The following is a 137,587-nucleotide window of genomic DNA, read 5'->3' on the forward strand; positions in this document are numbered from 1 at the left end:
GGGCAGCCATGGTGGGCAAGAGGGTGGCAGGTCCGAGAAAGCTGGGCACAGAGTTCCCATGTGGCCCAGCACCTCTACTCAGAGGTTTAGACCCAGAGAATGGAAACTAGATGTTCGGTCATAAACCTTTACACATGAATATTCTTTACAGTACTGTTGATGGTAACCCAAAGTGGAAACAACTGGAATGTCTATCAACAAGATGAATGCACAAGTAAAATGTGGTCTCTCCATACAATGGAGTATTATTCCGCTTCCCAAGTAGACCGATGGCTGCCAGGGGCTGGGGAGTGACTGCTGAACAGGTTCAGTTTTCCTTTTTGGGGTAATAAGAATGTTATAGAACTGTAGAGGCCATGGTTGTAAATACTGTCTGTCTGCTAAATGCCAACAAAGTGTGAACTTTAAAAGGCATGGCTTTATGTGAATTGTACCTCAAAAAATAGATGATAGAGACACTGATCCTAAAGAGGTAGAAGTGATGGATGACCAATAGATAATAGAGATGATAGATTGATGATGATGATGATGGATGGATGGATGGATGGATAATAGGTGAAGTGATACAGACAGACATAGACAAGGAGCACACCGCTTGACAACTCAGGCTGGATGGCAGAAGGCACAAGTGGAAGTGATGAGCAGGCAGTTGGCGCTAGGAGGATGCAGCTGGCTGAGAGCTCCAGGCTGGAGGTCCTCTGAAGGGGCATTGGCCAGCAGAGAAGCAGTGTGGGCAGGAGGTGCCTTGGTCTCTTATCTGGGAAACAGGAGGAAGATTGCGTTTTATTTGAGGTTAGGAGTTGTTCGTGATCCTGGGAGAACTAGCAATTCAGAGGTTTAGGAGTTGTTCCCCTGTATCTTGCAAAGATTATGCAAGTTGTCCCTACTTGATAATAAATCCTTTTTTTTTTCCAGCTTACAAAGCTAGAATGGTTCTGTGGTCTGCCACCAAACCCTAATTGATATCGATGGAAAGAGACATACCTAGTGAATATCACTCAAAAGGAAGTTAGTGAAGAGAAGTTAACTTTGGACAAAGTAGACCTCAGGGCACAAATCATTATTAGAAATGCAAGAGGTCGCTGCCCAATGATTAAAGAAGTAATCCATTGAGAAGCACTAACCATTCTGAAGGTATGTGTGTAACCTGCTACAAAAAAGTAGCAGGAAAAGGAAAAATTAATAAATTAGTAAATTCACCACAATAAATCACACTACCCCTCACTCCAATTGGTAGCTCAAGCAGACAAAATGTAGCACCAGTTGAACAAGTTTGATTAACAGATACATGAAAACTAGGGAGTACACACTTCAAGTTCACCTTGAACACTTACTAAAACCCACCATGTTCTCAGCCACAAAACAAATCTCAATACTAGAATGAGTATCACACAGAGCATGTTCTCAAACTGCAATGGAATAAACCCATAAATGGATGATAAAGCTAAAATGAAGTCCTCCCACATTTGAAATTTTAAATTTACACAGTTAAATTTTAAAATACACTTCTGAATAATTTATTGGTCCAGAAGAATGATAATGAAAATCTAAAAAATGTTAGAACTGAACGACAATGAAGACGTGCAGCATGTAGCTCAAGCAGGACTTATGAGGAAACGTACAACCTTAACCTGAGGGAGCTGAACACAGGAAGTCAGAAAAACCGCAGTAGAATAAACTCAAAGAAAGCCAAAGGAAGGAACTCACAAAGACAGTAGAAGTTGATGAAATTGAGAAAAAACAAAGATAAAACCAAAGTTGGTTCTCTGAAATTAGTAACATAGATAAGGCTCTGGCAAGAAAGATGGGCTTTCCTGGTAGCTCAGCTGGTAAAGAATCCGCCTGCAATGCAGGAGACCTGGGTTCGATCTCTGGGTTGGGAAGATCCCTGGAGAAGGGAAAAGCTACCCACTCTAGTATTCTGGCCTGGAGAATTCCATGGACTGTATAGTCCATGGAGTCGCAAAGAGTCAGACATGACTGAGCAACTTTCACTTTCACTGGCAAGAATGAAAAGAGGGTATTCAAATAAACAATGTCAGGAGGGAAAAAAGGTAGAATCACAGCGGCCACAGCCCTTGCCAATGTAATGAGAGGCTCTGGATAAAGCATGGAAGCGTGGACACCTGTGTAGCCCCTGAAAGGTACTCCTTTTCTGTGGTACATTTGTTCCTTTTTTCACTTGTCATCCCCTTACCATCACTTCTGTAGTGTTTTGAGAAAGCAGAACTAATTTCAAAGTACCAACCTTTGGTTTTGTTGAAAACAGCAATGAGAGGCAGCCGGCAGCAGAGGCTGGTTTCCACAAGAATTGGAAGCACCAGATAACTCAGAAGAAATACTCTATGTGTGTGTGTGAGTGTGTGCGCGTGCGTGTGTGTGGGGGTGTGTGTGCTGGGGTGGGGAACAGAAGGATCCATTGAGAGTCTGTGTAAGAGGCTACTAGATCACATGTATTTCAATTATATATATATATATATACATATATACATATATATACATATATATATATATATATATATATATATATATACATATATATATATGTATATATAAAGCTGCTAGATTCTCACATCTTTGTCCCACCTCATGCAGAAAAGCTGACTTTACTCTCTGGTGAGTTAGAAAAGAAAGTCTGTGGAAACGCAAATTAAAGTCACAGTGAGGACTTCCTTAGCGGTCCAGTGGTTAAGGCTGCACTTCCAATTCAGGCAGTGTGGGTTCAGTCCCTGCTCAGGGAAGTAAGATCCCATATGCCATACAGCACAGTCAAAAAAAAAAAAAGTCACAGTGAGATAACGTTTTGGTCCCATGCACTGATTGACAAAAATGCAGAAAAAGGCAAAAGAAAAAGACAGAGGAGAAGGGGGCAACAGAGGATGAGATGGTTGGATAGCATCACTGACTCAATGGACATGAGTTTGAGCAAACTCAGGAGATAGTGAAGGACAGGGAAGCCTGGCGTGCTGCCAGTCCATGGGGTTGCAAAGAATCAAGGCTTAGCAACTGCACAACAACAAAAAGTCAGACAATGCCATGTGTTGGCAGTGATCTGGAGTATCAAGAACTCATACACTGTGGAGGAGATATAAACTAGCACAATTACTCTGGAAAACAATTTGGCATTATCTAGTAGAATTGCCTGGAAAATCTCATGGACAGAGGAGCCTGGTGGGCTACAGTCCATGGGGTCGCAAGAGTTGGACACGACTTAGCAACTAAACCCCAGTGGAATCGAAGATGTACATATTTACAACCTGACAATGTCACTCCTGAGTGTATCCTATAGAAGATCTTTCACAAATAAACCAGATTACATGTACAGGTCATTCACAGCTGCCTTATTTATAATAGGCAAAAGCCAGGAAAAAAAAAAAGCAGGTGTCCATTAACAGAACAATGTTACAGTCATATGATAGAAAATTATTCAGCAATAAAAATGAATAAACTCCAGCTATATGTTTCAAACTTGGATTCATGTCACTAATGTAATATGGAACTAAAGCAACAAGTTACAGAAAAATACATCCAGTATGACTCCATTTATATAAATTCCAAAAATATAAAACCAAACTATGTATATTGTTTAAGGATTATCCGTATTTGGGCCAAGTACAAAGAAAAGTAAGGATAGTGGTTGCCTCTGTCAAGGGAGTAAGAGGGTATATGGGGGCTTCAGAGTCATTGGTAATGTTGCCCTCCCGTTGACACTGGAGACATATGTGTAGTAAGAGGATACAACGAACAGAGTAAAATGGCCTCCTACAGAATGAGAGAAAATATTTATGTCATATATCTGATAAAGGATTAATATTTAGAATACACAAAGAACACTGACAACTCAACAACAACAGATCAAATTACCTGATTAAAAAATGGGCAAAGGACTTGAATAGACATTTCTCCAAAGATGATATACAAATGGCCAACAAGCATATGAAAAACACTCAACATCACTAATCATCAAGAAATGTAAATCAAAACCACAATAAAATACGTCACACCCGTTAGAATGGTTACTACTAAAAAAGCACAGAAAACATCAAATGGTGGCAAGAACGTGGAAAAATTAGAAGCCTTGCACACTGTTGGTGGGATTGTAAAGTGGTGCAAGCTGCCATAAAAAAATGGTCTGTAAGTTCTCCAAAAAAGCAGAGAACTACCACCAGCATTCCCACTTCTGAGTATATATCCAAAAGAACTGAAAGCAGAGCTATATACATATCCATGTTCTATTCACATGCAGCACTGTCCACAATAGCCAAGAGGCAGAAGCAAGCTGAATGTCCACTGACAGATGAATAGATGAACAAAATGTGGTCTATACACAAAATAGAAGGGAAGCCAACCAGATGCTATAACATGGGTAGCCCTTGATGACATTATGTTATGCGAAATAAGCCAGTCACAAAAGAGAAATACATGGTTCCACCTATGTGAGGGCTTCTTCAGTGACTCATAGGTAAAGAATCTGCCTGCAGTTCAGGAGCCGCAGGAGACATAGTTTTGATCCCTGGGTCAGGAAGATCCCCTAGAGAAGGAAATGGTAACCCACTCCAGTACTATTGCCTGGAGAATTCCATGGACAGAGGTGCCTGGTGGGGTATAGTCCTTGGGATTCCAAAGAATCAGATATGACTGAAGTGACTTAGCACATATGCACCTACGTGAGGTCCCTAGAGTAGTCAGATTCATAAACACAGAAAGTATAATGGTGGGTGCCAGGGGCTGGGGAAAAGGAGATGTGTTTAATGGATATATTATTTCAGTTTTGCAAGATGGAAAAGTTCTGGAAATCTGTTTCATAACAATGTGAGTATACTTAACACTACTGATATGTAAACAAAGATGGTTAAGATGGTAAACTTTATACTGTGCATTTTTTTTACCACAATACAAAAATTGACTCAAAAAGAAACAGAAAACCTGAACAGTCCCACAATTATTAAATACATTGGTAATTTAAAATGTATGGACAGAGGGGCTGGTGGCTGCAAAAACAAGGAAGGCCTAGATCGTTTTATAGATGAATTCTATCAAGCCTTCAAGGAACTGATAACCCTTGTATTAGATAATTTGTTCCAGGGAACAGAAAAAGAGGAAATGCTCCAAAAACAGCAACAAAACCAATCCGGCCAATACACCATGACAAACTTGAGTTTAGTCCGAAAAACACAAGAGTAAGCGTTTCTTTGAAAGAGGGGTTTAAAATTACAAAATCAATTAACATAATTTACCACATTACCTGATGAGAGGAGGAAAATTCTATCATAGACTCGGTCCATTCAGGAAAAATATTTGATAACATTCATCATATGGCAAACTAGGACTGGAAGGGAACTTCCTTAATCTCATAAAGGTGTCTATAAACACCCCCTGCAAGCATCATAATTAATAATGAAATCTTAATAATATTCTCTTTGCTTCCATTCAACCTTGTACTGTTTAGGGAAATAAAGTGAGAAAAAGAAATTGTACTTAAAAAGACTGGAAAAGAAAAAACAAAACACTCATTCCTGGTGGATGGTATGACTATGTAAGTAGAAAAACCAAAAAGAATCCACCAAAAAAGAATCCAGAAAGAATTATTAGACTTCATGCAAGCATTTATGAAGTTACTTGATACAAAATCCATACATCGGAAGTAGACAACCACTTCCCGGGTGGTCCAGTGGTTGAGACGCCACTCTTTCAGTGCCAGGTTCGATCCCTGGTCAGGGAACTAAAATCCTACATGACATGTGGTGTGGCAAAAAAAACACCAAAATCCATACACCAAAGTTCACTGTGTTTCCTTTGTTGTACACCTGAAACTAACATAATAGTGTAAATCAGCTAACTTCAATTTTTTTAAAAACCAGTTGTGCTTCTATGTACCAGTAGCACAATCAGAAAGTTAATTTTTTAAAAAAGATACCATTTCTAATGGCATCAGATGATAAATAAATCTAACATGAGATGTGCAAGTCCTTAGGGGAAAATGTATTCAAAGGATGTTTATAAGTAGAGAGAGGTGCCATGCTTAGAGATGGGGAAACAATATTTTAGAGATGATTAGTCTAGAAAGGGATTCAACTGCTCAAAAAAGTACCAACGGTTTTTCCTGGAACTTGACAAGCTGATTTGAAAATTCTAAAACTTTCTATGAGCAGGGGGAAGGATGGTCCATCCATTATTGAAAAGCAGAGACATCTGCAATTTTTTTTGTCTCTGCTTCCAGTCTTAGTGTCCAGAGACCCTTGCCCCATCACTCTGCCAGCAGCCTGCCCCACCCAAAGATTCTAGATCCCACTCTTCTAGGTCCTTCCATTCTAGGCCCCTTCTTGGGCATTTGGCCTTCTGCCTCGGAGATGAAAGCTGTAGACGGAGACAACTCATTGAGCACCCACACTCCAAATCTGCTGGACCTTCAGGTTCTGGGTGGCTCGCCTACCCTGACACCCTGGTCTCCCAAGTTCCCTCTTGTGACCCTCACCCACCCCCAGAGCTCATCACTCCAAGTCAAGCTTCTCAGGCTAAGACCTCACCGGCTCAACTGGCCACCTCCTTCTGCCTTGGGGACCCCCGTCCTCCCCTCCTAGAGGCAGTCCTGTTCTCTAGGGATCTTCTGGGTTCTCCTGCCTTCACCACCTCAACCAAGTTGATTTCAAGGTTGGAGGAAATGCTCTGTGGGCGTATCACCTGCAGGCTTGGCCTCAGGCAGATCCCCTCTCCCCTCCTGCCCAATGCCTGCTTCCTGCTTCAGGGCCTCATGGCTTGATAGTTAAGGGCAGCGGCCCATGGTTGACTTGGCCACTTACAAGCCACTTGACTTGGTGCAAGTTCCCTAACCTCGCCTGCCTCAGTTTCCCTACCTGTAAACCAGGGGAAATAACTGCAACCCCCTCTGGGGTCATTGGAAGGACTGAATGAATTCACATACATCCAACACTGAGATCAGCCCTTGTTCACTGAAGGACAACAGTAGGGGTAAGACCATGTGGCTCAAGGTCAGCTGAAAACTCACTTTCTCTGTGAAGCTCTCCCTGATGCACTTGTTGCTATTGTTCAGTTGCTCAGCCGTGTCCAACTTTTTGCGACCCCATGGACTACAGCACACCAGGCTTCCCTGTCCATCACCAACTCCTGGAGCTGCTCAAACTCATGTCCATTGAGTTGGTGATGCCATCCAACCATCTCATCCTCTGTCGTCCCCTTCTCCTGCCTTCAATCTTTCCCAGCATCAGGGTCTTTTCCAGTGAGTCAGCTCTTTGCATCAAGTGGCCAAAGTATTGGAGCTTCACCTTCAGCATCAGTCCTTCCAATGAATATTCAGGGTTGATTTCCTTTAGGATTGACTGATTTGATCTTGCTGTCCAGGGAACTCTCAAGAGTCTTCTCCAGCACCACAGTTCAATAGCACTAATTCTTCAGTGCTCAGCCTTCCAAGGTCCAACTTGTTCAGACGGTAAAGAATCAGCCTGAATGTGGGAGACCTAGGTTCAATCCCTGGGTCGGGAAGATCCCCTGGAGGAAGGTATGGCAACCCACTCCAGTATTCTTGCCTGGAGAATCCCTGTGGACAGAGGAGCCTGGCGGGCTATAGTCCATTGGGTAGCAAAGAGTCAGGCGTGACTGAGCAACTAAGCCACAGTCACACTCACATTCGTACATGACTACTGGAAAAGCCATAACTTTGACTATATGCACATTTGTCAGCAAACTGATGTCTCTGCTTTTTAACATGCTGTCTAGGTTTCTCATAGCTTTTCTTTCCAGGAGCAAGTGTCTTTTAATTTCATGGCTGCAGTCACCATCTGCAGTGATTTTGGAGCCCCCCAAAAATAAAATCTGTCACTGTTTCCGTTGTATTCCATCTATGTGCCATGAATTGATGGGACCAGATGCCACAATCTTTAGTATTTTGAATGTAGAGTTTTAGGCCAGTTTTTTCACTCTCCTCTTTCACCTTCATCAAGCAGCTCTTTAGTTCCTCTCCACATTCTTCCATAAGGGTGGTGTCATCTGCATATCTGAGGTTATTGATATTTCTCCCAGCAATCTTGATTCCAGCTTGTGCTTCATCCAGCCCAGCATTTCGCATGATGTACTCTGCATATACATTAAATAAGCAGGGTGACAATATACAGCCTTGACATACTCCTTTCCCAATTTGGAACCAGTCCGTTGTTCCATGTCCGGTTCTAACTGTTGCTTCTTGACCTGCATACAGATTTCTCAGGAGGCAGGTAAGGTGGTCTGGTATTCCCATCTCTTGAAGAATTTTCCAGTTTGTTGTGATCCACACAGTCAAAGGCTTTAGTGTAGTCAATGAAGCAGAAGTAGATGTTTTTCTGGAATTCCCTTGCTTTCTCCATGATCCAACGAATGTTGGCAATTTGATCCTCTGCCTTTTCTAAACCCAGTTTGTACATCTAGAGGATCTGAGCACCCCTAGACTTGAGTCCCCCTCCTTGGTGACCCACAGTGCCGTCCACAGAAGAGCTGGGGTCTCATCTGCTGGTAGGTAGTTATGCCTCTTAGATCCGGGAGTGTCTTGAGACAGACAGCAGTGGGCTTTGTCTCTGAACGGTGCCAGTGCCGGGGTTGTGTCTGGCACTCAGTAGGCACTTCATGGCAGGCTATGGACTGCATGCTGGCCAGTCCCGCCATGGGAGGTCACCATCTCCTCTGGTCAAGTGAGCAGCCGGCCCCCTCGCCATGCCCACTGAAGCCAGCAGAGGGCAGCAGTGCCCTGCCCTGAGGCGTCGGGCAAAGGGGCGGGAGCGGAGGGGCTGGACTGCCCAGGCTAGGCCACTGGGATGAGGCGGATTGGGCGCGATTGCATTGTGGGGAGGGAGGCCGGGACTCATTCCTGGCACTGCCAGCTGCTCCTCGGCCCCAGCCAGGAGCCCCACCCAGGTAGGCAGGAGCCGGGGCTGGCCAGGCACAGGGTTCAGGGGCCTCTGGGTCAAGGGTGGGGGAGTGGAGGGGATGGATCTCCTCACCCCGGCCAGCAGGGTGGCCCAGAAGCTGGGTGGTAAGATTCCCATTGTGGCCCCAAATGGGACAGCTGGTGCCTCTGGCCAGGGGGCACGGCACGGGAGGTAGGGAAGCAGCCCACCTCACTGCCCACCCCCACAGCCACCCAACCAGTCCAGCCAGGTGGCTGCCAGCCTTGCCACTGCCACCGTGCCCTGGAGCTTGCTGCGGTTGCACACCATAGGCGAGAGGGGGACCCTGACCAGATCCTGCCCCACAGTCAGGGCCTGAACGCTGTCACCTCGGCGTGCAGACGGGGCCATGTGAGCCTGGCATGGGAAGCCAGCCGCCTGCTGGTAGTCTCATCCCCACCCGAGGCTGAAGGCTGAGTGCCCATCTGCTCCTGTGCATCCTCTTGGCCACGGCCCCCTCCGCTGGCACCAGATTGTACCTGGCACGACTTTGCCAGTCCCTGGGGGTGGGGAGTTGGAAGCTTAGGGGGAGGTCTCCTGGCAGGGGGTGCTGCCTTGGCCGGCCTCTCCCCTGCCTCTGGCCTGGACAAAGGCAGCCATTGAGGGCCAAGGCTCGCCTCCAGCCAGGCGCCAAGGCTGTGGAGGGTGAGGCTGCCCATGCAGGGGCTGACCCTCGGGGGTGGGGGGGTGCTCCGTGATCTCCTCCAGGCCCTTCACAGGGATCCCTGGGGGCACACGGGGAGGAGCCTGGTGGCTGGCACCGGGTGGGCATCGGAGAACTGGCTGTGTGGGTCTCATTTTTTTTGGCTGAAGGCAACTCTGCCCCCTTTGTCCCCAGATCCCCAGGGGGGTGTCTCCCTGAGGGTGGGAAGTGACAGGGAGCCCCCGGGTCAGGGCAGCCTGGATGTGGGACTAGGAACACCAGAGAGTGGGTCCCTGGCCTGGGCCTCCAGACAGAAGGGACATTGTTGGGGCAGAGACAAAGCTGCCAGCTGTGGGGGAGCCCGCCTGCCAGGCCCCGGCCCCCTCCTCCCGCGGGATGAATGTGAATGGGGCCAAGCCTCGACTGTCTCCCTCCCACTCAGGACAATGCCCCTTACAGCCATCCTGTGCCCGTCACCACTGCCCCAGGGCAGTTGAACCCAGGAGGTGTGTGCCACGCCGCCCGGGAGATGCCTCTGCTGCTGCCGTCTGCCAGGGTAAGTGCCTGAATCCCCCGAGCACAGAGAAGCCTGGAGCCCGGGGGTCCCCTGCCCTGCACCTCCAGCTGCAAGCCCTCTAGCCTCAGATCCGCCCCAGACACGGCCACTGATACCGGGCTCCAGAGGAAATGGCCCAGTCCCCGAGGCAGGCCTGACCTTCCTGTCTGTGCCCCCAAGATAAGGGCCCAGGGACCTTCCTTTGGGGCTCTCCCAGCAGCTGGCACGCCCATGGGGGCTGGAGCTGCTGGCTATGGAATGCCCACAGGTGCCCTCCTGGCTGGCGCCTGCCCGCACCCTCAGCGGTGTGGGACCCTCGGTCAACAACTCAGGATCTGCTTTCTGCCTGTCTCTGGGGCTCTGCCCCCAGGTTCAGGAGGAGGGAGGCTCGAGAGGCCATGGGTCCAGGTGCTCGTGACGAGTGTCCCTCACCTTGTCACCTGGGCACTGCACAAGGTGGCTAATTGTCCCTGGCTGGGGGGTGAGCTGGAAGACACAACAGGGACCCCACTCGGAGCCTTCTGCTTCAGGCTCAACCTTGGGCCCCTACAGGACCGGGGCAGCGTGGGGGGTTGCGGTGGGTTCCCTCTGGTCTGGGCCCCAAATGACTGCAGGCCAGTGGGTGGGGATGCCTGACTCCTGGCTCGAACTTTCTTTCATGTGCTCCTCTCACTCCCCTGGGCCCACTCTCTGCCTGTCTTCTCTATGCCCTGTCTTTTTTTAAGTTTTTATTTAATTATTTGACTGCACTGGGTCTTAGTTGTGGCATGTGGGATCTAGTTCCCTGACCAGGGATCAAACCCAGGGCCCCCTGCATTGGGAGCATGGAGTCTTAGCCACCAGACCACCAGGGAAGTCCCTGCCCTGTTTTTTCTCATACTCCATCCCCATAAACACTCTCCGTACCGGACCCTGGTGGACCCCTGGCTGCCAGAGCCATGGGGCAAAGGACTGGCCTCCCCTGATCCCTGCACTCTGGGTGGTCTCTCGGTCCCTTGCACCTCCCCTTCCTCGGCACTGAGCACCTGCAGCTCAGTCTGGGCCACTCCTCTCCATCCCCCAAGCCCTCTGTTGTCTGCCTTGGCCCTGGCCACTGGCCCTTGCTGTCTGCAGGGCCTTTCAGGGGTCTCTCCTCTCTCGGTGACTCAGTCCTTCTGCGGGTGTTCTCGTAGCCTTGTAGGATCTGCATATAAAGTGGAAGATGAAGAAAGTTCTTCCTTTGCACACGCACGGGCACCCCACCGTCATCCCCTGGGGACTCTCCATCCCTCTCTCGGTCCCCCAGTTGCTCGGACTTTTTCTCTCTCCTCTCCCTTTGCTTCTGTCTGCCCCAGCTTTCTGCTTCTGTCTCTCCACCCTTCTCTCCCTCCCTTCCTTTCTGTCTGTCCCTCTTGCTCCCAGGCGCTCGGTTCCCACGGCCACCCTGACTTGCGCCCTCCTGCCTGGCCTCCCCCAGGGCCCAGAGATGGCACCCTGGTGTCTGCTGGGTGCCCGCCTGCTGCTCGTGATGCCGCTGCTGTGCCTGCCACCCGCCCTAACCAGGGTGCACCACTTCTCGGCGCCCAACACCACCCTCCACCACTTGGCGCTGGCACCAGGCCAGGGGGCGCTCTACGTGGGTGCGGTGAATCGCCTCTTCCAACTTAGCCCAGAGCTGCAGCTGGAGTCAGTGGCCATTACGGGTCCCGTCCTCGACAGCCCCGACTGCGTGCCCTTCAGGGACCCAGCCGAGTGCCCGCAGGCCCAGCTCATGGACAACACCAATCAGCTGCTGCTGGTCAGCGGGCGGGCCCGGGAGCTGGTGGCCTGCGGGCAGGTGCGGCAGGGCGTGTGCGAGAAGCGCCGGCTGGAGGACGTGGCAGAACTCCTCTACCGGGCCGAGGACCCAGGCGACGGGCAGTTCGTGGCCGCCAACACCCTGGGGGTGTCCACAGTTGGCCTGGTGGTGTCTGGACCCGACCAGGACCTCCTGCTGGTGGCCCGGGGCCTGGCGGGCAAGCTGTCAGCGGGGGTGCCACCCCTGACGGTGCGCCAGCTGGCCGGGCCACAGCCCTTCTCCAGCGAGGGCCTGGGCCGCCTGGTGGTGGGTGACCTCTCCGACTACAACAACAGCTATGTGGCGGCCCTCGCCGACGCCCAGTCGGCCTACTTTGTCTTTCGGCGCCGTGGGGACCGGGCACAGGCTGAGTATCGCTCGTACGTGGCCCGGGTCTGCCTGAGGGACGCCAACCTCTACTCCTACGTGGAGGTGCCCCTCAGCTGCCGGGGCCATGGGCTCATCCAGGCTGCCGCCCTTGCCCCAGGTGCCTTACTGGGGGCCTTTGCCGCCGGCCCGAGGGGGGTGCAGGCGGCCCTGTGCGCCTTTTCCCTGGCCGAGCTGGATGCCAGCATGGAGCGGGCCCGGCGCCTCTGCTACACGGCGGGTGGCCGGGGCCCCAGCGGTGCCGAGGAAGCCACCGTGGAATACGGTGTAACGTCGCGCTGTGTCACCCTGCCGCCCGTGAGTGACTGGGCCCAGGCCTCACACCTGCCCTGTCCCTTGAGACTCTGCCTGCTGGCAGCTGGCAACCTTATCTTATCCCAGCCTGCCTCCCTGGCCCTGGCCCTCTGTGGACCTGAAGCATCTCCCAGCCCAAAGCCGCGGCTGTCACAAGTCGTCCTGGCCAAGGGTAAAGTGAAGTCGCTCAGTCGTGTCCGACTCTGCGACCCCATGGACTGTAGCCCACCAGTCTCCTCTGTCCATGGGATTTTTCCAGGCAAGAATACTGGAATGGATTGCCATTTCCTTCTCCAGGGAATCTTCCCGACCCAGGGATCAACCCAGGTCTACCACATTGTAGGCAGACGCTTTCACTGTCTGAGCCATCAGACTGTCTGAGCCATCCAGCCACTGTCTGGCCAAAGGTGGCTGGATGCTTTCCCCATCACCAGTGACCTCTGCTTTAGAGGATGACATGGAGGGCCAGCTTAGGCTAAGTCTCCTGGCTCTTCATCTCTCCCTCTTAGGTGCAATCTTGCACACGTCCTACTAGCTGCCTTGCCCTCCTCCACAGACTGAAGACCTGGGCCCAGGGAAGGCACCTCTGGCCTCCCTCTTCTGGGCACTAATTCCTCCCACCTTTGTCCTCACCTCTGCAGGACTCCCCGGAGTCATACCCCTGTGGTGATGAACACACGCCCAGCCCCATTGCAGGCCGCCAGCCCGTGGAGGCAGGGCCTCTGCTGCAGCTCGAACACTCCATCAGTGCTGTTGCGGCCCTCCAGGCAGATGGACAGACAATCGCCTTCCTGGGGGACGTCCGAGGTCAGCTGCACAAGGTAAGGGCCTGAGGAAGGTAAGGCGGCCCTTGGCCAGACCCCCGATGCCCCACCTCTATGCTGCCAGGCTGGGCCTGGCCTCAGTGGCCCGACTGGATGCCCTCCTGCCCTGGGATAGCTCACAGAAGCATCCATCTCCTTCCACCTCTCGATGTGTAGCTTAGGGATGTCCCACGGGCAGCCGCAGCCGATAACAGGGGACTCTTGCCTCTCTGTGGTCTGCATGTTGGGTAAGGCTCAATTGAGAAGGCTGCTTGGGCACACTGGATGCCCGGGGGCCTGCCCCACCCTCCATGGCCTGACCCAGCTGTCCTGTCTGGTGGGGAATGGGAGCCGGCTCTGTGGGCCAGGAGGTTCCCCTGGAACCCCAACTGTGACAGCACCTGCCCCAAATGGTCGGCCTGTGGCCATCTTGAGAGCAGGTCTTTCCCCCACTCCCCCAGGTCTTTCTCAATGGCACCCAAGGCCAGGTGTACCACTCACAGCAAGTGGGGACCCCGGGCTCGGCCATCAGCCCCGACCTGCTCGTGGACAGCAGCAGCAGCCACCTCTACGTGCTGACGTCCCAGCAGGTGAGGGCTGTCCCAGGGGCCCAGGCACACGAGGCCTGAGGCCCTGCACCTACCACCTCTGCCCTCTGCCTCCTGTCCAGGTGACCCGGATACCCGTGGCAGCCTGCCCACAGCTCCTGGACTGCAGCAGCTGCCTCCAGGCCCAGGACCCTCTGTGCGGCTGGTGTGTCCTGCAGGGCAGGTGAGTCAGGGCACTGCGCCTGCAATGCTTCTAGGTGGGCCAGGAGTTCAGTCCACCTCCCCCAGCCTGGTTGGTGTCCCTTTGCCAACACTGCCCCAGGCTGGGCAGGGCCTCTGTTGGCCTCTCTCGGGTGCCCCCTGGCCCACTCCAGCTCCCCTCCACCTGGCAGCCCAAGGAGTCAATCCCTGATGGCGCCCCTCACTCAGGTCCATGTGCAAGTCTCCACCACAGCAGCAGGCCTTGACTGACAGTCAAGGCCAAAGGCCGTGCATCAGCCCCCAGGCCCTGCGGGGTCAACCCCTTCCTGTCTGAGCGGAGTCCCTTTCCCTGCCCCCCACTTGCTGCACTCCACTTGGACCACATCATGCCCCTCACTGCCCATCACCCAGGGAGCCTGAGTCTCATGCAGGGAACCATTGGGCCCCTGCCTCGCAGGTGTACCCGCAAGAGCCAATGCAGGCGGGCAACCCAGCCCAACCAGTGGCTGTGGACGTACGAGAACAGCCTCTGTCTGCACATCCAGAGTGTGCTACCGGCCTACCACCCCCGCCAGGAGCAGGGCCAGGTGAGCCCCATTTTCCTTCTCTCCTTCTGCCTCTGCCCACACCCTCCCTGCCTGGACCCCTCTGCCTCAGCCCCATGGCCCCCTCCAAAGGCCCCCACCTACTGGGCTTCCTTTCATATGCCCCAGGTCACCTTATTGGTACCCCGGCTGCCCACCCTGGCTGTGGATGAATACTTCCATTGTGCCTTTGGCAACTATGACAGCTTGGCTCATGTGGAAGGGCCCCAGTTGGCCTGCGTCACCCCTCCCCAGGACCAGCTGCCACTGAACCCTCCAGGCACAGGTGAGGGGCCCCTGGGGCGAGGGGCAAGGGCGGGAACTGGAAGGGGCAGGAGCCACCTGACCTGCCCTGCCGATGCCATCCCCCTCCCAGACCACATCACCTTGCCCCTGGTCCTGATGTTCGAGGACGTGCCCGTGGCTGCCACCAACTTCTCCTTCTATGACTGTGGCGCAGTTGCAGCCCTGGAGGCAGCTGCCCCGTGAGTGCCCAGCCTGGCTGCGGGGTCGGGGTGGGGACCGCAGATAGTGCCTCGTCTCAGCAGCACCCTGCCCTCCCAGGTGCCATGCTTGTGTGGGCAGCCTCTGGCGCTGCCACTGGTGCCCCCAGAGCAGCCACTGTGTGTATGGAGAACGCTGTCCAGAGGGTGAGAGGACCATCTACAGCACCCAAGAGGTGGGTGGATCCACCCTGCCCCACGCCCCCCTGCCCCCAGGCCCCTTGCCTTCCGAAGCACTAAGCGGTCTCCTCCGGCCAGGCGGACACCCAGGTGCGTGGCCCGCGGGCTTGTCCTCAGGTCGAGGGCCTGGTGGGCCCCCTCCTGGTGCCGGTGGGCTGGGAGAGCCGTTTGGCCCTCCGCGTACAGAATCTTCAGCATTTCCAGGTAAGCATTCCAGCAAGTGGGGGCGGGGGGCAGCTAATGGCATTCAGGCTGCTGACGGCATACACCCCCCAGGGCTTGCCTGCCTCCTACCACTGCTGGCTGGAGCTTCCCGGACAACTGCAGAGGCTGCCAGCGTCCCTGGAGGAGGTGGCTGGGGACTCGGGCCTCATTCATTGCCAGGCCCAGCAGGTGGGCAGGTGCCCGACCCCCACCAGTCTCACTTGCCGCTGGACATCTCCTGCTGCCTGGGCTTGTCCTGGGCCCTTGGGGGCTCGCTCGCCCCATTTAGCCCACTGTCAATCACAAGGCCTGCTCTGGGCAGGCCATGGCGGGAGATGTGCCCTGCACTCGGGGGAGGAGTCATCTATGCCAGGAAGAGCTTCCCAGAGGAGGCGGGCGGGGGTCTTGGGAGGTTCTGAGTTGCGTCGGGCCTGACCCTCCCTTCCACCCACAGTTCCAGCCCTCCATGGTCCAGCGGGAGCTCCCAGTGCCCATCTACGTCACCCGGGGCGAGGGCCAGCGGCTGGACAATGCCCGCACTCTTCATGGTCAGCTCGGGGGCAGTGGGGCGGGCAGGGCAGGGTGTGCAGCTGGCGGGGGCGCCTCACCATGCCGCCTAAACCGCCCCCCCCCCAGTGACCCTGTACGACTGTGCCGTGGGCCACCCTGACTGCAGCCACTGCCAGGCAGCCAACGGGAGTCTGGGCTGCCTGTGGTGCAGCCATGGCCAGCCTGCCTGTCGCTATGGACCACTGTGCCCACCTGGAGCCGTGGAACCACTGTGTCCCACACCCAGGATCGAGACTGTGAGCCCCTGAACCTGCACCCACCGCCCCCTCACGACTTAGCCACCCGCCTCCTCCCCTCAACCCCTAGCCCCCACTTTCTTGGCCCTAGCAGCCCTGCCCACTCCACCTCAGTGGGTGTGGGTAGAGGGCATTCCCTCACCATCCTTCCCGGTCACAGGTTGAGCCCCTGACTGGCCCCCCTGAGGGCGGATTGGTCCTCACCATCCAGGGCTCCAACCTGGGCAGGGACTTTGCCGACGTGCAGGACGCCGTGAGCGTGGCCGGCCGGCCCTGCAGGCCTGAGCCATCTCTCTACCGCATCTCAACCCGGTGAGGCATCCTGGCAGCCAGGAGTGAAGGGATGCCCTCCAAGGGAGGCCCACAGAGACTGGCCACCCAGAAAGAAGGGAGGCTTTGGAACCAAGACACATGGGCCTGGGGTCAGATGTGCCAAAGGATGATAAACCAGAGGGAGGGGGGCTGGGCCCCTGGCAAATGCCCCATGGCTCCCTCCGGGCAAGGGCCCGTAAGCAGCCATGGGCTTTCCATCACCAGGATCGTGTGTGTCACATCGCCTGCCCCCAACCGCACGATGGGGCCAATCCAAGTGGCCATCAAGGGGCGGCCCCCAGGCATCTCAACCCAGTACTTCACCTACCAGGTCAGTGCCTGCCCAGGGTGTGTGCCCACACCGGGGGATCGTAGCAAGAAGGGGCAGAAGGCTAGTGACATCTGGGTGAGCACTTCCAACTTGACCCAAGGGGAGCAAAAAGAGTTGCCTCTTGTCCAGGAAGGAAGCCACATAATCTGAGGGGTCATTCTGGCCACTGAGTGTGGGGGCCGAGGTGGGAGGGTGAGAAGGGCACAGGGATGCAGGAGAGCAGAGATGCCTCCAGGCGCCAGCCTGAGCCCTCCTGTCCTGCCCAGGGCCTTTTCCGGGGCCAGGAAGCCCAGGGTGGGAGCAATGGGGGGCAGGGCCGATTCACATCGGGGGTGCTGCTTGGCACAGACAGCACCCCGATGAACTGATGAGGAGATCCCCAAGGAGGTGACAGCATCTTAGGGCTTAGAGCTGGGGCTGAGGGCAAGGTGACACAGGGAGGGGACCAGAGCCCCACACCCTGGTGGGGCATGGCAGCGGGGCACAGGACTTTAGGGACGGGAGCCAAGGTGAGGAAATGCCAGGCCAGATGGCTATGCCTGCCTTAGCTTGCCCTGTCTCCCAGGACCCTGTCCTGCTGAGCCTGAGTCCCCAGCGGGGCCCCCAGGCAGGGGGAACCCAGCTCACCATCCACGGACAGCACCTCCAAACAGGAGGCAACATCAGCGCCTTTGTGGGCAGCCAACCCTGCCCTATGTAAGTGGCTCCTGCTTCCAGCTGGTTGCTGCCAGCTGGGGGTGCTCTCGACAGGCCCGATTCCCCTGGCGTACAGTGGTGGTGGGGGGTCTTTGCCCTTGGTGGCAAAGTGGGTCTCTGGCAGGCTGGCCAGGCCGAGGCTCGAACCCAAGGTGCCAAACCACTCCCCACCCTGCAGCCAGGAGCCGGTGTGTCCTGAGGCCATCGTGTGCCACACCATGCCCCAGGCTATCCCAGGAGACGCGGTGGTCCGAGTGGTCTTCGGCCAGGCCCAGCGCTTGCTACTCGCCAGCCCCTTCCACTATACTGCCAACCCCCAGCTTGTGGCAGCTGAGCCCAGTGTCAGCTTCCGGGGGTGAGGACCTGGTGCACTTGGGGCAACCCGTGCACCCTGGCAACAGGGTGGGGTGGCAAAACGGGGCTGGACTGCTTGGACCGTGCTGAGTCTCATCCCCGCACAGGGGCGGGCGGTTGATCCGAGTCAGGGGCACGAGCCTGGACGTGGTACAGCAGCCCCTGCTATCCGTGTGGCTGGAGACCTCGGAGGGGGCGGCTGTGAAGCTGCAGTCCCAGGACCCAACCCCAAGGAGCGGCTGCAAGGCTCCAGCTGCTGCCCCCCAGGCTTGTATCAAGCTGGAGCGGGGCTGGCTGCAGGTAAGCCTGCAGCGGCAGGCGAGGCTGTGCCCAGCAAGGGGTCAGAGTGGGCCAGGAGCCCCCAGCTCACCCCACGGGGTCTCGGCCTGCCCCCTCCCAGTGCTCCAGCGTGTGCTCCATCAACTCGTCCACCCTCCTCCTCTGCCGGAGCCCCGCGGTGCCAGACATGGCGAGCCCCCGGCGGGTCTTCTTCAGCCTGGACAACGTGCATGTGGATTTTGCAAGCGCCAGTGGGGGCCAGGACTTCCTGTACCAGCCCAACCCTCGGCTGACCCCCCTCCACCGCGAGGGTGGGCCCACTGGCCCCTACCGCCTCAAGCCAGGCCACGTGCTCGATGTGGAGGTCAGGGTTTCGGCCAGCAGTGCTGAGGGGCGGGGGGGACCTGCGGACACAGGCTGGGCAACTCCACTCAGGCCTGCGATTGGTCTCCCAGGGAGAGGGCCTCAACCTGGCCATCAGCAAGGAGGAAGTCCGCGTGCACATCGGTGATGGCGAGTGCCTGGTGAAGACACTAACGCTCACCCACCTGTACTGTGAGCCGCCCCCCCGGGTCCCACAGCCCAGCAACGGCTCGGGCACCCTGCTGCAGTTTGTGGTGAGGCTGGGACTGCAGGCGCAGGCGTGGGCGTGGGCAGCCGGAACCATCAGAGCCAGAGCTCAGGAATCCTGTGCCTCCCACCACCCCCAGGTGCAAATGGGCAACGTGCGCCTGGCACTGGGCCCAGTCCAGTACGAGGTGGAACCCGTGCTGTCTGCCTTCCCCGTGGAGGCCCAGGTGGGCCTGGGCATAGGTGCAGCCCTGCTGATCGCTGCCGTGCTCCTCCTGACCCTCATGTACAGGTGAGGATCACACACACGCCATTGTCCAGGCCAGTCCCCTCTTCATTTCTGGCAAAGGTTCCCCACAGCCTGCCATCTGGGCTTGGGGGTCCCCGCCCAGGCAGGCCGGCTGGTGTGGCTGACACCCGGTACCCCGGCGGCAGGCACAAGAGCAAGCAAGCCCTGCGAGACTACCAGAAGGTTCTGGTGCAGCTGGAGAGCCTGGAGATCGGCGTGGGTGACCAGTGCCGCAAGGAGTTCACAGGTGGGGCAGGGGGCAGGGCGGGGCTGGGCTTGCGGGGCGGGGCGGGGGCAGGGAGTGAGCACAGCCGCTCCCGAGCTCAGACCCAGGTGGCTCCCGGCCTGCAGACCTGATGACAGAGATGACTGACCTCAGCAGCGACCTGGAGGCCAGCGGGATCCCCTTTGTGGACTACCGCACCTACGCCGAGCGGGTCCTCTTCCCCGGGCGTGGTGGTGGCACCCTGCAGCCGGCCGTCGAGGGGCTGGGCGAAGAGGGTCACCGTGCACCCGTGCACCAGGGCCTCATGCAGCTCTCCAACCTACTCAACAGCAAGCTCTTCCTCCTGACCGTGAGGGCCATTCGGGCAGGCTGGGGGGAGGGCTTGGGGCAAGGAGGGAGGCTGGGTGGTCAGCAGGCGTGGGCCGCATGGTGGGAGGCCAAGTGGGCTGCCGGGCTCCCGAGTGAGCACCCGTGCCCCCCCCCCCAACTCCTGCTTAGCTCATCCACACCCTGGAGGGGCAACCCAGCTTCTCACAGCGGGACCGCTGCCACGTGGCCTCGCTGCTGTCCCTGGCACTGCACAGCAAACTCGAGTACCTGACCGAGATCATGAGGACGCTGCTCAGTGACCTGGCCTCCCATTACGTGCGCAAGAACCCCAAGCTCATGCTACGCAGGTTGGCCCTGGATGGCTCTGGGCTGGGCGGGCCCGGGGAGTCCCAGGCAGCCAGCTGGGTCCCGAGCCACTGGTAGGGCAAGCCAGCCCTGCCTGACCTCTGCCACTGGCCTTGGGTGGGGGACGAGACAGTCCTGCAGCAGCCCCTCTGACCTGGGGCCTGCTCCACGCAGGACGGAGACCATGGCGGAGAAGCTGCTCACCAATTGGGTGTCCATCTGCCTGTACGCCTTCCTGAGGGTGAGAGCCCCTCTCCCCTCACCCCATGCTGGGGCTGCTGCCTTGGGCCTCCCTGATCTGTGGCCCGATCCCTCCCAGGGGGCCTCGGGCACAAGGGCAGAGTGTCGGTAAGGGACAGGTGGTGAACCTTGGCCCTGGCCGCATGCGAAGCCAAGCCCGCTGGTGTGGGCCGCCCTCTGCCCTGGCTCCACATAGCCAGCTGCCCCTGTGAGCTCACGCAGCCAGCCGATCCCTGGGTTGATGTTTGCAGGAGGTGGCTGGTGAACCAATGTACATGCTCCTCCGGGCCATCCAGTACCAGGTGGATAAGGGCCCCGTGGACGCGGTGACAGGCAAGGCAAAACGAACCCTGAACGACAGCCGCCTACTGCGGGAGGACGTGGAATTCCGGGCCCTGACGCTGATGGTGCTGGCCGGCCCGGGGCCAGGCGGGCCATCAAGGAGCAACGTAGCACTGCACATCCCCACCCGGGTGCTCGACACGGACACGATCACTCAGGTCAAGGAGAAGGTGTTGGATCAGATCTACAAGGGCACCCCGTTTTCCCAGAGGCCCTCGGCGCACACCCTGGATCTCGGTGAGGGCTCGCCCCAGGCTCTCATCGCCCCTGGCAGCTCGGCTCTGCCCAGCAGGAATGGGCTGTGGGCTCACTGGCTCCCCTGGGTCCCCCTCCTGGCACCCCCAGAGTGGCGCTCGGGCCTGGCGGGTCACCTCACCCTGTCAGATGAGGACGTGACGTCAGTGACTCAGAACCGCTGGAAGAGACTCAACACCCTGCAGCACTACAAGGTGCCCGGCAGGTGGGGTTTGGGGGGGGCAGGCCCCCACCTTGGGCTTGGCAAGGGAAGAAGCCCAGCCTTTGCCCCCCTCCCCACCAGGTCCCAGATGGAGCCACGGTGAGGCTCATCCCCCAGCTGCACAACGGAGGAGGTGTCATCTCCCAGAGCCTGGCCCCCAACTGCCCATCGGGGGAGAGTGAGTGTGGTCCCACTGGGACCACAGGCCCCCAGGAGCTCAAGGCCATGCCATCGATCCTTCCTGGGTCTCCCAACACCTTGTCAGCGGGGAAGCCAAGACCCCCTACTGGGCCCAGGCCCGCGGGTGGACAAGGGTGGCAGTGCGTCGCCATCGGGGAGCTCCTGGGTGCGAGCTGGAGCTCCCCGGCTGGTGGCATGGGTGCGGGGTGGGGGGGCCAAGGACTGAGGCCCAGATTCTGCGCCCTCAGACACCCCCATGCTGGAGGATAGCGAGGAGGGTGGGATCCGTCTGTGGCACCTGGTGAAAACCCCCGAGGAGCCGGAGGTGGCCAAGGCACGGCGGAGCAGCCTGAGGGACCGGGACCGGGAGCGAGTGCGGGCCAAGGCCATCCCGGAGATCTACCTGACACGCCTGCTGTCCATGAAGGTGGGGCCCCCGGGGAGGCTCAGCAAGGGCACCTGGACAGACCTGGGGAGACGCTGTGGGACGATGGGGCTGGCTGCAGCTTGAAGGGCCCCCCACCCTGATCTCCCCCCAGAATTGCCCCATCCCCTGCCTTCTAGGGCACGCTGCAGAAGTTTGTCGATGACACCTTCCAAGCCATCCTCAGCGTTAACCGGCCCGTGCCCATCGCCGTCAAGTACCTGTTTGACTTCCTGGATGAGCTGGCCGAGAAACACAGCATTGAGGACCCAGAGACCTTGCACATCTGGAAGACGAACAGGTGCATTGCCTGCCGGCCTGGCCCTGGGCAGATGAGTCCCAGAGAGACCAGGACACTGCCAGTGCAGTCAGGACAGGAGCCCAGGCCTAGGGGCCATCACCCTGGGTGGCCAGTCACCCCCCCGCCCCAGTGTGGCCAGCTCCCGAGGCAGCTCAGGGCCGCTGGGGTCCAGGTGGAGGAGCTGTGCTGGACCGGCCAGGCCTCACTCCACCGCCGGCCTGTGTCTCCAGCCTGTTGCTGCGGTTCTGGGTGAACACCTTGAAGAACCCGCAGCTCATCTTTGACGTGCGGGTGTCAGACAACGTGGACGCGGTCCTCGCCGTCATCGCCCAGACCTTCATGGACTCCTGCACAGTCTCGGAGCATAAAGTGGGCCGGGTGAGAGCCAAGGAGGGCAGGCTGGGGGGGTAGCCACAAGGGCTCCGTGCTGAGCCCTGGGTTGGGCTGGCCCCCCATGGGGCATGGGGCCAGGAGGGGGCACCTCCCCGCTCACGCCCACCCTGCCTGGAGCAGGATTCCCCAGTGAACAAACTGCTCTACGCCCGGGAGATCCCTCGCTACAAGCAGATGGTAGAGAGGTAGGTGTTGGGCAACATGGACGAGGGACCTCTGGGGCTGCCTGCCCCTAACTCTGTGCCCTTCTGCAGATACTACTCTGATATCCGCCAGAGCCCTCCAGCAAGCTACCAGGAGATGAACTCGGCTCTTACTGAGCTCTCGGGGGTGAGGACACAGGGGAAGGGGGAAGCTGGGGGCTCAAGGTCTGGGCTGGGGCCTCACCCACCATGTGCCGCCCCCAGAATTACACTTCGGCTCCCCACTGCCTGCAAGCTCTGCAAGAACTCTACACCCACATCCACAGGTACTACGACCAGGTGAGACCTGGGGGCGCTCTGGGGAGAGGTACGTGCCTCCAGAGCCCAGAGGGAGGCCCCAGGAGTCTCCCTTGGGGGCAGGAGTGTCCAGGTCCAGTGTAGGCAGAGGAGTGGAAGGGCCCGGGGCTGGGGAAGGGACTCGGCATCCTCACAGAGGAAGATTCCCTAGGAAGGTCTGGCTCCCAGCCTGCTACTGAGATGGAGGCAGGTCAGAGGCCGAGGCCTCAGGCGGGGTTACCTCCTCTGCCCTGGTAGATCATTGGTGCCCTGGAGGAAGACCCTGTGGGCCAGAAGATGCAACTGGCCTGCCGCCTACAGCAGATCGCTGCGCTGGTAGAGAACAAGGTGACCGATCTGTGAGTCAGGCAGCAGCAGGACCCGCCATCTCCACGCCTTCCCACACTCAACCCAGGATGGAGCCCTGGATGGAGCCCGTGACCCAGGCGTGGTCTGCACAAAGTGGGAGGGCCTCCCCCTCTCCCTCCTTGCCGCACCGCTGGGGGCTTCTTTCTAATTTATAGCAATCCTTCCCCCTCCCCCACTGTATTTATATGCTTGCTGGAGGATCACATCTGGAAATAAAACACAAACATGTCTTTTTAGAAAACGCCCAGTCCCCAGCCCCACCTTCCCCATGAGTCTCCTGGATGCCCTGGCCTAGCCCCCAGCCTGCAGCTATAAGTTCTGCCACATGCTGAAAAGAGGACCCCAAGGCCTTGCTCTCCTCCCTCACATGACCCCTGCAGGAAAGGTGCCCCTGCCTTCCTGCCACCATCTATACCCACCTGCACCTTCCCAACTATTTCCTGGTACAGGGATGTAGAACCAAGTGTGTCCCATCTTGGGATCACCACCAGTTACTACCAAGCTCCCTCTATTCTGTTCTGACTCCATTCCCTCCCAGGAGCAATCAGCGTGTTCTCTCTAAAGAGCCAAAGTGCCCATGACCCTCTGCGGAAACCCCACACCCGTGCCCACAGGCTCTGATGGGCTCCTCGATCACCTAAGCACCACCCCCGCCCCACCTCATCTTCCACACCCACAGCCGGTCTTCAGCTAAGACCAGCCACAGAAGTCTCCAGAGTGTCCTGCTCACTCTTTGGAGGTTCCCCTGCCCACCCCGTTTTGGGGGACCAGATTCTTCAAAACCTGGTCCCTTGGCTACCACCCCATGGTCACAGGGTTTGGAGGGCTATGTGACCCAGACCACTAGAGTCATGGGCTCCTTTGCTTCCCACTTGAGGATTACCTGAGGGCAGGGCCAGGGTGGACACCTCCCTGTGCGTCCCACGTGGACACATAGACTTGTTGGAGCCAGGGAGGAAGGGAGAGGTGGACCTAGGGAGCCACAGGGATGCTGTGTAGCGCTGGGGTCCCACGTGGGCAGCCCCCAGGCCTGCACCTCCGGTGGGAAGACCTCACGGCCCCGACCCATGCCTGGTCAGGGCCCTTCAGGGATGCCATGTGGAGGGATGAGAGGACACTGGGCTGCCGCATCTTGGGGCTCCAGGACCCATCGCAAAAGTGGGAACCCAACTGAGAATGGCCAGGGAGCGAGGTATCCACGAGAATGGCTGGGGTCGCCTCTGGGCAGGCTCACACAAGCCAGAAGCTAGAGCATGTTTGCAGTTGTGGCCGCTGCCCAAGAGCATATGAGAGGGGACACCCTGCCCACAGGGCCCTCAGCAGGCTCTGGAGTCCCGGGACTCCAGTTTGAGGACCAGCTCACCACCACATGGCCACTCCACAGCGCCCTCTGCCAGTCCTGGGGTGCAGGAGCTTAGACCGGGGTCCAGGTCACCACATCCCGGTGTGGTGGTCCTAGGGTGCCAGGGAGTTCCCCGGGGAGGCAGTGGCACACCGTGTTCCCGCGGCGGCGCCCTCAGCCAGCCCTGGGATGGGGGCAGGGGGCTCGTCCTGGGGGATCGGGCCCTCAAGGGCCGCCGTCACCGCGCCGCCCCCTCCCCGCTGCATACCTTGCCCACAGCTGAGCAGCTGGGAGGCTATTTATAAAGGCGGGTGAGATCAGCGGCCGAGGCTATAAATGCTCGGGCTGCGGCCAGGCCCCAGAGGAGGGGCCGCCCGGGGCACCGGAGCTGCGGGCAGCGCAGCCAGAATGAGCGCCAGCGCGAGCGGTGGCGGCGGTGGCGACAGCGACAGCAGCAGCAGGTAAGGCTGGGCCAGGCTGCCTGGGGCCCCTGGCGGCCCGCGCGCTCACTGCCTGCCCGCCCCACCCACAGCTCGCAGGCCTCCTGCGGGCCTGAATCATCTGGCTCCGAACTGGCCCCTGCCGCCCCCGCGCAGATGCTGCAGGGGCTGCTGGGCTCCGATGACGAGGAGCAGGAAGATCCCAAGGACTACTGCAAGGGTGAGGCCCTGGGGAGGAGGAGGAGGGGGCCTGGAGCCCGCCCACGTGGTCCAGGGGGGCCCGGCAGGGCTGCGCTGTGCCAGGGCAGGGGCGAGGCACCACCCACAGCGGCCTTTGTGGGCTCCCTTCCCCAGGCGGCTACTACCCTGTGAAAATCGGGGACCTGTTCAATGGGCGGTACCACGTGGTGCGCAAGCTGGGCTGGGGCCACTTCTCCACCGTCTGGCTCTGCTGGGACATACAGTGAGTCTTCCCTCACCCACCCACCTCCCCCCACCCCAGGCTCCATGCCAGCTGGGATCCTGCCCCTGGGCATGCCTGCGGCTATGGTGAGGGCCCCATGTGTCTGCCTGGTGCCCATGGCTGACGCGGCTCTCGGTGTTGCAGGCGCAAGCGTTTCGTGGCTCTCAAAGTGGTGAAGAGCGCGGGGCATTACACGGAGACAGCTGTAGATGAGATCAAGCTCCTGAAATGTGTGAGGCGCCTCCCCTACCCACTCCCAGCTCCCTGGGAGCCGCCTGGGGCCTGGCAATGTGGGTGCAAGGCCTGCCGGGCTCTGCGGGCCGGGGCGGGGTGCCCACAGGGTCAGGCTCCAGCTGGCTCAGCTGAGGGGGAGGACCCGGAGGGCGGGCCTGAAGCTTTTATTCCAGTGAGGCCTAAGAACAGTGGGACAGGGGGGCCGAAGGGGCCGCCCGCCCCGGGGGAGCAGCCGGTGAGGGGCAGGTTGAAGCCATCTGTGGCCCCTTGGGTTTTAATGCAGGTCCGAGACAGTGACCCCAGTGACCCCAAAAGAGAAACCATTGTCCAGCTCATCGATGACTTCAGGATCTCAGGGGTTAATGGAGTCCGTATCCTTTGCAGGCTGAGCAAGCAAGTGTGGCATCTCAGCAGGAGCTAACTGGCTGGTGCCTTCTGGCTCCAGGGGCCTCAGTTTGCTGATCTGTGTGATGGGTGGTTTATCCCTTCCAAAGACACTAGTCTATGAAATACCCCCACCACTTCAGGGGTTTGTGTCTGGGCCTGGGGGGGTGGAGCAGATAACCAGGTTGGCATTGGCAACACATGGCTAGGTTACCTGCAAGTGGGAGGAACCCTCTCTGTGTGCCTTCCCTTTCAGAGGGGCTGTCAATAGGCTCTTGGGCAGACCTGGGCACAGGACTGGGGTTATTCTGAGAAACCTCTGTCTACTCCTCCAGTGCCCTGTCCCTAGGAAGACCACAGAAAGTATGGTGCCAACTGGCACACCAGAGAGTGACAGGGCCACTAAAGCACCACTGGGACGGTGGTGATACAGGACCTCCCAGACCCAGCTCTATGCTGCCTGAGCCTCGGGGCACCCCCACCCCAGCTGAGGGTGGGCAGGACCTGGGCCCCAGCTGCATGCCCAGCAGCTGCCCTTCACTCCTGGCCCCAGATGTGTGCATGGTGTTGGAGGTCCTTGGCCACCAGCTACTCAAGTGGATCATCAAGTCCAACTACCAGGGCCTGCCCGTGCCCTGTGTGAAGAGCATCGTGAGGCAGGTGAGCTCTTCCTGAGTCCAGCAGGAAGAGCCCTGTGGCAGGCAGCCAGGGAAGGGTGGGTGGACTTCAGGACTGGCTCTCTCCAGGTGCTGCATGGCCTGGATTACCTCCACACCAAGTGCAAGATCATCCACACGGACATCAAGCCCGAGAACATCCTGCTGTGTGTGGGGGATGCCTACATCCGGCGCCTGGCCGCTGAGGCCACAGAGTGGCAACAGTCAGGGGCACCACCCCCATCCCGCTCCACAGGTACCCAGATCCTGCGTGGGGCTGGGGTGGGGCCTGTGGGCCTCAGCCCCAACCTGAGTCTCGGTTCCTCTCTCTTCCTCCCGGCTCTGCCTGCTCCACCACAGTCAGCACCGCCCCCCAGGAGGTCTTGGTAAGTTGGGCTGCCTCTTTTTCTAGGCCTCATTTTCTCATCTGCTCAGAGCTCACTTCTCAGCCTCTGGTTCCCCCTTCTCCCTAACTCTCCCCACTGCCCAACACTCCTGCAGGGGCATTTCCAAAAGGCCAGGTGGCCTGGATGAGGGCGATACAGAGGGGGCCACAAGCCCTAAACAGCCCTTAGTGGCCACTGGGGCTCACCACCACCTCCACAGAAGGACAATGTGTTTACAGCTGGCCCCAGGGGAGGCTGGTGCCCAGCCAGAGGCTTCTTGGTTCCTCCTTGGCCTCCAGCTCTGAGAGTGGAGGGCAGGAGGGGACCCAGGAGGTGGCTGAGGTGGCAGGACCACGTCCTGGTGGCCATGGAGTCCTGGGACCCACAGACCTTGTCCCCTGTGGGGGGCCCCGTGGACAGGCTCGGGCTGCTCTGCGGCTGGTTTCCAGGCACCCCCGGGCTGACCCTGGCTCTCTCGGCAGACGGGGAAGCTGTCTAAAAACAAGAGGAAGAAGATGCGGCGCAAGCGGAAACAGCAGAAGCGGCTGCTGGAGGAGCGGCTGCGTGACCTGCAGAAGCTGGAGGCCATGGAGGCCGCGGCCCAGGCCGAGGGTGAGGATGGGAGCAGGGAGCGGGCCAGCAGCCACGGGGCCAGCTGCCCACTCAGCACCTCTGCCTGTCTCCCCAGACTCCGGCTCCAGACTCGAGGCGGGCAGCGGCTCCACGTCCTCTTCCGGTTGCCACCTGGGCGGCGCAGGGGCTGACCCCTCACCGGCCTCTTCGTCCCCGGCCCCTGGGGGCAACCGAAGCCTCAGCCCGGGCTCCCAGACCTCAGGCTTCTCGGGCTCCCTCTTCTCCCCCGCGTCGTGCTCCATCCTCTCAGGCTCATCCAACCAGCGGGAGGCTGGCGGCCTCCTCTCCCCCAGCAGTAAGTGGGACCAGGACAGTGGGCAGTGGGTAGGGCCAGGCCAGTGTCTGACCAGCTCAGCCAATCTCCCTTCTCTTGCTTCCCCAGCACCGTTTGGTGCCTCCAACCTCCTGGTGAACCCCCTAGAGCCCCAAAATGCAGACAAGATCAAGATCAAGATCGCAGACCTGGGCAACGCCTGCTGGGTGGTATGAGCAGGCACCCTGTTATGAACGACGCTGGTCCCCAGGGCTTGACTAGACCCCCACACCTGCCTCAGGCTGCAGTTCCAAGGCTGAGCCCAAAACAGCACCTCTCCCACCTGGTTGGCAGGACTGGGCCCACGGGCGGGTGTGGACAGCCATGGTGCAGGGGCCGGCCTCAGTCTCAGGTCACCTTGCCAGGCCCTTAGGACAAGGGGGGCCCCTGATGCCCAGAGCGAGCCCCATGATGCTCTTGGGGTGCATGGGCCCACAGGAGGTGGGAGACACGTGGGGGGCCACTAAAGGGCAGGCCAGCCCTGGCCCCAGCCCCTCCCCTGGGCTTGCCTTGCCTCCAGCACAAGCACTTCACCGAGGACATCCAGACGCGGCAGTACCGGGCTGTGGAGGTGCTGATCGGCGCCGAGTATGGGCCCCCGGCTGATATCTGGAGCACGGCGTGCATGGTATGTCTGCTTGCAGCTGTCCCCCACCCAGGCAGACTCACTGGGGCGAACCACCTTACTCTCTTCCCTTTCCAGGCCTTTGAGCTGGCCACTGGTGACTACCTGTTCGAACCACACTCGGGAGAAGACTACAGTCGTGATGAGGGTAGGAGGTGGCGAACCCTAGGGTCCAGCTTTGGGACCTCCCGGCTGCCTGGCCGACCTCCTGGCTCCCTTTCTGTCCACAGACCACATCGCCCACATCGTGGAGCTGCTAGGAGACATCCCCCCAGCCTTCGCCCTCTCGGGCCGCTATTCCCGGGAGTTCTTCAACCGGAGAGGTGGGGCCACCTGGATGGAGAGGCGGGGTGGGAACTTGGGGGCCAGCGAGGGGTGTCAGATGATAGGCCTCCCAGGCGGAGGCTGACCTGCGGTGTGCCGGCCTGCCCCCAGGGGAGCTGCGGCATATCCACAACCTCAAGCACTGGGGTCTGTACGAGGTGCTCATGGAGAAGTATGAGTGGCCCCTGGAGCAGGCCACGCAGTTCAGCGCCTTCCTGCTGCCCATGATGGAATACATCCCCGAAAAGCGGGCCAGCGCAGCCGACTGCCTGCAGCACCCTTGGCTCAATCCCTAGGCCCCGCGGGCACCTTGGGCAGCTTGGGGCAGGCCCGGCTCCCTCCCAACCCCCTGGCCCCCAGTGCCTTCAGGGAAAGCAGGACAGTTCCTGCCCACCCTGCTGAGTGGGAGCTTTCTCATACCCACCTGGGAGGGGCAGGACAGAGGGATCTGCTGGGGCCAGGCCCTGGCCTTTCAGAATGTGTTCTGCCCCCCAACCCTCACAGAGGGGCCCTCTGAATGGGAAGTGTGCTGTTTCTTTTCTTAATAAAGTGTGACCTGAAACACCCGCGTCCATAGTGACAAAAGCACGCCGCCAAGGGCTGGGGAGGAAGTGGGTTTATTCTGGGTCCGCCCGCTGAGCCAGCCAGGGTGATGGAGGCGCCAAGAAGGTCTGAAAAGTGGGCCTCCACAGTCCCGGGGACAGTCTAGGCCTCCACTGCCCGGCCATTGATGACGCGGATATGGCGGATGATGTCCTGGATGGCTTCCGACGTGGTGCCCTGGCCCCCGATGTCTGGGGTGTGCATCTACAGGAGACAGGCAAGCTTGGGCACACGATAGGATCCGGCCAATCCCTGAGCCTTGGCCTGCAGGCGGCCCAGGGCTGCCCACTACACTCTGCGGCCTGCAGGAGCTAGAAGGGTCACCAGGCGGGCCGTGGTACCAGCTAAGGCCCAAAAGGCCCAGCCAACCTGGTGTCACCCTCCTCGTGGTGGCGCTAGTTCACCATTTCCAGCCCTTCGGGCGGCCTATCAGCTCAACCTGGGCGGGGGTTGGGGTTTGGGGGGGGGGCTCACGTTTTCATTGTCCATGGATGCCAGGACAGCCTTGCGGATGGAGGTGGCATAGGAGTGGAGCCTGAGGAGGAAGAACAGAGTTCAGTCCTCTGGACGCAGTCTGGGGGCTGATGGCCGGGCACTGAGAAGCCACTTACTTGAGGTGGTCAAGCATCATGCAACTCGCCAGCAGCGTAGCCGTGGGGTTGGCAATGTTCTTATTGGCAATACTCTTCCCTGTGTTCCTTGTAGCCTGGAAGAGGTGATATGAAAAAGGAGGGGACTGGTGAATGTAAGAATGCCAAGGGTACCCTGCATTGGTGTGAACTGTCCAGAACAGGCAAATCCAGAGACTGAGCAGATGAGATTGGTGCCAGGGGTTGGGGGGTAGGGGACAGAGAATGCTGGCCACAATTACCAGATTTCTTTTTTTTTTTTTTTTGTAAGTAAGAAGTGGCTTTATTCAGATTCAGAGAGAAGCACACTCTATAGCGTGGGCTATCGCAGAGGGCGAGGGCCTACAAGATTTCTCTCTATGGTGATGAAAATGTTCTAGAATTAGTGAGGGTGTCTGCACAATTCTGAATATTCTAGAAACTACTAAATCGCTTACTTTCAATGACTGAACTAGAAAATGTATGAACTATAGTTTTTTGCCGACCTTTGTCGACAAAGGTCCGTCTAGTCAAAGCTATGGTTTTTTCAGTAGTTATGTATGTGGACTTCCCTGGTGGCTCAGATGGTAGAGTCTGCCTGCAATGCGGGACCCAGGTTCGATCCCTGGGTCAGGAAGATCCCCTGGAGAAGGAAATGGCAACCCACTCCAGTGTTCTTGCCTGGAGAATCCCATGGACAGAGGAGCCTGGCAGGCTACAGTCCACGGGGTCGCAAAGAGTCAGACACAACTGAGCGACTTCACTTTAACTTTCACGTATGGGTGTGAGAGTTGGACCATAAAGAAAGCTGAGAGCCAAAGAATGGATGCTTTTGAACTGTGGTGTTGGAGAAGACTCTTGAGAGTCCCTTGGACTGCAAGGAGATCCAACCAGTCCATCCTAAAGGAAATTAGTCTTGAATATTCATTGGAAGGACTGATGTTGAAGCTGAAGCTCCAATACTTTGGCCACGTAATGCAAAGAACTGACTCATTTGGGAAAGACCCTGATGCTGGGTGGGATTGGGGACAGGAGGAGAAGGGGACAACAGAGGATGAGATGGCTGGATGGCATCACTGACTCGATGGACATGAGTTTGAGCAAGCTCTGGGAGTTGGTGATGGACAGGGAGGTCTGGCATGCTTGCAGTCCATGTGATCGCAAAGAGTCAGACATGACTGACCGACTGAACTGAGCTCTAGTTCACAAAGGCCCATGGCCTTGGCAACGCTGGTGGCACTCACCGTCTCAAACACGGCATACACATGGCCATAGTTGGCCCCAGCCACAAGGCCAGGGCCCCCAACTAGCCCGGCACAGACGTTGTTGACGATGTTGCCATAGAGATTGGGCATCACCATGACATCAAACTGCTGGGGCCGGGACACCAGCTGTGAGGCAGGGAGGAGCAGTCAGGAGTTGGAGCACCAGTAGGCCCAGGCACCCAGGGCAGGGGCCTGTGCAGCATGGCAGCCCAACTACCTGCATGGTGGTGTTGTCCACGATCATATTCTCGAAGGTGATCTGGGGGTAGCGGGCTGCCACTTCCCTGCAGCACTGGAGGAAGAGCCCATCACCCAGTTTCCTAGGGGAATGCAGGACACTGGCTTGGCCACAGCCACTGCCCGCCAGAGGGACGGGATTCACGGGTGCCACAGAACCACCAGTTCCGTCTGCAGAGTGGGCAGAATCCCATTCCACCTCCCTCCGACATGTGCACTGAGAGCAGGCCCAGGCCCCAGCGTGGAGGTGTGGCGTGGGGGACATACATGATGTTGGCCTTGTGCACGGCTGTCACTTTCTTGCGCCCGCTCTCCTGGGCCAGTTGGAAGGCGTACTCAGCGATGCGCAGGGACTTGGCCTTGGTGATGATCTTCAGGCTCTCAACCACACCTGCCACACTCTGGGAAGGTGAGGAGGGTCCGGAGACCCATATCCTGTCAGAGCCTGCCCTCTGGCATGAGGTTCTCTCCAGGCATGGCCTTCCTGACCACAGGCCTAGCCAGGTGCCCCCCATGCCCCACTCACCTCGTGTTCCAGGCTGCTGTACTCGCCCTCTGTGTTCTCCCGGACGATGAGGATGTCAATGTCCCGATGCCGGGTCACCACACCTGGCAGGCTCTTACAGTGGATGACGTTGGCATAGAGGTCCAGGCTGGTGCTGCAGGCGCACCAAATCAGATCAGCTGGCCGCAGCCACCACCATCCCCACCCAGCACCCATGCTGCACCCTTGGCTCTCACCGAAGGATGTTGTTTCGCGATTTGTGGGATGGGGGCAGGTTGTGGTTTGTTTCAATGTTGCCTGCAGGACAGAAACAAGACCAGCAGGCTGGAGAGGGGCCCTGGCTCTGTTGTACTCCCACATTTGAGCTGGTGGGAGCAGGGCTTCAAAGAACACCCTAGCACACTTGCAGTCAAAACACCATGAGGGCGGATGGATGTCTGTTGGGTTCACTGATAGCTTCCTGGCATGTAACAGACGCTCGATAAATATTGAATGAAGAAAGGGATGAAAACAGCTGGCAGCTAGCCAGAAGGTCTTGCTAGACCCTGGGTGAGGCTTGACAAGGCCAGGATCAAGCTGCAAGGGCAATTTGCCCAGGGTTCATGCCAGGCCTTGTGTCAAGGTGCCACAAGAGCTCCAGCTTGGGGGCAGGCAGGAGTTGCCTGTAAAAGACCACGGCTTCAACTTGGCTGGAACCAGGGCACCAAGAAGGCCAGGTGCCCCTGAAAGAAGGCGGTCAGAGGATGCCAAGTCGAGGGGGCCCTTCTCAGGTCCCCCCAGGGCTGCCTCAGGCACCCTATCATTGGCATGTCAGCCCCTCCAGGCGACAGCCAGGGCCTGCGTCTCTACCTTCGTCTCAGCTCGCTCACTGCTCTTATAGAGCAGGTGATGGGCTCAAGTGTGCAAAATGAGTGATGGAAACAGTTTAAGGAGCTGGACCCAACCAAGGAACACTCAGCAAAGGTCAAGCTCCCAGCTGTAACTTCCACAGCTGTGCCGACTGGAGCCAAGGCCACCTGTGGGGGCTTAAACCTGCATCGGTGTGACACCTGGTGTGTGAAGGAAGACCCTGAGAGCCACAGTTGACTCCAGCAGAGAGGGTGGCCCCGGGCGGGAGGAAGCCCATGCCTGGGCAGGCTCCCGCAGCGGCCAGAAACACCAAGACCACCGAGGTGCAGCACCCATGGGCGCCCAGGGACAAGGGTGAGCTCACAAGGGAGTCTCACCCTTCAGGGCCACGCGGTTCCGACGGATGGCCATGATGGCATTGCGGATGTCTTCCTCGTCGGCGGTGGAGCTCACGTGCACCTCTTCGAAGTCCACAGGCACACATGCATGCCTGCGGCAGAGCGGGATCAGGATGGTGACCCCAGGCCCCTACCACAGAGTGCGGGGGTCTCTCCTCTGCTGCTGCCCACTCTGCCCAGGCTCTGGCCAAGGAGAGACTGAGCCAGCTGATGGGGGTGCCCTGACACTCCATGACGGCATGGGCCGCTCGGGTTCCACCCTTCCCCTCACCTGGCTCAGCCTGGCAGGAGGGCAGGCACCAGAACAAGGGGCTGCCCGCCACTGGCTCGCTACCCTTGTGGTGCCCAGTTCTCAGGGTCCCCCCTGGCTGGGCCCAGGGGGCTCTGTACCTGAACACCGACTTGACGTGCAGCATGAGCTCTGGCCCAATGCCATCTCCCGGGATCATGGTCACCGTGTGCCGCCCACCATACTTTGCTGACGGGGGCTGGAAGGGAGGGGGAGGAGGGCAGGCCTTCAGTTCCCTTCCTCCCTCAAGCCCTGACCCAGTGGGCCAGCCAATTGGGAGGTGCCAGCTCAGGGTATCCCAACCATATGCCCTGCCCCACCCACGGTGCAGTGCTGCTCATGGGGGATTGCAGTCCCCCCATGTCAGGAGGGCAACCACAGAAGCCGGTCCCACCTCCGCCTGGACCTGGGTCAACCCCAAAGCCACTAAAAGCCCCCAACCTGACAAACAGGCAGACCGGAAGGATACTCACAATTGTTTGTTGCTAGAGGGGGGGACAGGAAGGAAGAAGACACAGATCAGTCGCGGTTAGAAGAACAAGGCAGGGCCCGGAAAACCAGGCCTTGCCCCCAGGGTTCAGGGAGGAGGAGAGGAGAGGAGGGAAGGAGGAGAGGTGGAGATTGCACCTCAGGGGAGACATGGAGGGGATGGAGCCAAGAGGCGTGGCACACACACATGCCCACATACACACCCCTCTGCACCCCAGGTGCCCACAAACCCATCCGCACGCATCTGCACACCCACACCTCTGCACACATGTACAGACAGACACGTGCCCATATGCACTAGGGCAGGTTACTTACTGAGAAGCTCCTCCGGGGGGCCTCGTGGGCACCTAGAACCTGCCAGAGAGAACCCAGATGAAAATGGTTGTTGTCAAGTTGGCCAGGGTCAGCCGAGCTCCTGGCAGGGGAGGTGGGCACCCCCACCATGCCCAGACAGGCCCTGTGGTTCTGGAGCTTCCACTGTCCAAAGACATTTACAGAAATGTTGATGCTTCCCTCCTCACCTTTAGCTGTTTCTGAGTTTTCTCAGAAAATTTTTCCTGCTCAGAGAGGTCTGTTGAGTGAGCAGAAATTGGCACACTCAACACAGTACAAAACGGAAACCATAATAGCAAACCACAGGGCTACCATGACCATCATCCACATCCTTTTTTCCCATTACGTCTCCTTATTACAAAAGCAGCATATGGTCAAAACATGGCGACGATCTGGATCATGGAAACCAGAGGGGAAAAGATAGCACCCAGCCCTCTCCCCAGCCAGAGATGAGCCCTACTGGCCTCATGGGGAATAGCCCTCTAGGATCAGAAGAGCAGATGCTCATCCTTAATCAAGGCCTTCATAAAGGTTTGCAAAGCTGCATCATGGCCTGCATGGATGACAGATGTCTCCAACCCCCCACTCGCAATGGCCACATGTGGTCATGTCACTGCTACACCTGAGAGCTTCAGAGCAACAGCCACTTGAGTCAAATGGACAGGTGCTCAGAGGGACCCATCTGGAGTCCCCACACTTCCCTGGAGGAAGAAGCCCAGGTCCCAGCTCCTGCCACAGGGGGCTATAGGCCCACACTTTCCTTCCTGGGGGCCCCACCTGCATGCCCCTCAATGCAAAGAGGTGGGGACCAAGCCACAGTCCCGCCTTCTCACTCAGGGATGCCCTGCCACTTGCCTGTTGGGGGAGCAGCAGAGGATGCCAGTCAATGACACAGTCACCGTGGCCATTTTTCAAAGAGCCTTGCCTTCCTGCTAGGAGTCTAGAAAGCTCAGGCAGAGGCTAACCATCCCATCTGGGTCTTTCCGGCTGGTATTCACAAGGTACCCACTTGCACAAAGCTCTGTAGGCACAGGAGTTAGGAAGGGGGTGAAGAACAGGACAAGATGCTCCTTGGGTTTCTACTGATCCACAGAGCCCCCGGATCAGGAGCCAGATACACACTTGGGATTTTTCTGTTTGCCTTCTTGCAACTGTCAGTATCTAGATTCATCTGTCTATAGGCTCTCAACACAAACTTGCGCATGGTGGCTTAGATTGCCCTTCCTTCAGGAAGCCTTCCCTGATGCCCTAAGGCTGCTGAGCTGCTGGTTCCCCTGGGCTACAAAGCCCTACTCACTCCCTTCCTCCCAATCCCTATCTCCCTAGGTTACAGCTGCCTCACTCCTTCTCCAACACTTGAGCCCCACATAGTGAATGCCATGTCTGTCTGATCTCCTGCTATCACTCCAGGACCCAGGAGAATGCCTAGTTCAGAGCTGGGACATGAAACACATTTCTTGACTGAAATGAACACATCAGAAGATGAAGAAATATAAGGCAGGTTCTGAGGCTAGGGAGACCTCAGTCCAAAGCCTCTGTCTACTACTCCTGGTGGCAAACAGCTTAACCTTGCTAAGCTTCTTCCCCTTACCTGAAATCCATGGAACAGGGGTGCCTACTTTATCTGACCACTGGAAGCATTAAGCAAAAAGAGGTATGCAAGCTGTTCAGTCCCAAGCTGAGGGATGAGGGATCCCCTTCACCTCAGCAGCCCCTCAGGCCAGTGTGCAAGGCTGGTGACCAATGAAGAGATGCTGGGCTGGCCCCTATGGCTGCCAGCTAATTCCTCCTGGGTTCCAGCTCTGAGGCCCACGAGCACAGGGCAGGTATCCTGGCCACGATTGTAAGCCACCACTCACACTGGGCCTGGCTCTATTTCAGTGCAAGGACACCCCACCAGACCGTGGGTCCCATGACTACCACCAGGGCTGAACCTCTCCCTCACCTGGTCCCAATGCTACATGTTCCATCCAGCTTTGGCCAAAGACCCGGAGAGCTCTCGGGATAGCGACTTTCCTGACCTTGCTCTGGACAGACTCAGGCCCCTTCCTTCAGGGAGTTACAAAGATTCTGTGAACCTACCCATCAAAGGACCCCAGGACCAGGCAAGATGTGATACACGCATTGATCTCCAGCTTGTTCATCAAGCAGGAAGGTGGACTGTTACCGTTGTCCTTTGACAGTACCACAGAAAGCAGTCCAGAATGGTATGTGGTTCAACCAAAGGGCTCCCGTGCTGCACTTTAGTGAAGTTTCTCTCTTCAGCATGTTTCTGTTGGATCAAGTACCAATGGTGTCTGCATGTTTTCCTATAAGGTCCCACTAATTGGGACCAAAGATCCGGGCTTCATCTCTAAAGGTTCCCATACCCAAGACAACCAGTCTCAGGGCAAGGCATTGTTCAGCTAGCAGCCTTTCAGTCTCCTCATCCCTGCCCCAATATGAACACAAGTACACACACAGGGGAGGTCAGAAAGGAGACAAATGTCCCCACCAAGATCCTGCAAGTGCCTAGCAGCCAGGGACCTTTAGAAAGCCTCTCTCCACCAAGTGGGAGAAGTCAGCACTTTAAACAGAATTTAATAAGGCAGAAATTGTGACAGGCCAGCCTTCCCAAGGGCTCAGAGGGGGAAAGCATGCCAGGAGATGTGACCACAAGGAGTGTCAGCAAAGTCACTGAGTTCTGGAAGGTCAGAGGTGGGTGGATCCTTTGACAGCGAGGGGGAACTGGAGCCCAGAGAGGCAGGTCAGACCTCTCATCCCTCCGGGCCAGTCCTGACTTGATGACGCTTCGGAATTCCCACCCACCTAGGGACTATACTATCCTCATGAAAGTGTGTCACAAGAGGAATCAGACCCTAATAAGCAAGATCCTAAACGGAGAACGACGGAAGCAAAGCCATCGCGGCCTCCCGACCCGCTGCCAGCTTCAGGAATCCTAGCTCCTTTCCATTCCCAGCGCCTGCAGGGTGGGGAAAGCCCCTGGGGCACCTAAAAGTCCGATTGGCCACCTCCACAGGGAGAGGTGGCAAAGCGGTTCATAAGAGGGAAACCCGAGGAGGACAGGCAGCAGGGAACGGATTCCCAAGAGGGCAAGAGGAAGGCGGGCCGGACACGCGACCGCCTCACGAGGGTTCCCACAAGGACACTGGAAAGTGACACTGCCCCTCGCTCGCCGGGAGCTCCCCTACCACCATATGCAGACTCCTGGAGCGCCAGACCAGGATCAACTTCAGCTAACCTCTTCACTGACAGCGGAGGTGGCCAATCAACCCCGGGCCGCGACACTCTCCCCTCCCCTCGCGAGGCCCGCAGCCAATCTGGCTCCAGAACTGTCCGAGCGCGGCGGTAGCCCGCCTAACCCCGCCGAGGTGCGAACACCTCTTAGCGAGCGCGGCGGCTGTCCCCATGGGCCGCTCCTCCTTCTCACCTCCCAAGGACGCCAGAGGAGGGCCGGCCTGAGCGCTGCCTTCGCAGCGCCGACCGCGGCCGTCGCCACCTTCAGCGCCATGACAGAACGTGAAGACAGCTTCAGGTTCCGTCACGCAGCTGCCGCTCTCGCGAGAGCTCGGCAGAGCGCGACGTCTCGGGAGGGGGCGTGGTCCCGGCAGTGCGCACGCACACGGCCGCGCCGGTTTCTCACGCCTTTTTCCGGCGCCAGAGGCGCCGCCGCCGCCATCTTTGGGGGGCAGCCGGCTGGGCGTCTGGTCCGGGGAGGAGATACGTCAGTACCGCCGGTGACGTCACAGGCCCGCCCAGCCCGCCGGCGCCCGATTGGCTGCGGCAGCAGCTGACGCGTCGCGCTTCCTCGTCTGCTCCTCGTGTTCAGGCTAACCGCTCTCTTTTTTCCTTGGCAGAGAACAGGCGATGGCGGCGCTGGCATCTCTCGGCGCTCTGGCGCTACTGCTGCTGTCCGGCCTCTCCTGCTGCTCAGGTAGCGGCCTGGCCGGAGTTCTTTTCTGGCGAGCCTCTCACCCACGACTGGTGGTGCGTCGGGGGAGGACGGGTGCTAGCAGAGCGGGGGTCTGGGCCTTCTCCCTCCGAGAGGCAGGTGGTCTCTGGTCGCGGCGGCCGAGGCTACTACGCTTTCGTGCACTACACACGTTCACCCAGCAGCTGAGCTGCTGGAAGAAACAGCCTGATCTGTGCCCCATCTGCTCCAGTGAGGAAGACTCCCAGAGCCTTTCTGTGCGCCTGGCCCCAGCTCCAGCAGGGAAAGTGACACTCGTCCCTGCCGCCACTCCTAGAGCCTCCGGTCTTGGCAGTGGGGGGAGGGGGCGGTCGGACAGGAGTGAAGCTCTGCAGCGTAGTGTGATCAGAGCGAGAAACTGGGCAGGTGGAGAGGAACCACCTGACCCGATGTGGGGTCAGGCCTCCCTAGGAATGGGGCTCTGAGTGAAGCGAGGAAGCAGGGACGGTCCAGGCAGAGGGGCTCAGAGTGCAGGTGAGTTAGAGAAGACCTGAAGAGGGAAAGATGAGTGTCTAAATCAGACGCTTGGTTTGTGTCCCCTAAGGCCTTGTTGGATCCGTATAGGGTTTTTCAGCAGAGTCAGATGGCTTCACATTCTCGAGAGGTTGTTAACAGTGGCCTGGCTGAGTTATAACTGACACCGGAGTCCAGAAGTGTGTTTAGTAGGAGGTCCTTCCAGGAGCCCACATTGGGCCTGGGGGTCTAGACTGGGTTAGGGCCACTTTGAGCACTTTCACTTTACCTGCCCTACTTCAGGCCAGCGCCCTTGATGCCTGGAGTGTTTCATCAGTCTCAGTGGCCACCCCCGCATCCTGGTCACTGGCTCCTCAGGAACTCCCCAGGCTCTAGGCGATGATGCCTGGAAAGGACAAACCTGACTATGAAACTGTGCTTTCCCGTGTCTGGAGGAAGAATGTCAAACTTGGCAAAGTGTGGAAGCATCTGGGGAACATGGCTCCCGAGAACCACTTCCCACCGACGTTCCCAGGCATTTTCCTCCCACTGTTGAATCCCAAGCCTCAGCCCAAATCATGGCCCTGCCGTGACACCATGTTAGAGCAGTTGGCGCCTGGTGGTTGGTGGTTTCGGTGACACCTTTCCTTCCCTGTGGCCTCTAGCAGTGTGGAGATGGTGAGGGTGTGTCCTTTCTCTGAGGGCAGCAGGGGAACAAGTTGTGCTTTTCGACCCAGATCGCCCATTTCCTTTCCTCGGGAACCACTGGGGCCAGTCTTGGTTTTCTGTCAACTGTCTGAGGCAGAGACCCTTCATGTGGGAAGCCCACATAGTTTTTTGTGCTTTTATGTCTGCAGATCATGCCTTCAGTCAACTAGCTAGGGCCTTGTGGCTCTGAATTGAGGTCAGCCTGGCCCTGGGCTTTTGGGGTGTTCCAGGGTAGGCTGCATCCCTAAACCATTGCGTGGCTTTTCTGTCTGTAGGTCCAGGCACAGAGTCGAGTTGTGCAGTGAATTCATGCAGTGCACTCCCCACCCCCCAACATGCTCACCTGTTCTTTTGCCCTGACATCGAGGTTCCACCTGTACAAAGTCTTCCCATCCCCTTCTCTGCCTTTCTTAAAGGCCACCCCACTCCTCTTGACCCCTGCACTTCCGATTCGTCATTTGGATCTGTCTCCCAGACTCCACCTGTCAGGGTCCAAAGGGCCCATTGTGTCTTTAGTAGATAAGCTCTGGGAAGTGGGGTAGGGTGGTCCCTTCTGCACCACAACTCAGTGAGCGAAAACCAGGCCTTATCCCTCCCTCTCTGCCCCCTTCCCGCAGCAGAGGCCTGTGTGGAGCCCCAGATCACCCCTTCCTACTATACCACCTCGGATGCTGTCATTTCTACTGAGACTGTCTTCATCGTGGAGATCTCCTTGACTTGCAAGAACAGGGTCCAGGTGAGGCAGCAGGGCTTCAGCCAAGAGGGTGAGGGCAGAGGTGGGCAGGGAGCCTGGGGCTCCACAAGGACAGAGCAAGCATCAGGGTTTCACTGCCAGGCTGAAGGTGAGATTGGGGCACAGGCAGGCCAGATTCTAACAGGTGATTAAAGAACATCCAGCTCACCGGCCAGGTCTACTTCTCCCCAATGCAGCAGTGTAGGTAGACACTTTGCTGTGTCTGGAAAGCGTGCTTGTGGGAAGGGACAGAGCCAGGCTCAGCCCCAGGGCTCCTGTATCCCCTTTCTGGTTGCTCTTGGCCAAAACGTGTGTCTGCATGGGTGTTTGGTGATTTAAAAACTGAGCAGCCCTGGCCTGGGCCCCTGCAACCTGAAGGCCCAAAGAAAGATGGAAATTGGGTCTTCTTAGGTACCACCTTCTTTAGGCAACTCCTTAGGCGCCCCTGATCCCAGTATCCACTTTCAGACTCAGAGAAGAAAGGAGAACACTAAAGTCATCCTGCCCCTGTTCAGCTAACAGGCTTGCTGTGGATTAGGGAGGCCAGGCCAGTGGGGAGGTGTGGTCCCCAAGGAGCAAGACCAACATGGAGAGACTGGCCCCCAGGGTTCTCATCTGGTTCCCCTACCAGACCCAGCTCAGTCCCTGACTCTGCCTGGCAGCCTTCCTACCCCAAGCCGTGGGCACAGCAGAACCTCAGACCGCCCGAGAGGGGAGAAGGTGACTCTTTTTATCCGCTCCCCCAGAACATGGCTCTCTATGCTGATGTCAGTGGAAAACAATTTCCTGTCACCCGGGGCCAGGACGTGGGACGTTACCAGGTAAGGGAGGCTGTGGTCATCACTTCCGGGGGAGGCCACCTGTTCACAGGCATAGCCTGAAGCCCTGGGCGACTTGGCCAGCTGAGCTGAGGTTCTTGGACTCTGTGCACTGATAGCAGCACCACGTCCGTTGTATCCACCCCTTGCCAAATGCACCCCACCCAGGTTTCCTGGAGCCTAGATCACAAGAGCGCCCATGCAGGCACCTATGAGGTCCGGTTCTTTGATGAGGAGTCCTACAGCCTCCTGAGGAAGGTGAGTGTCCCCAAAGCCCCCCACCACCAGGCCTATTGGAGAGAGGGTGCCGCCCACAGTCACAGCTGTCTCCCCGCTGTGGTCCCCGTCCCCCTCCCCAACTCAGCAGGATGAGTGAGTAGACACCTTCCTACCTGACCACCCACCCCAGCTAGCCCCATGCCTTCTTTCCTTTGCCCACCTCTCTTCTCCCATGACTCTGGGCAGGGTTCTGCCTCGACCAGCCCACCCGGCAGAGCCCCCTGACCCCAGCACCTCCCTTGCAGGCTCAGAGAAACAATGAGGACGTTTCCGTCATCCCACCTCTATTCACGGTCAGCGTTGACCATCGGGTGAGCTGGAGGAGGGAACTGGCTCGGCCCAGGGGAAGGGGTGGGGCACACGGCCAGCCTTGCCTTTGAGGGGGCACTGGGGGCTGCGCCATGGTGGCCGGCGTGTCTTTGTGCCCCCTGGAGTGGCTGGCCCCTTCTCCTGTCTGTCCTTGTGGGAACGACCGTGGTCTCCTTTCTTGCAGGGTACCTGGAATGGGCCCTGGGTCTCCACCGAAGTCCTGGCCGCAGCCATCGGCTTAGTGATCTACTACCTGGCCTTTAGCGCCAAGAGCCACATCCAGGCCTGAGGGTGGTGCCCGCCCCCCACCCTTGCTTCTTTCAATAAACAGCTATTGGCTATCCCGAGCACTGGACCTGGGTCACGCAGATGGGCAGTGCTGGGTGCCCAGCATCTGTCCACCCAGGCGGATGGCACAGGTCTGGAGGTCCTCCTTGTGTGGGTCTGCTTCATCCCTTGGCCGTCACTACCACTCCGTTCTTAGCCCCCAGATGGCTTTTGGGACCGAATGCCCAGTGCCTGGCATCTCTCAGGGTTGCCTTCGTGGTTTTCCAGCCGTCTTCTGGAAGAGCGTGGCCTTGTCCACCTGCCCTCACCCAGCCTGCCTGGGCCCGCCTAGAGAAGGGCCTTCTGTCCACCTGCCAATATGAGGGCAGGGTCCCAGGAACAGTGGTGTGGGAAGCTTGCCTGGAACTCAGGAGTTAGCAGCACATGCAGGCACAGCCCTTCTGGCCTTCAGAAGGGTTCCTGGGCTTTGGAACTCGGGGCACAAGCCACACACCAGTGCTTTATGTGTTTTTCCTGGGGGGTATTGCAGGCACCCCTATGGAGCTGATGCTGTTGAATCGAGTTCTAGTAGCTCTCTGGGGGATAGACCTTACAGGCTCTCTGCTCCAGCCAGTTAACCCCAGGATGCTCCTATCTCATGGCATTAGGTGGGGCCCAGAGAAAGGCAGAGACAGACCCCTGAGCTTCCAAGGAGCCCACAGTCAGCCCTTTCCAGTCTGGCCTTGCACCTTGCTTCCTAGCAACCCCCCTCCCTCAAGCACCTGGCAGGCATTCCTGTGCAGGCTCCATGCTCTGAGTCAACCCACAGCCCTCCCTCCTGCCTAGTTTGGTTTCCCTCCTGCCGCTGGTGGGTGAGGGGGGAGTGCCTAGGGTCCTTCCCCGCTGCACACATTTGCTCAGCTGTGACCTGGCTGCCTCCCAGCCATCGGTGAGAGATTGTTTTGGGAACCGCCAGCAAAGCACCTGGTGCCCATCACCTGTTACCAGAGTGAATAACAAGCCTTCACGGAGGCTGCACCAAAAGGGAGGGTAGACTCAAAACCTACCTGAGCGGGTAGGGGGTCTCCTCCAGGCTCTGTCCTCGGGAGCATGGAGGGACTTGTCTGGGGACCTCCTCTGGAATCAGGTCCCAGCTGCTCCTTGCCCCCACCCTCAGGTGGGCAGGGGGTGACTGGCAGGAATGGGGAGGTTCCAGGGCACAGCTGAGTGCCCCTAAGACCGGAAGGGGCAAGGGCACCCTGGCTGAGGGGCTTTCTGTATTCGAGACAGAGGTGCCTGCTAGCTGAGCACTGCTCCTAAAAAGGCACGGTAGAGGTTGGCCACCCTGGTGCTCTTTTAAGATGCAGGCTCCATCACCACTCTGCCCGGAGAGGGTTAGACCCAAATGTGAAGTCACTGGTCCAGGCCATTGTGATGTCACATCTACCAGAGCCACACATGGCCAGGGGTCCCAAGGTTACAGGCCCGTCCTGGACCCCATCCCGGGAGCCCTGGACATCTGGCGCCCCACCGCAGAGCAAGAATGAGGTGCTTCTAGAGCCATCAAAGTGAGTGCCCTTGGTCACGTGGTCTAGCCAGTTTTCTGTGATGCGTTGGGCCCTGGGGACCCCATTCTTCTTGGGGACCTGTATGGAGTATCCCCTCCCGAGGACACTCGTGTCCCTAGAGTTGGCATGCCTAGCCCCCAGCTCCAGAGGCCTTGGGTGTCAGCTGTTTGTCCCTTTTCACAAAGAAGCCACTGGTGTTCCATGTGCCATGCTGGGTCTTCCCTCCCAGCTGTTCAGACAGCAGGGCACTCTGCTATGGGCTCAGATTTCTTGCTCACACCAATCTTGGCAAATTAGAGAAATTCAGAGGAAGTCTCTTGTTCTTCCAAGAAAATGTTTAAATGTATCCCCACCCACTTAAGGTGCTGGCAACGTCCTGTCCTGTGTCTGTTCAAGAGACCAAGCTCAAGGGCTCGCCACACACATGGTCCCGGGAATTGCTAGACTTGGCAGGGTTCCTGGCACTGATCAGGACTGCAGTGCTGAATGGACCCTCTGGGAGTTCGCACAGCCATCTGGTACTCATCAGGTCAAAAGACACTGATTTACATCTCATGAGTGCTAGACGTTGCCTTCCAGAAGACCGCAGCCCATTGCCCCATAGGGCTCTCCCTGAACCGCTTCTCTAGGACCTGACCAGAGCTAGGGCGTTGGCCTCAGGCACATGCCAGTGCCAGGCCGTTGCCAGTCCTGAGCTCAGTCTCTGCCCTGCTTCTACACCTGGGTACCATCCCTGTGACCAAGCCAGACCTTGGAAATGATCCTGGCACTCTCCTTCCCAGCATTCTAGAGACTGTGCAGGACACTTCCCTGTTTCTCAGCTTCCCTGTGACCCACCAAGCCCCAAACCAGCCCCCAGTGCTGGAGAATGAATACCAGGAGACCAGGAGTCACCCTCAAAAGGCAGCTTGCTTTATTCTTGTGACACCGGCAGGGGGCAGGGATGGGCAGCCTGTCTGCCTCCCATCTGAGGTCCTCTGAACTACATAAGGATCCTGAGGCCAGCTCTTACTGATACACAGGTCCCTGAGGGGGCCCCGTCTGCACTGGCAAAGTGGGGTGCAAGGGCATCTGCTCCCCAGTCCGCCCAGCTAGCAGCACCTGCCTGTCACTCAGTGCCAGGGCGCTCCCTAGCTCCGCGTGGGTCTCGTCATGAGGGTCTTCTGCTGCAATTCATGGGACTTGGCTTCTGGACCCCTCCTGCCACTCAGGAGAGAAGGCAAGCTCCAGGGGCGTCTGGCACAGCCTGGGCTTCCTGACGTCTTGGATGGAGACTGCCCCTTCTGTCCCCACAGCCACCAGGGAAGGAGGTGACCTCCAGGGTGAGCCTGGCAAGCTACACCTATGCTCCCTGTCCCCACACCTCGGAGGAGAGGCCCCCAGCAAAGCTGCTTCCCCTTCTTGCTTCATCTCCCCACCTTCCCTCCCACCCCCAAACTTCCCCCCCGTCCCTTCTTCCCCCCACCCCCTCCTTCCCAGCCATAACTTGGGGATTCCACCTTGGTCAGGCTGCCTGAAGGAGCTGCCAGGCTCCAGAGCAGGTCCACAAAACAAAAGAAACAAACCAAAACAATTAGCAAGCACAGAAAAGGGAAAGAGCCACAAAAAATCAGGGTTGCCTCTGTCTACAAATAATGGACATTCTCTTGTGCTTAGGACAGTCTTCTTTGCCTCTCCTTTTCAGCAGACTTCCCTGTCCCCAAGTAGCCACTCTAGAGGGAAGTACATGTGTGTATGCATACATGTGCCTGGGTTCATGTCACACACACACACACACACACACACACACACACACACATCCCATGGCTGAAGGGAGGCAGATACAGGTCTGTCCCCAGGCCACCTGTGGATGTGGTCGCTCTCCCTGGGAAGAAGGAAGTTGCTGATGAGGAGAGGCATCCCTTCTCTGCAGGGGCTTCTATCTGGGTAGCAAAGTCCCACGCTCACACACAGACATACGCTAGATGCTAAGGGAGGGCGGGAGACGGGGGTCTGGTCAGATCGCTGGACCCGCGCCCGGGAGCACAGAGGGTGCTCACACGGTGGTGACCGAGAGCAGAGGGTTGTAGACCCGCTTGCCATCGGCCGAACGCGTACCATGGGCCAGCATCTCCTGGATGGTGATCCAGTTGTCCAGGATCTTCTTGTTTCGCTTCTTCATGGTCTTGCGGTGGCTCAGGGCGATGATGTTAAGCTCGGCCTTGCTGTCTCCATTCTGCTGCTCCCGCAGGCACTCCAGCCGGCTCTGCATCATGAACTCACGCCGCTTCCGCTGCTCCCGGGCCCGGATCAGGTGCTGCTTCCGCTCTTCCTTGCTCCAGTAGCGGCCCATCTTCATCTCGCTCACTGCATCGTCATCGGTGGTCATGCCACTGCGCTCCTCACGGATCTTCAGGGCCCGGGCTTTCAGGAGGCGGTCACGCACGGGTCGCTTGGCCACGTAGCGGGTCCCATCGCTGCGCACCTTGACCTTCCACTCCGTGCGGGGTGCTTCGGGGGCCACGGCCACGGCCCCCCCACCCACCCGGGGGCTGGCAGCCACACTCAAGGGGCCAGGGCCCAGGTCTTCGAGGCCGCGTGGGGCTGCCAGCTGCAGGCAGCTGTGGTAGTGCTCGCCCTCCTGGCCCGGGCTGCGGTGGCGCCGTGACAGGTAGGGGCTGCCTTCAGGGCCCACGCGCTCCAGGGCCACCCCCATCTTGGGGCCGTGGCGGACCCGCTCCTCGGCAGAGTGCTGTCTCCGGCCCACGTCGGGATCCCGGGAGAGGGATCGGAACTTGGTGGGGCTCCCCGGGGGAGGAGGGGCAGCAGCCTTGGGGTGGGCGGCGCCAGGGGCTCCCGAGGGGGTCCGGTTGAGGTTGGAGTTGCCCACCGCTGCGGCCGCCCGCCGCAGGGGGCTCTCGGGCAGGGGCTCGGCCAGCAGTGGGGTGCTGCGGCAGCTCTCGCCCGTGTTGTAGGCGCTGGTGCTGTCCTTGTCCGACTTCTCGGGCAGCTCAGAGATGTCAGACAGCTCATGCTTCTTGGGCTCGCCGGCCGCCAGGTCATATAGGCTCTCCTCCTCCAGCAGCCAGGCCTTCATGCAGCGCTCCCGCAGCTGCTGCATCTTCTGAGCCCGCAGGATGTTGCGGCACTTGAACTCCAGGTGCCGCAGCTCCTCCTCCAGCACGGCCAGCTCGTGGCCCGCGCTTTCATTGCGGTTGACGTCCAGGGCGCCGTGGCCAGCCACAGCCCGGGGGAAGGGCAGGCCCAGCGGGTTGCCATTCTCCAGGTGACACTTGATCTCCAGCAGCTCGCGGTAGCGCTCATACTCCTCGTCTGTGAGGCCTGGCACGTCACCGCTGCCCAGCCCCGCGCCCTCAGCCAGCAGGGAGTCCATGCTGAAGTGGAAGTCACGGCTCTGCAGGGCGTCCCCTTGCAGGCCGAACTTGCGCAAGGGCCCAGGCGTGTTGGCAGTGCTCAGGGGCTCGTCCCCCAGCAGGTCGTGCTCAGAGCTCTCCTCGTTGCGGGTGCTTTCGTCTGTCCGGCCCACCCCACTGTCCAGCTCCTGGCTGTTGTGCAGGCCTGGGCCCGCCTCGGGGGCCCCTTTTTCCTCTTCATGTCCAAGCTGGGGCGGCAAGAGGAGTCCTGCTCAGTGGGGGCCCCATCAGGTGGGAGGGAGGGGTGGGGGGTTTGTGGCCAGGGGGTGGGGATTACAAGGGCTTCTTTTGGGTCTGCTCCATCTCCTACAGCCCCCCCACCCCCTCCTCCTTCTGCCCTCTGGCACCCCATTTCCCGCATGTCCCCCTGCCTCCGTCCTCACCTGCTGGGCCGGGGGAGATTTCAGCTTCCTCGCCCGCAGGTCGCCCTCATTCTCAGAGCCAAATTCATCCAGGAAGTCGTCCCGATCACTGTCCTTCCAGCGCTTTGCCAGCTGCAGAGACAAGCCTGTGCTGTCCCTGTGGCTTCAAGGACCACCCCAGAGCCCCCCCTCCTTTCATCAGAGGCCATAGAGGGCAATGGGCCCTGGAAATGCATCCCCCGCCCCCCATCGGTGCCAGAAAGCCTGAACCCTAACCCAGCGTCGGGGGGCCCAAGATATCTGAGTGAGCACACACCCACCTGGCTCTCGGGCCGGGCCACCAGTAGGGAGATGTTGGTGTTCTCTTCCTGACTCAGGATGGCCACTGCTTCCTCCCGGTTCTGGACATCCACGCCATTTATCTGCGGCAGGCCAGGGACCATCAACGGAGACCCCAGGGCTGGTGCGGGGGCAGGCCCCAGTTGAGCTACAGGGGTCCCCCTCCCCCAGAGCTACAAAGCAAGCACCCTGGGCCAGGATGGGTTCTTGGGGTCTGGCAAGATGGAGGCAAGTGGAAGATGCCATGGAAAGAGACCGCCTGGCCCACCCAAGAGCACGTGTGCTCAGAGACACATGTGGAGTGGGAGACCTGCTCAAGTCGGGGGCACGGAGGGAAAGGCTGGCAAGTGGCCTGCCATGCCAGCAGATCCCATGGGCACACAGGAGCTGGGGGCGTGGTTGTGCAGCAGAGAGGTGAGTCCTAGCTCTGGTTTCAGGCACGGGGGTGGGGGGTTGCCCGGCCTCAGGCTAGGCTCTGAGCAGGAGAGAGCCTGTCCCCCAAGCTCACCTGGATGATACGGTCTCCCTCGCGGATCCGGCCATCTTTGGCTGCAATGCTGTTGGGATTCACCTGCAAGGCACGGGCATCAATGGGGCCTTGGCCCCCTCCACTAAGGTGCCCGTTTGGTAAGAAGAGGCAGTCTCAGGGCAGCCCCACAAGTGAACAGGGGGCTGACTTGCTGAGCGTGGCAGACGGGTGAGGAGAAGGACCCCTGCGCTCACTGGGAAGGGCTCTTCCACTACAAGCCCGGGGCCTGTGGGGAGGACCAGCTGACTGCACACGCACACGGAAGCCATGGGCTGCCCTGGCCTCGCCGACCAGCAGCCTCCCTGTGGTGCTAAGTGGGCTCCTTCTGGGCAGCCTTAGAGCCCTGGGGTGCCCTGGTCCCTCCTGGGTGCTACTGCACAGGGAGGCTGCATGGAGCCCTCGAGAAGACCCCTGCTTCCTCCCAGCTTCATACCTCTCCCACATAGATGCCCAGGTCCTCCTCCTCATCTGTGCGGTAGCAGACCATCAGGCCCAGCTTGTCCTGGTGGCTGCTTTTATACAACTCCACCTCCTGCCATGGGGGATGAAGAAACAGATGATGAGAAGCCGCGGGGGGCGGGTGCAGCCTCGGCTCAGTCCTGACCCCAGGACTGTGTCATGTCAGCCGAGCTCCCAAGGCTCTCTCTTACCATCCCAAATGGTGCGCAGGTCCCGTGGTCTCCCCTAACACAGGAAACACCCAGGACACACACACACAGGACACACGGGACTCATGAGATAGACACAGGCGCGGGACACAGACTCAGCAACACAGACCGAGGAAGGGATCTCACGCGTGCCCTCCCTGACTCAGCCCAACTTGGCCCTTGGGCCCAAGTAAAAAGCCACACAGAGGACAGGGCTGTGAGATCTGGCCACCTGGGGGTGGCAGGAGCCAAGCCCCAGCTGGGCGGCCTACAGCTATTCTAGGACTGGCCGCCCGTCTCACCTCGTACTCCAGCTCGTCCATCCGGTCTGCCTCCTGCGGGCCGCCCTCCATGAACTCCGCCGGGTCATAATACTCATGACTGATGGGGGGGCTGCCCAGGAGAAGTGGGGCATCAGGTGGCAGCCCAGCTACCTCTTCCATACCCCTCCTCCTGCACTACACACACCCAGGCAGAGACTGGGAATATGTCTTGAACAAGATTGCGAGGTTGTCCGCACCAAGGACCCAGGCATGCCTAAGCTCTCCTCACCCTGCCCTGGACCATCCTGACCTGACCCCCAGCTTGATGCCTCTCACCATGCCAGCCAGCAGACGCCCCTCCCAGCTGGCACTGGACCCACTCACGCAGTGCCCCCAGGAGTTATCCAGGCCCTGGAGGATGGCTGGGCAGTGGAGCAGGACCCAGTCTCCATCCAGAGGCAGCCCTCCTGGCTCCGAGGCTAAGCCTGGCCACTGCCAGCCCTGGGTCTGCCTCTCTGCAGAGGATGGGACCACGGGACCACCTCCCTGCTGCCCAGGAGACTCTAGCGAGACGAGTCAGCGCTCACACAGTCATGAGCCATCAGGCCCGGAGGAGAGGCCCTTCTTGCAACCAGGCCAAAGAAGAAAGTCAAAGGGATGGAGGAAGTTGAAAGCAGGAAGAGGAATGGAACAGACAAAGATGCAAGAAGTTTCGAGGGGTGATGCTGGCAAAGGAGAAGAGAGAATGGAAGAGGAATAGCTGAGGACCCCAACCTTCCAGCAGCAAGGTCCCAGGACGGTCCTCCCGTGGCCCTGGGGGTAGATACAATGGGGAGCCTGCGTGTCAGACCCCACAGGTCCAAAACCAGCTGGCTTCCAGCCAGAGGCTAGAAGCCCAGAGATTCCTGAGCCTTGGGGTATGACAGTCAGTTCTGGGGGCCAAGGAGCCTACTTTCTGCCATAGAGGGTACCCAGTTGGGGTTTCCCCGCCATGCCCAGAGCTGCGACAATGTTGCAGCTCTGGGTAGCCCAGATGGCCTCCCCGGGTGGCATGCCCTCTCTGGAGGCAGGGTCCGGGGCCCTCCTGAGGGCGACTCACAGCTCAGATGGGACGAACGGCTCCAGGATGACCATGGGCGGGGTGGGTGGGCGCAGCTTGCCCAGCGCCATGATATGCTCGAAGGTGATGTCCGTCTGAGTGCCACTGTCCACCAGCTGCAGGTCATGGCAGGAGCCATCCCCCCGGAGGCGGGGACTACGTCTCAGCACCTGGATCACCAGGGGCTCCTTGGAGGTGCGCAGGGCCTCCAGTGTCTGCTCCTGAGACAGCTTGGAGAGCTCCTTCCCGTTCACCTGTGGCAGAGACACGCCCCAGTGAGGACGCGCTGGGGCCCTGCTAACCCCGGCCCCCTCCACCACCACACGGAGCCATCTGGGGATGACAGGGCCACACCTCGAGGGCTGGGGAGCCTCGCCTAGAGCCCTGCTGGGCCACCCTCCTCCTCCTTTGAGCATCCAAGTTGGGAGGGAGACCTTGACTGCCTTCTGCCGACAGAAGTCAGTCCACAAACGGGTTCAGATGCGAGGGCCGCGAAGAGCAAAAAGGCTCAAAGGACTGGATCTCCATCCTCAAGGCAGCCAAGGCTTGCCACAGAGAAAAGGATGCCACACACCCGAGCCCAAGAGAGGGGCTGAGGAAGTGGCCCTGATAAGACCACGGTTGTCCCAGTCTTCAATTGTGACAGTGCTCCCCCAAGCTGGGCATCTCCAGGAATGAGGGTTTTCACCAAGATGGCCAGTATAGTTGCAAAATCGTGGTTTCCAGGCTGTCAAGAACAGGCCAGCCCCTGAGTGTCGTTCCAGGAAAGCACAGAGTCCTAAGGACCCCTGAACAGCCGGTGGCTCCTCTGAGTCATGGAACCCAGATAGTCATCTTGTGGCTAGCTGGGTATGGCCTTTGTAGATAGCAATTTTAGGAAATTTTTTCCTCTCTCCCCAATCTTCCCATAGTCGGGAAAGATTTTTTAATCAGGTTCGTCTAATCAGCAAATAAAGAGTTTTACTGTAGAACATTTGAAAAAGACAGAAAATCCTAAAGAAGGAAACAGAAATCACCCACCATCTCAGGGATGTAAAAGCTGTGACTCTTGGCATATCTCCTCCTTGGTCATTTCCCACTTTGTGACTACAGGCAGCCTATGCATGGACCATCCACTCTGTGTTGGTTTGGTCTCTGCTGTCTATTACTAGTGGTTCTCAGTCAGAAAGAAGGTTGCAGAGACACCTTTTTTTGTACATTCTGTACCTATTATCTATGTATGTCTTTGTATAATCTAGGTGGTGATGGAGAACATTTCCAGAAGTGGAATTATTGGATCAAAAAGTATCAAGGAGACAGATATTAGTTGTAGAATGTGGTCAGCACAGCCCTAGAGGATCAAGAGAGCCAAGGAGGTTGCAGTTATAAAAGGAGGAAGGAAGGGAGATGTGCGGGAGAAAAGGACCGTGCTGTGTACATGAGGGGGTGTGTGATGGCTGGTCTGGTTAAGCCTGGGGGCCAAGGGAATGGGCGGACTGGCCTTGAAGCCCTTAGCAGAGCCAAAAGAGTCAGGGAATGTTTGAGGCATCCATTAACGCACATCCAGTATCGACCTTTCGATGGTACAAGCATACAACTAAATGAATTAGCTTAAAAACAAAGGCCATGAATCCTACAAACTCATGGCTTTCTAACTACTACATTTCCAGTTATCTGGCCCCTTAGGGTTCCTTCAGTCTAGTGTGTGTGGAAGGACACGCCACAGGGTGGTGGGTGGCTGCGTGTCTCTTCCCACCCTGGCAATTGGTGATGCCAGGGTGGTGGTCATGGTGGGAATATTCACACCACGGAAATCGACAAACACACCCAACCAGGGTTTTTCAGAACATTAACTGATACCCCATTGCCCTTAAGTCCAGAAGGGGATGTGTGGAGCTGCTGCGCTCAGGATTTTTGTAAGGAGGCGCGTTTCACATTTTCATGGTGTGCAGTGGGATGCTCAGGTGATGCTGAGAAACACAGGGATGCATTTCTCCCTGGAAACGGTACCCAGCCGCAGTGTTGCTATGGAAACTGGGCCCAGGCAGTGGGAGGGGACAGCTGGGTAGGCTGGGATGTCAAGAGGGGGATGGGCACACATACACAGATCCAGGCTACCCCTGTGACAACCCTGCAGCTATCCGATCCTTGACCTATGTGGCACTGGGCAGAAGCAGAGCTCTGGGTGCGGAGGCTTAGAGCTCCGCGGCCGCTCCTGCCACAAGCTCCTGGGGCACCTTCAACCTCCTCTCCTCCTCAGCCATCCCGTTGAATCCCCAGAGCTAATAAAAGGCAGGAACAGGGCAAGACAGGTAAGATGTGAGCCCCTCCCAGGGAGGGTGAGGGCTACCGACAAGATGGTGACATTCAGGGCAAGGATCAAAGCAGTATTCTGCACTTCTCATGCTCCCTCATCCTTCAGCCACGAAGAAGAGAAAGACGTGCATACACGGGCCAAGACACCATTCAAATGTCCCTGCTCCTGTCTGGACAGGTGTGAACGCAAAGCCAGCCCATCAGAGTCCCCCGCAAGGTAAGACCACAGCCTACACTCGCCGGAGGCACGCCCCACCTCCCTGGCTGGCTGCCACTGCTCCAAACCCACACCAAGCCAATTTGAAATGGACCCAAGTCGTAAATGAATCGAACTTTAAAACTAATTTGGAGGAGTGAGAAAAGTGTTTCTATGGTGCTGACATAGAGAAGCCATTTTTTCTTTTTCTTTTGGCGGGGCCTCATAACTTGCAGAATGTTAGTTCCCTGACCAGGGATCAGACCAGGGACTGAATGTGGGCCATGGCAGCGAAAGCACCCAGGCCTAACAGCCAGATGGCAAGGGAATTGCCTGAAGATAAAACATGGGCAAACAAGAATGGAAAAATGTATCACTCTACGTTAAACTATAAGACTTCTGGATAACAAAAGACATCATAACTATAGTTAGGACAGGCATAGAACGGACACAGGATTATCCAGAGTAAAGAACTCCTATAGAACAATGCCAACAAAGGTCCATCTAGTCAAGGCTATGGTTTTTCCAGTAGTCATGTATGGATGTGAGAGTTGGACTATAAAGAAAGTTGAGTGCTGAAGAATTGATGCTTTTGAACTGTGGTGTTGAAGAAGACTCTTGAGAGTCCCTTGGACTGCAAGGAGATCCAACCAGTCAATCCTAAAGGAAATCAGTCCTGAATATTCATTGGAAGGACTGATGTTGAAGCTGAAACTCCAATACTTTGGCCACCTAATGCGAAGAGCTGACTCATTTGAAAAGACCCTGATGCTAGGGAAGATTGAAGGCGGGAGGAGAAGGGGATGACAGAGGATGAGATGGTTGGATGGCATCACCGAATTGATGGACATGAGTTTGGGTAAACTCCAGGAGTTGGTGATGGACAGGGAGGCCTGGTGTGCTACAGTCCATGGGGTCGCAAAGAGTCGGATACGACTGAGCAACTGAACTGAACTGAACTGAACAGGACACTGGAAAAATCCAGAACTCAGTAGGGAAGCAGGGATTCCAGGAAAAGGGACCCTGAACCCTTTTGAGGAGGGTTGAGAAGATGCCCCTTCAGGACACTGGGATGTAAATACCAGAAAGAGTGCAGGTCTGCCATTGGTAGAATGGATCCAAAAATTGTGGTATATTCATACACATGGTTTGTGGCAATACACATGCTTATGAACATCACAGATAGGAGAAAATGTACCTTGGGGTGACAAACCTGAATCCCCCTGGACAGGGGAGGGGAGGAATGGGTCAGGGATGGAAAGAACGCTGAGGCCCACAAGGCCCACCTCGAGGTTTGATGGCAGTACATGTGCAATACTCGAGAAACAATCCAGAACACGTCCATGTGGAGGGACAGCTGCTGTTACCTATTAGGATGCGGAAGGGGTGAGACTTGGGGCACAGAGGCTTCTGGCCCGGGCATTGTGTCCTGGGTGAATCCTTTAGCCTCCCCCGTTTCCTCATCTGTCAGGTGGATGTCTCTTAGTGCCTGTTTTCCAGGACCAGCCAAAAAGCACTCAGAGCAGAACGTGGCACGACTATCCATTCACCCAGACATGCCCACCATGGTTAGCATCTCCAGCTGGTGAGGGTCAGGGAGCGGACTATATATAGTAGGGGCTGAGGGTGTGTGGATGGTGGGTACCCCTGGGATGGGGGGAGAAGGTGGGGCTTTCGCTGAGTTGGAGGGGATTTTGGGGTGGCAGCTGTGGATGGGGTGGGGACGGTCTTGGCACTCCAGCCAAGCTTTTTCGTTTGCTGGGCCTCTGTGGCGCCTTCTCCCCCTCCAACGCCCTTCTTTCTTGCTTTGCGGACACCTACACTCACTTAAGGCGAAGTGTCCCTTCGCTCGGTGTGTCCCTTCCGAGCCCAACAGCCACACCAGGCCTGGCAACCCGCCCACCCCAGGGAGAATGCCAAGCAGGCGGTTTCAGGGTGACTCGCATTCCATCAGGTTCTGGAGGCTACCCATGGGCCTCGCCTCCCAGCGTGGGAGGTCAAAGGCTCAGGGTACATGTCAGCAGGCCCAAGGACTGATGGCACAACCCTGGCTCGGAGGAGAAGTGCTCCAAGTGGCCCTTAGCGCTGTTACCCGCGTCTGTCTCCCAGGCAGAGCTGGGGCACCCAGCTCCTGCTTAGACCCAGAAGTGATCCCCAGTCAGGTGCATTCTGTGTGGGCCTGGGCTCAGTTTCACCCCTGAACACAAGATGGTCAACTTGCTGGAGGAATCTTTTGATAACTAGAAAGAACCTTGCTAATATTCATCATATCCTTTTATCCAGTACATTTCTTACAAATAATAGATCCTAAAATAATCAGAATTTAGATTACATGAATGATAAGAATATTCAGAACAGAGCAGCATTCATTTTTTGTGTGTGTACGAAAATACAGCCAACATCAAATTTACCATTTTAACCATTTCAGGTGTACAACTCAGTGGCATTTCATGCCTCCGAATGGTCATGCAACCATCACATCTATTTAATTCCAGGACATTTTCAGCCCCCAAAAGGAGACGCCCTACCCATTCTCTCCAAATTCACCACCCACCCCCCCCGGCCGGCACTCACCAATCTTTCTTTCTTTCAACTGCCTCTAGACATTTCCTAAGTGGAATCCTACAACAGGTGGTCCAGTATGTCTGGCATTTTTCCACAAAATGTTTTCTAGCTCCACCCATATGACAGCAGGCATCAGGACTTCATTTTTTTATGGGTAACATTGCAACCTATTCCAAAAAACTGCACTGAGTGGACAAATAGGTCATCCCTCAACACACGTTGGTTTGTTTCTACATTTTGGCAATTGTGAATCACACTACAGTGAACATTTGTGTCCAAGGGTTCGAGACCCTGTTTTCAAATATTTGGGGCCATATGGTCATTCTATATTTAATGTATGGAGGTACCAGCATTATTTCTAATGCCAAAAACTTTACAGTAGTCTTTAGTACAAGTGTCTGCCTCATGGAAATGTACAGCTGCCTTACCAGAGTCTTCTAACAAGCGTTTCTCAAAAAAGATATAAAATGGCACATGAATTCTGATGACTATCATGTAAAATGTATGTTTACAGAAAAAGACTGCAAAAGAATATATAGAAACATTTGTTCCAGGGAAATGAAGATCTGAGAATTTGCTTTCTTCCCAACTTTATATACCATGGCTAAATTGTTTTTTGAAAAACTGTTTATGGACTTCAAAAAGATAGCGTTGCTGGACAAGTCTCATAATAAACTACCAAGCAAAAAGGACCTGCTGGGAGAGCTCAGTGTGAGCCCAGTTTCGAGAGCTGATGGGGTGCAGGTGTGAAGGGAGATATGAGCCCACAGGAGCATTATAGTGCCACAAGTGTGCAGCTTGGAGATTGCACGGGGCTGTGAAAACTATTTGGAATGGGCATGCCTGATATATATATTCATTTGTACCTGCATCAGTATTATTACACAATCCTTTCTTTAAAGACTGGAAGGAAATTCATGAAAATGGAAGAATGTCAGCGGTGGTTGGGGCTTTCCTCATAGCTCAGCTGGTAAAGAATCTGCCTGCAATGCAGGAGACCTGGGTTTGATCCCTGGGTTGGGAAGATCCCCTGGAGAAGGGAAAGGTTACCTACTCCAGTATTCTTGGGCTTCCCTGGTGGCTCAGCTGGTAAAGAATCTGCCTGCAAGGCAGGAGACCTGGGTTTGATCCCTGGGTTGGGAAGATCCCCGGGAGAAGGGAAAGGCTACCCACTCCAGTATTCTGGCCTGGAGAATTCCACAGAGGTCACAAAGAGTGGAACACAACTGAGCGACTCTCCCAGCAGTGGTTGGTTATCTCTGGGAGTTAGTATTTCTAGGTGACTTTTGTCTTTTGTTCATTACAGCATTTTCTCCTGTAAACATTACTTGGCTACCTAGAGAAAACAGACAATCTAGCCTGTGCCCTGCTCTGAGTTTTTTCCCAAGGCCCCAGGCTCAGGGGCAGCTTTGTGTTCCTGGCCCCTGGGCAGCCCTGGCCCGGTAGGGGGGTGGGGCGTGGTGTGGCCTTTGGGCTCAGGCCCCTTGGGAGCAATGGTGAAGAAGTCACATCAGACTTCACATCCAGATCTGAGCTGAGGAAGCTCAGGGGAGGCACGCTCTTGACCAGGTGTCCCTGAAACAGAAGGGGCAGCTCCCAGGATCTTGGATCTCCTGAGTGGATCGCAGTGCCCACCCTTAGGGGAAGTGGCCAGGAGGGTCCCAGGCCCACCCCAGGGAACACCAGGAAGCTGGTTCTGGAAGGCTTGAGAAGGCGCTTGTCATGGGGCTGTCAATTAGTCTCAGGCCTAGGGCAGGACCTAGCAGACTCCCTCCAACCCTCCATTTCCCCCATGTGCACCCCGCCACTGACTCTAGGGCTGCATTTGCAGAAGGGGTTTTCTGTGGGTGGCCAAGGAGTGGGCCCTGAGCTCCTCCAGCCCCGTGTCTGAGCAGAAGGCAGCAGGAGGCCCCAGGGGTGGGGGCACACTGACCCACGAGGCACCAGTCAGGGGGAGAATGCAGCAGGCCCCTAGGTCTGCCTTCAGAGGGGGCCCTGCCCACCCCAGCCCCTCAAAGTAAGCCAGGCCCTGGGGTGGGACTCCTCCAACAACTGGGGGGCAGGTGCCTGTGGCAGCTGGGAGAGGGGCGAGGGTGGGAGGAGTAGGGGAGAAGGAGACACAGTTGGCACACACCTGGTGCAGGGACCAGCTCAACCCAAGCTCCAAAGGCTAAGTGGGAAGCAGTTGTGGTGGGCAGGGGAAGACCCTTCTAACAATCCAGGGTGTTGGGGAGATGAGCAAGGAAGGGGAGGCCCCTGGGCATCAGAGGCTGAACTAGGGCAGTGAGTCTGGGTGCCTGGGTCACTGCCCACTGCCCGTGCACTCAGGGGGGCCCCAGGGGTGAGAACAAGGATTCCAGGCATAAGGCCCTGCTATGCTATCTCCACAGGGCTTCTCCAGGATTCAGAGGGATTAGAAGGAGCACAGTAAGAGAGGGCATGAGGCTGCAGGAACGTCAACAGAGAACAGTGGATGTGGAAAACTCTAGAGCTGCCATACAATTCAGCATAACCATGAGAATGGAAAACAGGCAGGCTAACAAAAGCTTGTACACAAATGCTCATATCGGCACTATTGTTTTCTGGGTTTTTTTTTTTTTTTTTTTGGCCTTGTGGTGCAGCTTGCAGGGATCTTAGTTCCATGACTAGGGATTGAACCTAGACCCCAGCAGTGAAAGTACCGAGTCCTAACCACTGCACTGCTAGGGAAATCCCCAGCAGCATTTTTCTAAATAGGCAGAATTTGGAAGCCTCCTCCATGTCCACCAGCAGATGAAGCAGCATAATGGGGGAACATCTACCCGGCAGATCATTCCACCATATAAAGGAGCGAAGTCCTGATACATGCTAATAATACAGCATGGATGAATACAGCTTGGCAGCCCAGCCAAGTGAGAGAAGGCAGGCACAGAAGGCCACATGCTGTATGATTCCAGAATAGGCAAATCCATTGGGACAGAAAGTCGAGGAGGGCCAAGAGAGTGGGGAGAGCCTGCATAATGGTAGGAAGTTCCCTTTGGGAGTGACCACCATGTTCTGGAACTAGGTGGTGGTGACAATGACACCACATTGTAAGTACTCAAATGTCACTAATGGGAAACTTTATGACATACATCATTGCCCACAATAAAAAATTAAAACTGCTCCCTGAACCCACAGAGACCACAGGCGCCCTCACAAAGATGTGGGTCACTGGAAAAGACACAGAGGTGGGGGAGAGGCAGGACTTGGGGAACTGGTTTTACTCAATGAAGATTGTTTTTTAAAAAATAAGTTTTTGAATTTGTTAATTTTTGGCTGTGCTGGATCTTTGTTGCTGCGAGGACTTTTCTCCACTTGCAGCGAGCCAGGGCTACTCTCGAGTTGTCATGCACAGGCTTATTGCGGTGGCTTCTCTTGGCGCATGGGCTCAGTTGCTGTGCAGCATGTGGGATCTTCGCGGACCAGGGCTCGAACCATGACTCCTGCACTGGTAGATTCTTCACCACTGAGCCCCCAGGGAAGGCCCAATGCAAATCTTGATCTCCGATTTGAAGTTCCTGAGACTTGCAGATATCCCCCACTCCATCTAAATGTGTCTCCAACCAAGCCACAAAACCAAACGTCATATGACCATTACTGTTGAATCCAAGTGGGATTGACTGTTCTTGACTTAAAACGCTGAAGTGAAGTCACTCAGTCGTGTCTGACTCTTTGCGACATCATGGATTGTAGCCTACCAGGCTCCTCCATCCATAGGATTTTCCAGGCAAGAGTACTGGAGTGGGTGGCCATTTCCTTCTCCAGGAGATCTTCCTGACTCTGGGATCGAACCTGGGTCTCCTGTGTTGTAGGCAGACACTTTACCGTCTGAGCTACAAGGGAAGTATATAAATGCTGAGATGGAGGTATATCAGCCAGGGATTGAGTGTAGGGAGAGATAAGAGACCCAAGGAGGACCCAAAGGCACCTTGACATTGAGCAGTTGCAGAGAGAGACACAGAACTTAGTCACCCAGAGAGAAGGAAAGTGAAGAAGGGAAGCTGGGCAAGACAGTGTACCAAGAAGGGGAGGTTGGACCGAATCAGGACGCAGAAGGGCCCTCTAGATTGGCTAAAAGAAGGCAGTCGGGGAGGGGGACGCCCAGCCGGCCTGTATAGACTCAGCCTTTGGGAGCTTTTGCAGAGAATGCGGTGGAAGGGGCTTGGGGGTGTGGGAGAGCCCTAGGTTTGGTTTCTACCGGGACAGACGTGTGAGAGCATTTGAATGCCTGTTGGGAAAGGTAGGTTCAGAAGACGAAAAAATTTCAATGCCAAAAAAGAGCGAGGGATAGACCTGGAAAAGGGGGTATATGTGTGTGTGGGGGGAATCCAGGGAAACACGTGGTGGGGGGGAGGGGGCAAGAGCGAGGCAAACGGCGGCGGAGCAGCAGAAGGGACAGCGGTGTCGGTGGGACATGGTGGGGATATGACGGCAACGAGAGGAAACAGGTGCAAGAGGTCAGAAAACAGCAACACAGATAGCTCGGCGACGCAGTCGGGATCAACCAGGGGCCTGATCGGCGAAGCCAGAGGCAAGGCCCCAACCCCCGCCCGCGGCGAGGCGGCGGCGGCCCCGGAGGGGGCGGGGCCGAGGCGGCCGTGGGCGGGGCCCGGGCGCGCTCGCCCCGCCCCCCCGGGCGCGGAGCCGCAGACAAAGAGCGCGCCGCGGCGGCGACGCGAGCGAGGCCGGGCCGCCCAGCCGGCCCAGTACCCCGCGCGCTGGCCGGGTCTCTCCCGCGCTTCGCGGCCCGATCGACGGCCCCTACCCCTCCGATCCCCCGCCCCCGCCCCCAGCCGTGGTGAATCTCCGGCCCCGGCCCTAAGGGGCCGGGGGCTCCAGGTGGAAGGCCCTCAGCATCCGTCCCAGATGCTCTGATTTGATAATCTCTGAGCGGGGCGAGGAGGGTAGTCTGAGAAAAGAGCCCTGGACTGATTGACTCAGGGTCCCACAGGCCCCGCGGCCCCCTGGAAGGTCTGGGGAACGCCCCTTTCACCCAGGGTCAGCAGAGGAGGAGGGGGTTGAGGCCATAATTCGAGGGGCGCCCACAGCTGTGTTGCCTGTCCCAACCCCACTCTGCGGATTGGGAAACCGAGGCCAGGCAGAACAGAAACCAAAGTTAGCCTCTGCCCTGGCGCCCAGTTCCACCGGCTAGCTCAGCTCTGCTATCGCCAGTGACCAGGGAACACCTTGGACACAGCTGGGTGTCTGGCTCCGCGGGACCCAGAAAGGAGATGCCCAGAGCAGGGCAGGCTCTTTTCAGGGGCCCAGAAAGAAGTCCTCATTCATGCCTACCCATCTCTGGAGCTGGAAAACTGTCAGCCCACAGGGCCATCGGCACATCTGCCCAGGGACGTCTGCATGCTCCTCTTCCAGATCCAACGCACGTGCTCCCTGCTGTCTCAACACACACATTCCCAAGCAAAAAGCTAGCACCAAGCTTCCCCTCCCAGGAAATCCCAACACCCTTAATGTGCTCAGGGATTGAACACCGATGCAATCATTTCTCCAATTATACTGCTAATGCCCTTTTAACCTTTTTTTTCCCCCAGATCCAGGACCCAATCAAGGATTACACACTTGGTTCTTAGTTCTCTGAAAGTGAAAGTGTTAGTCGCTCAGTTCAGTTCAGTCACTCAGTGTGTCTGACTCTTTGAGACTCCATGGACTGGAACACACCAGGCCTCCCTGTCCATCACCAACGCTCAAACTCATGTCCATCAAGTCGGTGATGCCATCCAATCATCTCATCCTCTGTCGTCCCCTTCTCCTCCTGCCTTCAATCTTTCCCAGCATCAGGGTCTTTTCCAATGAGTCAGTTCTTCTCATCAGGTGGCCAAAGGATTGGAGTTTCAGCTTCAGCATCAGTCCTTCCAATGAATATTCAGGGTTGATTTCCTTTACTGGTTTGATCTCCTTGCTGTCCAGAGAACTCTCAAAGAGTCTTTTCCAGCACCACAGTTCAAAAGCACCAATTCTTCAGTGTGCTCAGCCTTCTTTATAGCATCAGTCCTCCCAGTGAATATTCAGGATTGATTTCCTTTAGGATGGACTGGTTTGATCTCCCTGCAGTCCAAGGGACTCTCAAGAGTCTTCTCCAACACCATAGTTCAAAATAGTCTCTCACTGTTTTCATTGTTTCCCCAGCTATTTGCCATGAAGTGATGATATCAGATATGATGATTTTCGTTTTTTGAATGTTGAGTTTTAAGCCAGCTTTTTCACTCTCCTCTTTCACTTTCATCAAGAGCCTGCTTAGTTCCTCTTCACTTTCTGCCATAAGGGTGGTGTCATCTGCATATCTGAGGTTATTGATATTTCTCCCTGCAATCTTGATTCCAGCCTGTGCTTCATCCAGCCCAGCATTTCTCATGATGTACTCTGCATATAAGTTAAATAAGCAGGGTGACAATATACAGCCTTGATGTACTCCTTTCCCAATTTGGAAACAGTCCGTTGTTCCATGTCCAGTTCTAACTGTTGCTTCTTGACCTGCATACAGATTTCTCAGGAGGCAGGTAAGGTGGTCTGGTACTCCCATCTCTTGAAGAATTTTCTACAGTTTGTTGTGATCCACACAGTCAAAGGCTTTAGTGTAGTCAATGAAGCAGAAGTAGATGTTTTTCTGGAACTCTCTTGCTTTTTCTATGATCCAACGGATGTTGGCAATTTGATCTCTGATTCCTCTGCCTTTTCTAAATCCAGCTTGAACATCTGGAATTTCATGGTTCACATACTGTTGAAGCCTGGCTTGGAGAATTTTGAGCATTACTTTACTAATGTGTGAGATAAGTGCAATTGTGCAGTAGTTTGAACATTCTTTGACATTGCCTTTCTTTGGGATTGGAATGAACAATGGACTAGTTTTGTGGCCACTGCTGAGTGTTCCAAATTTGCTGGCATGTTGAGTGCAGCGCTTTTACAGTGTCATCTTTTAGGATTTGAAATAGCTCAGCTGGAATTCCATCACCTCCACTAGCTTTGTTTGTAGTGATGCTTCCTAAGGCCCACTTGACTTCACACTCCAGGATGTCTGGCTCTAGGTGAGTGATCACACCACTGTGGTTATCTGGGTCATTAAGATCTTTTTTGTATAGTTCTTCTGTGTATTCTTGCCACCTCTTCTTAATATCTTCTGCTTCTATTAGGTCCTTCCCTCATAGCTCAGTTGGTAAAGAATCCACCTGCAAGGCAAGAGACTCTGGTTCGATGCCAGGGTCAGGAAGGTCTGCTGAAGAAGGGATAGGCTACCCACTCCAGTATTCTTGGGCTTCCCTTGTGGCTCAACTGGTAAAGAATCTGCCTGCAATGCAGGAAACCTGGGTTGGGAAGATCCCCTGGAGAAGGGAAAGGCTACCCACTCCAGTATTCTGGCCTGAAGAATTTCTGTGGACTATAGTCCATGGGGTCACAAAGAGTCGGACACAACTGAGCGACTTTCACTTTCTACTTTCTGTTAGGTCCATACCATGTCTGTCTTTTATCATGCCCATCTTTGCATGAAATGCTCCCTTGGTATCTCTAATTTTCATAGAGATTTCTAGTCTTTCTCATTCTATTGTTTTCCTCTATTTCTTTACATTGATCACTGAGGAAGGCTTTCTTATCTCTCCTTGCCATTCTTTGGAACTCTGCATTCAGATGGATATATCTTTCCTTTTCTCCTTTGCCTTTTGCTTCTCTTCTTTTCTCAGCTATTTGTAAGGCCTCCTCAGACAACCATTTTGCCTTTTTGCATTTCTTTTTCTTGGGGATGGTTTTGATCACTGCCTCCTGTACAATGTTACAAACCTCTGTCCATAGTTCTTCAGGCACTCTGTCTATCAGATCTAATCCCTTGAATCTATTTGTCACTTCCACTGCTCAATTGTGTCTGACTCTTTACCACCCCATGGACTGTAGCCCATCAAGCTCCTCTGTCCATGGGATTTCCCAAGCAAGAATACTGGAGTGGGTTGCCATGCCCTTCTCTAAGGGATTTCCTGACCCAGGGATCAAACCCATGTCTCTTATGTCTCCTGCCCTGGCAGGTAGGTTCTTTTACCACTAGTGCCACCTGGGAAGTCTCTTAGGTCTCTGTGAAGTGAGTGAAGTCGCTAAGTTGAGTCCAACTCTTTGCGACCCCGTGGACTGTAGCCCACCAGGCTCCTCAATCCATGGGATTCTCCAGGCAAGAATACTGGAGTGGGTTGCCAGTTCCTTCTCCCTCTTAGGTCTCTAGTCTCCTGTAATCTACAACAACCTATGCACTGCAAAACAACTTTCATGACACTGACCTCTTGGAAGAGTCCAGGGCACTGGCCTCATAGCAAGTCCCAGGGTCTGGATTCGCCTCCTTCCTTCCTGGTTAGATTCAGCTTAGGCTTTCTGAGGAGAGCGGCCACCCAGGGCAGGCTGTGTCCCTCTGCACACAGTGTGACGGAGGCTGCTTGATCACTCGGTCTCTCCCTGGTAAAGCAGCCTTCTCCCTTCCTAACGCACAAGTCATCTGGGTGATAACTTGAGACCCAGGGACTCTCTTTTCCACAACAACTTTCATCTCATGGTTTGACCACCCAAGGATGCTCCCCAGCTGGATCAGTTCAACTGGATGAATTGCACTGGTGGCTGCAAAATGCCTTCATTTGTTAGAATTCTAGCATGGAAACCGCACTACATGCCAACAACATGTGACTGACCCAGTGAATGGTGTGGTCCCAGTTGAGGCTGCCTGGACAAGCTATACCATCCACCCCTAAAAATCTACCCACCCTTTCTGCCCAGGGGCAGGATCGGAGAGAATGAAGCATTCAGGAAGCCTTCATCTCAATGGATCCTTTAGTATGGGGGTGGTGTGTGTGTCTGGATTCCCATGTGAGCTACCTGTGGGTTATTGGTAAGGATGTGGGTGATGTGAAGAGGCTCAGTTAGCTGCACGTGGCCTGGAAGAGCAGATTATGTCCCTTGGGGGCCCCACATGGACAATCATCCCTGGAAATTGATTTGATAGATATGAGCTGAGGCCTCCTCCCTTTTATTTGTAATAAACTTACTTGCTAGGTGATACTGATGGAATTTGTGGGTTCATGGATTGATCCAAAGTCCTGCTCGAGGTCCTCACTGCTCAGAGTGTAGGCTAAGACCAGCAGCGTGGACATCCATCCCCTGGGAGCATGTGAGTATTCCCAGGCCCCACCCTGGACCTGCTGAAGCAGATTCTGCATTTTAACAAGGGCCTCAGGATAGTCGTGTTGTCCCAGAGCGCCCCCTTGAGGATCAGGGACTTGCAGGCACCTGGAAGGGATTCAGATCACAGGCAAGGGTTTCACAGGGTCTCTCCTCCCCCCAAGCCCTCCCCAAAGGGTAGGTGGTGCCCACTCAGGGGCAAGCTGAAATCTGACCCAGCAACCCTGAACTTCCTGCCTTTTCAGGGATGAGCAGGCCTCTCAGGCATCTCTCAAGTCCTGCCTGGAGAGAGACTGGGAGTGAGGGATGCCCCCACTGAAGCCACGATGGACAAACAAAGCAAAGCACTTCCTGAGGTCATCCTTGGTTGTGTGCTCACAGCTTCCCAGGCACCTGTGGATGACAAAGGAAAACCTCCTTCCACCTACGTACCTCTGGGCTAACCTGGTTGGCCCAAAGGCAAAGGCCATGTCTTGCAGTAATCCAAATGATATTCTCCATAAAGACTGAAATATTTTTTTCATTCAAATGAAGCCTTCCTCAGTGATCAATGCAAAATGAAAATATTCCTTTTATTTCCACTGCTCAAAGCAAGCCTGAGAAGAGACAGACTGCACTTACAAAGAGAGGCAATGCCTTGTGACACCCGAAGCCAGCTATGAACCCCAGCTTCTCAGTCTTTCTTCTTTTGGCATGGCTCCTATGCAGAAGGACTCAGTGTGCCACCATCTCGGTATCTGTCCAGTGCCTGACTTGGCTCATATGTTTTACTTCACAACTCAGGGCCCGTCTGGTTTTGTACCCCACCCTGTGGGATCTTAGTTCCCGGACCAGGAACCAAACACACTGCCTTGAAAGGGCGGAGTCTTAACTGCCAGAGGGCCAGGTAAGTCCCTCCCCCTTCTTTCCTGTTAGGAAAACCCTCACAATAATATCGGACATTTTTCTGTCACTGGACATTGTGACAGGTTCATGAGGAAGGACTTCTCCATCCACTTTCCACTCCTTAGTGCCTGATCAGATGGCCACAACTCCTCGCCCACCCAGATGAGATTCCAGGGGACCAAATGCCCTGCTGATTTCTCAATGGCAGTGACGCCAGGAGACAGGCCCTCTGTATTCCCATGTGGCATGTGTAGAAGCTGAGGAACTGAGACAGGGAGCCATTCAGTACCTCCACACATTGTATTCCCTGGCAGGGGCCCTGAAGGAGAAGGAAAGAAAGACTTACTTGGCCCTACCAGGGTCCCCAGCTGAGCTAAACGCATTCACGTGCTTTTGGTAAGTGTATGTGTTGTTCAGTTGCTAAGTCGTGTCCGACTCTTTCGACCCTATGGACTGCAGCCTGCCAGGCTTCCTCTGTCCTCCACTATCTCCTGGAGTTGGCTCAAACTCATGTTCCATTGAGTCAGTGATGCCATCCAGCCATCTCATCCTCTGCCACCCCCTTCTCCTTTTGCCTTCTTGTTTTTAAAGCTTTACTGGAGTATAATTGCCATATGATCAGCTGCACATATTTAGAGCATACAGTTTGAAAAGTTTTGATACCAGGGGTATGTGCACATCTGTAAAGCCATCGCCACAATCAACAGAGTGACCATCTCCATCATCCCTGAAAGGGTCCTCCCACCCCTTCCACCATCCCTGCAAATACTGATCTGCATGTTCCCCACCTGCTTTTTTTTGGGGGGGGGGACAGCGGCTTGTAGCATCTCAGTTCCCTGACCAGGGACTGAACCTGGGCCACAGCAGTGAAAGCTCCAAATCCTAACCACTAGGCCTTCCCTACTGGCTGCAATGTAGGAGTCAATCCCTGGGTCAGGAAGATCCCCTGGAGAAGGAGATGGCAACCCACTCCCAGTATTCTTGCCTGGAGAATCCCATGGACAGAGGACCTGGGGGCTACAGTCCATGGGGTCTCAAAGAATCAGACACAACTGAGTGACTTAACACGTACCCTTTCAGGCCACCAGGACCGCCCCCCCCCACACACACTACCAGTATCTTCTTTCTGTCACTATAGTTTGCCTTTCTAGAATTTTTTATCAATGGCTCAGACAGATCCAGGACAAGGGGTCACGGTGTCAGACAGACAGAAGGACACAGACCCAACAAGCAGGGACACCAGGAATGGCTCTCGAAGGCGCTTTGGTGTCTCAGTGTACGATGACCAGACTATCGCCCTTTCTACCCTTTGTGACCTGGCCTCTTCCTCTTCCTAACAACCTGCATAACCCGGCCCCCCACTAAGGGTCATTTCCAGATTTTCCAAGCTCTCCCTGTGCCTCCCAAGATCCCAGCACCCACACTTGGTTAAATATCACTGGAGGACAAGACTGGGACAACAGAAATGGAACTGGGGTTCTGACAGGCTGCACTTCTGACATGTCTGTGATAGACCACATCAGAAGAACCCAGGGCCAAAAAGAACACAGGATCATCTCAATGGCCACAGAAAAACCATTCAACAAAATCCAACAACCCTCCATGATAAAAACTCTCAAACTAGGAATAGAAGGGAATTTCCTCCACCTGATAAAGAGCATCTATGACAAACCCACAGCTAACTTCATACTCACAGGACAAAGACCGGAAGCCTCCTTACTTAGATCAGGAACAAGGCAAGGATGCCCACTGACCACTTCCATTCAACATTACACTGGAGGTGCTAGCCAGAGCAGGTAGACAAGAAAAAGAAAGGCAAGAGATGGGACTTCCTTGGCCGTCCAGTGGTTAAGATTCATCCAGTCGTTAAGACTTGGTGCTTCCACTCCAGAGAGTAGGGGTTTGATCCCTAGTTGATCCAGGAACCACAAGGCTCCACCAAAAAAAGAAATGAAAGGCATCCAGATTGGAAAAGAAGGAAAACTATCTCTACTTATATATAGGAAATCCTGAGGAATCCACTCAAAACAACTATTCCAGCTAATAAATGGGTTTAATAAAGTTGCAAGATACATGACCGATACAAAAAACTGAATTGTATTTCTATACAGTGGCAACAAGAAAAATGAAAAGGAAATTAAGAAAACAACTCTTACAATAACATCATAAAGAATAAAGTGCTCAGGAATACATTTAATAAAAGTACAAAACATTGGCAAAAGTAATTGAAGTCCTGGGGAATTTCCCCATGGTCCAGTGGTTTGGACTCTGTGCTTTCACTGACAAGGGCCCAGGTTCAATCCCTAGTCAGGGAACTAAGATTTCACAAGTGGGATAAAAAGACATCCCATATTCATGGGTAATACTCCTCCAAATTCAATGTAATATTCAATACAATTTCAATATCTATTCAATGCAATATTCAATATGAATTCAACTCAATTGCCACAAAATCACAGCTGGCTTTTCAGAAATTGACAAACTGATTCGAAAATTCATATGGAAATGCAGGTGACCCGGAACAGACACAACCATCTTGAAGAGTACAAAGTTGGAGGACCCACACTTCAAAATTTATTTACAAAGCTCTAGTAAAAGCTGTGGTGAAGGCATAAAGATAGACATTTCTCCAGAAAAGATAAGCAAATAGTCAGTAGTACAGGAAGGATACTCATCAGGAAATGCATTTGGAAAGCACAATGAGACAGATACCACCTCAAACAATATATTGGCTCTAATCTAAAACGTGTGTTGGAGAGGCTGTGAAGAAATTAGAATCCTCTTACACTGCTGGTGGGAATGTAAAATGTAAAATGATGTAGGCTTTGTGGAAAAGAGTTTGGGCAGCTCTCAAAATACTAACCATAATTACCATATGATCCAGCAAATCCATTTCTGGGTATTTACCCGAAAGAATTGCAAGCAGGGACTCAAACAGGTATTTGTACACTCATGTGCACAGGCTGACTGTTCACACTAGCCAAAAGGTGGCGATAAGTCAAATGTCCATCACCGGATGATGACAAATATTATGTGGTATATAGCCACACAATAGAATATTATTCAGTAGTAATAAGAAATTTCGTACTGAGAACATGCTACAATGTAGAAGAACCTTAAAAACATGATAAAGAAACTGGACAACAAAAGATCAGGTATCATACGGTTCCTGAAATGAAACTGGTTCCATTGAAATGAAATGTCTGGAACAGGCAAGTCCGTAAAGACAAACTAGTGATTGCCAGAGCCTTGGAGCTACTGGGACGAATAGGCATGTGACTGCTAATGGGTATGAGGTTTCTTTTTAAGGTGATGAAAATGGTCTGGAATTGGTGATGGTTGCACAATTCTGAATATACTAAAAACCACTCAACTGTACATATTGCAAGGGTATATGGATTATACATCAGTACAGGTCTGTGTGTGCACATTTTTTTTAATAACTGTGAATCATCTGGAGAAAAGGGTCTGGAATCGAGGCTAGAATAGAGACTTCAGACTTCTTAACCTGGGGGTCAGAGGCCTCTGCGGACCTAGGAAAGAGCCTCAGGGCATAAGGAAGCCACATGGCAAGTGGTATAGGTGTCCTTGTGCGTGTCTCTGGGCTGTGCTGCGTCCTGGTGGGGTTCCTCATTTTCTTAAGATGTTGGGGCCACAGGCACATATGGACAAGCCATGGAGAAGCATCTCTGAAACCGGGAAGCACCAGAATTTAAGTGGTGGGTAGGCAGAGGTCCTGGATGCTGGCCTTCTGGACAAAAACTTTCTTCCCTCTGAAAAGAGATTCAAGCTGGGAGAAGTTCCCTGCTAGCCCCTGGACCCGGAGTCATCTGGGATCGCTAATGGCTTTCTCTCCTCTCTAGATTTTTTACAATTCAATTCTCTTTTATTTTCCCTTAAAGGACAGCTTCTTTTCTTAAAAACTGCACCCATACTGTGTAACACAGGGCACTCGACTCTGTACTCTGTAATGATCTATATGGAAATAGAATCTAAGAAAGAGTAGATGTAAGTATAAATAATTCACTTTGCTATACAGCAGAAACACAATAATATAAATCAACTATAGCACAGTAAAAATTAAAAGATCAATGTAAAGTTGTAAAAGGTAAAATCAAACCACATCCAGTCTCTGATTCTGTCCAAACTTCTGTGGGAACTTTAAAAGGGATCAATGTCCCCAGGGCCTGGTCGGTGAGGGCTGGCAAAGACCAGGAAAGGCAAAGGACCCATCTCCTGGGGGAGCTGCTCACCTAGGGCTTGGGGGTCTCCCTCCAGGAGAAAACCCTGGCCCAGGACTTCCATGTCCAGCTTCACCTCAAGTGTTCCTCCAACAGGAAGCCTCCCTGAAGGTCGACCCAGCCAGACCTGAGAACCCCCACTCCTGCCCTGGGGAATACGGAGGATCACAGCAGCATCCTCTCCCAAGCTTGGCTGGCTCAACTCAGGCCTGCAGCATGGGGCAGGTTGCTTTCCACTTTATCCCCACGGGGTTGGCCCTTAATGAAGTTCTACCATCAAGAGCCAACTCAAGAGCTTTGGATTCGCTTGCCGTTTGATGGAATGATTGCAAGAAAAGGCAGCCATGAAGATGGGATCGCATGGCCTTATCGACCAACCAGGGCAACCCACCTAACACCCCCACCAGCCACCTCCCTCCCCAGAGCCTTGGTGCTGACCACTGGGATTCCACCCAACCGCCTGGTCTAGTGACCCCAACCTGGGTCATTCCCCAACCCGATCGCAGGAGGAGGAAATAGAAATAGCCAGGCCAAGATTTCCAAACAGCTGGAAGGAGAGATGAAACCAAGCACGGGCCTGGGGTGGGGGTGGGGTCGGGAGGGTAGCAGGTACTGAGGCAGAAAGAAGGCAGAGAGCCACCAGCCAGGAAAGCAGAAGGCCTGCGCGTCCACTGAGACCTGCCTGGGACAGGCAGGGAGGAGCGCCACCAGGCTGGGGCATGATTCCACGTCTGGCCCGCCGCCGGCTTCTGCCTGGGTGGGTCCAAGGACCTACACTCCCACCACGCACCCAGTGCTCCCACGTCCTCCCCCGTCTCCCCCGCACCACAGCCAATGCCTGCAGGAGATTCCCCGATTTTTCTAAGGAGACCCCCTTTCTCCCAACCAGCACCTCTCCGACCTACACCTGCGCCCAGTGCGGACCAACAAACCGAGAGTAGAAGCGGGTGCGCCCAGTTTGCCCCTGGGTCCCGATCCCCCCCTCCCCACCTCTGACCTTGAACTCCCTCCACAGAGCCCGGGGAACGTCTCAGGCCAAGCCACTGGGACACGTCTCTAGACGGTTCTCAGGGTGCACAGAGAAAGTACACACACGCGGGGTGGCAGGAGCCTCCGCGCACACACAGACGGGGCACAAGCACGCACTCACGAAGTCACGCCACGCACAGGCAAAGGAGCCCTGCTCCGGGTCCGAGAGCGCGACCTGGAGTCTCCCATCTCTCTGGGTGTCGAGCACTGACCGGTCCACGCCCCCACCCACTGCCCAAAGGACCTGCGGGGCACAGGGCGGGCCGGGCACCGACGGCCGAGGGCTGCCCTTCTAGCAGACCCAGCGACGGCCGCTCACTCGAGGCCCCGAAAGCCTGGGAGCCCACCATTGGCTTGGGCAGGGCCAGAGCAGAGAGGGGTTGCTGGGGGAGGTACCTGATCGCTCCATCCGGGCGTCGGCGGGGTCCCGGGGCGCAGCCCGCGGGCCCCCGTACCCCTGGCCCGAGGGGACCGTGATTTGCCCCCGCCTCCCGGCGCTCCGCGAGCGCCCACCTCCCTTCCCCAGCCCCGGGGCCAGCGGGGCCAGCGAGATTGGGGAAACGCAGGCCGTTGCTATGCAACCCCCGTCCCGCGCCGGCGCTAGTGGCAACGCGATTCGGGCTCCGGGTCTCGGGGTGCTCGCGCAGCGGACCCGGGCTCAGCCCAACTTCCCGACCCAGACCGATCGGGATCCAGGGCTTGCCTCGCAATCAATCGGGCGCCCCAGGGATATGCCCTGTACCCGGATTTCCATGCAGGAACTCCCACCCGCTCCCCCATCTGTGCCTGGTTCCCACGGACACCAACACCCAGCCGCCCCAGAGACGGAGGATGAAAATGCCTCCGTAACCTTCTCCGCCTGGGGCCCTCCGGCCCCTCCAACGGGCCCTCCACCCCAGGTGACGCCCCCCAGCCCCTCGCCCCCGCGGCCGGGTCGCCCTACCTGCAGCATCACTTTGTACTGCTCCTCCGGCTTCTGGACCACGCACATATTACATCCCATGGTGCCGGCCGCCGAGGGGAGGAGGGCGGCCACTGGAAAACGCCTTTCACTGGCCCGATCGCGGGACCTCGGGCCCCAGGCCGGGGCCGGGGGCCATAGCCTAGCTCGGGGGCGGGCCGCCTAGCGGGGGAGGGGGGCACGCCCCCGAGATGGGGGCAGCTCCACGCCCCTCCAGTTAACCCTTAGCTGTCCGCGGCCCGGCGCGGGCAAGCTCCCTCGCACCCCGCCAGGGAAAAAAAAAAAAAAGGGCAGCGGGGGATGGGCGGGCGCGCCAGGCGTTGCTTGGCTACCGTCCCCCCGCCCCCGGAGGCGCAGGGGCGCGCCAGGCGGCTGGGGGCCGTCAGGGGCCGCGGGCCGAAACCCTCCCAGCCCGCGGGCTCCGCGGCTCCCGCTGCCGCCTCCGGCTCCCACCCATGGCCACCGGCCCCAGGAGCCCGGCCCTCGCGCTTGGCGCCGCGTCCGGGCCCGCCGACTGGGGGGAGCGGCGGCCACCCCGCTCGCAGCCAGGGCTCCCCGCCCCACCCTGCCCCGCCCCGCCCACGCTCCCGCCTGACCAGGCCGCGCTCCCGGCGCTCCGGGCGCCCGCTCTCCGGCCCGCCGCCCACCCCGCAGTCTTCGGCTCCCGCCTGGGACAACGGGCACGGCGCGCGCGCGCCCGCCGCGGCAGCAGAGGAGGGGCGCGGGGAGCGGGCGCACGCGCGCGGGAGAGAGGGGAGCGGGGCTGGGTGGGCGAGCGCGAGGCTGGAGGCAGCGGGAGCCGGCGCTGGAAGTCAGGGGCGGGGCCTTGCCCCGAGTCCTGGGGGTGGCGGGGGGGGTCTCTGGTTCCATGGTTCCCCGCGATCGTCAGCGTCCGGCGCGGAGCACCTGGCCCTGGATATGCCGACTGCGCGGGACCAGCCCGGGATACCAGGGTCCGGGGTGGAGGAGCGCCTCCCGGAATCCCCCAACGAGCTCGCGGCCTTGGGACTAGGGGAGGGGGTCACGATTTCAGCCTCTTTCCCACATCCTCCGCGCAGCATCCGTATCTCCGGCTTCCCTTTAACGATCGCTTCTCTCCTTCAACTCAACAGTTCTCTCTCTGTCGTTGTAAACGTACACCTTTGTTAAAATTTTAAAAACAAAAACTTTTTTTAATAAGAGAGAAAAGCGTGAGGTTGGGTGGGTCTCCAGGAGAGCCAAGCGAGCGGTTTGGGATGCCTGGGCCCCGGGCGCACCGGATCGGCTACCTACCTGCGTCTCTCTCTGCCTGCGCCCAGCGTGCCTCTTTCACGTTCCCTCCATCTCTTCCCTCATCTCTCCCACAACCTGCCCTGGCTTCCTTGAACTAGTCTGGAGAGGGAAGGCCTTGGTCTGGAAAGCGGCCTCGGATGGAGGGCCGGGTTCCCATGGGGTGCCGGGGAGAGCCGCAGAGTCCAAGCCCTCTGGCTGCAGAGATGACTTGATTCAATTGTTGCCTGCTTCATTGCCAGGTCTTGGCAAGTGATGGAATCCTGTTAACCACATAGGGCTGTTTAATTACACCGCAGCGGTTGGTGGAGGCCCCTCCATAGCCCTCCTTTCCTCCCTGACTCCTGGTTTAGAGAACAGAAATCAGGAATATGCTGGGCCTACCTGGAGTCTGGAAATGGGATGTGGATGTACATGCCCCTGGAGACAGGGCTGGTGTGTAGGTTGCATATGTCAGAAAGTGATCTCAGGGGAATGAGAACCGATGTCAGGGTATGTCCTCAAGCTGGTTGGCACTTGAAGCTGCTGGGACTTGACCCTGCTAGGGGCAGGCTGGATATAACTGTCTACCCCAGACCCAGAGAGGAGACTGGTGAAGGTGAAGGTGAAGGTGAAAGTCACTCAGTCCTGTCTGACTCTTTGTGACCCCATGGACTTAGTCCATGGAATTCTCTAGGCCAGAACACTGGAGTGGGTAGCCTTTCTCTTCTCCAGGGGATCTTACCAATCCAGGGATCAAACCCAGTCTCCTGCATTGCAGGCAGATTCTTTACCATCTGAGCCACCAGGGAAGCCCAAGAATACTGGAGTGGGTAGCCTATCCCTTCTCCAAGTGGATCTTCCTGACCCAGGAATCGAACCGGGGTCTCCTGCATTGCAGGTGGATTCTTTACCAGCTGAGCCACCAAGGAAGCCCCAAGAGGAGACTGCCATACCACAAAGGACCACGAGTTTGGTGGCTTCAAACAACAGAAACAGAAATTATTTTCTCCATAGTTCTAGAAGCTCCAAGTCCAAAATGAAGGTGTTGACAGGGCCGTGCTCCCTCTGAAGGCTCTGGGAGGGGGATGTCCTCCTTTGCCTCTTCTTAGCTGCTTGGGGGCTTTTAGCCATCTTTGCTCTTCCTTGCCTTATAGCTGCATGGCTCCAGGTTTTGCTTCTGTCTTCACATGACCTTCTTCCCCATGTGTCTCCTCTGTGTCTGGGCCCAACGTTCCTCCTTTCTAAGGACACCCTGGCAGTCCAGTGGTTGGGACTCTGCACTTTCACTGCTGAGCAGCAAAATAAATCAATACAAATTCAGGACCCCAGTCTATGGACTTAAAGTGAAAATGAAGTCGCTCAGTTGTGTCCGACTCTTTTCGACCCCATGGACTATATAGCCCACTAGGCTCCTCCATCCATGGAATTTTCTAGGCAAGAGTACTGGAGTGGGTTGCCATTTCCTTCTCCAGGGGATCTTCCCAACCTGGGGATCGAACCCAGGTCTCCCACATTGTGGGCAGACACTTTACTGTCTGAGCCACCAGGAAATCCTTTTGGACTTAGGGCCCACCCAAATCCAGTGTGACCCCCTTTCAACTCAGTCACATCTGTAAAGATTAATTCCAAAGAAGGTCACGTTCACAGGTACCAGGGACTGGAACTTGAACTTTTTTTAATATCTGTACATTGTTTTTAATTTTTTTTTAAGGAACTTGAACTTTTTTGGAGGATGTAGCTCTACCCACTCTCTACACGTTGCCAAGTCCAGCTTCTCAGCCTGCCAAAATGGACTCTGCCTCTTGGTGGGAGGAGAGACAAAAGTCACAGTCGATAGGACCGTGAGTGTCTCGAACGTGAGTGCAGACTCCAATGCGTCCATTTTGCCATCTGCCGTAGCCTCCTCCATCACCCATTCTAGATATTTCTCCCCCTCAGAAAGCATCTCCACTGGTCTAGGTGATTCTCCTGGGGGACTGAACCAGACCTTTACCCACCACAACTCTGAGTGTTTAATTGTTTTCTCTTTATTAGGCCACCATTGTGCAGTTGCTTATTTTGTTTATCAATCAAGTTTATTAAATTGCTTATCTATTAATATTTTTTAAAGATTTATTTATTTGGCTGCGCCAGGTGTGTGTCGCCAGCTTGCAGGATCTTCATTGCCATGTGTGGGATCTTTAGTTGTGGCCTGTGAACTCAGTTGCCGCATGCAGGATCTAGTTCCCTGACCAGGGCTTGAACCCCTAGTGAATCTGTGTGTCACAAACATACTTCTTACTGTCGTTGGAGAGCAGCAATGCTAGCGCCTGAAGTTCTCAGGGTCAACTGCCCTGCCAATACAGAGGTCTTTTCTTGGCTGGGTGATCCCTGACTATGAGGAGTCCACATTAGCCAGATGGCAGGTTTCTACAGAGCCCTTCCCATGAACTCTGGTGGAAGCAATGCCCTGGACCCAGAAATCAGGACCTCTAGCCCAAGAGGGCCTAAGCTTTCTTCAATAATGCCTGTGTGAGGAAGCCTTCATAAAAAGATACCAGGATGGGGTTTCGAGAACATCTGTGTTGGTGAACACAACAGACGTGCTGGGAGAGTGGCGCCTGGTGCATCACATCCATCTGCCAGGTCCTGTGTTATATCCTTTTATAAGAAGCTGGTGGTCTAGTAAGGGAAATGTTGCTTTGAGTCCTGGGAGTCCTTCTAACAAATTAATGGAACCCTCAGAAGGGGTCGGGGGAACTTCTCATCTATGTAGCTGGTTGGTCAGAAGCACAGATAACAACTTGGCTTGTGCTTGGCATCTGAAGTGGTGAGGGGCAGTCTTGTGGGACTGAGTCCTTAACCTGTGGGATCTGATGCTATCTCCAAGGAGACTCAAAGTGTGTTGCTGTTGCATTGAATTAGACCAGCCGATGTGTGAGAACTGCTTGGTGCTGGGGAAGACGTAGTCAAGGCTATGGTTTTTCCAGCAGTCATGTATGGATGTGAGAGTTGGACTATAAAGAAAGTTGAGCGCCGAAGAATGGATGCTTTTGAACTGTGGTGTTGGAGAAGACTCTTGAGAGTCCCTTGGACTGCAAGGAGATCCAACCAGTCCATCCTAAAGGAGATCAGTCCTGAATATTCACTGGAAGGACTGATGTTGAAGCTGAAATCCAATACTTTGGCCACCTGATGCGAAGAGCTGACTCATTGGAAAATACCCTGATGCTGGGAAAGATTGAGGGCAGGAGGAGAAGGGGACGACAGAGGATGAGATGGTTGGATGGCATCACTGACTCGATGGACATGAGTTTGAGTAAACTCCAGGAGTTGGTGATGGACAGGGAGGCCTGGCGTGCTGCAGTCCATGGGGGTCGCAAAGAGTCGGACACGACTGAGTGACTGAACTGAACTGAACTGAACTGGGGAAGACCTCCATACCACACATTGGAACTGGGTGCAAAACCCTTTCTACTGACAAAGTCTTATTCTTCCTGGGTCCCAGACCAATCAGTCAACTTGCTTTCCATGACATCTCTATCTCAGGCCATAGCTGTCTACCAAGGGGACAGTCAAGTGTTCTGCCCACCGGGAGTACTCACCTTACCACGGTGATACACCCAGGAGCCAGGTCTGAATGTTTCCCCTGCATGGGTCCATCATAGGGAACCTCTGCCCAGAGGCCCACAGGTGTGAGCTGGGAGAGGGTACTGTATGATGCAGGCAGGTGACCTGGGGTCTTGACTACCTGTCTGTGTACCCGACTTGGGCCTTGGTCCCCAGTTGGACCTGGTCAGGAAGGTGCCCTCTCTGCTGGATCACTGTCATGCCCTCCTGGCTGCAGGGCCCAGTGGGTCTGCCAATATTCAGGTCATGATGGGCATCACCAGTCACATAGGCACTTGATATCCTGGGATCAGGCTCGAAGTCTGAAGCACAGCCCAGTAGCATGACAGCAGCTGCTTTTTGAGTGGTGAATAGCTCTGCTGTGGAAGATATGCCCTTGCTCCAAACCTTTATGGATCTGTACTGGAATCCTTCTACTGAAGCTTTCCCCGAGACTCTGTCCCAGCATCACTATCTACCATGGACAGATCCCCTTGAGCCTTTAGACTGGCTGTGTCTTCTAGCTCTAGTGGCCTAGCAGCTTGGTCTGCAGCCCTGACCTTCTGCAGGGCCCTTTCATACTCTGGACCACTCTCAAAACAAGTGATAGCTGCGCATCTCGAGACTTGCTTAAGATGAGAAATCCTGCTCATTGGGTGATCTACCCAGCCTCATGCCAAATAAATCCCTTTTCTTGCTGAAGGTCGAGTCCGTGTCTTCCAGTGATCAAAAAACAATCCGAACGTACAAAACCTGAGAGTGTGGGAGAGGAAGATGGAAGGCAGGCTATGGATCCAGGAGCAGGGGCTTTGATCTGAGCTCAGCAAAGAGGAGGACAGGGAGGGACACCCCAGCAGAGCAGGAGGGTGACAGGTATGGCAGGCAACCAGGCTGAAACAGACAAGAGACAGACAAGGTGGGTTTATTACCACTGTAATTCCCATGGATCGAATACCAAGGTGACCCTGGCCCAGGTTCTGATCTGGACTGGTGCTTTTGTGACTGTATTTCCTCACCCCTGCCCTGCCAGGTGCCCCACTGAGGAACCCTGTTTCCCAGTAGTCATTCATGACTTTATCCATTGGCATCCCCAGAAGGGAGCTCCCAGGGAAGCAGGGGCCAGAGCACAACCCAGAAACTGTCCAGCTTCTCATCTCCTGAGAGCCTTGTCTCTTTGTCATCCATTATCCTGATCTCGGGTGGATGGCCTTGGCCTGTGATGGCTTGGAGTGAAACTTGGGTTCCCAACCAGAGACTGAAGCTGTGTCGAGGTGGTAAAAGCACCAGATCCTAGCCACTAGACCAGTGGTCAGTGACAAAAGCCCTGGCCCTTTGGCTTTGCAGGAAAGAATTCCCACAGGGACTTCCCTGGTGGTTCAGTGGTTAAGAATCTGCCTTCCAATGCAGGGACATGAGTTCAATTCCTGCTCAGGGAACTAAGATCCCACATGCCACAAGGCAACTAAGTCTGCACACTATAACTAAAGAAGCCTGTGCACCACAACAAAATCCAGCACAGCCTATATATATATATTTTTTTTTTTTAAAAAAAAGAATTCCCACAAAGACAGACAGTATTGAAGTAAAGTGTTTAGTGAGAGGAAAAGAGGACAATAATATGTGTGGGTAGACACATGGGCAGACTCAGAGGGAGACTCCCCGAATCACTCCCTCGTGGTAGTTTAAAATCACTTATATGGGGCATTCCTTTGGCCGATCATTTTGATTTGCCTGGTTCACAGTCCATATTTGGTACAGCTCAGGATATTCCCATGTGTGCACACACGTTTCTTAGCCCAGAAGGATTCTATCACAGAGGCCTGTGGGTAGAGCATCCCTTGATATCACTCCCCCACTTTGACCTCCAAGGAACCTTTCTGCACATGTGTAGTGGAGAGGTCTCCTGACTTCTAGAATGAGAAATGTGGTCTGGGCAGGGCCTAGCCTCCTCCCTTAATTGTCCTGTTATTTTCTTCTTGGAGTTTTGGTCCACAGGAAATGAATCTCCAATTGGTTTACAGGAGGTGGGATGTGGGGGCATCTACCTCCTGCCTGAATCCTAGAATGAAGAGGTTGTATTCTCCTAATTCTTTGGGTTTGCCTCTGTGTTTTTCATGGCTCATGCCTTTGGTGGTATAGCCAAAGAAGTCATCACCAAATGTAAAGTCACCTAGATTTTCCTCTAGGTCATCATCTTTCAGATTTTTTAGTTTCACATTATTCCAATGAATTCCACGTTATTTATTTTGAGTTAATTTTTTTGAAAAACATAAAGTCTGTGTCTAGATTAATTTTTTTTCTGGCATATGGACATCCAGTTGTTCCAGCATTACTTGTTGAAAAGACTATTCTTTCTCAATTGAATTGCCTTTGCTCTTTTGTCAAAGATCACTTGACAGTAGTTGTCAGGGACTATTCCTGCTAATCCATGTAGCGAAACTGAACACCCTGTTGATGACATAAAGGAAGCAAATGGTGGACCCAAGGGGCTTCTCATGTTCATTTTGAGAACAAGTTCTGGATCATGGGAACTTGTTTGGGTATTTGCTTTTCTAGCTTTTTTTTTTTAATGCAGATGCAGAGAACCAGATCACTCACTATCTGACGGGTCCACTCAAGGCCCATTTTCATTTTGTTTATTTAAAGAATAAAGCTCATTAACACCTATGAAGCCACCACCCAACCCTGGCACAGGGCCATATACCATCCTGACCCCACTGCTCCAATGCCCCATGGTGAAATAGGCCACAGGTGGATTTATCTTTCTCTTGCTTTTTAAAATTGGGGAAAAAATATGTATAACACAAAATTTGCCTTTTAACCACTGGGTATTTTCAGACTTCATGTCTGCCAGGCTGGTGGGTGGAAATGGTCTCTCACTATGATCCTGCATTTCCCTGATTACTGATTATGGTAGAAATGTTCACGCACTGAGGTCCGGGGAAGGCATTCTGGCTTATGCGTGACTCAACTTGAATTTTAGCCTATTTGTGGCCTATTGAACATAGACTGTACATCTGCTTTAATTATGAAAGAAAAGAACACATTGACCAGAAGTAAAGAATGTCCATGATAACAATAAAAATGAAATGCCCCCCTTCCTGGGGCTGCTTGGATGAAAAGACTCCCTTCCTAAGTGCCAAGGCCTTGCTGACTCGTCATATACATGCTGGTCTGTTTTTATTTTTGTTTTTTAAACTTAAAGTAATGTATCCTTGACTTGTTTGATGTTCTTTGTTCTGACAAGTTATGGAACTTCTCTGAACACCATGCCTCTCCAGAGCACTTCTTCAGGCTCTGACTGACTCTGAGAGGCTGTATTCCAGGCTAGAGCCTGTCGTGGTCTGGTCATGGGTTGGAAAAGAATTTCCAGACGTGAGGCAGAATGAGAGGGAAATAAAGTTTATTAGAGTGGGAGATGCTGTTAGAACAGCGGGCCAGCTCAAGGGAGAACTGACGTTGAACAGGGGTCCTTCAGTTCAGTTCAGTCGCTCAGTTGTGTCCAACTCTTTGCAACCCCATGGACTGCAGCACACCAGGCCCTCCCTGTCCATCACCAACTCCCAGAGTTTACTCAAACTCATGTCCATCGAGTCAGTGATGCCATCCAACCATCTCATCCTCTGTCGTCCCCTTCTCCTCCCACCTTCAATCTTTCCCAGCATCAGGGTCTTTTCCAATGAGTCAGCTCTTTGCATCAGGTGGCCAAAGTATTGGAGTTTCAGCTTCAGCATCAGTCCTTCCAATGAACACTCAGGACTGATCTCCTTTAGGATGGACTGGTTGGATCTCCTTGCAGTCCAAGGGACTCTCAAGAGTCTTCTCCAACACCACAGTTCAAAAGCATCCATTCTTCGGCGCTCAGCTTTCTTTATAGTCCAACTCTCACATTTTTATACCCGGGGTACAAGGAGTAGGATAGGGGTCTTGTGGGTCCTTCGCTGATTGTATGAGGCACGTATACTGGCTGGAGGGAAGTGAAATGAAGTGAAAGTCACTCAGTTGTATCTGACTCTTTGCAACCCCATGGACCATAATCTATGGAATTCTCCATGCCAGAATACTGGAGTGGGTAGACTTTCCCTTCTCCAAGGGATCTTCCCAACCAAGGGATAGAACCCAGGTCTCCCACATTGCAGGCAGATTCTTTACCAGCTGAGCCAGAATGGAAGGGTGGAGGGAAGAGTGAGGCAAATACCTTCTCCCTATGGGTTAGGAGGGAGACAGGTTATCCTGCTCAAGAGGACCTGAAATTACATGGGGGAGGGAAGGACAATAAGGGTGTAGTTTTTCTGTTCTCTGCATTCCAAGGCCCTCCTTGGTTTTATCTGCTTTTTCATCCTTGGGTCACCACAGAGTCCTCACTTTGGCTCAGTTAAAAGTCTTTTCTATTCTATTATAGATTGCTTATTGATTATTTTCATTGACACTGGTGAGGCAAATCTTTCCTTCCCAGGTTTCTTGGCCATTTGCATTTTCTCTTTTATGTTGCACCTGGTTTTGATTTTTGCCCTTTTTTTGTAGTGTTTTCTTTTTCCATTTGCCTACTGATTTGTTGTTGTTCAGTTGCTCAGTTGCGTCTGACTCTTTGCGACCCCGTGGACGGCAGCATGCCAGGCCTCCCTGTCCATCACCAACTCCTGGAGCTTGCTCAAACTCATGTCCATCAAGTCGGTGATGCCATCCAACCATCTCGTCCTCTGTCATCCCCTTCTCCTCCTGCCTTCAGTCTTTCCCAGCATCAGAGTCTTTTCTAATGAGCTCAGTTCTTCACATCAGGTGGCCAAAGTATTGGAGCTTCAGCTTCAGCATCAGTCCTTCCAATGAATATTCAGGATTGATTTCTTTAGGATTGACTAGTTTGATCTCCTTACAGTCCAAGGGACTCTCAAGAGTCTTCTCCGACACCACAGTTCAAATGCATCAATTCTTCAGTGCTCAGCTTTCTTTATAGTCCAACTCTCACAACCATACAGGACTACCGAGAAAGCCATAGCTTTGACTAGATGGATGTTTGTCAACAAAGTAATAACTCTACTTTTTAATATACTGTCTAGATTGGTCATAACTTTTCTTCCAAGTGAAGGAAGAAACAGACAGAACAGGCTCCATCTTGAAAGCAGGACTCCATCTTGGGCTGGACTGTGGACTTTGAGCTATATGCCCAGTATCTATGGAAACAACATACCAACTGGAAAACCAGGCCCCCAGAAGGAAGAGCCCCAGGGCTCGTACCTAGACTCTCCATCGCCTAAAAGAATACCCTAATTATCTGTGTAACTGAATAGAATCATAAATTCTATTATGCTTATTGGGGTATGACCACAGGCCTATTGATAATTGTCCACTGTTAACTACCTAGGCTTAATTAAAGCAAATGAATCACAGGTTAACTTTGATTGTTTCTTTTCCTTTGTTCAGACTAGTTTCAGAGAATTTGGCGAGGTGGGTTTGGGCACATACACTTAAGGTATATAAGGTTTTCACAAAAACTGGTCAGGATCCTTGGCTAAGAGGAGACTCTGCCTTGGGCCTGTGGGTGTAATAAACTGCACTCCACTATTTGCATTGTCCTTCTGAGTGAGTTTGTTTCCTGGAATGTGTGGCTACAACACAAGGAGCAAGTGTCTTTTAATCTCATGGCTGCAGTCACCATCTGCAGTGATTTTGGAGCCCAAGGAAATAAAGTCAGTTGCTGTTTCCCTTGTTTACCCATCCACTAATTTATAAGAATTGTTTCTATGTTCTAGACACTAATCTTTTGTCAGTTACAAATGTTACACATATTTTCTCAGTCTGTGGCCTGCCTTTTCACTTTCTTGAGTCTTTGCTAAACAGAAGTCCCCAATTCTAACATAGCTAAATATACCAAAAATTTTAAAGGATTAATGCCTTTTATGCTTGGTTTAAGAAGTCCTTCCCTACCCTGAAGTCAAAAAGATACTTGCCTATATTTTTTTATAAGCAAACAGAAAAAATAACTGTGTGGATTCCCTCAATGTAACAAAAGATCAGGATATTATGTATGACCAAGTAGGGTCTAGTCCAAAAATACAAAGGTAATTCAACGTGAGAAAATCTTTTCATAGAAATTATTCCTCAGCAAGCTAGAGGAACCAGCTTGATCACATCAGTAGGTGCTAATAACTCATTTGATCAAACTCATTCGATCAAACTCATTCCTTTAAAAAAGAATATGAACCAGCGATGATGTGGCGACAGACGAGTAGGACCCTGTGTAGAAGAGCACAGCTGGCCCAAGTGTCTCCAGAAGTTGACCGCCCAGCAGCCATTTCCCAGACAGTTCAGAGGATTGTTTATTTGATTTTACCTTCTGTCCCAACAGGCCTGATTTCCCAGTTAGTTGGGTAAACCACAAAAATAATCTTAAAAGAAATCCTTGTGCCTCTGGGAGAACAAACATGGTGGACTGGCTGAGATTGTCAGGGCAGAGAGCTGAAGAGAGGAGGAGTGAGTCAAAAAGGACAGTGACTGTGGAACTCTCAGCGGTAAAAATATTTCTTCTGTGGCCTTTGCCATGGTTGTGGGAAGGTCTCTGTACACAGCTGGTAAAATACTTGCCTTGGCTTTAATGGGCTGTATCCTAATTAATTTCATCTGCTTCCCTTGGAGCTTCCCAAGCAGGGATGCAGAGCACTGCTGGAATGAGAGCTGACTTAGGAGAATCCTGTTAGATGGCTGACAACTCATGAAGCAGCAAATAGTTGCTCTAAGTTAAAATGAGCCACTGAGCTTGGCTCACCTTAGAGGAATCTTTTCCTTAATAACAATAGACATAGGAAAAGATTGGCCTAGGAACTTGGTGGTCCAGTGGCTTAAGACTCCACATTCCCAATGTATGGGACTCAGGTTCCATCCCTGATCAGGGAACTAGATCCCACATGCCTCAACCGGAGAAAAAAAGTTCCTGCATGCTACAATGAAGATCGAAGATACCATGTCCAAATAAATATTTTAAAAATAACTGAATAAAAGAACAGCCTGGACAACTCTTCAAAAAAAAAAAAGAATATGAGGTAGGGATTATTATACTAGTGAAGTAAGTCACAAGAAGGCAGACAAATACCACATGATATCACTGATATGTGGAATCTAAAATATGACACAAACATCTAAGAAACAGACTGACAGACATAGAGAACAGACTTGTGGTTGCCAAGGGGGAGGGAATGGGGAGGGAAGGATTGGAAGTTTGGGATTAGCAGATGCAAACTATTTTATATAGGATGGCTAAGAAACAAGGTCCTACTACATAGTACATGGAGCTATGTTCAATATCTTGTGATAAACCATAATGGAAAACAATATCAGAAAGAACATACATGTGTTTAATTGAGTCACTTTGCTGTACAGTGGCAATTAACACAATCAGTATCAGTATCAGTTCAGTTTCTCAGTCGTGTCCAACTCTGCAACCCCATGGACTGCAGCTCGCCAGGCCTCCCTGTCCATCACCAGCTCCCAGAGTTTACCCAAACTCATGTCCATTGAGTTGGTGATGCCATCCAACCATCTCATCCTCTGTCATCCCCTTCTCCTCCCGCCTTCAATCTTTCCCAACATCAGGGTCTTTTCCAATGAGTCAGTTCTTCGCATCAGGTTGACAGTCACAGAGAAGGGAAAGAACACAATATTGTACATCAACTACATTTCAATAAAATAATTTTTTAAGAAAGTGCAAGGAAGTGAGACAGTGTTTTGACTCTTCCGGTGATGTCACAAAGGCAATAAGTTGCATGGAACTCCCCCTCCCCCCAAAAAATTTTTTTTCAGCAAGACTAAGAGACAAAAACAATGCATAAATTGGGGGAAGATTTTAAAATTAAATTGCCATAAAACCCCTAAGAGACAGATCTCAGCCCCAAGGCAGTTAGCATTGGCATGCAGAGTCCACAGTGAGGCTGTCCCATCCTGAGATCAGAGCACTTTATCTAAGTTGGGAGCTGACTCTGTGACGATAACCCAATGTCCCTACCGACAGCAAGAGCTATAGGATCTGGGGGACTTCGGGAGGAGACCAAATGGAAGCCATGAAGGGGATACGTGTCATTAAAGGATGAAGAGCATAAGAAAGCAGCCAAGGGCAGGACATCTCAGAAAACACCCAAAACAAAGTGCACTTCTCTAGCTGAGGGGCTCATCCTCTTGGGGTAATCCTACCTGCCCCCCATAAAGCAGGAGCTTGGAAGTGGGGCAACAGAAAGGAGAGGCCACTCTGCGAGGAGACGGGGGCAGGGTGGGGGAGTGCGGAACAGAGAATATCAAGCTGTTAGGTAGTTAGAATAGAAACAGGAGTCCAAAATGGCGGTGACTAAAAGACAAGGAAGGGAAAAGCCCGCAAAAATAGAACAAAGGAAGGTCAAAGGAAGGTCTGAGGACCGGAGTGAGGACTTCAGGTAGAACAGCACTCCTGGCCAAGCCCAATTTGCATAGGGCAGGCCCAGGGGGAAGAAAAAAACATATAAAAAGAGGAGCCAAAGGGTTTTCTCTTTCCCACACGTTCTCTCTCTTCCCCCCCACCCCAGGCGATGGGGCACTCTTCTCTACACATCTTTGGATCTACGTGCCCTCACGCCTTTCCTGCTATCTTCTAAATAAAATAGAGCTGTAACATTGATTTGTCTAAGAGCTATAACATGGTCTGTCCAAGACCTGAGAGCTGTGACACGCCGAGGGGCTTTAATGTCCGTCACTCCAAATCTTTGTTGTGACGAGACAAAAACCGAGGAGCATACACTCGCCTGACATCTATGGTGCCGTGACTCGGGTTTAACCTGGCTGAAACAACCTCGGCGCGGCCCCCGCAAAGAGGCCAAGCGCAGCAGGAGCCCAACTCAGCGAAGCTCCCGCGGTAGAAGCAGAACGCGAAGAAAACCCAGCGCAGGGGAAGGCCCATCGTGCTGGAAACCGGGGACAGCGAAAAACGAACTCAGCAGAAAGCTCATGTGGCTCAGCCTCAGATTCCAGAAGACCTCCGGTTAAGGTAGGAGGTCCTCGCTCCTATGGCTGGAGGGACATGCCTAACAAAATCTTAATTCCTTTACAATCTCTCATTTCTTGTTTCCTTGAACCCCCCCCCCCCGCGAACAGGCGGGCGGCAGTGGGCGCAATTGAGGGACTCTGGAGAGGCTACTCTTTGGTATGTCCCAAAGGCACTATCTGCTGGGCCCCAGTAGCTGTTACCCAAGCCGGTGGGGGTTCTTCTGTCCTTACTCTTCTCTGTGCCAAGAATCAGGCCAATGAAAACTGTGAGCACAGGTCAGGAATTTAGCAGATTTTCCAGCAGGCTATGAAGGGGATTCCTTGGCACGTTTTTCCCACTGCTTTTTCCTCCTGTCCTTCAGCTCTCTCCTGGGACTCGAGCCCGGCCAAAACCCAGAATGTCTGGCTTCAGGACCTAATAAAGCTCAGGCTGTGAGGTCTTATTGCAAAAATTCAGTGACAGACAAAGCCACAGGTAAGAAGTGGATTTTTTAGGAGTCAGAGACAATCTTCAGGGTGTGGGCCATTGCCAAGGGCAAGGGCTCAGGCCATGGAATGTGGTCTGGTTAGGTTTTGTGGGGTGAATTCATATGCTAATGAGTGGGAGGATCATCCCAGCCATTGGGGAACCACCCACTCCTCTGTCTTTTGACAGTGCCTTAGAGCTGTTCTGCCACCTCTGGGTGTGTCTTTTGGCTTACAGATTGGGGATTAAGGTTTACTTGAATTTGACTTGTCATCTTGGACCCAATTGATTTTAATTGGTTTACGTTATGCCCTTGTGCTATGTCATTCTTTCAAAGGTTGTGCTCTGCCTCCTTCCCTCCTGTTTCATGCTCTTTTCCTCAGCCCCATCCGGGCCCACAATGTTGCCTCTACAATCTTCTGGAGGGACAACCAGAAAATAGCTGGCCTTGGGAGGGAAATACTGTATAATATCCAACCCCTTAATCCTACCCAGCACTGGTCATGCTGGAGACCTTGGGGATGCCCAAACTCCAGTCTGGGGGTCCCAGGAGGTCAACCTGCCTTGACCTGCCTAGGGATCTGGTCCTTGAAATGTTGTCATGCCTCAACCTGCTTGGGGATCCGCCAGTCCCAGGGGTCCCAGGAGGTCATCACGCCTTGACCTGCCCAGGGACCCAATTCTCGGGAGGCTGTCATGCCTCGACCTGCCTGGGGATTTGATCTCTAGGAGGCTGTCATGCCTCAGCCTGCCTGGGGATCTGCACCCTGACCCGGGGACGCCTGGCTCTCAGGTTGCGACAGTACTGGGTAGGATAAGCTTCAGAAAGACTCACCCCTAAGGAAGTCCACCCATGGAAATAGAAGGAAGCCTATTACTTGTGGGACTGTGCCCAGTCTCAGCAATAACTCAGGAGCCCAATGAGAACCCCATTGCCTTTCTGGAAAGGCTAAAAGAGGCCCTCCAAAAGTTTACCAATCTGGACTTAGACTCTTATGAGGGACAGGTGATTTTAAAGGACAAATTCCTGTCCCAATGTGCATCAGACATCAGAATAAAGTTACAACAGCTACAGCAGCAGGACCCTGCTGCCTCTTTAGATGAGATGGTCCAGACAGCCACCAATACCTTTTATAACAGAGAACAGGAGAGAGGGGCCAAGGCCCAGAAGAGGGAAAGGAAAGAGACAAGGCATGCCCAGATGCTGACCGCCCTCTGGAGAAGCCTATGGCAAACCCTGAGTCCTTGAAGGACAAGGCACTAGGCAAATGCCTAATGCGGGGCATCTGTAGACAGGTGGGGCATTGGGCCAAAGAGTATCCAAACCGTGACAAGTCTCCTAAAACAGCTTGCTACAAATGCGATAAACTGAGACACTGCCCTCAGGACCAAAGAGCCTCAAGGTCAAGTGCCAAGCCTTCCCTCATGATGGTTCAACAGGACTGAAGCAGCCCACTCCAGCCAGCCCGCCTGTCACAGATAACCATCATGGGGCTGGAGCCAAGGGTGCAACTGGATGTGGCAGGTAGGTCCAAGAATTTCTTGGTTGACACAGGGGCTACCTACTCTGTCTTGATCTCCTACTCCAGCCTTCTCCCAAACCTGTACCATTTTGGGTGCTACAGGAAAAACAATTACTAAAAGATTCACCCAAGCACTTCTTTGTTGCTGGGATGGACAAATATTTTCCCACCAGTTTCTGGTGGTCCCTGAGTGTCCTACTCTCTTATTGGGAAGAGACATACTCACTAAACTGGGGACCACCCTTGTGATGGGAAGCTTTTCAGCCCCTAGAGCTCTACAGCTCCTGGTTACTACTGAAGAACCCATTACACCTTCTCCAATAGAGAGGGACCAAAAACTATGGGAGGACAAAATTAACCCCCAGGTGTGGGACCAGGGGATTCCTGGATGAGCCCACCAAGCTGAACCGGTCATCATTGTCCTCCGAGATCCCACTTGGTTTCCTAACCGGAAACAATATCCCCTCAAAAGAGAGGCTCGGGAGGGACTACAGCCTTTAATAAATAAATTCCTTGCTTGTGGGCTATTGGTCCCCACCAGTTCACCATGTAACACCCCAATCCTCTCAGTAAAGAAAAAGGACGGAACCTGGTGAATGGTTCAAGATCTCCAGATCATAAATGAAGCTGTAGTCCCCTCCATCCCACAGCACCCAATACCTATGTAATCTTGGGAAAAATCCCACACAGTGCCAAGTGGTTTATAGTCTTGGATCTCAAAGATGCATTTTTTTTTGCATACCACTGGCTAAAGAATCCCAATATCTTTTTGCCTTTGAGTGGGAGGCTCCAGGAGAAAAACACCAACAGATAACTTGGACAGTATTACCTCAGGGGTTCAGAGATAGCCCCCAATTGTTTGGGCAGGCCTTTAGCCGGGATCTCCTAGATCTGGACCTGGGACCTAATGAGAAAATATTACAATATGTAGATGACCTACTAATCTGCTCTCCAGATGAGAAAAATGCCCAACAACATGCAATTCAGGTTCTAAACTTTTTGGCAGAGAGGGGATATAAAGTCTCCCGTGCTAAGGCACAAATGGTCAAGACAAAAGTCACTTACCTGGGAGTTCAGATTACACACGGGTCCAGGAGGCTGTCCTCTGATCGGGTACAAGGAATCCTCCAGTTGCCCTCCCCCATGACTCAAAAACAATTGTGAGCTTTCCTGGGGCTAACTGGGTACTGTAGAATCTGGATACCCAACTATGGTCTAATCACCCAGCCCTTATATGAAAGCTTAAAGGGACAGGATGATTCAATCCCACTGATGTGGGGAACTCCTCAAAAGAAGCCAGAGGCTACACTGAGTTCAGTTCAGTCACTCAGTCATGTCCAACTCTTTGCAACCCCATGGACTGCAGCACACCAGGCCTCCCTGTCCATCACCAACTCCCAGAGTTTACTCAAACTCATGTCCATTGAGTCAGTGATGCCATCCAGCCATCTCATCCTCTGTCGCCCCCTTCTCCTCCTGCCCTCAATCTTTCCCAGCATCAGGGTCTTTTCCAATGAGTCAACTCTTCGCATGAGGTGACCAAAATACTGGAGTTTTAGCTTCAGCATCAGTCTGTCCAATGAACACCCAGGATTGATCTCCTTTAGGATGGACTGGTTGGATCTCCTTGCAGTCCAAGGGACTCTCAAGAGTCTTCAACACCACAGTTTAAATGCATCAATTTTTTGGCACTCAGCTTTCTTCACAGTCCAACTCTCACATCTATACACGACCACTGGAAAACCATAGCCTTGACTAGATGGACCTTTGTTGACAAAGTAATGTCTCTGCTTTTTAATATGCTATCTAGGTTGGTCATAACTTTCCTTCCAAGGAGTAAGCATCTTTTAATTTCATGGCTGCAGTCACCATCTGCAGTGATTTTGGAGCCTAAAAAAATAAAGTCTGACACTGTTTCCACTGTCTCCATATCTATTTCCCATGAAGTGATGGGACCAGATGCCATGATCTTAGTTTTCTGAATGTTGAGCTTTAAGCCAACTTTTTCACTCCTCTTTCACTTTCATCAAGAGGCTTTTTAGTTCATCTTCACTTTCTGCCATAAGGGTGGTGTCATCTGCATATCTGAGGTTACTGATATTTCTCCCGGCAATCTTGATTCCAGCTTGTGCTTCTTCCAGCCCAGCGTTTCTCATGATGTACTCTGCATATAAGTTAAATAAGCAGGGTGACAATATACAGCCTTGACGTACTCCTTTTCCTATTTGGAACCAGTCTGTTTTTCCATGTCCAGTTCTAACTGTTCTGCTTCCTGACCTGCATACAGGTTTCTCAAGAGGCAGGTCAGGTGGACTGGTATTCCCATCTCTTTCAGAATTTTCCACAGTTTATTATGATCCACACAGTCAAAGACTTTGGCGTAGCCAATAAAGCAGAGGTAGATGTTTTTCTGGAACTCTCTTGCTTTTTCGATGATCCAGTGGATGTTGGCAATTTGATTTCTGGTTCCTCTGCCTTTTCTAAAACCAGCTTGAACATCTGGAAGTTCATGGTTCACGTATTGCTGAAGCCTAGCTTGGAGAATTTTGAGCATTACTTTACTAGCTTGTGAGATGAGTGTAATTGTGCAGTACAGGCCTTAACTCAAGCACCTGCCTTGAGGTTGCCATACCCAGAAAAAGCATTCCAACTTTTTGTCCATGAAAGAGAAGGAATAGCCTTGGGAGTGTTAACTCAAAGGTTGGGATCTGAGCCCAGCCTGTTTACTTATCCAAGAGACTCATCCAAGGCCGACCCCCCTGCCTTCAAAATCTTGCAGCTATTGCAATCATGATAGAAGATGCTTTAAAACTCTCCTTTGGGGGCAAACTATTTTTACCAGCCACCAAGTAAAACAACTCCTAAATGGGAGAGGCCATTTATGGATGTCTGATCAAAGAATCCTCAGATATCAAGTAATGCTGATGGAAAATCCAGGCCTCACTATATCCCCTTGTGAGGTTCTTAACCCAGCCACCCTCCTGCCTACCCCTGAGGGCTCTCTCCCCTTTCATTCTTGTATAGAAACCTTGGACCACTGGACAAAACCCCAAGAGGGATTGTCAGAAGATCCTCTGACCAATCCTGAGGAAATCTGGTACACTGATGGAAGCAGCTTTGTCTTAGATGGAAAAAGAAGAGCCGGATATGCAGTAGTCTCCAATTTTGAGACCATAGAGGCTAAGCCTCTGCCACCAGGTACTTCAGCCCAATTAGCTGAGCTCATAGCCCTGACTCGAGCTTTAGAGCTGGGAAAAGGAAAAAAAATAGCCATTTACACTGACTCCAAGTATGCCTTTCTGGTGCTACATGCACATGCTGCTATTTGGAAAGAAAGGGGCCACTTGACCACCAAGGGTCCCCAATCAAATATGGTGATCAAATTCTTAGACTCTTGGAGGCAGTCCATCTGCCCACTGAGGTTTCAGTCTCCCACTGTAAAGGACACCAAAAAGGGAGCATGGAAGTGGCACAAGGGAACCAAGCAGCTGATCAGACAGCTAAGAGAGCAGCATTACAGAACAATGACCTAATAGGGGTTGCCACCTTAGTTCCACAGACTAATTTGCCAGAAACTCCTTCATATACTGAAGGTGAGACTCTTAAAGCTAAGAGTGAGGGCTTTCAAGATCATATGGGGTGGTTCCAAAAGGAGGGACTCCTTTTTCTGCCTGGGAACCTCCAATGGAAGTTGGTTAACTCCTTACATGCCACCACTCATTTAGGGGAAAAGGCCCTCCAAAGATTACTAGAAAGGTCCTTCAGAGAGAACAGGCCTCCAAACGACTATAAGGCAAGTGGTCTCCTCTTGTCCCACTTGCCAATTAAACAACCCCCAAGGAGCTCAAAGACCCCAGCTGGCCCAGCCTGTCCAATGACGTGGGGCCTATCCAGGAGAGGACTGGCAGATGGACTTCACCCAGATGCGTTTCTCAAGGGTATAAATACCTATTAGTCATGATAGATACATTCACAGGATGGATTGAAGGCTTTCCCACCTGGACTGAGAAGGCTGAGGAGGTGGTAAAAAAACTACTCCATGAAATCATTCCAAGATTTGGTCTGCCCAGGTCATTACAAAGTGACAATGGGACATCATTTACTTCTAAGGTCACCCAAGGGGTCTCTAAAGCATTGGGCATTACTTATTATCTCCATTGTGCCTGGAGGCCTCAGTCTTCAGGAAAAGTAGAAAGAGCCAACCAATTCTTAAAATCAGCAATAAAAAAGATAACCCAGGAGACCTCCCTGGAATGGAAGGAGGCTTTACCAATAGCTCTCCTCCGCACCTGTATTGCCCCTAAGGAACAGGTTGACGATGCTCTATGGGAGACCTTTTGTTTATGTCAATGACTTCTAGATCCAGAGGCTCAGATCCTCCAGTCTTATACCATGGCCATTGGGCAATTCCAACAGGATATACGCTTGTGGGGTATGAACCAGGACCCAAAAGACTCTAAGGAGTCACCACTATATGCTCCAGGGACTCAAGTCCTAATTAAAGTCTGGAAAGATGGGTCCCCAAAGGCTCAACTCCAGCCCACATGGAAGGGCCCCTACCCTGTAATACTTTCTACCCCCACAGCAGTCAAGGTACCAGGACATGACTCCTGGATTCACTACTCACAAGTCAAGCCATGGAAGAAAACAGAAGAGGACACTCAATACACCTGTGAGCCCCTGGGAGATCTCAGATACCTATTCAGAACTACAAATGAGTGCCATTCTAATGAACACCCCCAAAATCTGGTTTCTGGGGATAAGATTTCTCAGGATAGCTCTAAAGAGCCAACACAGCTTGGCAGAGATTGTACTCCAAAACAGACAGGAGATAGATCTTCTGATCCCTGAACAAGGAGGGACTTGAGCCATCCTGGCAATGTGAATTTGGAATTGGCTGTGGATGTGATGGAATTACAGTTGAGCTATTTCAAATCCTGAAAGATGATGTTGTGAAAGTGCTGCACTCAATATTCCAGAAAATTTGGAAAACTCAGCAGTGGCCATAGGACTGGAAAATGTTGATTTTCATTCCAATCCCAAAGAAAGGAAATGCCAAAGAATGCTCAAACTACTGCACAATTGCACTCATCTCACATGCTAGTAAAATAATGCTCAAAATTCTCCAAGCCAGGCTTCAGCAATACGTGAACCATGAACTTCCAGATGTTCAAGCTGGTTTTAGAAAAGGCAGAGGAACCAGAGATCAAATTGCCAACATCCACTGGATCATCGAAAAAGCAAGAGAGTTCCAGAAAAACATCTACTTGCTGCTTTATTGACTACGCCAAAGTCTTTGACTGTGTGGATCATAATAAACTGTGGAAAATTCTGAAAGAGATGGGAATACCAGTCCACCTGACCTGCCTCTTGAGAAACCTGTATGCAGGTCAGGAAGCAACAGTTAGAACTGGACATGGAAAAACAGACTGGTTCCAAATAGGAAAAGGAGTACGTCAAGGCTGTATATTGTCACCCTGCTTATTTAACTTATATGCAGAGTACATCATGAGAAACGCTGGGCTGGAAGAAGCACAAGCTGGAATCAAGATTGCCGGGAGAAATATCAGTAACCTCAGATATGCAGATGACACCACCCTTATGGCAGAAAGTGAAGATGAACTAAAAAGCCTCTTGATGAAAGTGAAAGAGGAGAGTGAAAAAGTTGGCTTAAAGCTCAACATTCAGAAAACTAAGATCATGGCATCTGGTCCCATCACTTCATGGGAAATAGATATGGAGACAGTGGAGACAGTGTCAGATTTATTTTTTGGGGGCTCCAAAATCACTGCAGATGGTGACTGCTGCCATGAAATTAAAAGATGCTTACTCCTTGGAAGGAAAGCTATGACCAACCTAGATAGCATATTAAAAAGCAGAGACATTACTTTGTCAACAAAGGTCCGTCTGGTCAAGGCTATGGTTTTTCCAATGGTCATGTATGGATGTGAGAGTTGGACTGTGAGCACCAAAAAACTGATGCATTTGAACTGTGGTGTTGGAGAAGATTCTTGAGAGTCCCTTGGACTGCAAGGAGATCCAACCAGTCCATCCTAAAGGAGATCAGTCCTGGCTGTTCATTGGAAGGACTGATGCTGAAGCTGAAACTCCAATACTTTGGCCACCTCATGCAAAGAGTTGACTCATTGGAAAAGACCCTGATGCTGGGAAAGATTGAGAGCAGGAGGAGAAGGGGACGACAGAGGATGAGATGGCTGGATGGCATCACCGACTCGATGGGCATGAGTTTGAGTAAACTCCGGGAGTTTGTGATGGACAGGGAGGCCTGGCATACTGCGATTCATGGGGTTGCAGAGAGTCGGACATGACTGAGCGACTGAACTGACTGAACTGAATGCCCCTACTAGTCCTTGTTACACCATACTGATGCTGCTTATGATTGTTCCATGCATTATCAATTGTCTAACCTGTTTTGTCTCTGCTCAGGTCAACAAGCTACAACATGTGCAGTGCCAGTTCAACAAAGATACAAAACTACAGCCGACCATGGAAAATATCACTCACCCTTAGATGGACACCGCTATGAGGTAAAAAGAGGAGCCAAAGGGCTCTCTCTCTCCCACGCGTGCATGCACAGTTTCTCTCTCTCTCTCTCTCCCGCACGATGGGGGCTCTTCTCTTCGTCTTTGGATCGACATGCCCTCATGCCTCGAAGATGGATTTTCCTGCTATCTTCTAAATAAAATAGAGCTGTAACACTGATTTGTCTAAGAGCTATAACACGGTCCGTTCAAGACCTGAGAGCTGTGACCCGCCGAGGGGGCTTTAATGTCCATCACTCCAAATCTTTGTTGTGATGAGACAAAAACTGAGGAGCATACACTCGCCTGACAAAACTAGCCCAGTGCTCCCGGAGCTCAGAAAACACTCATTTATCAACATTTCCTATGGTTAGTACTTTTTGTATCCAACTTAAGAAAGTCTTTCTCAACTGCAAACATCATGAAAGTATTCTGTTGCCTTCTACAAGTTTTGCTATTTTGCCTTTTGCTTTTAGATTTCCAGTACAACTGGAATTGATTTTTGTCCATGGTGTCTGGCAGCAGTCAAGATCTATTTTTTTTCTTAAAAGAGGAAAAAAAAAAGACTTCCAGTTTGCAGATGTTCTGTAAGGTCTAATCCTGAGATCCAGGTTGGTTTTCAAGATCTTTGTTTTGAAGAACTCCGGGAAGCTGGCCAGTGCCCTTTTTTTCCTTTCAACGGACACAGCATTGAGATGCAAGTCCCTTTGCTGGCAGGACATTTGCTTCTCCAAGCTTGGGTCTTGGGGCACTTTTAAGTTTTAAGGGAAGTCCTGGGAAATTCATCAGGTCTGCTCACAATGGCCTCCAGGAATAAAGGCCTCTCCAGTGGGGAGGGGCCATTGTGGGTTCACACACTTGGAAGGCTCTCTGTGCCTCTAGGAACTCAAGGGCATTGAAATGCAAGTCCTTCTGAGGGAAGAGGCCTTGACTTATCCCTATCAGGGCTTGACCATTTTTAAATTGTAAGGGGGCCGGTGGAAATTCTCCGGGCCTGATCACCATTGCTTCCTGGAGGAAATGCACCTTTTGAGTTCCTGGGGGAGGGGCTGGTGTGGGGTCTCTAGCTCGGACCCTTCTCCAATTGCCCATTCCTCTCCTTTCTTCCTCGGGCCCCCCCTTCTTTCCAAGTCCTTCAGCACCCCACCTTTCCCACCACTGCTGGAGAAGCCTTTGAACATGCATCTCTGGGGGAAGCAGGGGTGACCCAAAGGGACATGGAGGGTAAATGTTCCTTTACCATATTTGGGTCACCGGCTGGGCCCGGAAATGAAACTAACACAAGACACATTCACAAGAGAAACGCAAACACTTGATTAATATTTTACTTGAACCCGGCCACTTCACAAGACAAGGAAGACCCCAAGAAGTGACCAGAACGGGAAGCTTTTCTACCTTTTAGACAAAGGCCTGTTGGATTTGTGAAGCACTAATAAGACACAGAGGTTTGGGCTCAGATGACAGGTGGCATAGGAACCACTTGGCATGCCACATTGAGACTTAAAGTTGATACAGTCTTCCAGCCCCTGCACCCGGCCCTGGCGCTGGGAAGCACTTTCACAGCTGAAAAAGATTCAGCATGTTGATGACTTTTCCCTTTTCTGCCTGATGGTGACACTTGAGGAAAGAAGTGTTGTTGTTTTTTCCCCTTTAGATGGATATTTAATGAATACATCTCCACTGAAGGAGATGTGTCCTTTCTCCATGGCTGTGAAGTGTGTTGGAGACACAGAACTGAAAACAAAATCTCCCAACCAGGAATACCTGGCCACAAAGGCAGAAAAGATAAAAATCAGAATAATCTGTGCAAACCAAGGCACCCACCTGAGGGATGCGGATGCCAGGAGCTTCTCCAAAGGGGTGGGGGACACCCCTTGTCCCCGAGCCCCTAACTGGTAGCTTTGGCCATTTGGAGTCCAGTTGGCTATAGTGAGACCTCTCCCAGGAAGCCAGGAGGTCTGTGGGGACTGCAGCTTGATTACAATGCAAAATGATGCTCCCTGACCCTGGGGGTGGGGGGGACATTCCTGAGCCATGAGAAGATTTGCATGTATTTAAAAGGAATGAGGAGGAAATTCTGAAAGAAAAGGTCCAGGAGGGGGAGTCTCTCACCTTATCTTCTCCAGGGAGAAGGAAGACTCCTACTCTTCATTTGAATATTTCCAAGGACCACCTCCTTGTGTTCTTAAGAATTCGTCACATTACAATACTTTATTATCTCCACTGTCCTTTTTAACTTTTTCTGGGTGAGAGGCAAATTGCAGACGCCTGAAGAGCCAGCAGGGAAAATGCAAAGCAAAACAATGATCAGAATTACAATAGGATGAATTTCACAATGCAGCCTGATATTTGCCTTGGAAGAGAAGAAACTTTAAATATACCAATGGGGAAGGGTTAAATCAGATTCTTGGGAAGCAATGCACATTTTTTCCTGTCTTCTATTAGTTTTTCGAGCTGTTGAGACCTCTCTATTACCTGAGGTTTCAAATAGTTAACTATTTGAGTGTTATTTTGAAGTTCCTTACAAAGTCTTCTTCAATCCAAGTCTAAAGTAGCTTAACTCTGGGGTTGTATAAGAGTGTTCTTGTAAAGCCCAATATATTTCTCCCAAATTTTCATCAAATATGTAAGTAACATCACATTTACATGATAACTGAGGCTCTTCTGTAATTGTTCTATCTTCTCAAATACCATGTCTCGGATATGAAATACAAACACACTCATGGCCATCATCTAGCATCCAAGTCTTAGGAGGCACCAATTCAAGGGCACAGATGGAACTTCCAGTGTTTGAAATCCATGGCCAGATTTGTTTCCAGTCTTAGGACAAACCAGTCCCTTGGGCCATTTTTTTCTTGCATCAGTCCAAATCAATAGTCATAGTGAACCAGGACATAGATGCCCCCCACCCCCAGGGTGAGAAATTTGACTTCATTCCCTGTGGACAGAAACTCTAAAATATCAATAACAGGATAATTAAGAGAGGAGGCTGAGCCTTGCCCAGATAAGGGAGAAAAGACCACACATTTCTCATTCTCAAAGTCAAGGACACCTTCCCGACTAGAAAGCTCTTTGGAGGTCAAAAGGGGAGTGATGCTAGGGCTATTTACAGTCCTCTTTGCTGGATTCCATCTTGGTTGAAAGATGCACGCACACGTGGGAGGATCCTGAGATAAACCAAATACAGACTCAGAACCAGGCAAATCAAGATGATCAGCCAAAGGAAACCCAGAAGAAATAACCCATAAAGGTGATTTAAACTACCACGAAGGCAAGACGCTGAGTGCACCGTGTTGTGAAACCCATACTTGAGAAATCAAGCACCACACTCAGAGTTGGAGAACTCAGGTTTATTATGCCAGCGGGCCCAGAGGAGTTAGCACTCCAAGCTCTGAGCCCCCGAACAAAGGGGTTACAGAGTTTTTATAGACAGACTGTAGTGGGCAACACTAGCTGTTAATAGGCTGGTTTAAACTAAGGGGTTTCACGTGTGTGGGAACAGCAGTCAAGATGGGGAGGGGGATGCCTGACCTTTACACAGACAGGCATGATTAAGCAGGTTTGCAGGGGCCTGGGCAGTTGCAAAGAGCAGGACAAAGGTGAGTGAGATAAGCTCCAGTTCCTACTATTTTAAGTCCCCACTTTCTGAGACTGCGTGACCTATGTGATCCAGACTTTGCAAGGAGCAAGCTTGAGTTACAGAGGCAGACAAGAAGGAGGTTATGTAAAATTTTAACTCTTCCTCTTCAGTGTGTCGGTCTACATGTATTATACTCTCTTTCTCGTAATAAACTCTTGTTTCACTGCTTTCCGTCTTTGTGGGAATTCTTTTCTGCAAAGCCAAAGGGCCAGGGCCTTGTCACTGATCACTGGTCTGTTGTGGTTGTTGTTCAGTCACTCAGTTGTGTCGACTCTTTGCGAACCCATGGACTGCAGCATGCCAGGCTTCCTCTGTCCTTCACTATCTCCCAGTGTTTGCTCAAATTCATGTCCATTGACTCAATTATGCTATCTCACCATCTCATCCTCTCCCACTCCCTTCTCCTTTTCCCTCAATCTTTCCCAGCATCAGGGTCTTTTCCAATGAGTCAGCTCTTCGCATCAAGTGGCCAAAGGATTGGAGCTTCAGCTTCAGCATCAGTCTTCCCAATGAATATTCAGGGTTGATTTCCTTTAGAATGGACTGGTTTGATCTGCTTGCAGTCCAAGGGACTCTTAAGAGTCTTCTCCAAAAAAAAAAATAAGTCTTCTCCAGCACCACAGTTCAAAAACATCAATTCTTTGGTCCTCAGCCTTCTTTACGGTCCAACTCTCATATCCATACATGACTACTGGAAAAACCATAGCTTTGACTAGACAGACCTTTGTCAGCAAAATGAAAATACAGCATAGCAAAACATGTGGGACACAGCTAAAGCAGTGCTGTGAGGGAAATTTATAGCACTAAATACATACCTCAGAGAAGAGAAGTCTCAAATCAATAACCTGAACTCCCACATCCAGAAAGTAGAAAAAGAAACACAAAATGAACCTAAAGCAAGTCAAAGGCAGGAAACAATACACGTGGGACCAGAAATCAAGGACAGGGGAAGCAGAAAAACCAATTAAAAAGTTAATGAAAGAAAAGATCAGTAAATCATACCAACAAACCTTTAGAAGATTGACAGAAAAAAGGGAGAAGAAACATGATGAGTATCAGGAATGAAATAAGTGATATCACCCCAGACCCTTCAGGCATAAAAAGGATCATAAGGAATTCTACCAGTAACTTACATGAATGTGACAATTTAAATGGAAATGGACAGGGACTTCCCTGGTGGTCCAGTGGTTAGGACTCTGCACCTTCCATTGCAGGGGGCCCTGGTTTGATCCCTGGTCAGGGAACTAAGATCGTCCAAGATGTGCTGCAAGGAAAAAAATTAAAATCAAAAAAAAGAAATGGAAATGGACCAATTCTTCAAAAAACACGAACTCCTGGGACTCGCCTGGTGGTCCAATAGCCAAGACTCTATCTCCACCATCCCAGTTCATGGGCCAGGGTTCTATTCCTGGTTGGGAAACTAGACCCCACGTGCCACAACGAAGACCTGGCTCAGCAAAACAAAACCAAACCCACGAACTACCAAGGCTCACCCAATATAAAATAAATACTTTGGATAATTCTGTAACTATTAAGGAAATTGAATTGATGATTTAAAATCTCCCCTGGTGGTCCAGTGGCTAAGATTCTGTGCTCCCAATGCAGGAGGCCCAGGTTCAATCCTTGGTCAGGGAACTCGATCCCACATGCCACAAATAAAGATCATACATGTTGCAATGAAGACCCAGTATAGCCAAATAAATATAAATGAATAAATAAAAGCCAAAAAAAAAATCCTCTAACAGCCCCATACCCCAGGGCTGCTCTCACCTTCTGAGAGGGACCTCTTTCAAAAAAAAAATTCCTCCAAATAGAAACTTCTAGTCACAGATGGTCTCAGTGGAGAATTCCAGCAAACATTTAAAGAAGAATTAATATCTATTCACAATCTCAGAAAATAGAAGAGGAGGAAGTACTTCTTAATTTATTTTGAGACTAGTATTACCCTGACACCAAAACCAGGCAAAGAAAATTTTAAAAGAGAAAACTACAAACCCATATTCCTCAAGAACCTAGACACAAAAAAAGCTTCACAAAATATTGGTGAATGGAATTCAGCAAAATATAGAAAGATATATATCATGGCCAAGGAGAATCTTATTCTGGAGATGCAGGCTGGTCCAATATTTGAGAATTAGTGCAGTTCATATTAACAGCCTAAAGAAGAAAAAGTCACATGATTATGTTAGTGGATACAGAAAAAGCATTTGGCAAAATTCAGCACCTATTCATGTTTCAGAACTCTCAGAAAAATAGGAATAGAGGAGGAATTTCCTGAATTTGATTAAGAGCATCTACAAAAATCACCTCCAGTAGATGGTGAAGGACAGGGAAGCCTGGCATGTTGGAGTCCATGGGGTTGCAAAGAGTCGGACATTACTGAGCAACTGAACAACAACAAAAATCCTACAGTTAACATTATACTTAAAGATGAAACACTGTTTTTCCCTTAAGATCTAGAGGGAACAAAGCATGGATGTCTGCTCTCACTACCCTTATTCAAGATAGTGCTAGAAGTTCTAGCTAGTGCATTAAGGTAAGAAAAGGAAATAAAAGGCATACAGATCAAAAAGGAAGAAATACAGTCATCCTAATTTATAGGTGACATAGTTGTCTATGTGAAAAATCTCAAAGAGTGTACCAAGAAGCTCCTAGAATTAATACAGGAAATTTAACGAGGCTGTAGAATACAGCAAAAATCAGTTGTATTTCTATATACTAAATATAAACATGTGGACACCAAAATTTACAATGAAATATCATTTAGGGACTTCCCTGGCAGTCCAGTGGTTAAGACTCTGTGCTTCCACTGCAGGGGACACAGGTTTGATCCCTGGTCAGGGAACTAAGATCCCACATGCCACAGGGCAACTAAGCCCAAGCACCACACTAGGGAGTCCATGTGATGCAACGAGAGATCCCACATGATGCAACCAAGACCCAACACAGCCAAAACAAACAAAACTTAAAAGTTCAGAGTAGTTTAAAAAAAATAAACCTTGACCTAATTCTCTAAGCTTCACACTATATTCTCAAAATTAACTCAAAATGGATCATGGACATAAGTGTAAAACTTTCAAGGGAAAAAAAAGGAGAAAACCTTTGGGACTTAGGGCTAGGCTAAGAATTCTTAATTTGACACCAAAAGAATGATCCGTGCCACCTGGGAAGCCCATCCATACAAGAAAACAGGCTTCATTAGAATTTAAAAGCTTTTGCTTTCTGAAAGACTATTAAGTGAGAGCATGAAAAGACCAACTGCCGACTGAGAGAACCTACTTACAAACCACATATCTGAGAAAGGATTAGTATCTTAAATATATTTAGAACTCAAAATCCAACAGTAAATCAATCCAATTAGAAAATGGGCAAAAGACATGAAAAGATCTTTCATCAGAGAGGGTACACTGGTGGCCACTAAGGGCATGAAAAGATGTTCAACATCATTGTCCAGTAGGAGAAGGCAAACTAAAATCATAATGAGATTATCACTACATGCCTGTCAGAATAGTAAAATAAAAAGTTGTGACAACACCAAATGTCAGTGAGGGTACAGAGAACTGAATCACTCCTATGTGCTGATTGGAATGCAAAATGGTACAGCCTCTATGGAGAACAGTTTGGCAGGTTTCTTATAAAAGTAAACATGCAACTACTGTATGACCTAGCAATTGTAGTCCTGGGCATTTATCCTAGAGAACATAGATTTACTTTCACACAAAAATCTGTACATGAATGTTTATAGCAGTATGTAGCTCCTTTGTAATAGCCCAGAATTGTGAAGAACTCCAATGTCTTTCAATAACGGATGGTTAAAGAACTGTGGTCCATCTACACTATGAAGCCCTCAGCAATACAAAGGAAGGAACTAGTGGTACACTCAATAATTTGGAAGAATCTCCAGAGAATTGTGCTCAGTGTTGAAAAGCAATCCCAGGACTTCCCTGGCAGGCCATTGTTTAAGATTCCTGGCGTCTACTGCAGTAAGCATGGGGTCCTAGTTAAGGAAATAAGATTCTGTGTGCTGCACAGCTAAAAACAAAACCAAACAGATCTTGATTACCAAGGAATATGGAAGGGCTGGAGGAAGAGGAAATGGGGTGTGATTATAAAAGGGACAGGAGGGAATCTCGAGGTGATGGGAAGGTAGTGTTGTAGCCACGCATTCCGGGAAACAAACTCACTCAGAAGGACAATGCAGATAGTGGAGTGCAGTTTATTACACCGGTGGGCCCAAGGCAGAGTCTCCTCTTAGCCAAGGACCCCGACCAGTTTTTGTGAAAACCTTATATACCCTAAGTGTATGTGCCCAAACCCACCTCCCCAAATTCCCTGAAACTAGTCTGAACAAAGGAAAAGAAAGATACAATCAAAGTTAACCTGTGATTCATATGCCTTAAGCCTAGGTAGTTAACAGTGGACAATTATCAATAGGCCTGTGGTCATACCCCAATAAGCATAATAGAATGTATGATTCTATTCGGTTACACAGATAATTAGGGTATTCTTTTAGGCAATGGAGAGTCTAGGTATGAGCCCTGGGGCTCTTCCTTCCGGGGGCCTGGTTTTCCAGTTGGTATGTTGTTTCCATAGATACTGGGCATAGAGCTCAAAGTCCACAGTCCAGCCCAAGATGGAGTCCTGCTTTCAAGATGGAGCCTGTTCTGTCTGTTTCCTCCTTCAGTATCTTGACTGGATCAATGTCACTACCTATTTGTGAAATCACAATATAAAAAACAGACAAAAGATTTAAATGGGCAGTTTACCAAAGAAAACACACAAGTGGATAATAAGCATATGAAAAACAGTGCATCCTATTTATCCCTTAGGCAACCCAATTTTTATTTCTTTGGCTGCCCTTGGTCTTAGTTGTGGCATGCAGAGTCTTTAGCTGCAGCATTTGGGATATAGTTCCCCAACCAGGGACTGAACCCAGATCCCTTGCATTGGGAGTGTGGAGTCTTAGCCACTGGACCACCAGGGAAGTCCCAGGAAACACCACTGAAAACCAGAATGAGATGTCACTTTACACTCACCAGAATGGCCAGGATAAAAACAATTGTTGGAGAGGCTGTGGAGAGATTGGAGCTCTCATCTATTGTTGGTGGCTCTGATGGTTAATTTTCTGTGCCCAGCAGAGCACAAAGTCAAGGGATTAGGAAGCAAAGCCACTCCCATTTCCAGCCCCTGATGCCCACACCAGAGAATCCTGGTTGCAAGAGAAACAGCTCCGTACACCGAACGCTGAATCAGAGCATATACAGCCTTGTGTACACAGCCTTCTGGAGACCCTGGCCCTGCCTCAGAGGTGTCGCCACCCAGCTGGCATGACAATTGAGTCTGAAAGAGGGCCTGCCACCCTTCTACCCACCAAGCCAGCTGCTTCATGCTGGAGGGTAACACCAGTCAATTCCATGGGCAGAGGAGGCCACACTGACTGTCCATTCCAATAAGGACAAAATGCTGCCCCTTGCATCATGGAATGAATACCATACGCACTAAAATTTTTTTTTTTGCACTAATATTTAAAAGGCTTTAATTTGGTAAATTATCTTGCTTCTGGTTTATCTTGTTGAATTTAGGTCAGATTGCCAGTTTACTTGCTGGGCACAATGTATATATTGACTGTTTTAACATTTTATGTTAATAAAGCTCATGGTAGAGAGCAACGATATATTGTCAAGAGTGGAGGAACGGTTTTTTTTCTTTTTTTTTTAAGAGTGGAGGAAGGGTTTTTAAAGGAATTGTCACAAAGTCAAGATATTCATTTTGCTCTTTGATCTAAAAGGAAGCAAATGATGCTGTATTTTTGAAATTCCTCTTTGATCTTTCATCAGGAGCCAGTTCCAATTATCTTGTAAAGTTGTAGTCCAATTTAAAGAATCTTTGAGAGATGCAAATCTAAACTGGGACAAGGTATCATCTCTCATAGGTCAGAATGGCCTTCATCAACAAATCTACAAATAGGGAATTCCCTGGTGGTCCTGCGGTTAGGACTCCACACTTTCCTCCAGAGGCAATCTATACTTGCATCTGGTGGACAGCTGGGACATGAGAAATCCCGGATTTCCTTAATCTAGTTTCTGGGGATTGAAATAGCTCAGATCTTAAGTATAGTCCCTTAGGGGACAGGGCTGCAATCTTTTCAAGGGCTATTCTAGTTCCACCTTACACTCACTCTTAGACCTTCAGTGGGCCCTGAACTCCAGGTTTGGACCCTCTGCCTTGTAAGTCTGTCCACAGCTCTGCTCGGCTTCTCTGACCCCGTGGGACCCAAGCAGGTGGCCTTAGAGGATAAACCTCCTTAAATGCTGAGTTCATGTCTCTCTCACTTTGCTCCCTCTTCCATACATTGGCCTCATAAGTCTTCACTACCTGTTATCACTTGCAAGTTTTCCAGCAAATGTTTTCATGCGTTGTTGAGCTTGTCTAGTTGTTCTCAGTGAGAGCTGGGATTCAGACTGCGTACTCTGTCCTTGCTGGCCACAGAAGTCACTCAGCATCAGGCTTTGAGGCTCTCTTTACGGCACTGTGTCTACATGTAAATCTTTTGTTTTTTGTTTGTTTGTTTTTGCTTGTGCCCTATAGCCTGTGGGATCTTAGTTCTCCCACCAGGGACTGAACCCAGCAAAAGCACAGAGTCCCAACCCCTGGGCCCACAGTGCTCCCTAGTGTCTACCTGTTCCTCCCTGTCACCGAAAATAAAGTTACAGCAAGCTTTGTCTCACATGACAGCATATACATTGGATCTTAGGTGACACAGTATTATAGGGTCTTAGGTCAGTTGTATACATACTTAATTGAACTAGATACTGACAAATTCTTCTCCACAACGACCATGCCAGTCCATATTCCAGCAGCAGTACACAAAGGCTCTTGTAGCTCTATATCTCTGCCAGCATTTATTTCATATTATCTGTGCTTGTGTGTGTTTGCCAGTCTAACGGGTAGAAATGGTATCTCACTGTTGTTTTCATGTAATTTACATTTCTCTGATAATCGCTGGGCTTGAGCATCTTCTTTTGATGCTTCTTAGCATTGGGGGTTTAACTTAGGATGTAATACAGAGAACTGATTAACCAGACAGCAGGAGGCAATGGCCACAGGGACCCTGTGCCACCTTCAAGGCTGGGAGAACTCAAGGAAGAGCTTGGATACGGGTCTCAAAGCTCAGAGGAGGAGCCCTGCAGAGTTGGAAATCAGAGCCCAAGGAGAGGGTGTCGCCAAGCTGTTGCCAAGTGGCTGTTGCCAAGGCTTGGGGAAGGGTCAGGTCAGCCAGAGGAACCAAAAGCAGACAGGACTCAAGCTTTTCAGTCTTCCTCTAGGGCGCCTACTGGTGGAAGCCAACAGACAGCCAGCCAGAAGAGGAGGAAGTGTTGAAATCCCAGTATGGCTGAGCTCTGAGTTTTTATGCCTTTCACCTTCTCAATCTCAGTCCAAACCCTTCTACATGTATTTGGACTTCCATCAGTGATGATGATGACTGTATGTTTCTGCCGGACCAAATGCCAGCATCCTCCATAAAAATATGCTCCACCCTCTCCCCAAGGAGGAGAGAGGCCAATCCCCAAGAGCCTTTTTTTTTTTTAATCTGAGTTCCCTGACCAGGGATTGAACCTGGCCCTCGGTAGTGAAGCCAGACTCCAACCACTGGACTGCCAGGGAATTCCCCCCAAAGCCTTTTTAATCATCTCTGATGACAGTTACGGTGCTGATAATGTTAATTTCTCCTCTAAATGTCATAGTCCCACTTGAATAGTCTGTGATCCAGAGATTAAATTGTAAAGTTATGTATCAAAAGGATTGCTATAAAAAGTAATAAGAGGGAGGGAGAGGAAGCAGAAAATTTAATTCGATTTCAGTATGGGCAAAGGACCCAAATAGACATTTTTCCAAAGAAGACATCCAGATAGCCAACAGGTTCATGGAAAGATGCACACCACTAATCATCAGAGAAATGCAAATCAAAGCCACCATGAAAGATCACCTCACGCCTGTCATAAAGGCCATCACCAAAGAGACAAGAGATAACAGGTGTTAGCGAAGGTGTGGAGAAAAGGGAACCCACCTATAGCATTGGTGGGAATGTAAATTGGTGCAACTACTATGGAAAACAGTATGGAAGTTCCTCCAGAAATTAAAAATAGAGTTGCCAGGACTTCCCTGGAGGTCCAGTGGTTAAGGCTCTAAGCTTGGTTGGGGTACTATGATCTTGAATGCCCCAGTGACAGCGACAGCATTAGGTGCTCAGTCATGTCCAACTCTTTGCAACCCCATGGACTGTAGCCTCCAGGCTCCTCTGTCCTTGGAATTCTCCAGGCAAGAATACTGGAGTGGGTTGCCACTCTCTAGGGGATCTTTCCAACCCAGGATCAAACCTGGGTATCTTGCTTTGCAGGCAGATTCTCTACCATCTGAGCCATCAGGAAAGCCCCACAAAACTTTTGTGGCCAAAAGTTTTTTAAAAATTAATTTTAAAAAGATATAATTACCATAGGATCCAGCAGTTCCATTTCTGGGTATATACCGGAAGGAAATCAAATCACTATCTTGATGAGTTTTCTGCACATCCATGTCACAGCAGCATTACTCACAATAACCAAGACATGGAAACAACCTAAATTTCCATTGGTGGATGAATGGATAAAGAAGATATGGTATATAAATACACACACACACACACACACACACATATATATAATAGAATATTACTCAGCTATGAAAAAGAATGAAATCTTGCCACTTAGGACAATGTGGATATACCTTGAGGGTACTATGCTCAGTGAAATAAGTCAAACTGAGAAAGATAAATACTGTGTAATTTCATTTCTGTGTAGATTCAGAAAAAGCTGAAGAGATAGAATAGAAAGGATGGTGGTTTTCAGGGGCTGAGATAAAAAAAGACCTGGTGATCAAGAGCACAGACTTCCGGTTAGAAGATGAACAAGTTCTCAGATCTAAGGTAAAGCACAGTGACTAGAGTTAATACTACTGTAGTGTACACTTGAAAGTTGCTATGAGTAGATTTTAAATGTTCTCACCATAACAACAACAAAATGAAAATTCTGTGAGGTGGAGAATGTGTTCTCTAACTTTATTGTGGTCAACATTTTGTAACACATACGTGTACCAAATCATGCTGTACACCTTCAACTTACACAATGATCTCTGAATAAAGTTGGGAAAAAATTTGTGAAAAATTAGCTGTGCCACTCCAAGCTCTGCCTACTTGGAGAATTTTCCTTTGCTGCCTCTCCAGAGGAGATTGGTTATAGGAAAGAAGAGGGCCTGACCTTTCTATAAAACCCTAGAGCTCTGCACAGTGATCCCCTATCAGTGCTGGCCAGAGGATCCACACAGCCTCACCAATTCCCACAGACATTTTGAGCATTATTGGATCTGCTGGGTCACAGGCCCAGTTGGAAGTGAGAGAGCAGCCCGAATTCATGGCAGAGTTATTTCCTGCCTGGATCCCCACACAAAACAGGCAGCCTCATGAGTTACATAGTCAATGGGTCAATGTGGCACACTTGCCTGTGATATATATTCCATGATCCCAAAGAGTACAACCAGACATTATTTTTAGAGGTGGTTGATGTAGGTGCACCTGTCTTTCACCTTGAAGAGGGTAACTTTACATTCTGTACAGCACTGAGCTTCCAGAAATTTCAGTGAGGTTTTACGTCCCTAGATTTTCATGGAGTAAATCTTCCACCTTCTGGTCTGTATATGTCTTACAAAGCATCTCTCGTACTCTCTGCTTCTTGCTTATCAGATTCAATCAGGATGATGTCATCAGTGCAGTGGACCAGTAGATTTTGTGAGAAATGGTGAGATAGTCTGAGTCTCTGAGCAGTACATTATGTCAGAAAGGAGGAGAGGTGACTTGATCCTTAAGTATGCTATTGGCCCTGCCAAGTATAAACAAAATGCTTCTGATGGACTTTGTGTATTAGAAAAGAAAAGAAAGAAAGTAAAGTTGCTCAGTCATGTCTCTTTGCAACCCCATGGACTGTAGCCCACCAGGCTCCTCCATCCATGGAATTTTCTAGGCAAGAATACTGGAGTGGGTTGCCATTTCCTTCTCCAGGGGATCTTCCTGACCCCAAGGATCAAACCTGGGTCTCCCACATTGTGAGCCAGATGCTTTACCATCTGAGCCACCAGGGAATCCCTTTGCATATTGGTATGGAGTAAAATAGTCAATAGGCCAACAGCTGCATGGCAGGGACCAGGGGTTGTGTGCTGACTGCTTTGGGAAAGAGACTCTATCTGGAACAGCAGCTATCATTGTAGTCACCACCTGATGAAGTTGAAATCAGTCTGTAGTCTTTCTCCAAGATCCATCCACCTTCTGAACAGACTCAAATAGATAAATGGGGATATGAGCCATGCCATCCCAACTGTAACTTTCAAGTCAAGGCACAAATACCTGCAATTCCCACTAGCAATTACATCATTGCATTCCTGCCCCCGCAGCAGCCAAGGTTGTGCTGGCATCTTGATCTCATTGAACTTAGGCCACAGTGGAGTCCAAGTTGAAGTCATCCAAACAAGTTGTCGGTTAGAATCCCTGCCAGCTACATGGGTTAACATGAATATAGACTCTCTGGTAAATGCACCCAGCTCAATAAATTGTGTCTAACCCAACATTACATTCCACCCTCTTGGTATAACATCCTTAGGATCCACTCTCACATAAATGCTCCCAGGTGTCTGTCAGTAATAACTAGCAAAAATCTTACTGTTCTTTTGGGGTTACAGCTGTTTCCTCTTAAGTCTTCCCTGTGCCCATGCCCCCAGAGAATGCTGAGACTGGGCCCTCCTCATGGATCTAATGGCAATGGGTCTCATGGAGAATGGGTGTCCCTTTGCAAAGTATCAGAGGGCTTCCACGACAACCCTAAAAGTTCTCTTACTTTTTGTAGCCATGGAGCTGAAATGCACTGCAAGTTAAGCACAGCGTTTCATTGTGCAGGTTGAAGAATCCCAGTGTTGACTTAATTCCCAGCCTCTCTTGGTTTCTCACGTGAGAGGTGGAGCTGTGAGTGGTGAGAAGCAAATGGTACCTTTGAACTGGAAGATGAGATTCCTGACGCTACCCTTGTTACTAGTTTCTCCATCGGTCTAGATCCAACCAATCAGGAAGGAGAAGCAAAGGCAGGTCTTTCCCCAGCTTCTTGAGAGGGAATAATAATAATAAATAAATAAAAAGTCACTCAGTCGCGTCCGACTCTTTGCGACCCCATAAAGTATACAGTCAGGGAATTCTCCAGGCCAGAATACTGGAGTGGGTAGCCTTTCCCTTCTCCAGGGGATCTTCCCAACCTAGGGATCGAACTCAGGTCTCCCGCATTGCAGGCAGATTCTTTACCAGCTGAGCTACAGAGGGAATAGGACCTTGCCAACTCCTCGATCCTACACATCCATCCTCCATATCTGGGAGACAACGCGTTTCTGCTGTTGCAGCCCCTCAGCTTGTAGTCCTTGGTCACAGCCACCGTCACAAACTCATACAGCCCCTAAGGCTGGAATGAAAAGCAGGACTGCAACTCCTTAAACTTAGCCACACTGATCGGGGCCCTGAGAGGTGACACTCAGTGTTAAGGTAGGGGCAGAGCCTAGCCAGTGCTGGGGATTCCAAGCTCAGAAAAGAGCCCCAGGGGGAACCCCAGGAGGAGGGGAATTTGTCATCTGGCATTGGTGCCTCAGTTTGGGGATGCAACAAAGCACAGCCCCTCTTGTCTTCAAGGCCAAAGGAGGAGTGAAGGACTTGTGAGGGTGATGCTTCCACAAAAGCACACCCTTTCTTCCTCCTCGGGCCTTTCTGTCTCCCTCTAACAGCCTCTGAGAGCAGAGCTTAGGATGGAGCCAGCAGGCCAAGCAGGAATGGGATTTGCAGAGTCTCTGCTCTAGTATCAAGAGGCAGAGGAGAGCAAAGTCAGTTGGCACTCAAGAGACAAGAGCTTAATACCTGGCCTAGTCACGCTCGTCCTGGGGCATGCGCTTCCAAGAAAGGACTGCATAGATCCACTTTACCCAGAACAGCCAGAGCTTGGAAACAACCCAAGTGTCCACCAACAGGCACATGGATATGTAAGCTGTGGTACATCTGCACCATTCCCCAGCAGGGCATGGGAGGGAAGATGCCATAAGCGGGGCTGTGTCTGGAACAAGTAGTGGGTAGGGGCATATAGGGCTTTCTGTGTTGCCAGTGTTGTGAGTGGTGGATTCAAAAGTGCCAACTTCAGGTGTGCACTTTATGTCATGCATGCTAAGTCCCAGTGATGACATTTTGGGGGGATGTTAGGGCAGTGAAATTACTCTGTATGATACCATACATTTGTCCAAATCCACAGAACATAACAACACCAAGAGTGAACACTAATGGCAGCTGTGGACTTCAGTTAATGCTAACAAATCACTTTTGATCATCAGTTGCAAGAGATGGAAGAGGGGAATAAAGAGGGAAACTGGTGAGGAACTGAAATCTACACAGAAATTCTCTACTCACCACTCAATGTTTCTGTAAACCTAAAATTGTTCTAGAAAACAAAGTCTGTAAATTTTTTTTTTATCACCCAGAGAGGCAGCCCAGGGTTGACATGGCAGCTCCATCTCACCAGGACCCTGGGCTCTTTCTATGTTGCTGCTATGTCATCATCAACAGCCAACTTCCACTCTCCCAGGCTGGCCAGGAGATGGAGCCAGGCAGGGAAAGACACACTGTGCTTCTTTCAGGGCACAGCCCCGCGCTTCCATCCCAGTGGCCCCACCTAGGTGCAAAGGAGTCTGGGAAATGCATCTTCAGCTGAGTGAAGACATTCTATTGTTGTAAGAACAAGAAGACATGTTTTGGGGCCAAGAAGCAGATGCTGTTTTAGGCGGAGATTTGAGAGGGGATGATAAGGGTAGACAAATCTTGAGGGGTGATCCATTAATAGGGGCAGAATAGCAGGGCAAGAGCCACAGAGGCATGTAGTGTTACTAGCTGGTGTTTTTAGGGATGAAAGGTGGGTTACTGCATGTTTGCTCCTGGAACTAACCAACAGGAGCCAAAAATGAGAGATACAGAAAAGACAAGGAAGATACAGCAAGAGAATAATCCTTGATGAGTCGCAGTGGGGTGGGACCTGGTACCTGGGTGGAGAGGGCGACCTCGGATTTCAGCTCACCTCACTGAGGGTTCCGGGGCTGGGGCTGGGGTGGAGGGGTCAGATTTGATTGTGAGAATGGGGGCAAAGATGCCTTCTACTGGTGTTTTGTAGTGACTCAGCTAAAGAGGACAGACACCAAGACCTCTGCTGAGCATGGGAGTAGGGCAAACAGACGAAGATCAGCAGGACCGGCTGGCCATCTGTACCAGCAGGTCCACTTGAGGTCTCTGTCATTCATATGAGGGGGGTGTTTACTGCCTGAGAGGGCCAGGCAGCCCAGGGTGCTCTACCCACCGGGACCTGAAGCTGCAGGAACAAGGTGCCCAACAGTGGTTGAGAGCCCAGATTGCCTCTGGGAAGTCCAGCGGGGTAAGGGGAACAGGCCAGGTGGAACCACAGTGCGGGACCCGGTGCTGGGTAAAATGACAAGAGCCCCTCTTTGTTTCCAGGTTTTTATTTGCCTTTTATAATTCTGATATTTATGTACATATATATATATACTTCTGTTTTTTGTAAAGGGCTCATCGACAGACCAAGCAAAGGCATTCGGGGCGATGGTGGCTGCTGGGAGAACCGATCTTTCCTTTTTTTTTTTTTGTCTGTTTTTCTTTTTTCCTGGGATGGGATCCTCAAAGCTAATTGCTAGAAAACCTAGAAACCACCTAGAGACTCAGACATCTGCCTACACACTAGTGGCATATGGGGAAAGGGCGAGAGCACAAACTTGCAAAGTCATGGTGTATTTACATTTCCAAGGTCGGGGGTGGGGGGGCAGGGCTGGGGGGGATAGCTGAGCAAGGGGCTGAACAAGTTCAGACTGGGGTTGGGGGCATGGGTTGGTAAGGGGTCCTGGGGCCGGGGGAGGAGGTGGGCCTGGACAGGGACAGCAGAGCCCACTTGGATGTTGTGTGGTGGGCACCGAAGGCAGCATGTGTCTGGAACTCCTGAAAGCCAGCTGCAGGGTGGGGTGGGCCAAGTTGACACAGGCAGTCAGGGAGGGGGACTCTGGTCTGTTTAGATGGCCCCCTCTGTACCTGTGGCCAGCTTGTTCAGTTCCCATCCCAGTTGGAGCAGAGATGGCCAAGACGATGGGGCAGATGGCGGGGACATCGACTTTGGTCCCCTGTCCCAGTCCGACTGGCCAACGAGTGGCTGGGGCTGGAGGTGCCAACCGTGGTCCTGGGGAGAGCCCCTCAACAGCTGTGCCTGCCTCCTCGCCCCAATCACAGCCTCACCCTGCCCAAAGGCCGGCAAGGCAGCACCTGAAAGCTCCTGGCATGTGAGTGGCCCCCGAGCTGGAGTGAAAAAGCAGTGTGTGCCCAAGAAGCAGAGCAGCTGGGTTTTGGCAATCAAGTGGGGACCGGGGAGTCAGAAGGGGGCATTGAGGCCCCCCAACTCACTGGAGAGAAGGACGGGCCTCAGTCCCAGGGTCAGGGACCCAGCACAGGTCTCGGGCTGGGCCATTGTGGTGACCTCTGACAGCTCCACAACCTGGGCGGTGCTCTGCCTGGCCTGGCCGGACCCCGCTACTCCAGGGTCCCGGCAGGGTTGACAGGGGATGTGGCCCCGGAGCTGTCATTGCCCCCTGCTGCCTCCTTCTCCTTCTTTCCGCTGTACTGGCCGATGAAGGAGCCATCCTCATTGAACTGGACATCCACGCTGCCTCCGTAGTCGGCTAGGCTGTCATCACTGCCCAGGGGCTTGATGTCTCCGTTGAGTGATGGCTGGCTGCTACCAAAGGCCTTCTCCTCGTTGTCACTGCAAGGGGAGGGCAGGGACCGTGTGAGATGGCCTGATGGTACCCAGCAGGAGCAGGCAGCCTCTGGCCTGAGACGGTAGGCCTGGGTTTGACCCCCCTTCTGTGTGTTCTGAGCACACTGGGGACAAGGCCCTCACTCTGGACACGTGCAGCTTACATGCCTGCACCCTGGGGGTGTGGGGGCGCCCGTCTCCAGACGGGCTGAGCAGGGGTGCCCATCCAGCCCGTCCCTGGAGACAGGGACAGGGACAGGGAGGCTTGGGAGCTGAGTGTCAGCGTTGTTGGTTGGTCCCTGAACCAGGAAATTGTAGGATTGGGAGGCATGCGGAGTGCACTGGTCTGGCACAAAGCACCCACAGGAGGGTTCCTGCCCCCCGAGTGTGACAGCCCAGCCTTACCTCTCCAGGGACCTGCCGTCAACCCCGCAGCACAAAGGAGAGACAAAGAGATGCAGTCACGCACACAAAGTGTGCCACTGGGCGGCCTGGGGGCATGGGCTCCGCCCCCAGCTCACCTGTACTCTCCGAAGGTTTCGTCCTTCATGGGCCGGGCCTCCGAGTCCACCTGGGTGTCCTCCTTGTCCTTCACTGCAGACACAGAATGGGCCCAGCTGCTCACCATGCCACATCACCCAGCCCGGCCCCAGGCACATGGGCCCAGTCCTTCGCACACTCAACGCCGACAACTCCCCTCGGGCCACCTGCCCGCCGCCCCCAGCACGCCCATGCTGTCTTGCCCGGGCTCAGGGACCAAGCGGGAAGGGGGGCACAGCCGGGATGTACCCGAGTACTTGCCACCCTTGCTGCGCTTAATGAAGCACAGGATGAGTAAGACAAGAAGCAGGACGACGATGGCGCTGACAAAGCCGATGAACCAGCCCTCGGTGGCAAAGCCAGTGGGAGGCAGTCTCACTCGGCCTGGGGAGGGGAGAGGAGGCCAGAGACTGAGGCCAAGGCCAGGGTTGAACGCAGGGGGCCCCCAGGGGCACTGCAGTTGCAGGACCTGGGCCTGCCCCATCAGTCCCCGGCCTTGGGCAAGGGCCTCCCTCTAAGCCTCTGGCTCTGTCCCCTGCCAATCCCCAACCCTGCCAACCCCCCATGCCAGGGAACCCCCATGCCAGGGACTTCACAGGAGCAGCTGAGGATGTCTGAGGACTTCAGACAGCCTGGAGGAGGGGTGAGCTGATGCGGGAAGGGAAAGTTGGGGGGCCCTCTGGGGGAACAGGGAGGAAGACCTTCAGTAGAAATGGCTTCCCTGGCAACAGGACCAGTGGAGGATATGAAAAAAAAGGGCTCTTTTCAGGGACCCGGACTTTTCTCCATCACGGGCCTAGGGGCACAGAGGTTCTGGTGGGGCAGTGGGCAGTCCAGGGATGGAGGGAAGCTGACTAGGCCTGCCCGTGGCCCCCGCACCAGTGCCGTTGGTCTTCACCGCCATCTGGTGCAGGAGCACCTGCTCCTTGAGCAGCTGGATCTCATAGTCAGTGTCAGGCTGAAGGTCCCACTGCGTGTAGGAGCTCTGGTTGTAGCTGACGTATTGTGGCGGGAGACGAGCCACCAGTTTCTCGTCTGTAGGGGGCGAGGGCAATCCGACTGAGCAGGGAGGGCCTGGCAGCACCCTGGGTCCATGCCAGCCCCAGCCCCTCTGGGCCCTGAACCCCCTTTTGAGGCTCACCCCCCAGGGCTTTGAACCAGATCTGGAACCCGAAGTTGCACTGGCCCTCCTTGGGGACCCAGGAGACCACGCTGTAATTCTCGCCAGCCATGGCGGAGATGTTGCCAAAGTCCGGCATTCCTGGTGATGGAGAGAAGGGTCACGGGACCTGGAGGCCGCCCCAAGGCCTGCCCTCGCCGCCTGCCTGGAGCCCCCGCCGCCTGCCTGGAGCCCCCGCCAGCTCACCAGATAAGGCCATGGTGCCTCCTTCCCGCACAATCGCCTCCCCCGGGCCCTCCTTCGTAGTGGCCTGCAGCTGGAATCGGTACCGCAAGCGGGGGCTGAGATTGGTCAGGTTGTGTGTCCGCAGCTCAGGGTCCGGAAGGTCAAAGGACAACTGCTCCTTGCTCCCGTCGTTCACTGCAAGGACAGGTGAGCAGTGGGCTTTGGCCCCCAGTGCGGCCCACTCCCCGGCTCTCCCCTCCCCCTCCTGGCCGGGCCCACAACACACGTACGAGGTTGGTAGGAGAGCACGTAGCCCGTGAGCACGCCGTTATGGCTGAGTGGAGGCTGCCAGTGCAGCAGCAGGCTGGTGTCTGACTGGCACTCCAGGTGCAACGACTCGGGGTGTCCAGGCACTGCAGGGCACAGAGACCAGTGGCAAGTCCTTGCCCTGGTCACCCCAGGTGGGAAGGGATGGGGGGTGTGGAGGCAGGGGTGCAGGGCACAGAGCTCACCTCCCTCAGGGGTGTTGAAGGTCACCCTGCTGGCAGGCCCCAGTCCCCGCCCATTAAAGGCCTGAACTTCCAGCCGGTAGGAGCTGTAGGGCCGCAGGCCTCCCAGGATGGCACTGGTGGCATTGGCTGGCACCACCACGTGGCCTTTGTGGATGTGCCTCTTGCTGTGCTTCCTCTGACTGCCTTCCCACCAGTATGTCACCTGCAGGTGGATAGGAGACTCCAGAAGGACAGAAAGTGTCTGGCAGTGACCCAGGTAGGGGTAGGGTGGGGTGAGAAGCATGTGTTCCTCACGGCCCTCCCAAGGGAGCAGCTGGCAGAAACCCAGCCCCAGTCCTGTCACTCCTGGTTGCCCCACCCATCACCCCGGGGATTTCCCCAGCCCCCACATGATGGATTCTTACATTGTATCCCCGGAGGTGGCCCTTGACCAGGGCTGGGTCCACAGACTGCCACCTGACCAGCACAGTGCTTGAATTGAGGGCCTCGACAGGTTCCAGCAGAGGGCTTGCCTGGGGGTCTGCAAAGGGCCGGTGACATAGATGAGGCCAGCCCAGGACTCCGCCCACCCACAGTGGGAAGATGGATTTGGATGTGATGTGACAGGTGGGCAGTTTAATGAGCAAGGGCATTCGCATGGTCTCAGGGTCTCTCCTCAAAGAGAGAGAAAATAGTAACTACGTGACAGAGGAACTAGAAAAGATCTTGACTGCAAAATCAAACTAAACATTTGGTGATGTTCTAGATTTGAGGCAAGGGAAGAAGCAGGATAAGTGGACGCCATGCGGGAGATCCTGACTTGGACCATGGACTGCAAGAAAGACAGTCCTGGGTCCCACATTGGGGGTATCGGCTGCCATCAAAACAGACAGTTAAGTTATAGATGCCAACTTATGGATGGTCAGTGTCTTTCTGGATTTGCAAGATAGCTCTTCAGTTATGTAAGCAAATAGCCTTACTCTTAGGGAATGCACTATATTAAGAGGTAGGAGCTGGCACTGGGCCGGATCCCTGAGTGGGGGGTGGAGAGTGGGCCAGGGAGGCACATGCAGGCTCCACCCCACCCCCCGCGTATGGGCAGGGCCAACCTGATACTCACAGTCCTCCCCAGAGTAGCCGATGGTGATCTGGGGCTCGGGGCCCTTGCCCTGGCTGTTGACGGCCTGGACTTTGATCTCATACGGCACAAAAGTAGATGTATTGGACACCACCAGGAAGGGGTCACTGACTATCTGTTCCTGCCAGGCCCCCTGCATCTTCTGGGGGCGCCACTGCACTCGATACTGAACCTGGGGGGCATTCCAGTCCATCCACCGTAGCGGCTAGAGGGGGAGAGCAAAAAAGAAGCTCCTAAGGTCCCTGGTCCTTAGGACAGCCAGCTTTTTGAGGGGGTAGCAAACCCCTGAGTCCTGATCTGAGGTCCATAGGTGAGCTCGGCCCAGGGCCCTCACCTTCCAAGTGATGACCATGTTGTTGGTCTCGTTTCCTTCCCCCTTCACGTCCACGGGGTTCTTCTCCGGGGCTGCAAAGTAATGTGGACACATCAATGCTGTGGACGCCCACTAAGGCCATGAAGGCCGAAGACCAAGGAAGAAATGACCTGTTGTGGCCCTGGATGTCAGGAGGCAGCTGCCGCCCCAGGGGAACCCCTGGCAGTAAGGGAGCTTGGGCACTGTCCCTTTTCCTGACTTTCCCTGGCGCTCACCTGCCTCCGGTGTGACCACAGTCTCAGAGGCTGGGCTGGGCTCCCCAGGGCCGTATTTGTTGATGGCAGTGACTCGAAAGGTATAGTGGACATAAGGCGACAGCTTGAGGGTGGTGGAGGTCTGGTTCCCGGGCACCTTGCCCAGGCTGTACCACTTCTCAGGCGCCATCTCCTTGTCCTCAAATTCAATGTCATACTCTGCCAAGAAGTGAACCGGCGGTGGAGTCATTGGTGGGTGGCAAGTCAGGGGGGGCGTGCAAAGTCTGACTCTCCTGGAGGAAGGGACAGGGAGCCAGGAGGGAGGGCGAACAGAGCACCATGCTGCTGTCTTCTTACTCTCAATGGGGGCATTGTGGTCATCAGCCGGGCTCCAAGACAGGCGCACCTGGCTCTGCTTCAGCAGGTGGCGATCAGACAGCTCCAGCTGGGGCACGGGTCCGGGGCTCCCTGGGGGCCACAGGAGTTGGATCTCGGGCCCACTCACGACCCAGCTGGCCCACTTCCCCTGCGACGGATGCCTGGGCTCTCGTGTCTCCCTCGCCTCTGTGCCATGAGGCGGATACCCTCTGGGGACTCACCCACCACCAGCAGCTCTGCCCGGCTCTCCACCATGTCCAGCTTGGTACTGGCCACGCAGCTGTAGTTGCCCTGGTCGCTGTAGTCCAGGCTGTGGATGACCAGGCGCTCGTCTTCTATGAAGTACCTGGTGAGGGGTGGGGGGTGGGGGCACAGTTGTCCTTCCAGCCCCCCCAGGGGACCCACGACTCCCTGCCCCCCCCACATGCCACTCCTCCCTCCTCCCTCTCCTGCCAGGTCCTCGTGCTCAACACCGGGTCACACCCCTGCCCCCATGGATGAGGCCAGGAGGTCTGGGCATCCTGCTTTTCTCCCCCTCTGCCCCCCGAATCTGCCAAGCCCAGGTTAGGGCTGGGCCCGCACTTGTCACTGTCCCCCAGCTCCTGCAGGTCGAGAGCATCCCTGCGCCAGGTGGTGCTGTGCTGCAGGGAGGGGTCAAAGGAGGCCCGGCACGTGAACATCACTCGGGAGCCTCTCTTCTCGATTGCACTGCGGGGCCCCTGCATGATCCGAGTGGCATCTGAAGATGAGGATGAGAAGGGGGAGGTCATTCCAGGGTCCCCCAGAGACCCTGACCCTCCCTTGGGGAGGGGCTGCTAGCTACAATCAGCAGCAGCAGGGAGGGGCATCGGACCTTTGACCTGCAGGTTAGCCACAATGGTCATGTTGCTTTGGTCGTTAGCAGCCTGGCAGAAGTAGTGCCCAGTGTCATTGGCCTGGAGGTCTCGGATGCCCAGGGTCCCATTGGCATAGGGGAAGAAGCGCTCGTCCTGCAGCACTGTCTTTCCGTCCCTGTCCAGCCTGGGACAAGCAAGGAAGGCCTCACTCAGACCCCAGTGGGTGGGACCCCTGGCCCTACCTGGTTGCCTGGTCTGGAAGATGGCTTCCAGGTGTCCCCCACCCCCTGCCGCCAGGGTCAGGGCACGCACCATTGGACGCTGGGCACAGGGGCTCCGAAGGCCTTGCACAGAAGGTAGGCGGTGCTGCCTTGGACTGCCATGTATGTCTCATTGTCTGGGGTCAGGATCTTGGCCGGCAGCTCTGAGCGAGGAGCAGTCATGGGAGACAGGGCCGAACTCAGGGCTTGGTGAGCACCCACATGCGGTCAGCAGGCAGACACAGGGATCACCAGGGCAGCTTCTCCCAGGAGAGCTGGCAGCCTCTGGAAGCTGACAGTGACTCCACCAGGCCCCCGTGAGCCCTGCCCATCTTGCTTCCCTGCGACCGGCTACAGCCCCTGCCAGGCTGAGCCTCTCTTGGCCTCTTGTCTCAGTCTCCCATGTCCTATCAATTATGTGAGGCTCCCCCCCACCCGCTGACAGCCTGCCTCTTCCTGAAAGCTCTCTGGGTCTCCCCAAGCCCACCTTCTCCGAGGCTTGGGGACAGAAGCATCCTGGCCAGGGTGAGCCTGTGCTCAGGGACCATGCTCAGGGGCTGCTTTTTCGTCTGGAAATACCAGCAAGACCCTGCCCCGCTGTTGGCAGGATGGGCGGGAGACGTGGGGAGCAGAGCAGCCACTGCACACAGACCAGCTGGTGGCTGAGTCGGCCTGGTGGCCTTGCCCGGGGCAGGGCTACAGGGATGGACCAGGGGGCTCTAAGGCAAAGTGGCTGACACTCACCCACAACATAGATGTAGGCATTGGCCAGCAGGAGCCCGTGGCGGTTGCGGGCCTCACACTGGGTCACCATAGTGTCACTGGGCTGCAGGTTGCTCAGGACCAGGGCTCCATGGTGGATCCGGTACTTCTGGTCCCTGCCCAGCTCTGCAGGGATGGCAGATGGGCCGTGGGCCCAGGGCAGGGCAGTGAGTCACTATCCCTTGGGCCCCCCAGCCTCGCTCCCCATCCCTGCTCAAAGCCCTGCTTACCCTCCACAGGGATCCCGTTGATTCTCCAGGTGACCTCCGGTTGGGGCCTGCCCTGCACTTGACAGTCCAGGCGGGCAGTCTCCCCTGGCCCGTACAGATGGCTCTGGGGCTTGTGTAGCCAGTATGGCGCAGCTGCCAGGAAGGGGAGAACCAATCTGAGCTCACAGCAGGCGGCCAGCTCCCGGGCCGGCCCTGACTCTGCCCACCCCCACCCCCCGTGACTATGGGCATGGCATTCTGGCTGCCTGAATGCCCGCAATGGCGCCATACCCTCCACGGTGACGTAGTAGGCGTGGCGGTCACTGCCCAGCGAGTTCTCAGCCAGGCAGCGGTACTCGCCGTCATCCTCCTCGACCACGTTCAGCAACTGCAGCGTCTTGTTGTGGTTCTGGTAGGTGACCCGGTCGGCTGGCATGGGGCCGCTTGGGCGCAGCCACTTGATGGTGGGCGTGGGGCTGCCCGGGGCCACCACGAACGGAGACCAAGGGAGACAGCAGAGGGGAGAAAGGACCCGGCCGCTCAGCCCTGCCCCACGGCAGAGGTTCCGCCCCCGCCCCGCCCCACAAGAGGCTCCACCCCTGCCCCGCACCTCCCAGGGGACCCAGACTCACAATCCCTCAGCGATGCACTCCAAGACTAAGGGCTGCCCCTGCAGGGCCACCAGGTGGCTGCTAGAGTTGGTGGGGAAGAGCAGGCGTGGCTTTCTGTCCATCATGCTGTTGGCTGTGAGGAGACAGAGTGGGCAGCATGGTGCACTCTTCCACCCCCACCCACGATGTTCCCAGGCTGGGTGACTCTGGACACCCCAGGGAGCCCTCCAAGCCTCAGTTTCATTGTCGTCTTTTTTTTTTTCTTTTAGTTCTACCAGTTTATTGCTACCAACCCATCTCCCTCCACCCTCATGCACACATGCTCAGTCATGTAACCCCATGGACTGCAGCCCACCAGGCTCCTCTGTCCATGGACTTTTCCAGGCAAGAATACTGGAGTGGGTTGCCATTTCCTTCTCCTCGTCTTCTTAAAGAGAGGGCCCCATCTCTGCCCTCACCACCCAGGGAAGGCATGTGGGCCATGCTGTCTTCGAAGAAGACTGATGGGATGTACCATGAGGGTAGGAGAAGAGTAGGGCAGTGTATCAGAGCCTTTGGGACTCACTGGCTTTGACCCGGAGGTCAATGGGTTCCTTTTGAATGATGGTTCGAGTGCCAGGGAAGTGGGCATGGCAGATGTAGTCTGAGTGGTTGTCTGAGGTGAGCACGTTGGCAAAGTAGAGGTTGCCATTCTGGCCCATGGTCACCCGCTCATCCTGTTTGATGTGCAAGATCTCTGTGGGCGGGAGGGGGGGTGGGGGGAAGGAAGGAAGCAGAGGTCAGAGGTCAGGAGCCCTTCCCCGGGAACATACACCCACTGACCCGTCCCCTGCCCCTGGCGACAGCCCCTCATGGGCACCCACTGCTGTTCATCCAGTAGATCCGGAGCGGCTCTGCACTGGGGGGCGGGTGGCAAGGGAGAATCACCGACTCCCCTTCCTCGACCTCAACAGGTTTCACTGTCTCCTTTGGCCACTTGGGGGTACCTGGAAGGCACAGAGAGGCTGGCCCCGTGGAGTCTCCAGTCTCTTCCTGGTGAAGGCAAGGTAGAGGGAGAGGAGGAGGGCTACCCGAGGACGCAGGTTGATGAGGCAGCACATGAGGGAGGCAGAGGACTCTGGATCCTCTCTGGGCTCAAGGCCGAGACCAGTGCAGCGTGCAGATGAGAGGATGGGCCGGAGGCCAGATGGCCATGAAGGGTTAACTCTCTACAACTCTCAGCTCCCACCAGGAGGAAGGGATGAGGGCGGGTGGGGGAAGGCTGAGGTGCAGCGATGGGGGGAGGGGAGCCGTGGTGGGATGCTGGAGTCACAGCCCCTTCCATCATCCTGACACAGAAACCATGGCAACGGTTCCCAAGGTAACTGGAGGGGCAGAGGAGAAGAGATGAGTGCAAGCTCGGGAGGCAGAAAGCTCACAGAGGAGGATGGAATGCTGGGGGGGGGAAACCCCAGGGAGAGGGCGACACAGATAAAGACAGAGGCAGACAGCGGTAAGAGGGAAGCCAGAGGGGTCAGGTGAGAGGTGCACAACGGAGGGGAGAGGAGACACAGTGATGGAGGGGACGTGGGAGGAGATGACCAGAGGGTGGTGGAGAGCAGACAGCAACTCAGGGATGGATGGGGTAGAAGCCAAAGCCCGGGCTCAGACAGGCTCAGTCCTGCCCTCCTTCAGTCAACAAGCCCTCCCAGGGCACTCCCCGCCCCCCAGGCAGCAAGCCCCAAGGCCAAGAGGGGCAAAGCACAGAAGAGAGGGAAGGGGGGATGAAGCTGACCAGAAAGAGTGGCAAAAGAACAGGGCGAGTAGGGAAGAGGTGGCTGCGGGCCAGCAGGGTGCCCGGTCCCTTGGCACTCTTAACAACCAGCTGAGAGAGCTCGGCTTTCAGGTTGGAGCCTCACATGTGTTCGGCAGATCGGTTTTGGGGACCCGCTCATGAGCCCCAGACTCTCCCCGGTCCCCACAGCGCCTCGCACCCTCAGCCATGAGCTGGATCTCGTGGGACATGGCAGTGCCCAGCTTGTTGCTGGCAAAGCAGCGATAGGTGCCCTGGAAGCTCTGGGCGAAGTTGCTGCTGTTGCCCGTGATGCTGAAGGAGCCAGAATGGGGTGCCTGGTTCACGGTCACGCCCAGTTCCTCTCTGGGTTTGAAGAGGACGCCATCCCGAGTCCAGCGAAAGCTGTGGGGCAGAAAAAGGCTCAGAGGAGGCCTGAAGCCGGGCAGCCGGGCCAGGGCCTGGGCCAGGGTGACGACCCTGGCTGGCGAGGGATGCCCAGGAGGGGGAAGGCCCCGGGGACCACAAGGTCTGGGGGGTCAAGTCAGTGGTCAGCCCCAGGGCTTAGAAGGTGATGGTCACTCACTTCACTTCGGGTTTGCCGCTGGCCTCACACTTGAGGCTGACGTCATCTGTGGGGAAGACGACCACACGCCGGGGAGACTGCTCCGTGATGATGGGGGGTTCCATCACTGGGGCGGGAGGGGAGACAGATGTGGTGAGCACTTCAGCCCTCACCCTTGTCCCGTGGGGACAGAAGCCGGGTGTGGAGCCTGACAGGCCACATGGCCATGGGGTTGCGGGGTGGGAAGAAGCAAGTTGAGCCCAAAGCAGCTGGGCAAAGGTGGATGGGACCAGAACAGAGAGGATGGCACCAAAAGTTACAGAGAAAGAAACTAGAAGAGAGAGAAGAAGCCAAACAGAAAGACAAAGCATGTGAAAGAAAGAAAAAAGAGACAGGGGAAGTCAAAGACAGAGGCACCAAGCAGGGCAAACCCCTCACGGGAGACAGAGGAGGACCAGAGGGAAGGGTGGACCACCAGAGACAGGTGGAGAGCCAGGGAGGAAACCCACCTGCTGGAGACAGAACAAGGCCACCCCCCGCCAGGTGCCACAGGACCCAAGAACCAGCAAAGACTGCAGCCTGCATGAGGCACAAGGCATACAGGGCCTCCTGGGAAACATTTCCACCCTCCCCCCAACTTACCATGGTGTCCTTCATCTGAGAGATCCATGCAGCAAGGGAGAGAATGAGAGAAAGGCTGACAAGTCGCCCGATGACTTGGGCAGAAAGAAGTACAGACAACCCTGGGGGAGGGGGAGGCTGGGAGAGGGTGTAAGAAGGGGACACACGCCATGCTACAGCTATGGCAAGGTCAAGACCTCCAGGACAGCCTGATCGCCAGCCCTGGGGTGGGGCAATGGCCAGGGCCAGTAGGCCTCAGCTCCAGGGGCAGGGAGAAAGAAATCTGTGACTTTAACAAAGACTGCGCTGTGGCCAGATCCTTGCCTCCTCCTGGCAGGGCCTGCAGAACTGACCCCCCCGCCCTCCACCCAGGATGCCTCGGGAGACAGAGAGGCAGACAGCCTGCCTATAGAAGCCAGGGCACACTCCCCTGCTCCAGCTCGTATCCCTCCTAATCCAATTAGCACAGCTCAGTGTTTTCAATTACCCAGGACCCAGCCTTCGGAGCCCAGCGGCCCCCTCTCCTCCAAATCCTCCCTAAGGCCCTGCTGAATCTGAGTTTCCAGGGCCTGCCAGCCCAGCACCAGGCCTCAATTTCTCCCCTTCCTTCCTCCCAGTCTGCTGCCAAGTTCCCTGGAGCTGAGGCCCGGGGCTTCTGCCCCCAGTGCCACCAGGCTTCAGCAGAGCACTGGCCAGGGTGGCTGACAGCAGTGGGCTGCCTCTGAAAGCTTTTGTTTCTGCGGAAGACCTCAGGGTAGGGGCCCCCAGGAGAGAGGATGGGGCTCCCTGGGGACACTGCAGAGAGGGTTCTGTGCTGGGGAGGGGCCAGTGAAGGCAGCCCGAGAGGCAGAGACAGTGAGAGGGACCACAGGATGGGGCAAGCGGGGAAGGAGACAAAGGGGCCTGGAGCGGCCAGGGAGGGAGAGAGCTGGAGGAGAGCTTCCAACCGGGAGGCACTAGGTTGCTTGCCATGTTGCATCAGGGTCAATAACAAGTGCCAGCCAGTGCCCAGGGCCCCCTTAGACCCACCGTGGGTCTCTGATGCCCCTCCACACACAGGCATAGTAGGGTAAGGCCTGAAGGCTGCTGGGGGGAGATGAAGGGGGAGGTGGACGAACGCATGTGTGGGAATGTGCCAAAGTATGAGTCTGGGCACACGTGGGCATGCCTCAGGCAGTGCTGCAGTGACGTTGTGAGCATCTGCCCGTGTGCCTCTATACGGACGTGTCTGGCCAGAGTACCTTGGAAGGCTGTGAGTGCCTGCCTGCATTTACTGTACGACTCTGTGTGGCCTACCCGCTCCTGTGTTCATGTGGATGGCTGTGTTCCTTTGTATCTCAGCCTCTCACTTGTGTGTGCCTGTGTGCCCCCGTGTGTCCTCTTGGGGGGTCTCTGTGCCTGGCTGGATACAGGTGGCTGGTCCGTGTGCTTCTGCAGCTGGGGTAGGGCTTCGGGTGTGACTGCATGGAGCTCCATGTGTATATCTAGGGAGACAGTCCCAACCTTTCTTCCCATCAGACCCTCCCCACCTCCTGCAAACTCTCAGGGCCCCTCAATGCCAGGGGCCAGTCATGGTCACCTCTCTCAGCCCCTGACCCATTCCTGGCTTGGACAGTCTCCCCCAGCCTCAGTGCACAGCTCATCTCTCAGTGATGCTGGCCTCCAACAGGTGCAGGCTCAGAGACAAAGGTGGAAAGGTGAGGGGGAAAGCTACTAGGGCGAACAAGGAGCAGATTTAAGATACAAAAATGCTACCATGTCAACTGTCCCTCACACAAGCCCCAAAGCCGCTTATAGCAGTGTGTTTATATCTCCTCACACTCAGGAGAAAACATCCACAGTAACATACGGTCCACACACAGGTACTCACAGGCCCGTATGACTCACTAGTACAATCCAATGTCAACAGTCAAATACCTACAGAGCTTCACAAATGTGACCAGTAAGAAGCGGTTATAGTGACTCACAAACTTACCTACACAGGACATCAAAATCACACTCGGGAATATCCCCACTTAGTCAATGTATCACACCACACACATCTAAAAATATATTCAAATTACACAGTCTGTCCAGCTCAAAAGTATACACAAATACTCGCTTTCAGTCACAGCCCTGTGGTCACCCTCCCCAGGAAGCCCCCTCGAAGGGATTACTCCAACAGCCCCACCTCCAACCCCCCACCAAGCAACTACACATCACATTTTAAGGATCCAGAAGGCTGCTGGATCTTCCCAAGGGGTCTTTTCCTGTCTCAGTTCACGGAAAGGGCTACCAAGGGCCCCAGATAGGATTACTCAAGTCAGAAGCCGGAGTGAGGCTTGGTCTAGCTAGCTGAGGACATTCTCGCGCTTGCCCCATCCTTGGCGGGGTGGGGCCGGTACTGAGGCCCAAGGGGGCGGGTCAGGCGCCAGGCCCGCTGTCCTTGGTGCTGAAACAGCAACCGCCCTCCCGCGTCTCTGGTCCCTGTCCGTGGTACTGATATAGCCCGAGTCTTCTACCCTCTACTTTCCAGGGGGTGATCCAAAGTCCGGGTACCTCTTGCGCACTCCGGGTCCCCAGGAAGGGAAGGGCGGGGGGTCTGGAACCCAGAGAAAGTGAGGAGGCAGAAAATAAAGAAAAGCCCAGCGCGGCGGGGAAGGGAGGCGCCGCGGCGCCCTCCGATTACTCACATTCCTCGGGGATCTGGATGAGCACGCAAGGGCTGCAGAGGAGGAGAGGCCACAAGTACCGCAGCGCCATGGCCATCTTCCCGGAGGCGCCGGCGGCTCGGCGCGGCAAAGCCGGCCGGGCTCGGCTAAAGCTCAGGCCGGAGGGAAGGGTGGCTGGTGGGTGCCTGCGGGAGGGAGCCGGGGGTGGGGGGAATGCAAGAGGGGAGGAAGGGAAGGGCAAGGTAAGGGAGGAGAGAGAACGGACGGATGTTAGTGACTAACATCTGGGCGAGCCTGGGCTCCTGGCCCCGCCCCCGGCCCCGCCCCCTTCACTCTTCCCTCCCCCTACCCCCCCATTTTGAAGAAGAAAACCTGGAAGAGACCAGCAGAGTCTGGGCCTCCAGTTCGCCTTTCATTCCCTTCCTGATGGCCGTGTCTCCTTCACCAGCTGCCTCTCCGGCACCACCAACTTGTTGCCCCATCCGCTCCCCTGGGCCTGCCACAGGCTTCTCTGTGCCCGTCCTCCCGATGTGTGACTCAAGGTCCCATAAGCAGGGGCCTGTGGGCATGAGTGTGGATGTGGGTGTGCAGTAGCTGTGTGGCTATGTGCATACACGCAGGAGGACATGTCCCTCTTCTCTGGAACCGGGAGGCACTCATGAGTGGGTGTGTGTATGACTGCAGGCACGCAGAAGTAAGGGCGTCTGCTCCTGCGCATCTGTGTCTCTGGGGGATGACTCCTGTCTGCTATCTCTGTGTGCACACACAGCATGCATGCACACATATGTAGAGATGAACCCTTGTCACAGTCTCATTGCTGGGGGTTTCGGAACCAACTGATCCCTGGGTGCTGTTCAGACCTAAAAACCTGGTGGGGGATAGGGAGACTTGGGAAGTGGGAACAGGACAAGAATAGAAGGGAACCAAGAAGGCTGCATTTCATTGAACAGGTTGAGAAAAAAAGAAGGGGAAAGGAAGCCTGCCCTCAAGAAGTGGCAGAAGAGAGTCGAGGAAAGCACCTCTCAGCTGTCCCTCGGGCTCCTAGGGGGTCAACAGAGGCAACTGTGGCCTCCCCCCTTCCAGATGCTGCAAGCCAGGCTCAGAGCAGGGCTCAGGGAAAGCTCTGGGACAGCATTTCTTACATCTAGAGTGTCTTGCAGGCCCACCTTCTGGATTTTTTTTTTTTTTTTTTGAGTCTTCAGGGCTCAACTGATAGATGCGTCCACCCCAAGCCCAAGTCTGCCAGCTATATGCACAGGCCACCTCTGCATGCAACAAGCCCCAGTGACCGAGGGCCCAGTGGAGGGCACTTCTCTGCCAACGATGAGAAAAAGAGACACTCCCAAGAAGACAGAGAGTTGTGACCCCCAAACAGGAAGAGGTGTGAGAAAAAGACAAAAGTAAAAGTGACTGAGAGCTTGGGGGCTGGAGCCTGGATGTCATGCCTGAGCTCACCAAGTCCATCCCAGGCAAACTCCCTCCCAGCCAGGACCTGGCCAAAATGGGGACCAGCCTCATCCAGAAGGCTGGAGCAGTGGGTGGGGAGGCCTGGAATGCCATGCCAAGACATTCAGACTCAGTCAATCAGGAGGCAGCCAGAAGCCACAGCTTGGTTTTGTAGAAGGTGACCCAAGAATCATGGTGAATTCAGCAGACTGCCCCAGGACCCGGCAGGCAAAATGGACAGTGGCGAATAGCTGTCAGCCTAGAGCTCTCAGACTCCCAGACCCAAAGCTGGAGGGGGAGGCGGGGAAGGAAGCACCTGGGTGGGTCAACATGGACAGGCTGATGGCCGAGAGAGTGACCAGGAGAGTAAGGAAGTGGCAATGGCCTGGTCACTTCCTGAGGGCAAGAGCCAAACTGGGTCCCAGAAAGGAGGAGGTCCACCAAGTCAACGCAAGCCGGGTGGGCCTCACGCGGCCTTGGCCTCAGCTTCAAGGCCTGTAGGAAGTAGGAGACTCAGATCAGAGGGCAGGCAATCAAACAGCCGCCTTGGGAGCTCTGAGTGCTCTGGTCTTCAGAGGGGGAGGGGAGGGAGACAAGCAAGAATCTTCAAGGCCGTCCTTCTGGCCTGTGAGGCTGGAGCACTCCCTTTTGCTGGAAAGAGGATGGCTGCTTGTCCCCAGAATGGGGTTTGGCGTGTGTACCCTGGTGTATATGCAGGGGATACAGGATAGCCCCAATCCCCATGGGCTCCACTCACTGCCCCATCCTGACACCCCACAGTCTCACATTCAACCTCTTTTAGTCTCCTGGTCTTTGCCACCCAGCTCACCACCTTCCCAGGCCCTCGGAGTCCAGGCAGGAGCCAGAAGTTGGGGACGCCCCTGACAGCTGTGGCTGGGTCTCTGATCTCTCCCCATTCCTCAGGCAATTACAGAGCAAGTAGCTCAGGTTGTCAGCGCAGCAGGCCCCCCACCCCCCATCAGCACCTCCAGGGGCAAAGGAGGCGGGGGAGTGTTCCACAAGCTGGTGTACAGATGGAGCCAAGGCCACGTCTGCAAAGGCGGGGGGGAGGGGGTGGCGCTGGTGGGGCAGGCTGCGGAAGACTGAAAGGTGACAGACAGGGTGAGAAAGAGGCAGGAGGGAACAGGAGAGACAGAGCAGGAGGGCTGGGGGAGCAGGGAATGAGAGACAAAGACAGATGCTGGACCACCACAGTAACCCACGTGGAGAAACCCAGAAACAGAGACCTGAGCAGCGGGGAAAGGGAGAGGAGAAGGGTGAGGAGCACAAAGGATGAGACAAAAAGCAAAAAGCAACTGATGAGAAATGGCCAAAAGACCAAGATGAGTGAGGGGTGTGTATGTGCGTGTATGCTCAAGTGTGTGTGTGAGTGTGTGCCCAGGCGCAAGCCCAGGGGCACCTTTTCTGCATCCTTGTAGACAGGGGTGTGCCAGGCAAGGGCCAGGGTTGGGGGGGGGGGAGGAGATGGACCCGAGTCACAGGAATGGGGCTTCTTGGGCTCGGAGGTCAGGCTGGACAGTGGAGAGATCAACAGAAGGCAGAGACAAACAAAGCCTGTAACAACAGATATAGAGTGGCAGGATCCTGGCCACTTGTGGCCGTAGGATGGGGGGCGGTTACAGATGAAACAAGCTGCTGCTGGCAGACCCTTAGGAAGCAGGTGGAGAGTCCCACAAGGGAGGAGGGACAAGCACTCAGAGGACCTCCCTCCAAGATTTCTGCTGGCATTCAGCGAGCTGCCCCAGGGCAGACGGAGTGCCCGTGCATCCAAGGGCCAGCTCAACAGGGGCAGGCAGGGAGGGAGAAAGGGTGTGGCAGGCTCCGAGGTGCAAGAGCCAGCAGGGAGCACCTCAGTGAGACCCTGGAGGAGCCCCACCCCGGCCACAGCCCGAATCCTCAGGCCAGTCCTCTCCCCTGGCCTCCATCCTCTAAATGGGGACAGGGTGGGGTGGTGGCGGGGGGCACACTCGGGAGGTCGTGAAGCCAGGCTGAGATCTGGGAGGGCTGCTTTTCTGCTTGCACACACTCTGGGAACCTCCTGGCTGGCCTCCTCCCGGCCCCTTCCCATGGACAGAAATGCCCATGCCACAGGAAGCTGGCCCCGCCAGTCAGTTCCGAGCAGGGGGCAGGGCTGAGGGCTCAGCCTGGGTATATAAGATAGCCCAGAGTGGCAGTGCCAGGGCCATGATCTGGTAGGCCTGAAGGGGTACTTGGGACCACCTACATCTGGGCTGTCTGCTCAGCAGGGCTGGTGGGGAATCTTCCAGGCTGTCGGTGGGTATACAAATGGGGTGGGGTGGGTGTCACCTCCACCCCAGGCACTGTGTTTCTTTAAGGCTCCTCCTCGCCCTCCCCACCAGGCTGTGGCTGGCGGGTTTCCATGGAGATGGGAGCCAGCTCCCTCCACTGGCGAAGATGGGGGAAGAAGGGAGGAAAGCTTGCCGCAGCCTAATGGGTAATTTAGATACTACAGAAAAGAGGCTCCTGGGTGGGAGCCCCCACAGGTACCGAGGTGGGGGGGTGGGGGGGGCAGCCGGAAGTCTTAGAGGAAGCTGCTGAGTCCCAGCCTCGCCCCACCCTCAGGGAGAGCACGCCCTCAGCCCCTACTAGGCTGCGGTCTCCAAGGCAACGCCAGCTCACCTGTAATGGACCATTCTCCTTACAGGGTAAGGAAGGGGTGGGGCAGAGGTTAACCCTTTGTGGGAGAGAGGGGAGAGCGGACGGTCTCCACTGAGAAAGGAAGGGGGGTGGAAATCTCCCCAACGGCAGTTGGATATTCCCACCTTTCCTATTTTATTAACTGAATTCGTGGCCAGCACGTCCCACATGCCAGGGACGCTTCTAAATAGCCTTACATGCATCACTCATTGAATCCCGAAAATGACCCTGGGGGAGCAGTACTATCATTATCTCCATTGTATACATTGAGGAAACTGAGGTTCAGAGAACTGGAGCACCATGCTCACCAGGTATGGGGTTCTAGATGCCATGGAGGCCCCCAAAGCCGCCAAAGATGACTCCAGGGGGATCAGCTCGCCTCTGGGCATCTCAGGCATCCTTGTGTGTGCACCTGCCTGAGTTCGCAGAGGGTCAGGGGCCTGGACAGGGATGCGCTCCAAGCCGGCCTGCCCCCTGGGGAAGGGCCTATTTGCTAGGCAGATGGCAGGCAAATGTGGGCAACTGGGAGGGAACTCTTGGGAGCAGGCCATGAGGAAGTAGAAGGCGACCCACATCCTGTCTCAGCACAGAATAGAAACCACCCTACCCCTCAACCCCCCCCCCCCCAACCCAGGACTCTGCACAAGAGAAGGCAGACAGCTCTTGGTTTCTGGCTCCTCTCTCCCTGGCCATGCAGAACCTTGGGATTCTCTGACCCCTTTCTGTAAACCAAAGGCTCCAGGGCCCCTCTCACAAAGACCTGGCTACCTATAAGGCCCTTCTTTCCAGATTCAGCTTAGGGGTGGCATGGACTCCCTTCCTGGGCAGCAGAGAGGTTCCCAGGGTGTGTGGCCAATTGGGAAAACTGATGCCCACGGCCTAAAAATGGGGCCCCCTCATCCCCTTTAAGCCCTCCCTCTAGGTCTGGAAACTGGGCTCAGGATAAGGTCGCAAGCCCCCATCCTGAGAAATGAACCTGGCACCAGAGGGGGCTGGGGGCTTCGGGGACCAGGCAAGAGGGGGTGACATATATCCACTCCAGGACCCCAGAGGAGAGAAGGCGGCAGGCTCTATGGGAGAGGAAGGGTGCCCGGACAACGGGAGAGGCAGGAGGGGCCCGGCCCAAGTCCCATCCCGAGCTGCGCAGCTCCACTGGCCCTGGGACACCTGGCCCAAGCGAGAAGGGGCCTCCTGGAAACAGCTCAGACACAGCCGGGCCCCTCTGGTTGCCTCGGGGCTCCCTGTTCCAAAGGGTTAAAGGGCAGAGGGGGCACCGGAAGCCTGGAGATGGACAATGGAGGCTCTGTTGTCCCCTGGGCCTCAGCATTCCTAAGGCATGAACGCAGGCGGCCAGGGGAGGGGCCAGAGGGCACCCCCCATCCCAAGCAGGAAGCCCCCACAGAGCACAGGGAAACACACACACACACACACACACACACACACACACACACACAGCCTCTGAAGCCACCACCAGCATCAGCCCCGCCCCTTCCTAGCACAGGATCCACGCGACACAGGACAATCTGTGTGCACACGCTCTCCCAAGCACAAGGACACACACACAATTGCACACTTGCAATGAGATGGCTAATGCTCATGCATGCAAACAGGAATATGGGGAAGCCGTGCACACATACACACACACACAGCTGCCCTGGTGCAAACCTCCAGACCAGCTGCCTGACTCTGAACACTTCCGAGGGAAGCCTGGCTCCTGGGACACACCAGAGGGGCAGGAAGGGCCAGGCCTAGGACACCGCAGCCCTCCTGCTCCTCTCAACCCGAGGTTGTCCCGGTTGGCCCTACTAGGTCGAGGGCCAGAGGCTGGCAGGGGCTGCCCCATTGCAGGGGAGAGGGTGGGTCTGCGACCCCCTCCCCCAGCTCTGTGACCTGGGGAGAACACAGTGGGGGTTGGGAACATAGGCCTCGGGTGGGGGGCACTGGACAAAGAAAAGCTTCTGGAAAGACCAGCAGTCCATCCAGACCCTCCCCCTGCAGAGGCACTCACCACCCTCCCGGCCCCTCCCGCAGACCACAGCCTCTAGGAAGCCACAAAGATCCTGTTGATGTCTGGGGAGAAGGTGAGCCAGCCTTTGCTGACTGCCCCCAGTCCTTAGCTGGCAGCCACCAGGCGCCCCCCACCCCCGCCCTGGCCACCCTGCAGGTCAGACAAAGCTCCACAGGAGGCCGGGGTCCAACCCAGTGGACGCAGGCTGGGAGGTGGTCACTCTGAGAGGGGAGACAGACAAAAGGGGAAATGGGGAGACAAGGGACAAGGGTGTGTGGGGACCAAAGAGAGGGGGACAGTGGCATGCCCCCCCACAGCGATGGGGCAGGAAGCAAGCAGAGGGAGGAGGAAGCTGACAGGTGGGGGGTGAGGGTATAAAGAGGCAGCTGAGAGCAGAATGGGGGGGAGCATCCAGGAATGGCCAGGTCAGAGCTAGCAGGAGGGAGAAAACTGGTCCCCACCCAGGGACCTCAACCCAGCCTTCCCAATTAGGGAAGGAGGAACAGGGCCAAGCCAGCAGCCCACCTGGGACCCTAGAGCGGGGGTTCAGATCCTTTCTCTCCCTCATGGTCCACATCCCAGGGTGGGACACAGCTCTGGGAGGGACAGCACTCTGGATGGCCACTGATGCCACGTGGCGGGGGGCCTGGTAGAAGAGGGAAGTGGGCTCCGTTATTCCATTCTCTCCCAGAACAGGCCCCTGCTCAGCCCAGGGCACCCCCTGGGAAGCTGCTCCCATCCACTCCTGTGTCACCCCCAAGAAGGGGTTGGAGGAAAGCTTCCATCGCACCTTCACCCTGGCTCGCCAGGCCAGGCACGGCAAGGCTGCTTGCCCCCTGGACAGAAAGAGTGTCCCAGGAGACATTCTGTCCATCGAGAGGGGCACCAGGGACAGTCTGCCTTGAAAGGAACCTTGCAGATGAAGGGGTCCACACCCCACGTGACAGCCAAGAATGCCATGATTCAGAGGAGAAAGGGCAGAAGGGCCCGCGTCGCCAGGCCATGCAATGGCGGGTGTGGCACAGGGGCGCCTCCCCAGCTGGCCTCGCCCAAGTGCGTGCCATGGAAGCTACCCACCCTGGCACAGGAAGAGGCTGATGGGGGCACACAGCCTGGGCACGTCTGCCCACTGGAGTAGGCCCGGGACAAGGCCCTGCCTCAATTCTTGTCTCCCCTCACCCTGCGGGGAGTCACAAAGGAAAACAGAAAACCCATCTGGAGACAAAGAAGGTGTGGGTCCAGTGTGTCCCTGGCTTTTCCATGGGCAGCCCTGAGCCTGGCTTAGGCAGGCACCCAGAAGGGCATGTTGCCCCGTGAATGACTGCGCCCCTTGGGCCTCGTAACTCCTGAGCTGGGAGGAGCTCCTGACTGCCCGGTGGCAGGGGGCTGGGCGCTGGGGGAGGAGCCTCTTGGGAGTGGTTTGTAGCCAAGCAGGGAGACTGAGGCTGGGGTGTGCTGAGCAGGGGTCTCTCTCTGTGATCAGATCCCCAAAGATCCCTAATTTCTTTTGTTCTTTTTTTTTTTTTTTATATTTCAAGCCTAGCACAATGAGATGTATTACTTTGGGGATCACACACACACACATGAAGAGAAAGAGACACACATGAAAAGAAAGGATGTAGCAAAGATAAACATCAGGTGGAGGGGTGTCGCAGCCTCAGCACTGATAAGGACTTGCCATGTGGCCATAGATTAGCCAAGAGCCCCCCACAAGAGCTAAGGAGCCCATGGGTGCACCTGTGGGTGTTGCATGGAGGCCCTGTGATTGGCCAGGCTGGGCCGAGCCCCATTACCTGCAGCAAGGCGTTGGTCAGAGGCGAGAGGCCCCCCCACCCCACCCCAGCCACCCCACAGGGGACCAGGAAGGTGGGACTCGGGGGCACTTTATGGCAGGGAAGCATTACTGGCTTATTCACCCTCAGGGCCACGTGAGTCAGCAGAGATGGCACCGGGTTGCCCAGAAGCCCCTGCTCTCTGGGTGGAGTTAACTGGAAGTAGGGCATCTCCTTGGAAGGGGGTGTCAGGCCCCCCACTTCGGGACGGGGGCGGATGGCCCTGGGCATGCCAACCAAGAGTCTCCCAAAATTTACCCTAGGAAGGGGCAAGAGGAAATGCCATCTCCTCCCATAATTAGACAGCCAGAAGGAAGATGGCCATGGGCACAAGCCCTGCAGTGGGCAGGTCCGAGTCACGACTAGACCAACGCAGCCCCCCCTTCCTGCACCTCCCCTACCTTATGGGCCACAGTCTACATCCATGTGCTCAGTGGTACCCTAGTGGGTGCCCAGGCCCACCTCACTTGGGGTGTCCTCTTTGGGTCCCGAGAGCCTGCAGAATCTGCAGGCTCCAGGGCGGGAGACTCTGGTCTTTGGCACAAGGTGGGAGGGGAACCCTGGGGAGGCCAGGTTGGGGTTTAGAAACCAGGAGAACAAAGCCCCCCTCTGCTACCTTGGGGCAGAGAGCCAGACAGCGCCCAGCCCAGTTCCCTCCCCTGGCCCCCCACTGCTGGGGCGGCCTTGTCCAACCTGCCCCCCAAGCACACGGGGAAGCTTAATATCTCACCAAACAGGATCCTGAACGGGGGAAGGGGGGCAGCCACGCCCAGGGCCACACCCCACGGCGGCTGATGGGGACGCGTGGGTGGGGGTCCCTGGGTCCCACCCTCTTGCCTTCTCACCCGCGCGCGCACACCCGGCGAGACGTGCCAACTTCGGCCCCCCATCGGCCCGCACCGACCCTGCCCGACTCCCCCTGAGAGTCGGCATTGGGGGCGCCGCCCAGGTAGTCTTCACCTGTCGGGGATGCTCCTTCCCTGCCCCGCTGCGCTCTGCGGGGCCCGGAGCCAAGCGCCCGGCTTGGGTGGGGCTCTGGCCGCTCCGCCGGTGGTCGCGGGCTGGTCCGGGTGGGGCACCCCGCTCTCGCCCACCCGCCTACCACTCCAACCCCCCTGGGAAGGGCTGGGACAGGAGGCTCGGGGCGCTGCCCGCGTGGCCCCTGCGCGAGGGCTGGCCTGGCCGCCTTACCTGCGCTGTGGCCGCCGCTCGGGCTGCCCGCCCAGCCTCCGCACGCGCCGGCCTCGGACCCGCAGCCCGAGCGAGACTGTGATGCTGATGCTGCGGCGGCCGCGGCGGCGGGGCGGGGGCGGGGCGGGGCGGGCGTGCGCGCGGGGAGGGGGCGGGGAGGGCGGGGGATGTGAGGGCGGGGGGAGTGAGATCACCTCCCCGCCGCCCGCCCCGCCCAGTCGTGCCCCTCGTCCCGGCGGGACCCGGCGACCGAGGCCAGCGCAGGCCGGGGAACCCCGGTGACCCTCCTCCGGAGCTCAGTGGCATCCCGGCCGCCGGGTCCCGCCGGACCCGCGCCCGTAGCCCTGGAGTCCCTGGCCTGGCGGCGCCCCGCAGCCAGACATCCACGCCGCAGTGGAGGCCCCGGGCAGGAGCCTTGAGGCTGGGGCGCCCCCCGGATCGTGGTGCTGGGCGGCGGAGAGAGGAATCGGGGGTCGAGGTGGGGGAGAAACAAATGCCCCCCAGACTCCACCCGGCCTTCGAGGGCGCTGGCGAGCGGCGGAGACCCACGCGCCAAGCGGGCTCGGCCGCGACCTGGCCGGGGGATGTTTGGATGGCCCCCCGCCCCCCACCTCCAGCAGGATTCCCGAGTTTCTCAGCTCTTCCTGGAACCACTCCTAGGAGCTCTGTTCGCTAGGGCAGGGATCTCAGCTCATCAGGGAGGCACAACGGGGCGCGCGCTCCTAAGCAGCACAGAGCTCCAGGAAGCGGGTCTCGGAGGTGGCTGAGAGGGACCCCCGTCGAGCTGCCATCACCCATTCCCAGAACTACCCCCGCCCCGCCCCGTCCCTTTTCCTGCGTCTGATTTCTTTGTCCGGGGAAATGGCCTCATCCCGACCTCTCCCGGTGGCCCAGCCCTTCCCTTCCTTGGAAAGTCCCCGGGGACCATCCCCTCCCCAGCGCCCCCCACCAGTGCTGGCGGCCGTGACCTCTGAGGCCAGGAGGAGGGCAGAGCTATTCCGGAGCCAGCCAAGCCCAGCCGCAGGGCACGGAAGGCCTAGGGCCCAGATGGCAGATTGCGGCCCTGGTGGCCATGGTATTTTTATGGGCATGCCTGTGGCCCAGTGAAGCATACTCAGGCCCTCAGCTGGGCCCCCTGAGACCCTCTGAGTTGTGCAAGGGGCCCCCGTGGGAGGGGGCCTCGATTCGCCATCCCATCCCACAATCCTTGGAAGGGGAATCTTCGAGTGGTCCCACGTGCCCCCAGGAAAGGTTTGGATGCAAGGTTGCCAGGCGTCTTCAGAATCTTGAGTGAAGTGGGGGGGGGGGGGGCTGGGGCAGGGAGAACCAAGGGAGCTGGGGGCTGGGTGTGTCCCAGGGTGGCCAGTGGCCCCCCACTCTTCAACTCCAACAGACCCAGGGCAGGAGAGCTGCCTGGGCCTTTGTGCCACCCATCCGGCCCCTTCAGGAGCCGTGAGGAGGCTGGGGCTAGCGGGGGCACCAGGCCGGTAGGCTGGGAGCCGGGCGTGGAGGAAGCCTGGCAGAGGGCGGGCATGGGCGCCCAAGAGGGGGTATTTTCCATGAGGCACTGAGCTGCAGTTGGCTTCCTGCCAGCTCTGATCTGACCTCCGATAGGCCTGGCCTGTGCCTTCACTCAGCACCCTCCACCCCACCCCCCCACCCCCCCCTGCCAAGTTCCCAGCTCCAATTTCCACAAGTCCTTTAAGGACCCTAGGGTTCCATGCTTATCCCTGGGATGAGAATGACCACATTGAAGTAAGAAGGTGATAGAGCCATTTCGTGTGCTCCTGCTAAGTGCAGAGTCATGGGCTCAGTCTCCATTTCTCATACTATATTCATTACTATTATTCTACTACATCCCATTTACTGACCATTGCCTCAGACTTGCCACTGTTCTCAGCACATGTCGAGTCTTGGCACATTTACTTTTCACACCAGACAGTGAGGTCAAACATGAACCACATCAACCAGCTCAAGGAACATGTCCAGGAAGCAAAGCTGGGAGGAGTGTCTTTGTCTCTTTAGCTCATTGTGTCCACAAGTTACCCCCCTCTCCAAGAGAGGGGCACAAGAGGCAGGGGGGCAATCGAGCAACCAGGGGTGATGTATGGAGCAATTCGCCTGCATTCACCCACCTGTTCTTCAGCACATCACTCTATGTCAGCACCAGTATTGCTCCCATTTCCCGGATGAAGAAACTGAGCTTCACACTGGTCAAGTGACTGACCCAAGATCACCCAGAAGGTGAATGGTAGAGCTGGGATTTGCACTTGCTTCTGTATGACTGCCATATGCAGAAATTGAGGAATAAGAGAGGACTCTGGGCAGATCGAGTCCCAGGGGAAGCATTGGCAGGCAGATTCTTTACCTCCAAGCCACCAGGGAAGCCCCAAGTCAACAATACTCCAATATAAATTACTTTTTAAAAAAGAAAGTGAAAGTTGCTCAGTCGTGTCTGACTCTTTGTGACCCCATGACTACACAGTCCATGGAATTCTCCAGGCCAGAATACTGGAGTGGGTATTCTCCAGGGGATCTTCCCAACCCAGGTTTCCCGCATGGCAGGTGGATTCTTTACCAGCTGAGCCACAAGGGAAATGAAATTAAAAGACGCTTGCTCCTTGGAAGAAAAGTTATGACCAACCTAGACAGCATATTAAAAGCAGAGACATTATTTTGCCAACAAAGGTCTGTCTAGTCAAAGCTATGGTTTTTCCAGTAGTCATGTATGGATGTGAGAGTTAGACTATAAAGAAAGCTGAGCGCTGAAGAATTGATGTTTTTGAACCCTGGGGTTGGGGAAGACTCTTGAGAGTCCCTTGGACTGCAAGGAGATCAAACCAGTCCATCCTAATGGAAATAAGTCCTGAATGTTCATTGGAAGGATTGATGCTGAGGCTG

At 54.2% G+C, this 137,587-nt stretch overlaps 6 protein-coding genes across 18 annotated transcripts; 3 read left to right on the forward strand and 3 right to left on the reverse strand.

Annotated features, from left to right (window-relative positions):
• The first annotated feature begins 8,812 nt into the window (after positions 1-8,812).
• PLXNB3 (plexin B3) lies at positions 8,813-23,616 on the forward strand. 6 transcript variants are annotated; one of them, XM_070462943.1, is made up of 36 exons: positions 8,813-8,901; positions 10,019-10,132; positions 11,534-12,632; positions 13,271-13,450; positions 13,894-14,022; positions 14,103-14,203; positions 14,639-14,768; positions 14,895-15,051; positions 15,142-15,250; positions 15,330-15,444; positions 15,527-15,652; positions 15,725-15,841; positions 16,107-16,200; positions 16,289-16,458; positions 16,619-16,770; positions 16,996-17,101; positions 17,667-17,797; positions 17,976-18,152; positions 18,259-18,451; positions 18,552-18,794; positions 18,886-19,047; positions 19,141-19,292; positions 19,436-19,536; positions 19,617-19,864; positions 20,014-20,192; positions 20,365-20,431; positions 20,682-21,009; positions 21,118-21,221; positions 21,311-21,407; positions 21,658-21,836; positions 21,974-22,134; positions 22,365-22,512; positions 22,648-22,712; positions 22,782-22,857; positions 22,935-23,009; positions 23,265-23,616. In XM_070462943.1, exons 3-36 carry the CDS (start codon positions 11,598-11,600, stop codon positions 23,367-23,369), a joined length of 5,712 nt encoding a protein of 1,903 aa, XP_070319044.1. In that variant the 5' UTR covers positions 8,813-8,901; positions 10,019-10,132; positions 11,534-11,597; the 3' UTR covers positions 23,370-23,616. The 6 variants fall into 6 exon arrangements, with proteins under 6 accessions (XP_070319044.1, XP_070319043.1, XP_070319041.1 ...); XM_070462942.1 differs by having other exon boundaries at positions 11,589-12,632; XM_070462940.1 differs by lacking the exon at positions 8,813-8,901 and having other exon boundaries at positions 9,968-10,132; positions 11,589-12,632.
• Positions 23,617-23,716: 100 nt separating this feature from the next.
• On the forward strand, positions 23,717-29,737 carry SRPK3 (SRSF protein kinase 3). Of its 2 annotated transcripts, XM_020891823.2 has the most exons (15): positions 23,717-25,178; positions 25,250-25,377; positions 25,512-25,620; positions 25,765-25,852; positions 26,138-26,225; positions 26,792-26,898; positions 26,985-27,150; positions 27,255-27,280; positions 27,763-27,892; positions 27,969-28,208; positions 28,296-28,396; positions 28,747-28,854; positions 28,930-28,999; positions 29,082-29,174; positions 29,287-29,737. In XM_020891823.2, exons 1-15 carry the CDS (start codon positions 25,054-25,056, stop codon positions 29,469-29,471), a joined length of 1,764 nt encoding a protein of 587 aa, XP_020747482.2. In that variant the 5' UTR covers positions 23,717-25,053; the 3' UTR covers positions 29,472-29,737. The 2 variants fall into 2 exon arrangements, with proteins under 2 accessions (XP_020747482.2, XP_070319046.1); XM_070462945.1 differs by lacking the exons at positions 26,138-26,225; positions 26,792-26,898.
• Positions 29,738-29,776: 39 nt separating this feature from the next.
• Positions 29,777-38,313, reverse strand: IDH3G (isocitrate dehydrogenase (NAD(+)) 3 non-catalytic subunit gamma). Of its 2 annotated transcripts, XM_020891825.2 has the most exons (13): positions 38,182-38,313; positions 34,734-34,772; positions 34,403-34,414; positions 34,031-34,128; positions 33,620-33,732; positions 32,630-32,690; positions 32,415-32,547; positions 32,156-32,289; positions 31,869-31,971; positions 31,631-31,777; positions 30,390-30,484; positions 30,253-30,313; positions 29,777-29,982 (listed from the first exon to the last, which is right to left on the reverse strand). In XM_020891825.2, exons 1-13 carry the CDS (start codon positions 38,260-38,262, stop codon positions 29,881-29,883), a joined length of 1,179 nt encoding a protein of 392 aa, XP_020747484.1. In that variant the 5' UTR covers positions 38,263-38,313; the 3' UTR covers positions 29,777-29,880. The 2 variants fall into 2 exon arrangements, with proteins under 2 accessions (XP_020747484.1, XP_070319047.1); XM_070462946.1 differs by lacking the exon at positions 34,403-34,414.
• A 224-nt stretch (positions 38,314-38,537) lies between these two features.
• Positions 38,538-42,451, forward strand: SSR4 (signal sequence receptor subunit 4). 2 transcript variants are annotated; one of them, XM_020891832.2, is made up of 6 exons: positions 38,538-38,685; positions 40,503-40,618; positions 41,362-41,436; positions 41,602-41,691; positions 41,958-42,023; positions 42,206-42,451. In XM_020891832.2, exons 1-6 carry the CDS (start codon positions 38,619-38,621, stop codon positions 42,308-42,310), a joined length of 519 nt encoding a protein of 172 aa, XP_020747491.1. In that variant the 5' UTR covers positions 38,538-38,618; the 3' UTR covers positions 42,311-42,451. The 2 variants fall into 2 exon arrangements, with proteins under 2 accessions (XP_020747491.1, XP_020747490.1); XM_020891831.2 differs by having other exon boundaries at positions 38,542-38,685; positions 40,500-40,618.
• A 2,869-nt stretch (positions 42,452-45,320) lies between these two features.
• PDZD4 (PDZ domain containing 4) lies at positions 45,321-72,599 on the reverse strand. Of its 2 annotated transcripts, XM_020891834.2 has the most exons (8): positions 71,846-72,599; positions 50,509-50,762; positions 49,449-49,539; positions 48,933-49,031; positions 48,479-48,541; positions 47,952-48,053; positions 47,653-47,763; positions 45,321-47,457 (listed from the first exon to the last, which is right to left on the reverse strand). In XM_020891834.2, the coding sequence occupies exons 1-8, from the start codon at positions 71,903-71,905 to the stop codon at positions 45,892-45,894; spliced, it is 2,346 nt and encodes a 781-aa protein (XP_020747493.1). In that variant the 5' UTR covers positions 71,906-72,599; the 3' UTR covers positions 45,321-45,891. The 2 variants fall into 2 exon arrangements, with proteins under 2 accessions (XP_020747493.1, XP_020747494.1); XM_020891835.2 differs by lacking the exons at positions 49,449-49,539; positions 50,509-50,762 and having other exon boundaries at positions 71,846-72,595.
• A 38,989-nt stretch (positions 72,600-111,588) lies between these two features.
• Positions 111,589-135,272, reverse strand: L1CAM (L1 cell adhesion molecule). Of its 4 annotated transcripts, none has more exons than XM_070462961.1 (28): positions 134,687-135,272; positions 125,552-125,715; positions 122,901-122,915; positions 122,280-122,385; positions 121,896-122,098; positions 120,786-120,908; positions 120,488-120,658; positions 119,944-120,055; positions 119,603-119,787; positions 119,333-119,464; positions 119,085-119,228; positions 118,393-118,504; positions 118,098-118,264; positions 117,827-117,983; positions 117,466-117,590; positions 117,224-117,334; positions 116,888-117,085; positions 116,634-116,704; positions 116,282-116,504; positions 115,587-115,702; positions 115,183-115,384; positions 114,961-115,083; positions 114,692-114,865; positions 114,467-114,586; positions 114,205-114,360; positions 113,575-113,709; positions 113,307-113,379; positions 111,589-112,791 (listed from the first exon to the last, which is right to left on the reverse strand). In XM_070462961.1, the coding sequence occupies exons 2-28, from the start codon at positions 125,625-125,627 to the stop codon at positions 112,560-112,562; spliced, it is 3,762 nt and encodes a 1,253-aa protein (XP_070319062.1). In that variant the 5' UTR covers positions 125,628-125,715; positions 134,687-135,272; the 3' UTR covers positions 111,589-112,559. The 4 variants fall into 4 exon arrangements, with proteins under 4 accessions (XP_070319062.1, XP_070319060.1, XP_070319063.1 ...); XM_070462959.1 differs by lacking the exon at positions 134,687-135,272 and adding an exon at positions 125,903-126,145; XM_070462962.1 differs by lacking the exon at positions 134,687-135,272 and adding an exon at positions 125,914-125,990.
• Positions 135,273-137,587: the final 2,315 nt, after the last annotated feature.

The sequence above is a fragment of the Odocoileus virginianus genome, unplaced genomic scaffold (genome assembly GCF_023699985.2).
Source record: "Odocoileus virginianus isolate 20LAN1187 ecotype Illinois unplaced genomic scaffold, Ovbor_1.2 Unplaced_Scaffold_18, whole genome shotgun sequence".
NCBI classification, from domain to species: domain Eukaryota; kingdom Metazoa; phylum Chordata; class Mammalia; order Artiodactyla; family Cervidae; genus Odocoileus; species Odocoileus virginianus.

Bases quoted from the DNA above. Each gene is read 5' to 3' on its own strand.
- PLXNB3 (XM_070462940.1), top strand. From the start codon at position 9,983: ATGGGGCCAAGCCTCGACTGTCTCCCTCCCACTCAGGACAATGCCCCT. The intron at 14,023-14,102 runs GTGAGGGCTGTC...CCTCCTGTCCAG, and splicing joins ACGTGCTGACGTCCCAGCAG to GTGACCCGGATACCCGTGGC. The intron at 15,251-15,329 runs GTGAGTGCCCAG...CTGCCCTCCCAG, and splicing joins GCCCTGGAGGCAGCTGCCCC to GTGCCATGCTTGTGTGGGCA.
- SRPK3 (XM_020891823.2), top strand. From the start codon at position 25,054: ATGCTCGGGCTGCGGCCAGGCCCCAGAGGAGGGGCCGCCCGGGGCACC. The intron at 27,893-27,968 runs GTGAGGATGGGA...CTGTCTCCCCAG, and splicing joins GGCCGCGGCCCAGGCCGAGG to ACTCCGGCTCCAGACTCGAG. The intron at 28,397-28,746 runs GTATGAGCAGGC...CCTTGCCTCCAG, and splicing joins TGGGCAACGCCTGCTGGGTG to CACAAGCACTTCACCGAGGA.
- IDH3G (XM_020891825.2), bottom strand. From the start codon at position 38,262: ATGGCGCTGAAGGTGGCGACGGCCGCGGTCGGCGCTGCGAAGGCAGCG. The intron at 32,290-32,414 runs GTGAGTGGGGCA...TCACCTTCCCAG, and splicing joins ACAGCAGCCTGGAACACGAG to AGTGTGGCAGGTGTGGTTGA. The intron at 31,778-31,868 runs GTAGTTGGGCTG...CCTGCCTCACAG, and splicing joins TGGACAACACCACCATGCAG to CTGGTGTCCCGGCCCCAGCA.
- SSR4 (XM_020891831.2), top strand. From the start codon at position 38,619: ATGGCGGCGCTGGCATCTCTCGGCGCTCTGGCGCTACTGCTGCTGTCC. The intron at 41,437-41,601 runs GTAAGGGAGGCT...CACCCCACCCAG, and splicing joins AGGACGTGGGACGTTACCAG to GTTTCCTGGAGCCTAGATCA. The intron at 42,024-42,205 runs GTGAGCTGGAGG...CCTTTCTTGCAG, and splicing joins CGGTCAGCGTTGACCATCGG to GGTACCTGGAATGGGCCCTG.
- PDZD4 (XM_020891834.2), bottom strand. From the start codon at position 71,905: ATGGGATGTAATATGTGCGTGGTCCAGAAGCCGGAGGAGCAGTACAAA. The intron at 49,032-49,448 runs GTGAGACGGGCG...CCCCCATGGCAG, and splicing joins TGGACGAGCTGGAGTACGAG to GAGGTGGAGTTGTATAAAAG. The intron at 48,054-48,478 runs GTGAGCTTGGGG...GGCCTGCCGCAG, and splicing joins AGGGAGACCGTATCATCCAG to ATAAATGGCGTGGATGTCCA.
- L1CAM (XM_070462959.1), bottom strand. From the start codon at position 126,099: ATGCCCACAGGCCCCTGCTTATGGGACCTTGAGTCACACATCGGGAGG. The intron at 117,591-117,826 runs GTGCGGGCCCAG...ACCCCTCACCAG, and splicing joins GAGCTGGGGGACAGTGACAA to GTACTTCATAGAAGACGAGC. The intron at 115,385-115,586 runs GTAAGAATCCAT...ATCCACCTGCAG, and splicing joins GCCACCTCCGGGGATACAAT to GTGACATACTGGTGGGAAGG.